Source organism: Labrus bergylta, chromosome 5 (genome assembly GCF_963930695.1).
Source record: "Labrus bergylta chromosome 5, fLabBer1.1, whole genome shotgun sequence".
Lineage (NCBI taxonomy): Eukaryota > Metazoa > Chordata > Actinopteri > Labriformes > Labridae > Labrus > Labrus bergylta.
This window is the reverse complement of record NC_089199.1, coordinates 17,362,253-17,484,542: the sequence shown is the minus strand read 5'-3', so window position 1 is coordinate 17,484,542 and position 122,290 is coordinate 17,362,253. Positions and strand designations below refer to the sequence as shown.

Genomic DNA, 122,290 nt, shown 5'->3' with positions numbered 1-122,290 from the left:
TGTTTTTAATTATAATCATATTTATCTTTCATTGAGGCAGTGTTTCCCTGCATTTGTTTTTACAATCTGTCTGTCATGGGGTGAACTTGAATATATTTTCCTCTGTTTAGCACTTTCAGAAATGCCCCGAGTCTGTAATAATTATCCTTTCCCTTCTTCCTCTCCTGATATTTATTCAGAAATTCTAACTGGACACTTTTATACATTTTTTAACAGTACAGGTGACTTCCAATTAGGTCCTTTTTTAAAGATAAATTCACTTTCCTGATATTTGATCCATATCTAGTGTAGACATGTGAGTGATTTCAATCCCCATGTCTGATTCCCTCCAAGAAAATGAAGAAAAAAAACATGGATATTCCCTTATAGCTACTTCTTCAAATTAAAGTGTGTTTGTGTATTGACAGAAAGCCTCTCCAAATTGAGGTATGGCTCAAAAGCAGCAATTTATTACATGACTTCCTTTGTCCAGACTTGTATTATGCAATCTGTGACAGCTAGAGAACAAGTGTAGGCTTCATTCAAGCGTGCTCACAAAACACTTACATTCACACACGGACACACACACAAACAAACACATACACACAGGTGACTCTGACTCTGTCTGATGTTGCTTGACAATCAGAATGCTGTTTTTAGGTCTCTTGAGAGAACTGGTGCAGTTTGTCATTTAATGAGTTTGCCGAGGCAGAGAGAAGGGTGAGAGAGAGAGAGAGAGAGAGGGAGAGAGAGAGAGAGAGACTAAACATGAGAGTAAACAGGGCTTCCTTGATTCTGCTTCACTGATGACAATTCCTGTAACGCCAAGTGCAAACTGCTCTGACAGCGTGGCTAATTTTACAACATCTCTTACATCGTTCCTTCACTTTCACTCTTCATTCCACACACACACACACACAGACAAACACACACACACACTCCCTGCCTGAAGGGGCTCTGCCCATGGATTAAGGCTTTGCTGCGTCTCTGATTGGCAAACAGGAAAACAAAATGACTTGAGCAAGAGTCCTGAATATGAAGTATGATTTTGGACCTGTTTAATATAAATATCCGAGACATATGTACTGGAATTAGTGTAATTTGACCTGAATGCATAGTTAGAGAAAATGTATCATGCAGACGCTAGATTAATGTCAAAGAATTGAGTGTATTGAGAGTACAACTTGTTACACATACTGACAGGTGTCTTTACGCATCTCAAGAAACTGGAAAGCAGACCCAGAGTTGAACCCACCTCGGTACAGTAGCTGAAGGCCTGAGTAAGTGTATGTGTGTGTTCATATGTGCTGAGTGAGTTTGTATGTTTGAGTGTAAGTAGAAAGAAGAAAGTGCAGAAAATGAAGTAGAGCAGCACTCCATAAGCAGAAAAAAACATGGGTGGTAAGATTATGTCTGTATTTCAAATTCTTTTTTAGCTGCAAAAAAAAAGAAAAAAAAGAAAAAGAATAACAACACACACGCTCACAGACTCAGACTTTAAGGGTTTAAGGGTTGTTGGTCCCATTCAGTATGTGAGTGTTTAGGGCTGACCCACGGTCAATTTGTCAAATTCATGAAGAATCTTACCTGTATGGAAAGCTGTTTGAGCATTTATTCGATATCCTTGATATTAAGCTTCAGTTTACAGCACTTGTTCTGTCTTTGGTAGCACTAGTTAACTAATAGTTCACAAAAAACTTTACTTGTTAGTAGGGCTGTCAATCGATTAAAATATTTAATCGCGATTAATCGCACGTTTTTTTATCTGTTCTAAACGTACCTTAAAGGGATATTTTTCATGTTTTTAATACTATTATCAACATAGGAGTGGACAAATGTGTTTATTTTCCTTGCAACAATCCAAAACAATGACAAATACTGTCCACAATAACCATAAAGGTACTGCATGCTCAAAAATATGCTGGCATTTTGACCTGAATGTAACATTACTTAGTAATACTAACACAATGTAGTGTCCAACTTAACACAAGGTTAACTAAACATCCTGTTTTTTAAGCAGCACAACACAAAGCGATTGACCTCATGCATCACAAACAGACACACATTGTACAACAAGAACTTTGGTCAGTTAAATTTTCCATTACTCAAAGATCATTCCCTGGACCCTTCGCACTTATTATCTCACACAATGTAATTGTGTCTAACCTCACATGGGGGGAAATAAAGGCTCAGAAAACATCTCCTTCTACGAAGTGAGATCAAAAATAAATTAAAACAAACAAATAAAGTGTGCATGTTACAGTAGGGAGTGTAATACAAAATGAAGACTCAGCCTATATATAGTGCATTTAGGCTATAGCTTATACTTAAATTTCTTTGGATTAAACAGTTAAGCTATACTTCTACCTCTTTGCTCTTCTGTATTCTTCTTGTATTCAGCTGAGGTTAAGCAACCCTGTCTCCTTCCTTATATATTTTTTCCTGACAAAAGGAACATAGAAACACTACAAATGCAAAACAAGATAAAAGAAAGGAACTACAACATACAGTACATGGGTTGTCCCCATTACTTCTTTTTCTTTGCACTGAGCCAGTTGCTCAAACAGACAAGCTTGTTTACATTTTCGGATGACAGGGCAGCTCGCTTCTTCTGAACAACATGCCCAGACAGTGAAAATAACCTTTCACACGGTACGGATGTGGCAGGTGTTGCCAAGTACATGCGTGCAAGGCAGGCCATCTCGCTGTGTGCCCCTTCATGTTTGGACCACCACTACTGGGGACAGTCCTCCATGCCAATAGTGGGCTCTACCCTGTAGCGCTCCACACATTTCTCAATACAGTCCTCCTCTTCATCAGACGAAGACTCTGGGGCAAGCATGAGAGCTGCTCTCTTCTTAGTTGGCTCAGACATCCCTGGTTGTTCCGGTGGTGCAGGCCTCTCCCTCTCCCTGAGCAAGGCACTGATGCGACGCCACACCTCAGGCCTGTCAGCTCTGCCCAGACACTTGAGGTCCATAAACCTAGGATCCAGTGCCGTCGCAACCCTCAGCCATGTGATGTTAGTTACTCCCAGAAGTTCAGCTATGTACCTGCAATAATAGAGAAAAGCACTTTAAATTAGTTACATTAACTCACCCAAGGGCAAGTGAGTTCACTCTCTCTCTGCTACATCCAGGCTAACACACACACACACACACACACACACACACACACACACACACACACACTCACACAAGCCCTCTCTTTCCACTTCTGACACAGACCCACTTTGATTTCGAAACAAACACACAATAAACAATATAATCAATAAATTACCTGCAGTGGTCCAGCACTGTCTCCAACTTCTTCAGTTTCTCCAGCTCAGCTGTTATTGGCATGGTGACGTTGGTTGCATGTAGGGCCAGTGCATCCCTCAGTGGTTCCTTATTTCTCTGAACACGCTTGATCATCTCCAGGGTACTGTTCCATGTTCCACGTCCTGTGTGAGTGACTCTTTCTTGTGATGATGTGCAATTTGCTGCTGTTCAAGCTCCGCTGTGTTTGCTGGGCTATGCTGGGCTATGCTTGAAATGTCCCACAACTTTTCTGCATTTTGCCAATGCGCTGTCAAATGGACTGTTCTGTAGAGAAACTGTGATGGCTCGGTGGAGGCTATGTGCGACGCAGGGCATATGCTCGAACGGGAGCTGCCTGGCCACTGCAATCATGTTGCGTGCACTATCAGTGGTCAGTGTGCTAACTTTATGTCCAATGTTCCACTGTGTGGCTACTTGCATAAAGTGCTCCGCAACCACGTCGGCAAAGGGCCTCTCCTCTGTCTTCATAACAGTCAAAGCATGCGACCGGAGTTCCCACTGTGGGTCAAAATAATGTGGGTGCTGTGACCCCGAGGTAACTGTGATTACTGAGGGAAGTCCAGTAGTCTCCGGTGAGCGCAATCGTGTTTGTTTGTCCCTACGCCTCCTCCACTTTAGCTTTCTCGTCTTAATACAAGTTGCCTATCTTGGTTACAGTGGTGGCTCTTGAAGGCAATTCATATGTGCAGTCGTTGGATGCAATGCAAATTATTTCAAGCAGACCCTCGTCTTCCACAATGTTAATTGGCCTACAAGCTGTAGCCACCCATTTAGCTATCGCTATTGAAAGTTTGTTGTTTGTAGAGTTGTCCAAGCGTCTCCGTTGCATACTATCCAGCCTTGGGGCGAGGGGGGGGAGGTCTCTCTGCATCAGTGGTATGCTTGGCCAGCAAGTGGTATTTGAGACTCGACGTGCTCCGGTGGTAACTTAATTCACATCGACAGTAAATGCAGATAACTTTGGTCTTGTTGAGAGAACCATCTGGCAGGGCTTTGAAGCTGAACTTGCCATTTAAAACACCCTCTTTATTCATTTCTGCTTGTCAGCCACTATGTTACTACTGCATCAATTCCTGATTTCCCATACTACGGGGCGGGCCGAAGGTCATACATAGAACGTGCGCGCATTAATAGCGCGTCAAATAAATTAGTGGCGTTAAGGGGAATTTGCAGTAATTCGTTATTATTGCGTTAAATTCCACAGCCCTACTTGTTAGTTAGATCCAACATATCCTAGTTAGGTAGTACGATATATTTTGAAATAAATAGTTAACTAGTAAGTAGTAGTATAAGTAGTTAACTAGTAAAACTCAAAACCACTTACTAGTTAACAAGTAAGAACTAAAATGTCCACAAGTTACATTAGTGATGGCTTTATGAACCTAACCTTAACTAGTAATGCTAGTGATGGTTTAATGAATCTCACTAGTTAACTAGTAAGAGCCAAAATGAGACTCGTGATTATGAATTGAGAAAAGGTGTGTAATAAAGCTTTTCCATACTGACATTGGAGCTATAAATGAACAAAGCACTGCATGACAATGTTTCTTCAACTAGCAGATATTTTGCACCTTACTAGTAAAACATTTTTTTAGGTTCAGGAAAATTAGTTTCGATATCAAAATTATCTTATAAATGCTCAAAGGGCTTTCCATAAACACACACTTTCAATGAGTCTAAATTGAGTTGTCAAAGGCTTTATTTGGCTCAGAATTAAGAGAGAGTAGAGTGGAAAAGGCTTGAGGAAACATAACAAAGACTGGCACAAGAGTCATTGAACCTTGCATAACTGTGAATTTCTTCTTCAAACCAAGAATCGGTTCTGCTGTGGACTGTACCAACCTGAGGGATCTTTGCTATTTTTAGGAGAAGTTTATTTTGTGTTTGTTTAGTGGGAAGGTCATGATTTCAAAACTGCTGCAGAGTCTATATTTTTTTTATTACACAACTGTAGCTCCAAATGACATCACCAGCCTCAGTCGCCTTCTAGTAGTGTTTTAAAGTAGAAATCATTTAAGTTCAAAAAAGAAAAAACAATACTGAGAAATTTAACAAAGCCAGCATGGACACTGCCAAAAAAGCACACTTTTAATTTCATCTGACGGCGACACGATCAAGGTAATCATTCTTGTGGTTATATCTTCGCAAATGATTCACATCAAAGGCTTGTCTAACATATCTACAAATATCTAACAAACAAAGTGAACTAACTGTTCAGTGATGGTGTCAACAAGTTCAGAAATACTGGGGAGGTAGGTGGTGTCATCAGGATCTGCAAAGTTGGAACTGTTGTCACGGAAACTCCAAGAGAGGTCATTTTGTAGGTGGGTTGTCAGGTGATGCAGTTTTCCACTTGAGTGGCGTAGACGAGAAGAGTGGAAGAACTCAGGATGCTGTGCTTCTCACAGCAACGCTCCTGGTGGCTACTGTAGCTTGAAAACCTGGAGAATACATGTGCAAATAACAATACAATTGTTTGTGTGCACTGTATGCAGAGTTGCAGCTATGAAGTTAGAAAATAAATCTTAAAATTTTAGCTGCACTTTGACCATCAATGTTGATTTTGTACAGCCCGTATGGTCTTTTATCTTGCATGAAAACATTAGTAAACTGTATGTCAGTAAAATGCGTAAAATACTGTATTTATTCAGTCACATTTTTTTTTAGGTTTTTACCACAGTAACATCAGCATGGTGCTCATAAAATTACTGTGACAGACACAACATGATGGATATTACAGATAATTTCTTCCTATGTGTTGTACTTATTCAAATCTTTGAAGGATATAATTTAAGCAGTGTTTTCTTTGATGTACATATAGTGCATATCTAGAAAGTTTGCCTTAACGTCATAGACATTCACAAAGAACAAATAAGACCTTTATAGCTCAACACCTACCTGTAGTTTTTCTGTTGCCTAGTGTTCTCCAAGACAATTGTGTGGCCACTGTCCTGTCCTGTGTTGTCTCACTGGCACCCGACTCTCTTGTTGTTGGAGGAGACTATGTGAAAACAGATAATAGTTTAATTTGCTTGTTAATGAAATATACTGACACGTATAATAATCTCTAAACTGCAGTAAAATAACGTGAAGTACTCGGTCTGAGAACCGCGTAAAGGCAGCCAGACACTGGTGCGGTGGCGGTCACAGACGCGCCGTTTCAAGCCGTCTCTGTCTGGTTATTTAGACACATCATTTACAACATCAACAATAGCCGTGCTACTAGCGGAGATCCGCGGCTGTTGCAGCGCGGTTATGTAGATCTTCCTCCAAAATAACGTTACCCGTTGATATGGCCGATTATTATTATTATCTTACACACAGATGAAAGTTCTCTATCATATTTGATTGGATAGGGATGCTAACTTTAATCTTACACCACACATTCCCTCTCTCTCTCCCAACCAAGAAATGGGAGGCATCCCTTCACCTAATAATCATAAACTTGACCACATTAGATATGAAAATCATGCTAGGCTACACATTAAAATCACCTTATATTATTCATTTGCCAACAAAAACTTTGATATAGATTAACCATTAACTTCACTGTCCGTGAAGGAGCCAGGTGTCTGTGAGGCGGGCAGGTGACGGGGTGAGAACGTTGAGATGAAGGGCCGATCTACGTACATACTGACCCGGAAATCAGTCAAACATAGTTCTCAGTCTTTTCACATGTTTAAAGTTATCTTCTTGCAACATATTTAGCGTGCTTGGAGACATATTGCTGATTTTACTTTACAGGGACTTTAACAACGGGATCTAGCCTACGGTGCAACCGTGCCGGAGCCGAACACACGGGATGGGAAGTCAGACACCGATACAACATTAAAACACCCGGTTTATTTTCAGAATAAAACTCTCTGTTTTGACGGTTCAGAAAAACGACCGTTTGTGTGTTTGTTTTTAAGGTTTGTATTGAGTTTTATACCACGAACATCGTATTATCTCGTGCTGCCGCGAGTGAATCTGTAACATTACAGCGGAAATTCCTTAGTCTCCGTACTCCAGCTGTCCAGCTGTGCTCTCCGTTTTGTGGACTTAGATCACAGCCGGTAGGTGTTGACATATGACGGTGCACGGACCGGAGCGGACACGCAATGCACACATATCTGGTAGAAGTTTGCCATTTTTGGGCACCGGTAACTAGGGATGTAGGTTACTACTTGTCCTGATTGGCCAGCTGTCAGAAAGGCACTTGACGTCACCCAGCGCTTTTCTGAAAAGTTGAAATAATTCAACTGAAAAAGGCGTCGGGCGCAGTGTTTTTTGAAGTCTTTTTCCAGACACAGAGGATGTGGGTACAAGACACGATCCGTATGCGGCAAAACTACAGGGAACATCACACTTTTGGTAAAGATTTTCAACTTTATTGCCCGTAGCAGCCACACAAAAAAGGCGGAGCGCTCGGAAAAAAGATGCTGGGTGATGGGCTTTTTCTTTGGGCAGCCGCATGCTCCTGCAAACACCCTCTACTCGTTGAGAACAACTGAAACAGATGCTGGCACTTTTTTTTTTTTTTAATTATAGGTACACAGGGCCTATTACAGCTGCTTGTAATTCTTGTGTTGTTTGTGCTGCCATTGAAACAAGAGTTCCATAACATCCAGTTACAGAAGCTTCTTTGCCCATATCAGTTTGGACAATCAACTGTGTAGGAGTAATTTTGAGTCTGTGGTTCAACAAAATATATTGTTTGCTTTGCGTATTTGTAGTGTATCTGTTCTGTATTGCTACAGAAACGACATTTCCATGGCGTTCACTGAAGGAAGCAAAGGCATCTACAGACCCATTAGGGTGCTGTTTGAGACTGTTTGAGATATGAGTCTGTTCTGAAGACCTGCTGGCACACCCCATCTTACAAGAGTAAGATTGCTTTGGTGACTGAACTACTAAGGCTTCAGCAGAATAACCTGCTCCCATCAGAGGTGACTGTTGAATCTATGACTAACCTGCTTTTGGAGGAAAGCAAAAACACCTTGCGAGTGCAGTTCTGGGAGTTTGGATTGCAGGATTTTGACAAGGATAAAGCAAGGCCTCTTCTCATGCTGGTGTGGGAGGTAAATACCAGCATGTTAATAAGAGATGTTGAGTTTGAAGCCTGCAGACTGCTTGAATCACCAGAGGCCATTCCTCCCGCTTTTCAACACCCAAAGATCCTCAGCAAGGCTCAGGAATATGCCAGAATCCTGGTAGAGCAGCAAAGGGATGCTCCTGTCCCCAAGATGTTGGCTCCACAAGAGGTGGTGATGGATATAATGCCCAAAGTTATTCAGGGCTTCTGGAAGCCAAACAAAAAAAACCTCTCGATACATACCCTCCCAGCAGCTCAACAAAATAGCTGTTGGGATCACAAAGGCTGTTCTCGATAGAGTCTCCACTGCTCTTTTTACCACCTCCCATCAGGTCGCCTTCTCCAAAGCCATGAGAGATTAAAGAGTCCTCTCCATTGATAAGTGATTGAAAAAGTGCGGCAGATGCACCCTCCAGACATTATCAGGGAAAAGCTGAACTGCTTTGAGGCAGAAGTTCTGAACATGATCACTGATGTTGCTGTTGCTGCACATCTGTGTGTTGTTTGAGCCTCAGACTGACTTAGACCTGCCAACCGATCAACCTTTTGCGATCACTGCCATCCAGGAAGTCAAACCTGCTGAACCAGCTCCAAAACCAGAGGTAACCCTACAAGCTGAAGGTACTTCTAAAGCTTCAGTCCTGGGATGTAAGGTATTGATTGTGAAACCAAGCAGAGAACCACTAGATGAATCTCCTACAATTACTGCTTTCCCAGAGGACTTGACAATCAGCATTCATGCTCCACCAGCAGAGCCAGCTAAGCAGTGTGCTGCACCAAACTCTGCAGCAATTTCTTCTCCACCTGCTTCCAGGGTATCTGCAGGTTTCAGCAAGTCAAATTTAAGACTTTTTAAGACCTTTTTAATGCCACCTAATGAAATTTAAGACCGAAAACACTATAAATATAGGCTATGGTTGGGGGATCCTGCTGTATTACAACTAGGGTTGCCACCTTCCAAGCAGAAAAATAAAGGAGACCCCGCAGCGGGGTGCAACTCAGTAGGGGCCTGACCACCACTGGCCCAACGGTGGGGTGGGGCACCAGTTGTGGTCAATCATGATTTAAAACGTGGTTTTAATGAAGTAATAAGGGTAACCCTAACCCTAAAGTTTTAAGTGCTTTATTAACAATAATAATTTACAAAAAACGCAAAACTTCATTGTAAAGGCAGATACAGTAATGTATGCACAATGAAATGCACCTAACACGACTTCAGCAGATGATTACTACTAGCTAGGCCTATTTAATTTACAACTTAACTTAAACTTCAAATAAAGTTATTAACTTAACATTAATTCATTAACAGAGTATTATTGAAGTGCTTTTGACACTGCTGTAACATAGAGGGGAGCAGTAAGATGACAGATTTTTAATTAAATAAACAGTACGAATTTAATAGTATTTTTATTCATTTATTTTGTCCTTCTGTCTGTCGTTTTAGTTGTTTTCTCATGAAATCATGAATGATACTATTAATGTGGTTTTGAACTATTTTCTTATTGTATTAATTAAGTGTCTACTGTCGATATATTGATGTTGTATTGATGATACATAGTGTGAATACAGATTTAGCTAAAATAAATGTCATCTTTTTGTTTTATGTAGGCCTACTGAAAATGTTCTCACTATCCAAACTATACTGGAATAACCTATCTATAAACATGGGAGAAAATATATTAAGTAGGCCTACAATACTTTCCTTTACTTTATATTAATTTTTACTGACACTGTCTAGCCAGGCATTACTTTCTACTCACGTCTGTATTTCTGCATCCGTTCACGTTTCAATGGTGCACGGTGCGGGAATCAGAGACACCTGACATGTTTCCTACTGACTCCTATGACTTTCTCTCACCCAATCACTGACGAGCTCTCATTGCTTACGCCAAAAAAGAACCAAACAAACCAACGGACGCTCTGAGGAGGCGGGAACTAGCCGGCTGAATGATGCTGAGTTCAAGACATCTTGGAAATACGGGACAAACCGCGTCCCATACTGATTCAAAACGGGACGCAATATCAAAGTGTAAAATACGGGACGATTCCTTATTTTACGGGACGGGTGGCAACCCTAATTACAACCCAAGCATAGAATGTGTGTCACTCAATAAGACTCATTCAAGTTTACTTTTTGTCTGTTTATTGAACATAAACTGATACTCAGTGCTCTCTGGTTCAATAGCTGTATGTACAAGTGCAGTTTAACTGCATGTTTCCGACCAAGTATACAAAAATACAAAATATGCAAAAAAATATAGTACATTTAGTCAAACAGTAGTGTGCAACTGGAAACATCTAACAAAAAAAACTACTGGACCTACTAAACACACACGCATGTCATGATGAGCCTCAGTTCTGTGGCCTTAATCTCCAGGGGTCTTATTTATAAAAGAGTGCGTAGAATCTATACTACAAATGTACGTGCGCCAAAAACCCGGAAATGGCGTGCGCACAAAACGATTCAGATTTATAAAACCGATTTATAAAACACCTGCACGCAATGTTCCCTTTATAAATCACGATCCACCTGGAAATGTGCGCACGTAGATTAGTCCCATGTTCCGCCCTCTACACGCCCACAATCAACCATAAACGGTCAATGCAAAGCAGCTCGTGAATAAAAATCCAAACAAACAAGGGGGCAGATCAGAGGTTTCCAGCGCTGGATCCCGGAAGTTTAGACAAAGAAACCAAACTTTCTGACCCAGAAACGGAGGAGTTTGTGAATGAAGTGAAGGATAAAATGGACATATCGGTAGTTTACTGCAGCAGGAGGATCACAAACTGAAGAAAAAATAGAGAGTGACACCACGTCGCTGCTGCATTCACGCCGTCCTATGTGCCAAAACATCCAGCATTCATCATTACGCACGAGAATATCTACAATGTTTACATGTTTACAGAACCCACACTGACTTATACATATTATCAGAGAGGTCACGTCAGTCAGCAGTCTCCCTCACTCTACCATACCAGTAATCAAAAGTTTGATCAACGAACAAAAACGTTTGATTGTTGGCCCCTTTTTTTCATGGGAAACTCCGTCTGCTCTGTGAATTATTATGAGGATATATAGACCTAATGATCGTGTCAGCGATGACCTGACTTAATGTCCACACTTGAATTATTTACAGAATAAATACGTGCAGCTTATGAAGATGTGCTGAGTAACGAGAAGGCAAAATGTGTGAAGCCACTGCCGTGTCTCTGCGCTCTGTGCGTCTTGACGTAGTCATCTTTATTAAAACTAAAAACCACACTTGATGATAAATGCTTGATACTGAAAGATATTAATGAAAACTGGAGGCTCTATGGTCTTTGTGTTGGTCTAATTTTTAACTGTAATCAGTGATTACATTAGTGTACAGTTCGGTCCTCTGAGGTCCGTCCGGGATAATGAAGGCGAGACGGCGCTGATACAATATGTATGTGGCGGACTTTTATTTTTTATTTTTATTTTATGTTTATATATTGTCATAATGAAAGTTACTTATCGGAAACAGCTCACTACATGCGCGATTATAGCCTAACTAGAACCATCGGTTTGAATGATTATGATGACGTGGATCTGTCAGTAAAGTTTGATATTTAGTGAAATAAAATGTGAAAGAGACATCAATATGTATCTGCAGGCTTCAATTCACCACTTCACCGTCTGTGTCGCCAATTTCCCATGCCTCCAAAATGAACGTACGCCTGGGTCAGAGTTTGCTTACCGGTGTGCACATTTAACGTCAGGGTTTTTTTTTTATAGATCACAAACTTTGTGTGGGGAAAGGCGTACGCCAGTTTCAGATCCCGTTTTGTGCGTACGCAACGGTTATAAATGAGACCCCTGGACAGAGCTGGGAACTGGTGCTTTGATGGAAAAGAGGAAAGTCTGACAGCTACTTGTGGAGAAAGTGGAAAATGACAGGAGGACAGACTGTTAGTGCAACAGTATAGAAACAATTGCCATTCTACCCCTTCGCTTAAGCTTCTTTCATATTGCAAGACACCATGGAATTACAGCACAGAGACTAGGTCAGCCACTTATCCATCTCATCCCACAATGCATTACGTTGCAACTCCACAGCAATTACTGCTCAGCTAGAACGGCTGCCAAAGCACATCCACATCTTCTGAGGCTTATACAGTTAATGATACAAACAAAGATATATAGGTTGTAGAGAGGGGAAAAAACTTGATGCAGTCAGTGTTCCTGTATTTTTTCCTTAGAGGCATGAATAGGTGAAGGGCTGCTTTATGTAAGAATAAAAATAGCTCTGAAAAATGTGAGGATAGAAAAAACTTTTCCATGTGAGTAAAGCATATCTAGGACAAAGCAACCAAAAAAATCTCACGTTTTTTTAAAGTGTCAGGCAAATCTGACCGTGCTGAGCTCACTCTCTGACGACAAAATGCCACAGTGGACTGATTCTGGAAGGATTCATACATTTCACTCTCGCTTGTTAATTAAACCCATCCTCATGCCTGTACGAACACAAAGCAATGAAACATGATTAGATGCCAAAACAAAAGACGAGCTTTGGAAACGTTTCTGGGGAAAATGGCATTAGCCGTGGTCTCATTCTGTACCAGTTAGACAGTGTACATAATCGGGATTAACTTTAGCATGATGGGGAGTTGCAGAGAGGGAGAGAGAGAGAGAGTGTGAGAAGGGAAGGCATATGGGAAAACAAAATTCAAAGTAACTCGTGCCAGTAACAGATAGCAACACTGCAGGAGTAATTAGCTTGTAATGAATGCACAATAAGTCATTTTGATTATGTGTACACTCCTTTAGCTCTATCAGGAACTAGAACTTTTGATCTTGAGGTGTGTCTTTAAGAAATCCTGTTAAATATAAATATGAGAATATTATATCACCCATGCAGAATATTTAGTTTTATTTTTGATGGGTTGTTGCTGTTTTTTTTGCTACATAAATGCCTCAACATTTATGGTATGAGATAGTTAACACACATTGGCCTACTTTGTACTGCATGTTCAACAGATTTGTGGACATGGATATTCCACCTCTTAAATATTGCCCCTCAAAATAGAAACAATGATCCCTAAATGATGGTAACTTAGCGAGATAGCCTGTGTTTCAAAAAGGGGATGGGGAGCTGGAAATATTCTGGTGGGTGCTTTAAAATAGAATCTATTGATGCTATTAGTTTGACTGATAATAACTAGTTATTGATCATTATGGAAATATCATCTCTATTTACAAATTCTGCAGTTTTATGCTGAATCTGTAAACAGCACAATTCTGGATTTTGGTATCAGAAGTGTTGGGGTTGTATTAAGTCAACTTTGGTTATATTCTTTAAAAAATATATTTAATTATTAATAATATAAATAACAATATCATTAGACTATGTTCAATCAACTCTTGGGGGCACCACCCTGTAATCAGGGAAATATAACCAAAATATCACTCAAATCAATCTCAAATTAGTTATTTAATTACTAACATTATTAATCAATAATAACTGTATTTAATAAATTGAAGTACACAAAGCCCTCGCATCCAGTTTATATCACAATGCAAATACATCAGTAATCACAAACAACTGCTCTCTTAAATTATAACAGAATTTATTTAAACAAAACAACATCAATCCAAAATCAATGAACTTAATCAAACAATTAACTATTACAAACTAATCTAAGCAAACAAACACTATCAAGCGAAACGTGTGAATGAGGTGTAAATGTGTAGTTGTGGGTGTTTGTGAATTATAAGGACACATTTTATGAATACACACCACACTATAAGGACACTTTGAATTAAGAGGACATGTTGGGAGTCCTCATAATTCGGACACTGTGAAAGGGGTTCTATATATAGTAGAAGCTCAAATACAACATTTTAGCAAAAATCCTTTTTATTCATAATTACTTGAAATTGTGTATAATCTGTGTATTGGAACAGCGCCCCCTGTAAATTGGTTCCTGGAATTACACCTGTCCATTAATAATTCACATGTGTATAAATCACAGCTTCTGATTTGCTGACAGCAGGGTACTCTGTAATGTATTGTTTAGTTATTACTGTTTTAACTAAATTTAATTTCAGATTACTTTGGGAGAATAATGAAGGCAAGTATAGACAGATAATAAACATTTTATCTAAAATTGTTAGTTTACAAGTTTAAAAAAGATCCAGATCATTCCTCTTCCTGCATTGATGCAGATGCATCATGGGATAATTTCAATGCCTCATGTGAGGACACACAAAAGGTTCTAAAGGTAAGCCAGTACTGGTGGTTGTTGAAAGTGCCTGAAAATAGCATTCACTCAATGTAACTAGCTTACTGTCTGTTGAATAAAATGGCTCTATGCCGGCCCCGCCCCTTTCTGGGTGAAATCATTCCATCTGAATGAATGGCGGTTAATGGACAAGTTGGGGTCTTTACCGATTTAAAGTCTTAAAAAATAAAAACCGTACTTTAAAACTGCAAGTATGAGCCTAAATCTGATGACCAGTGATATAAACATTTAAAAAATGAAATTTCTGAACAGAGATCGGCATCATAACGGAATAAAATTAACCATGAATGTGAGTGTCTGTTCAATCTCTCTCCGTCAAACTGCTCAAACGAGTCATCAGAGGATTCATAAACTGACTTTAAACACCTGATGAGTAATTATTAACCGTGTTACCCGAGAAGGATCTTTATTTTTAAATAATATTTATTTGTAATAGTTTCTAACAGTGTTCATAGCTGTAATGGAGTGGTTACAGATGTTTATTTTAGAAAAAAGGGGACATAAACTCTGAGTTATCAGCTGATTTAGAAAAGAATAACACATGTAAAGTCACCTGGATGATATTAAAACCTTTTGTATTCATACGTGAGTGTAAATATGATGAGTGGGGCGAGACGAGGTGTTATATCGAGCTAGCAAACTTTTTATTTTGACATTTATTTTTCAGTAAGAGGATTTGGCGTAGTGTTCCTTCGTTTAGAGACATTTTCACTAACATATTTATGGGATGTTGTAACGTTGTTAATACGTCAGTGAATGAATGTGTCAAGAATCTGAACAGACTTCTCTTCTGTCACGGAGCGATCGCTGCTTTAAAGCAGGAACATGACAGCGGTCCCACAATTTACCACTTTAATCCTCTCTAGTTTCAGTCCAAACACACACAGAGCTCTTCTTTTACCCTCCTTCGTCTTTTGTAAATGAAAACCTGATACTAAATTGTGTTTTTAAAATAGTTTGAAGTCCAAAAAGCTTCGCGATTGAGTTTAATCGCATGGCTACCAGTGTTTTCTAATCTACCGCCGAAGCATTCTCGGGGCTTGTTTTCACCATAGACTGTAAATATTACGGTTTTCACCCAAACGGGGGCGTGGTCAATCTGACGAGTCGGAAGAGACGTTCGACTGCTCTAATGAATTAGCCATTAGCATTAGCGGCTAGCGCTAGCCGTTAGCGCTAGCTAGCTTAGGCATCATTAGTCAGCATTTATCTGACTCTTTTCAGCAAGACACGATTTTAAAATAATAATAATACAAAATGGTAGTAGCCTATCTGGCAGATAAAATAACCTCTGAAAGGGTGAAATTAATGTTTAAGATGAGAGGATACTAGTGAATGTGGTTTTCCCAGGAAAGACTTAATTGCTCCTTAGCTGAATGTTAATTATTCTAGTATGGATATCACTGATTAGATAAAAATACACATTAAGAACTGATTGAAGTTGCTTAGTGCATTGCAAAGGAAAGTGACATTATCTTATGCAAACATATAGCCTTCATATAATGTTATAATATCTATTTGAATAATATTATGATCAGTGAAAGTGCACAATTTTAGATTAGTCATAATATGTAAATAAAAATGGAGTGATAAATTGTGACTTGACTTGTTAAAGCTGCTCTATGGGATTGTTGCCTATCCTATCCTAGAGTTGCAGGAGATGACTACCTCAAGGTCCCAGAGGAGCGAGATCAAACCACAGGACGAGGCTGCATTATTTTCATCCGTGTGAAGATAAAGATGGGTTTACTCCAGCGGAGTTTTTAATATTCAATTTAACATCCGTGATATGTAACGTACATAATATCGGCTATAATATAGTTTTTTTTATATACTTTTAGTTAAAAAAACCTGGTCAGACCATACGATCGCTAAAATAGCCTAGTGTTGCGGGTCTTAAAAGAAGCAGCTCCCGGAGCGGACCGGAGGCCGTACCTCACCTGAAATAATCCCAGATCGTGGAGCGAGTGGCTTCTTTCATTGGTTCAGCCGAACTTTGCGTGGAAATGACCATACACCCATTTTTCTGCCATACGTACGTTTGATAAGTGAGGGCCATTGTCCTCACACAACTTGAACCAGAGTTGTATGTATACAGTTAGTATGTATACTAACTGTATACATACTGAGGACTAACTTTTTCATAGAAAACAATGGGCTAATGTATGACTTAACATATGTTTACAGTCTATGGTTACGACGCGGAATACACGCAGCGGCAGAGTAGGAGCTCTAACAATAAATGTTAAGACAAGTTTAGTAAAACTGAAAATCCAAATCAATTGTCTAAAATGTGTTTAAATGAATGGATTTAGAGGCTTATCTTTCCACTCTTAACAATTTTAGGACAAGTGTAGTGTGATCTTAAAGTTAAGAAGAAAATTAGGACGAAATTTAAGAACTTTGATTTCAAGAATCTCATTTAAAGTTTTTTTCTGAGGAAGAAACATAAGAAGAAAGTTAAGAAAATAAATATGAACTTTTTTCAAGAATTTGAAATCTTCTTAACTTTTGTCTTAAGACTGAAGTTAAGAAGTACAGAGCCCCTCTGGTGACATTGGTGAAAATTTTATCATTTGTGGCCACAAAAATAATCATACAGTTGGCATCAAGGGGAACGGCCACAAACCGTCACATCCAGTTAGCGATGAGGGGAAACGTAATCAAACCGCTAGACACAAAGCTGAAGGGCTGCTGTATGCCCTTCGTCACGACAAATAAACTGTTGTGTTTGTTTAAAAACTTCCAAACCCCATGCTGAACCTCTGACTTGATTAGATGGCTGCTAGTCCATTTTCACAGAGAAGAGTCCCAGTCAGTGACAGTTACTGACACATGTAGGACAGGGTCAACACAATAAACTTGAGCTTCACATTTATTGATGTACACATTGATTGATTTATTGATTGATTGGTTTAAAACAATTTAGAGTGTCTAATGTTTGATTGAAGGGGAAACCGAAGCACTCGGAGTAAACCCTGTCAGATGTGGTAAGGAGGGCAAGAAGACAGAGGTAACCGCTGGGTCGCCGTGTCGTCTTCTGCACTCATATGTTAGTGAAGTCTTTAGGGAGGTGTTTGGTGTCACGGGGTCAAGGTCGGATAAAGAACTCAATGAGTGGGAGAGGGTCACAGATTTTGGGGGAAGATTCAGATGTCAGATGGTGGGAGTTCATTATTCTAACAGGGCTTCACCTGTATGTAAGTGGTCTTAACCTGTGGTTCTCTCTGTGACAAAGGCAAGGGCTTAACAAATGACATATACTGTGGGTCGGGTTTTTTGGAATCCTGTGTAAGCGGTTCACATTTCTTGGACCTTAACATACTATTCGCCTTTTCTTTCACGACCCGATAGGACAACTTAACGATTCCTGGCTTTGCTTCGGATTCAGCTTGACTTTTTGTTGTCTTCTCCAATTGTAGTCTTAGCTGTTCGATTACCATCTTCTGCTCTTCGACTACCATCGTCAGCTCTTCGGTTTCCCTCCTCTGCTCATTGCTGTCCTTCAAGAGGTAGGAGTTGTCGGCAAGAGATTTTTTCACTTGTTGGGCCAGTTGCAGGTCCTTCCTTTCGAGCTGTTTCTTGTAGGTCGCAATAGTCCTTTGAAAGGCATCTTCCTTTTCTTGTAAACAATTTATCATGAACTTGTGGCACTGTTTGTCTTCATCCAAGCCCACTGTTTTATTGTTGTCAATGTAACGACAAAAGAGACCCATGACTGTTTTTCTCAGCATTTGTGGATCATCCAAATGAGGCTTGCATGAATATATGTCACTCTCCATTCTCTTTATTACGGTCTCCAGTCTCTGGTTTACACCCTTGAACCTATTTGTTTCTGTCTGTTTGGCCTTCCCTCTCAAGTGCACACTTTTAGATTCATTCTGCAGATACAGGTTTTCTCGTAATGCACTACTCAGCTCCAGATCCCTTTCTTTGAGACTGTTCTCACCCTGTGTGCAGTTGTCCTGTATCGTCTGACAATGAGTGACAAGAGCATCATTCAGTGCTCTAAAGAGAGAATTCTTTTTTTCCAACTCTAACACTTTCTTCCCTATCTTTGCTTTTTCACTTCTAAGTGCGAGTATCATATATTTTTGGTCTTTGATTGTGATTGCGTCCTTTTCTTTTTTTTTCTCGAAAACGTCAATCTTATCCATGAGATGATCCACTGTGTTTCTCTTGTCCAGTTCTTGTTTCATCTCTTTTAACTGTCTCTCAACATCTAGTTTTTTGCCCACTAGAATATAAGTGTCTTTGTATATTGCTTCCTCTGTTCTGGCTTTCTCGCCTGCAATGACCATTTCATGATTTGTTATAACATCATTCAAGCGCTTCTCCTCTTTTTCGTACTTTTCAAGCAGCTTCATTTTCTCTTTCTTCTCTTTCTCCATCTCGATCACAAAATCTTTCTTCTGCTCTTTGCACATTTCGGCTGCTCTCTGCACTTCCACCTCCATCTTTTTGTTACACTCTGCCAGCATGAATTCTTGATCTTTATCATGCTTCCTCTTCTGTCTATCTAACTCTTTCTTGTGGACTTCCTCCTTTTGACTCAGCAACAGCTTTGCTTGTGTAAATTCACCTTTTATTTGTGAATCCTGCCTCTTTAAGAGTTTCTTATTTTCCTTTTGTTCCTTTTGCAGGATAGCAATTTTCTCATCTGTGGCCTTCAATTCCTTCCTCTGTTGAACGAATTTAATGCCCATTTCTCTTTTTTCTGTAAGTAATTTGTCACATTCAATGGTCTTTTTTGCAAGTTCTTTTTCCAGGATTTCCTTTTCTCCATCCTTGATGTTGATTAACTCCTGCATCTGTCTTGTGGTGTAGCTCATTTTCGCTTCCATTTTCTTTGCTTCCATTCCTAAAGCCTGTTCCTCAAGTTTTGACAGTTTTAGTGGTTGTAAACTGATCCTGTATTTAGCTCTCTCAAAACGTTTTGATGTGTGTGTGTCTCTCTCATAACCTCCGTGTTCTGTCACGTGACGTCATCAAAGCGCTTTGATGACGTCACGTGACGTCATCAAAGCGCTTTGATGAAGTCACGTGATCTGATCACACGAAAGTGCAGACTCGAAACTTCCTCCCATTTCCTATTCCATTCCTATTTGACCTTCCTAGGTCATGTAAAACTGGAGATATGATACTTTTAATATATTTAGTCCGCATACATTTTCTTGAGATTTAGCGCGGTCGTTGCGTTTCCTGGTATTTCTTAGAATGTAGAATGTTCTGATGGAAAAAGTGTTGCTTTGGTGGATGTTTTGGTTTGTTGTTTCGCTATTTTGTTATTTTACTATGAAATATCTTTGCTCAGTGCTCTCTTTGTAAACCAGCTTTTAACATTTTACATCCACAGAGAGGAAGATGACCAGCCTAGGGACCCAACAATCAATGTTGATCCTGTGAGGGGTCTTCAGTGGAGATCCATTCCTCCTACAACGAGGGCTAGACAGAGCGCAAAGCGTCGTCGGGAAAGATCTGCAACAGCTCAGGCAACACAGCCAGACCACTCACACACACACACACACACACACACACACACACACACACACACACACACACACACACACACACACACACACACACACACACACACACACACACACACACACACACACACACACACACACACTGTTCAACTCCATGCCAAATTTCAGCCTCCTATGGCGAAAATATTATATTTCAATTTGTTTTCCCATGTCTTACCTACATTGGAAATGCTGTCATGCTTTTTATTATTCATCAACCAACATGTGTGACAAGGTTAGACTGACTTGTGTTTGTTTTCTCTCATGTTTTTGTTGTTTGAAATGTGTTTGGTAGATAAAATACAAAAAACGCACCTGCTTTTTTTTTGTAAATATTTGAATACCAAATGTCCTTTATATATTTCCATTTATTATTTTGATAATTATTTTTATTATTTTAGCTTTGTCACTGCTCAAAACAGTTCCCAGGAGACTTTTTGGAGCAGTGGCATAGCTAGAATACAAAAAACGCCTATGTACAAGCCTGTTGTTGCTGTAAAAAATTAAATCAATTCTTATTGTTTTCCAAATTTTCTTTTTATACATTTGAAGTTCATTTTTATCAATTCAAAACAGTTCGTCCAGCACTCTGTGTATTTTAGAATAAAAAAAGTAATCAATTTAAAAAAAACAAATTCTCTATTTTTTTGTGTGTGTTTGGGTCCTGTGTGTTGATACAGTATCTCTAGGTGACTAATGAATGGTCAAATCATAAAGGTGAGGTTGTGCTGAAAAAAAAGATTCCAGGCACTTGTATGATAAACATTTTTGATGTAGTCAGATATAAGCAAAATGACAATTATAGCAAAACGGCCAAAACAGCCTCAGACCTCAGGAACTTTTGGAGAAACCCTAGACAGCCTTAGCAGTGGACGGCAGGCTACTAGCTAAGGCAACCCATTGCACTGAACCATTAACACTGATTCTGGTAACCACCGTGAAACTATCACATTAAATGTCATAACGGCCCCATCAACACCTCTGCTTCTGGCTCACCCGTGGCTGTCCAAACACAACCCTCAGATAGACTGGTGGTCAGGAAGAATAATGAGCTGGAGCACCCTCTGTCATTCTGTGTTTGCAATCCGCTTTATCTCCTCCAGGAAATGTCCCAACCTTCTCAGCCACTCAACAGGAACAACCAAATCTGTCAACCATCCCTGAGGATTATCACGATCTTGGTGAAGTTTTTAACAAGAGTAAGGCTTTCTCACTGCCCCCACACAGGCCATATGACTGCACAACCTCTGCCTTCCAGCCGCCTATACAACTTGTCTAAGCCTGAAAGAGAGGCCATGGAGAAGAACATCAGGGAGTCCCTTGTTGCAGGTATTATCAGGCCTTCCTCTTCCCCAGTGGGAGCAGGTTTTTTTTTTTTGTTTCAAAGAAGGACTCCTCTCTCCAACCCTGCATAGATTTTAGAGGCTTAAACAACATTACTGTTAAGAATAAGTACCCTCTGCCTCTCATTGATTCTGCTTCCTGCAGCGTGTGTACGCGTCGAGCGACTAGAGGAGACCCTGTGAGGGAAGCAGCAGGCGTGAGCAGTCGCAGATGATGGGGACAATTTGCTCAGTGTTTTATTTTGTTGGAACTGACTGACTTTTAGGCTCATATGTTTGCTGGACATTTAGCTCTCCCTTGATTTATCTGACTTGTATTCCTCTCTTTTAGCCCACTTTTAGCATAGGCGATTTAGGACAATTTTATTCTTTTATTAATTTTGAAGTAGGTTTTAATTTGGTGCAATGTAACGATAAATAAATCAGTTTTGCACTGTCAACATTGCTTTCAACCCGATAACCCAAACGAAACCTGTCAATATTAAATTCTTTACTCTTTTTAAATGACCACATTTCACCCCCTTTTACAGTACCTTACCTAGGCTCAAGTTGAATGATCATAGTCATTATCCAGGTAAGGGGACACATGATAATTTAGAATTTGGCTAAACTGATGGAGATAATATGAATGAGCAAAAAAAATCACCACCGGATAAATAAAGACCCAATGTGAAAGAGATGCTACGAGACAAAAAGTTGTATTTTACACCTAAAGTTTCTCTCCAAAGAAAAACTGAACATTGCAGCCTAGAAGAAGTTGGAGGGGGATTGTCATATTAGGCTGTATTAGTTTAACTGTAGCTAGGATTTAATCCAGTCGCATCCCATTAATGAAGGGGTACAGATTTATTAACGTAAAATCATTTCTTACCCTAAAAGGACATCAATAGAGTACATCTTATGTTATATTCAATACATTACATTAAATACATTATAGTGTGACTCATAACTATATACTGTATTACATTCAGACTATGGGCCTACATTGAAAACTCTTGATCCAAATAAACCTAGTCTCCTATAATCTCTGGAAAGAATGGGCTCCCTCTGCTGGAGAACAACATCAACTGCAACCATTAACCCTCCCTGTAATATCCCCGTGATTTTAACAGAAAGGAAGAAAAACATTCTCTCAGCCCTTAAAACTGCAAATCTCTGTACCCTAAACCTGTAACCCCTCCAAACACCTCTACCATCCCAGATACACCTATTAAGTTGGCACTACTTAATGTGAGATCACTCTCAAATGTGAGATCAGCTGTATCCCTTTTCCTACAGAATGCATTTTTTATGGTGATATTCTGCAGTGCAGCGTGGACCTGCAGAACATACACTGGCAGCCCTGTGAGTTTACTATTTATTTGTGTCTTTATTTAGCTACAGTATGAATGAAAGGGTGTTGAGAGAGGATGCATTAATGATGAGTCCAGTCTTTTAGTGAAAGAAAGAAAGAAAGAAGCCACTAGAGAAAGGACACTGATCTCATCACTTTGATACAAAAGTACAGCTCTTAACAGTCCACTAAACTCTACCTGACTTTTGCTAGAGCATTTGACAAACAGTGTTTCCCTGAGACTACAATATTTATCCACACATACCCGTTTTTGTCGCTCTCAGACAGAAACATAGAGTATGATAATGGGTTACAAATTGAATGGAAACGTTTTCGCATGTGATGCATTAAAGCTGTTTCAAATCAAATGGTTTCTGCTATCAGCAGCAGGAGAGAGACATGTATAGCAAGAGTTCTGCTGTAGTTGTCTTCTCAATAAAAGCCAGTAGAGGGAGACATCAGTAAACGTATTCCCAACTCATAACCGCATGATGATTCTTTTTTTTTAAGATTTTTATTTTTGGGCTTTTTTTAATTGAGAGATAGGACAGTGGATAGAGTGAGAAATCAGGGAGAGAGAGAGAGTGGGGAATGACATGCGGGAAGGGAGCCACAGGCTGGATTTGAACCTGGGCCGCCCACTTGGAAGACTATAGCCTCCATATATGGTGTACGCGCACGAACCACTGAGCCACCAGCGCCCCAACATGCATGATATGACTCTTGTTTTAATCATCAACCTCTCAAGCAAAAAATGTATATACAAATTGAAGTTAAGATACCATCGCTTTATCAGATGTGTACCTTTCATTTGATTTGTATTGTAGGCACTTCACAGCCCGGAAGTGAAGTGAAGTGAATTGGAGGGGGGGAGAAGTTGAGTCAACACAAGGCTGTTTCTCAGACTTGTGGCGCTTCTGGTCTCGTGGCTCTCAATAGCCACAGACAGAGATTGCGATAACAGGACAGACGCAGACAGACAGACATAGTGAGGATATATGAAATGAAACTAGCAGGGAAGGTTGATTTTCTGCCTCTGTCAGGAAAAAACAAAGAAGGGAAATAACTGAAACGACCTTCAAAAAGACTTTTGCCGCTCTTCATAAGAGATTTATTAGTTTAGTTTATTTGAATCTGGGACAATGTACAAAATAACTTATTAGTCTCAAGAGAGAGATGCTTTGTACCAGATATAGCTAACTAGCTCATCTCCATCTGTAGTCCCTGGGCAGATGATGGCAGATGTAAAATACAGATCAACCAGTCATCTATCTATCTATACACACACATGCACACAAACTTTATAAGAGAGAAAAAGAACACAGAAGAATATGCCGGTGTTAAAACATTATGTAAGTATGAGCCTAAATCTGATGACCAGTGATATAAACATTTAAAAAATGAAATTTCTGAACAGAGATCGGCATCATAACGGAATAAAATTAACCATGAATGTGAGTGTCTGTTCAATCTCTCTCCGTCAAACTGCTCAAACGAGTCATCAGAGGATTCATAAACTGACTTTAAACACCTGATGAGTAATTATTAACCGTGTTACCCGAGAAGGATCTTTATTTTTAAATAATATTTATTTGTAATAGTTTCTAACAGTGTTCATAGCTGTAATGGAGTGGTTACAGATGTTTATTTTAGAAAAAAGGGGACATAAACTCTGAGTTATCAGCTGATTTAGAAAAGAATAACACATGTAAAGTCACCTGGATGATATTAAAACCTTTTGTATTCATACGTGAGTGTAAATATGATGAGTGGGGCGAGACGAGGTGTTATATCGAGCTAGCAAACTTTTTATTTTGACATTTATTTTTCAGTAAGAGGATTTGGCGTAGTGTTCCTTCGTTTAGAGACATTTTCACTAACATATTTATGGGATGTTGTAACGTTGTTAATACGTCAGTGAATGAATGTGTCAAGAATCTGAACAGACTTCTCTTCTGTCACGGAGCGATCGCTGCTTTAAAGCAGGAACATGACAGCGGTCCCACAATTTACCACTTTAATCCTCTCTAGTTTCAGTCCAAACACACACAGAGCTCTTCTTTTACCCTCCTTCGTCTTTTGTAAATGAAAACCTGATACTAAATTGTGTTTTTAAAATAGTTTGAAGTCCAAAAAGCTTCGCGATTGAGTTTAATCGCATGGCTACCAGTGTTTTCTAATCTACCGCCGAAGCATTCTCGGGGCTTGTTTTCACCATAGACTGTAAATATTACGGTTTTCACCCAAACGGGGGCGTGGTCAATCTGACGAGTCGGAAGAGACGTTCGACTGCTCTAATGAATTAGCCATTAGCATTAGCGGCTAGCGCTAGCCGTTAGCGCTAGCTAGCTTAGGCATCATTAGTCAGCATTTATCTGACTCTTTTCAGCAAGACACGATTTTAAAATAATAATAATACAAAATGGTAGTAGCCTATCTGGCAGATAAAATAACCTCTGAAAGGGTGAAATTAATGTTTAAGATGAGAGGATACTAGTGAATGTGGTTTTCCCAGGAAAGACTTAATTGCTCCTTAGCTGAATGTTAATTATTCTAGTATGGATATCACTGATTAGATAAAAATACACATTAAGAACTGATTGAAGTTGCTTAGTGCATTGCAAAGGAAAGTGACATTATCTTATGCAAACATATAGCCTTCATATAATGTTATAATATCTATTTGAATAATATTATGATCAGTGAAAGTGCACAATTTTAGATTAGTCATAATATGTAAATAAAAATGGAGTGATAAATTGTGACTTGACTTGTTAAAGCTGCTCTATGGGATTGTTGCCTATCCTATCCTAGAGTTGCAGGAGATGACTACCTCAAGGTCCCAGAGGAGCGAGATCAAACCACAGGACGAGGCTGCATTATTTTCATCCGTGTGAAGATAAAGATGGGTTTACTCCAGCGGAGTTTTTAATATTCAATTTAACATCCGTGATATGTAACGTACATAATATCGGCTATAATATAGTTTTTTTTATATACTTTTAGTTAAAAAAACCTGGTCAGACCATACGATCGCTAAAATAGCCTAGTGTTGCGGGTCTTAAAAGAAGCAGCTCCCGGAGCGGACCGGAGGCCGTACCTCACCTGAAATAATCCCAGATCGTGGAGCGAGTGGCTTCTTTCATTGGTTCAGCCGAACTTTGCGTGGAAATGACCATACACCCATTTTTCTGCCATACGTACGTTTGATAAGTGAGGGCCATTGTCCTCACACAACTTGAACCAGAGTTGTATGTATACAGTTAGTATGTATACTAACTGTATACATACTGAGGACTAACTTTTTCATAGAAAACAATGGGCTAATGTATGACTTAACATATGTTTACAGTCTATGGTTACGACGCGGAATACACGCAGCGGCAGAGTAGGAGCTCTAACAATAAATGTTAAGACAAGTTTAGTAAAACTGAAAATCCAAATCAATTGTCTAAAATGTGTTTAAATGAATGGATTTAGAGGCTTATCTTTCCACTCTTAACAATTTTAGGACAAGTGTAGTGTGATCTTAAAGTTAAGAAGAAAATTAGGACGAAATTTAAGAACTTTGATTTCAAGAATCTCATTTAAAGTTTTTTTCTGAGGAAGAAACATAAGAAGAAAGTTAAGAAAATAAATATGAACTTGAACAAGAATTTGAAATCTTCTTAACTTTTGTCTTAAGACTGAAGTTAAGAAGTACAGAGCCCCTCTGGTGACATTGGTGAAAATTTTATCATTTGTGGCCACAAAAATAATCATACAGTTGGCATCAAGGGGAACGGCCACAAACCGTCACATCCAGTTAGCGATGAGGGGAAACGTAATCAAACCGCTAGACACAAAGCTGAAGGGCTGCTGTATGCCCTTCGTCACGACAAATAAACTGTTGTGTTTGTTTAAAAACTTCCAAACCCCATGCTGAACCTCTGACTTGATTAGATGGCTGCTAGTCCATTTTCACAGAGAAGAGTCCCAGTCAGTGACAGTTACTGACACATGTAGGACAGGGTCAACACAATAAACTTGAGCTTCACATTTATTGATGTACACATTGATTGATTTATTGATTGATTGGTTTAAAACAATTTAGAGTGTCTAATGTTTGATTGAAGGGGAAACCGAAGCACTCGGAGTAAACCCTGTCAGATGTGGTAAGGAGGGCAAGAAGACAGAGGTAACCGCTGGGTCGCCGTGTCGTCTTCTGCACTCATATGTTAGTGAAGTCTTTAGGGAGGTGTTTGGTGTCACGGGGTCAAGGTCGGATAAAGAACTCAATGAGTGGGAGAGGGTCACAGATTTTGGGGGAAGATTCAGATGTCAGATGGTGGGAGTTCATTATTCTAACAGGGCTTCACCTGTATGTAAGTGGTCTTAACCTGTGGTTCTCTCTGTGACAAAGGCAAGGGCTTAACAAATGACATATACTGTGGGTCGGGTTTTTTGGAATCCTGTGTAAGCGGTTCACATTTCTTGGACCTTAACATACTATTCGCCTTTTCTTTCACGACCCGATAGGACAACTTAACGATTCCTGGCTTTGCTTCGGATTCAGCTTGACTTTTTGTTGTCTTCTCCAATTGTAGTCTTAGCTGTTCGATTACCATCTTCTGCTCTTCGACTACCATCGTCAGCTCTTCGGTTTCCCTCCTCTGCTCATTGCTGTCCTTCAAGAGGTAGGAGTTGTCGGCAAGAGATTTTTTCACTTGTTGGGCCAGTTGCAGGTCCTTCCTTTCGAGCTGTTTCTTGTAGGTCGCAATAGTCCTTTGAAAGGCATCTTCCTTTTCTTGTAAACAATTTATCATGAACTTGTGGCACTGTTTGTCTTCATCCAAGCCCACTGTTTTATTGTTGTCAATGTAACGACAAAAGAGACCCATGACTGTTTTTCTCAGCATTTGTGGATCATCCAAATGAGGCTTGCATGAATATATGTCACTCTCCATTCTCTTTATTACGGTCTCCAGTCTCTGGTTTACACCCTTGAACCTATTTGTTTCTGTCTGTTTGGCCTTCCCTCTCAAGTGCACACTTTTAGATTCATTCTGCAGATACAGGTTTTCTCGTAATGCACTACTCAGCTCCAGATCCCTTTCTTTGAGACTGTTCTCACCCTGTGTGCAGTTGTCCTGTATCGTCTGACAATGAGTGACAAGAGCATCATTCAGTGCTCTAAAGAGAGAATTCTTTTTTTCCAACTCTAACACTTTCTTCCCTATCTTTGCTTTTTCACTTCTAAGTGCGAGTATCATATATTTTTGGTCTTTGATTGTGATTGCGTCCTTTTCTTTTTTTTTCTCGAAAACGTCAATCTTATCCATGAGATGATCCACTGTGTTTCTCTTGTCCAGTTCTTGTTTCATCTCTTTTAACTGTCTCTCAACATCTAGTTTTTTGCCCACTAGAATATAAGTGTCTTTGTATATTGCTTCCTCTGTTCTGGCTTTCTCGCCTGCAATGACCATTTCATGATTTGTTATAACATCATTCAAGCGCTTCTCCTCTTTTTCGTACTTTTCAAGCAGCTTCATTTTCTCTTTCTTCTCTTTCTCCATCTCGATCACAAAATCTTTCTTCTGCTCTTTGCACATTTCGGCTGCTCTCTGCACTTCCACCTCCATCTTTTTGTTACACTCTGCCAGCATGAATTCTTGATCTTTATCATGCTTCCTCTTCTGTCTATCTAACTCTTTCTTGTGGACTTCCTCCTTTTGACTCAGCAACAGCTTTGCTTGTGTAAATTCACCTTTTATTTGTGAATCCTGCCTCTTTAAGAGTTTCTTATTTTCCTTTTGTTCCTTTTGCAGGATAGCAATTTTCTCATCTGTGGCCTTCAATTCCTTCCTCTGTTGAACGAATTTAATGCCCATTTCTCTTTTTTCTGTAAGTAATTTGTCACATTCAATGGTCTTTTTTGCAAGTTCTTTTTCCAGGATTTCCTTTTCTCCATCCTTGATGTTGATTAACTCCTGCATCTGTCTTGTGGTGTAGCTCATTTTCGCTTCCATTTTCTTTGCTTCCATTCCTAAAGCCTGTTCCTCAAGTTTTGACAGTTTTAGTGGTTGTAAACTGATCCTGTATTTAGCTCTCTCAAAACGTTTTGATGTGTGTGTGTCTCTCTCATAACCTCCGTGTTCTGTCACGTGACGTCATCAAAGCGCTTTGATGAAGTCACGTGACGTCATCAAAGCGCTTTGATGAAGTCACGTGATCTGATCACACGAAAGTGCAGACTCGAAACTTCCTCCCATTTCCTATTCCATTCCTATTTGACCTTCCTAGGTCATGTAAAACTGGAGATATGATACTTTTAATATATTTAGTCCGCATACATTTTCTTGAGATTTAGCGCGGTCGTTGCGTTTCCTGGTTTTTCTTAGAATGTAGAATGTTCTGATGGAAAAAGTGTTGCTTTGGTGGATGTTTTGGTTTGTTGTTTCGCTATTTTGTTATTTTACTATGAAATATCTTTGCTCAGTGCTCTCTTTGTAAACCAGCTTTTAACATTTTACATCCACAGAGAGGAAGATGACCAGCCTAGGGACCCAACAATCAATGTTGATCCTGTGAGGGGTCTTCAGTGGAGATCCATTCCTCCTACAACGAGGGCTAGACAGAGCGCAAAGCGTCGTCGGGAAAGATCTGCAACAGCTCAGGCAACACAGCCAGACCACTCACACACACACACACACACACACACACACACACACACACACACACACACACACACACACACACACACACACACACACACACACACACACACACACACACACACACACACACACACACTGTTCAACTCCATGCCAAATTTCAGCCTCCTATGGCGAAAATATTATATTTCAATTTGTTTTCCCATGTCTTACCTACATTGGAAATGCTGTCATGCTTTTTATTATTCATCAACCAACATGTGTGACAAGGTTAGACTGACTTGTGTTTGTTTTCTCTCATGTTTTTGTTGTTTGAAATGTGTTTGGTAGATAAAATACAAAAAACGCACCTGCTTTTTTTTTTGTAAATATTTGAATACCAAATGTCCTTTATATGTTTCCATTTATTATTTTGATAATTATTTTTATTATTTTAGCTTTGTCACTGCTCAAAACAGTTCCCAGGAGACTTTTTGGAGCAGTGGCATAGCTAGAATACAAAAAACGCCTATGTACAAGCCTGTTGTTGCTGTAAAAAATTGAATCAATTCTTATTGTTTTCCAAATTTTCTTTTTATACATTTGAAGTTCATTTTTATCAATTCAAAACAGTTCGTCCAGCACTCTGTGTATTTTAGAATAAAAAAAGTAATCAATTTAAAAAAAACGAATTCTCTATTTTTTTGTGTGTGTTTGGGTCCTGTGTGTTGATACAGTATCTCTAGGTGACTAATGAATGGTCAATTCATAAAGGTGAGGTTGTGCTGAAAAAAAAGATTCCAGGCACTTGTATGATAAACATTTTTGATGTAGTCAGATATAAGCAAAATGACAATTATAGCAAAACGGCCAAAACAGCCTCAGACCTCAGGAACTTTTGGAGAAACCCTAGACAGCCTTAGCAGTGGACGGCAGGCTACTAGCTAAGGTAACCCATTGCACTGAACCATTAACACTGATTCTGGTAACCACCGTGAAACTATCACATTAAATGTCATAACGGCCCCATCAACACCTCTGCTTCTGGCTCACCCGTGGCTGTCCAAACACAACCCTCAGATAGACTGGTGGTCAGGAAGAATAATGAGCTGGAGCACCCTCTGTCATTCTGTGTTTGCAATCCGCTTTATCTCCTCCAGGAAATGTCCCAACCTTCTCAGCCACTCAACAGGAACAACCAAATCTGTCAACCATCCCTGAGGATTATCACGATCTTGGTGAAGTTTTTAACAAGAGTAAGGCTTTCTCACTGCCCCCACACAGGCCATATGACTGCACAACCTCTGCCTTCCAGCCGCCTATACAACTTGTCTAAGCCTGAAAGAGAGGCCATGGAGAAGAACATCAGGGAGTCCCTTGTTGCAGGTATTATCAGGCCTTCCTCTTCCCCAGTGGGAGCAGGTTTTTTTTTTGTTTCAAAGAAGGACTCCTCTCTCCGACCCTGCATAGATTTTAGAGGCTTAAACAACATTACTGTTAAGAATAAGTACCCTCTGCCTCTCATTGATTCTGCTTCCTGCAGCGTGTGTACGCGTCGAGCGACTAGAGGAGACCCTGTGAGGGAAGCAGCAGGCGTGAGCAGTCGCAGATGATGGGGACAATTTGCTCACTGTTTTATTTTGTTGGAACTGACTGACTTTTAGGCTCATACGTTTGCTGGACATTTAGCTCTCCCTTGATTTATCTGACTTGTATTCCTCTCTTTTAGCCCACTTTTAGCATAGGCGATTTAGGACAATTTTATTCTTTTATTAATTTTGAAGTAGGTTTTAATTTGGTGCAATGTAACGATAAATAAATCAGTTTTGCACTGTCAACATTGCTTTCAACCCGATAACCCAAACGAAACCTGTCAATATTAAATTCTTTACTCTTTTTAAATGACCACATTTCACCCCCTTTTACAGTACCTTACCTAGGCTCAAGTTGAATGATCATAGTCATTATCCAGGTAAGGGGACACATGATAATTTAGAATTTGGCTAAACTGATGGAGATAATATGAATGAGCAAAAAAAATCACCACCGGATAAATAAAGACCCAATGTGAAAGAGATGCTACGAGACAAAAAGTTGTATTTTACACCTAAAGTTTCTCTCCAAAGAAAAACTGAACATTGCAGCCTAGAAGAAGTTGGAGGGGGATTGTCATATTAGGCTGTATTAGTTTAACTGTAGCTAGGATTTAATCCAGTCGCATCCCATTAATGAAGGGGTACAGATTTATTAACGTAAAATCATTTCTTACCCTAAAAGGACATCAATAGAGTACATCTTATGTTATATTCAATACATTACATTAAATACATTATAGTGTGACTCATAACTATATACTGTATTACATTCAGACTATGGGCCTACATTGAAAACTCTTGATCCAAATAAACCTAGTCTCCTATAATCTCTGGAAAGAACGGGCTCCCTCTGCTGGAGAACAACATCAACTGCAACCATTAACCCTCCCTGTAATATCCCCGTGATTTTAACAGAAAGGAAGAAAAACATTCTCTCAGCCCTTAAAACTGCAAATCTCTGTACCCTAAACCTGTAACCCCTCCAAACACCTCTACCATCCCAGATACACCTATTAAGTTGGCACTACTTAATGTGAGATCACTCTCAAATGTGAGATCAGCTGTATCCCTTTTCCTACAGAATGCATTTTTTATGGTGATATTCTGCAGTGCAGCGTGGACCTGCAGAACATACACTGGCAGCCCTGTGAGTTTACTATTTATTTGTGTCTTTATTTAGCTACAGTGTGAATGAAAGGGTGTTGAGAGAGGATGCATTAATGATGAGTCCAGTCTTTTAGTGAAAGAAAGAAAGAAAGAAGCCACTAAAGAGAAAGGACACTGATCTCATCACTTTGATACAAAAGTACAGCTCTTAACAGTCCACTAAACTCTACCTGACTTTTGCTAGAGCATTTGACAAACAGTGTTTCCCTGAGACTACAATATTTATCCACACATACCCGTTTTTGTCGCTCTCAGACAGAAACATAGAGTATGATAATGGGTTACAAATTGAATGGAAACGTTTTCGCATGTGATGCATTAACGCTGTTTCAAATCAAATGGTTTCTGCTATCAGCAGCAGGAGAGAGACATGTATAGCAAGAGTTCTGCTGTAGTTGTCTTCTCAATAAAAGCCAGTAGAGGGAGACATCAGTAAACGTATTCCCAACTCATAACCGCATGATGATTCTTTTTTTTTAAGATTTTTATTTTTGGGCTTTTTTTAATTGAGAGATAGGACAGTGGATAGAGTGAGAAATCAGGGAGAGAGAGAGAGTGGGGAATGACATGCGGGAAGGGAGCCACAGGCTGGATTTGAACCTGGGCCGCCCACTTGGAAGACTATAGCCTCCATATATGGTGTACGCGCACGAACCACTGAGCCACCAGCGCCCCAACATGCATGATATGACTCTAATCATCAACCTCTCAAGCAAAAAATGTATATACAAATTGAAGTTAAGATACCATCGCTTTATCAGATGTGTACCTTTCATTTGATTTGTATTGTAGGCACTTCACAGCCCGGAAGTGAAGTGAAGTGAATTGGAGGGGGGGAGAAGTTGAGTCAACACAAGGCTGTTTCTCAGACTTGTGGCGCTTCTGGTCTCGTGGCTCTCAATAGCCACAGACAGAGATTGCGATAACAGGACAGACGCAGACAGACAGACATAGTGAGGATATATGAAATGAAACTAGCAGGGAAGGTTGATTTTCTGCCTCTGTCAGGAAAAAACAAAGAAGGGAAATAACTGAAACGACCTTCAAAAAGACTTTTGCCGCTCTTCATAAGAGATTTATTAGTTTAGTTTATTTGAATCTGGGACAATGTACAAAATAACTTATTAGTCTCAAGAGAGAGATGCTTTGTACCAGATATAGCTAACTAGCTCATCTCCATCTGTAGTCCCTGGGCAGATGATGGCAGATGTAAAATACAGATCAACCAGTCATCTATCTATCTATACACACACATGCACACAAACTTTATAAGAGAGAAAAAGAACACAGAAGAATATGCCGGTGTTAAAACATTATGTAAGTATGAGCCTAAATCTGATGACCAGTGATATAAACATTTAAAAAATGAAATTTCTGAACAGAGATCGGCATCATAACGGAATAAAATTAACCATGAATGTGAGTGTCTGTTCAATCTCTCTCCGTCAAACTGCTCAAACGAGTCATCAGAGGATTCATAAACTGACTTTAAACACCTGATGAGTAATTATTAACCGTGTTACCCGAGAAGGATCTTTATTTTTAAATAATATTTATTTGTAATAGTTTCTAACAGTGTTCATAGCTGTAATGGAGTGGTTACAGATGTTTATTTTAGAAAAAAGGGGACATAAACTCTGAGTTATCAGCTGATTTAGAAAAGAATAACACATGTAAAGTCACCTGGATGATATTAAAACCTTTTGTATTCATACGTGAGTGTAAATATGATGAGTGGGGCGAGACGAGGTGTTATATCGAGCTAGCAAACTTTTTATTTTGACATTTATTTTTCAGTAAGAGGATTTGGCGTAGTGTTCCTTCGTTTAGAGACATTTTCACTAACATATTTATGGGATGTTGTAACGTTGTTAATACGTCAGTGAATGAATGTGTCAAGAATCTGAACAGACTTCTCTTCTGTCACGGAGCGATCGCTGCTTTAAAGCAGGAACATGACAGCGGTCCCACAATTTACCACTTTAATCCTCTCTAGTTTCAGTCCAAACACACACAGAGCTCTTCTTTTACCCTCCTTCGTCTTTTGTAAATGAAAACCTGATACTAAATTGTGTTTTTAAAATAGTTTGAAGTCCAAAAAGCTTCGCGATTGAGTTTAATCGCATGGCTACCAGTGTTTTCTAATCTACCGCCGAAGCATTCTCGGGGCTTGTTTTCACCATAGACTGTAAATATTACGGTTTTCACCCAAACGGGGGCGTGGTCAATCTGACGAGTCGGAAGAGACGTTCGACTGCTCTAATGAATTAGCCATTAGCATTAGCGGCTAGCGCTAGCCGTTAGCGCTAGCTAGCTTAGGCATCATTAGTCAGCATTTATCTGACTCTTTTCAGCAAGACACGATTTTAAAATAATAATAATACAAAATGGTAGTAGCCTATCTGGCAGATAAAATAACCTCTGAAAGGGTGAAATTAATGTTTAAGATGAGAGGATACTAGTGAATGTGGTTTTCCCAGGAAAGACTTAATTGCTCCTTAGCTGAATGTTAATTATTCTAGTATGGATATCACTGATTAGATAAAAATACACATTAAGAACTGATTGAAGTTGCTTAGTGCATTGCAAAGGAAAGTGACATTATCTTATGCAAACATATAGCCTTCATATAATGTTATAATATCTATTTGAATAATATTATGATCAGTGAAAGTGCACAATTTTAGATTAGTCATAATATGTAAATAAAAATGGAGTGATAAATTGTGACTTGACTTGTTAAAGCTGCTCTATGGGATTGTTGCCTATCCTATCCTAGAGTTGCAGGAGATGACTACCTCAAGGTCCCAGAGGAGCGAGATCAAACCACAGGACGAGGCTGCATTATTTTCATCCGTGTGAAGATAAAGATGGGTTTACTCCAGCGGAGTTTTTAATATTCAATTTAACATCCGTGATATGTAACGTACATAATATCGGCTATAATATAGTTTTTTTTATATACTTTTAGTTAAAAAAACCTGGTCAGACCATACGATCGCTAAAATAGCCTAGTGTTGCGGGTCTTAAAAGAAGCAGCTCCCGGAGCGGACCGGAGGCCGTACCTCACCTGAAATAATCCCAGATCGTGGAGCGAGTGGCTTCTTTCATTGGTTCAGCCGAACTTTGCGTGGAAATGACCATACACCCATTTTTCTGCCATACGTAACTTGAACCAGAGTTGTATGTATACAGTTAGTATGTATACTAACTGTATACATACTGAGGACTAACTTTTTCATAGAAAACAATGGGCTAATGTATGACTTAACATATGTTTACAGTCTATGGTTACGACGCGGAATACACGCAGCGGCAGAGTAGGAGCTCTAACAATAAATGTTAAGACAAGTTTAGTAAAACTGAAAATCCAAATCAATTGTCTAAAATGTGTTTAAATGAATGGATTTAGAGGCTTATCTTTCCACTCTTAACAATTTTAGGACAAGTGTAGTGTGATCTTAAAGTTAAGAAGAAAATTAGGACGAAATTTAAGAACTTTGATTTCAAGAATCTCATTTAAAGTTTTTTTCTGAGGAAGAAACATAAGAAGAAAGTTAAGAAAATAAATATGAACTTTTTTCAAGAATTTGAAATCTTCTTAACTTTTGTCTTAAGACTGAAGTTAAGAAGTACAGAGCCCCTCTGGTGACATTGGTGAAAATTTTATCATTTGTGGCCACAAAAATAATCATACAGTTGGCATCAAGGGGAACGGCCACAAACCGTCACATCCAGTTAGCGATGAGGGGAAACGTAATCAAACCGCTAGACACAAAGCTGAAGGGCTGCTGTATGCCCTTCGTCACGACAAATAAACTGTTGTGTTTGTTTAAAAACTTCCAAACCCCATGCTGAACCTCTGACTTGATTAGATGGCTGCTAGTCCATTTTCACAGAGAAGAGTCCCAGTCAGTGACAGTTACTGACACATGTAGGACAGGGTCAACACAATAAACTTGAGCTTCACATTTATTGATGTACACATTGATTGATTTATTGATTGATTGGTTTAAAACAATTTAGAGTGTCTAATGTTTGATTGAAGGGGAAACCGAAGCACTCGGAGTAAACCCTGTCAGATGTGGTAAGGAGGGCAAGAAGACAGAGGTAACCGCTGGGTCGCCGTGTCGTCTTCTGCACTCATATGTTAGTGAAGTCTTTAGGGAGGTGTTTGGTGTCACGGGGTCAAGGTCGGATAAAGAACTCAATGAGTGGGAGAGGGTCACAGATTTTGGGGGAAGATTCAGATGTCAGATGGTGGGAGTTCATTATTCTAACAGGGCTTCACCTGTATGTAAGTGGTCTTAACCTGTGGTTCTCTCTGTGACAAAGGCAAGGGCTTAACAAATGACATATACTGTGGGTCGGGTTTTTTGGAATCCTGTGTAAGCGGTTCACATTTCTTGGACCTTAACATACTATTCGCCTTTTCTTTCACGACCCGATAGGACAACTTAACGATTCCTGGCTTTGCTTCGGATTCAGCTTGACTTTTTGTTGTCTTCTCCAATTGTAGTCTTAGCTGTTCGATTACCATCTTCTGCTCTTCGACTACCATCGTCAGCTCTTCGGTTTCCCTCCTCTGCTCATTGCTGTCCTTCAAGAGGTAGGAGTTGTCGGCAAGAGATTTTTTCACTTGTTGGGCCAGTTGCAGGTCCTTCCTTTCGAGCTGTTTCTTGTAGGTCGCAATAGTCCTTTGAAAGGCATCTTCCTTTTCTTGTAAACAATTTATCATGAACTTGTGGCACTGTTTGTCTTCATCCAAGCCCACTGTTTTATTGTTGTCAATGTAACGACAAAAGAGACCCATGACTGTTTTTCTCAGCATTTGTGGATCATCCAAATGAGGCTTGCATGAATATATGTCACTCTCCATTCTCTTTATTACGGTCTCCAGTCTCTGGTTTACACCCTTGAACCTATTTGTTTCTGTCTGTTTGGCCTTCCCTCTCAAGTGCACACTTTTAGATTCATTCTGCAGATACAGGTTTTCTCGTAATGCACTACTCAGCTCCAGATCCCTTTCTTTGAGACTGTTCTCACCCTGTGTGCAGTTGTCCTGTATCGTCTGACAATGAGTGACAAGAGCATCATTCAGTGCTCTAAAGAGAGAATTCTTTTTTTCCAACTCTAACACTTTCTTCCCTATCTTTGCTTTTTCACTTCTAAGTGCGAGTATCATATATTTTTGGTCTTTGATTGTGATTGCGTCCTTTTCTTTTTTTTTCTCGAAAACGTCAATCTTATCCATGAGATGATCCACTGTGTTTCTCTTGTCCAGTTCTTGTTTCATCTCTTTTAACTGTCTCTCAACATCTAGTTTTTTGCCCACTAGAATATAAGTGTCTTTGTATATTGCTTCCTCTGTTCTGGCTTTCTCGCCTGCAATGACCATTTCATGATTTGTTATAACATCATTCAAGCGCTTCTCCTCTTTTTCGTACTTTTCAAGCAGCTTCATTTTCTCTTTCTTCTCTTTCTCCATCTTGATCACAAAATCTTTCTTCTGCTCTTCGCACATTTCGGCTGCTCTCTGCACTTCCTCCTCCATCTTTTTGTTACACTCTGCCAGCATGAATTCTTGATCTTTATCATGCTTCCTCTTCTGTCTATCTAACTCTTTCTTGTGGACTTCCTCCTTTTGACTCAGCAACAGCTTTGCTTGTGTAAATTCACCTTTTATTTGTGAATCCTGCCTCTTTAAGAGTTTCTTATTTTCCTTTTGTTCCTTTTGCAGGATAGCAATTTTCTCATCTGTGGCCTTCAATTCCTTCCTCTGTTGAACGAATTTAATGCCCATTTCTCTTTTTTCTGTAAGTAATTTGTCACATTCAATGGTCTTTTTTGCAAGTTCTTTTTCCAGGATTTCCTTTTCTCCATCCTTGATGTTGATTAACTCCTGCATCTGTCTTGTGGTGTAGCTCATTTTCGCTTCCATTTTCTTTGCTTCCATTCCTAAAGCCTGTTCCTCAAGTTTTGACAGTTTTAGTGGTTGTAAACTGATCCTGTATTTAGCTCTCTCAAAACGTTTTGATGTGTGTGTGTCTCTCTCATAACCTCCGTGTTCTGTCACGTGACGTCATCAAAGCGCTTTGATGAAGTCACGTGATCTGATCACACGAAAGTGCAGACTCGAAACTTCCTCCCATTTCCTATTCCATTCCTATTTGACCTTCCTAGGTCATGTAAAACTGGAGATATGATACTTTTAATATATTTAGTCCGCATACATTTTCTTGAGATTTAGCGCGGTCGTTGCGTTTCCTGGTATTTCTTAGAATGTAGAATGTTCTGATGGAAAAAGTGTTGCTTTGGTGGATGTTTTGGTTTGTTGTTTCGCTATTTTGTTATTTTACTATGAAATATCTTTGCTCAGTGCTCTCTTTGTAAACCAGCTTTTAACATTTTACATCCACAGAGAGGAAGATGACCAGCCTAGGGACCCAACAATCAATGTTGATCCTGTGAGGGGTCTTCAGTGGAGATCCATTCCTCCTACAACGAGGGCTAGACAGAGCGCAAAGCGTCGTCGGGAAAGATCTGCAACAGCTCAGGCAACACAGCCAGACCACTCACACACACACACACACACACACACACACACACACACACACACACACACACACACACACACACACACACACACACACACACACACACACACACACACACACACACTGTTCAACTCCATGCCAAATTTCAGCCTCCTATGGCGAAAATATTATATTTCAATTTGTTTTCCCATGTCTTACCTACATTGGAAATGCTGTCATGCTTTTTATTATTCATCAACCAACATGTGTGACAAGGTTAGACTGACTTGTGTTTGTTTTCTCTCATGTTTTTGTTGTTTGAAATGTGTTTGGTAGATAAAATACAAAAAACGCACCTGCTTTTTTTTTGTAAATATTTGAATACCAAATGTCCTTTATATATTTCCATTTATTATTTTGATAATTATTTTTATTATTTTAGCTTTGTCACTGCTCAAAACAGTTCCCAGGAGACTTTTTGGAGCAGTGGCATAGCTAGAATACAAAAAACGCCTATGTACAAGCCTGTTGTTGCTGTAAAAAATTGAATCAATTCTTATTGTTTTCCAAATTTTCTTTTTATACATTTGAAGTTCATTTTTATCAATTCAAAACAGTTCGTCCAGCACTCTGTGTATTTTAGAATAAAAAAAGTAATCAATTTAAAAAAAACAAATTCTCTATTTTTTTGTGTGTGTTTGGGTCCTGTGTGTTGATACAGTATCTCTAGGTGACTAATGAATGGTCAAATCATAAAGGTGAGGTTGTGCTGAAAAAAAAGATTCCAGGCACTTGTATGATAAACATTTTTGATGTAGTCAGATATAAGCAAAATGACAATTATAGCAAAACGGCCAAAACAGCCTCAGACCTCAGGAACTTTTGGAGAAACCCTAGACAGCCTTAGCAGTGGACGGCAGGCTACTAGCTAAGGCAACCCATTGCACTGAACCATTAACACTGATTCTGGTAACCACCGTGAAACTATCACATTAAATGTCATAACGGCCCCATCAACACCTCTGCTTCTGGCTCACCCGTGGCTGTCCAAACACAACCCTCAGATAGACTGGTGGTCAGGAAGAATAATGAGCTGGAGCACCCTCTGTCATTCTGTGTTTGCAATCCGCTTTATCTCCTCCAGGAAATGTCCCAACCTTCTCAGCCACTCAACAGGAACAACCAAATCTGTCAACCATCCCTGAGGATTATCACGATCTTGGTGAAGTTTTTAACAAGAGTAAGGCTTTCTCACTGCCCCCACACAGGCCATATGACTGCACAACCTCTGCCTTCCAGCCGCCTATACAACTTGTCTAAGCCTGAAAGAGAGGCCATGGAGAAGAACATCAGGGAGTCCCTTGTTGCAGGTATTATCAGGCCTTCCTCTTCCCCAGTGGGAGCAGGTTTTTTTTTTTTGTTTCAAAGAAGGACTCCTCTCTCCAACCCTGCATAGATTTTAGAGGCTTAAACAACATTACTGTTAAGAATAAGTACCCTCTGCCTCTCATTGATTCTGCTTCCTGCAGCGTGTGTACGCGTCGAGCGACTAGAGGAGACCCTGTGAGGGAAGCAGCAGGCGTGAGCAGTCGCAGATGATGGGGACAATTTGCTCAGTGTTTTATTTTGTTGGAACTGACTGACTTTTAGGCTCATATGTTTGCTGGACATTTAGCTCTCCCTTGATTTATCTGACTTGTATTCCTCTCTTTTAGCCCACTTTTAGCATAGGCGATTTAGGACAATTTTATTCTTTTATTAATTTTGAAGTAGGTTTTAATTTGGTGCAATGTAACGATAAATAAATCAGTTTTGCACTGTCAACATTGCTTTCAACCCGATAACCCAAACGAAACCTGTCAATATTAAATTCTTTACTCTTTTTAAATGACCACATTTCACCCCCTTTTACAGTACCTTACCTAGGCTCAAGTTGAATGATCATAGTCATTATCCAGGTAAGGGGACACATGATAATTTAGAATTTGGCTAAACTGATGGAGATAATATGAATGAGCAAAAAAAATCACCACCGGATAAATAAAGACCCAATGTGAAAGAGATGCTACGAGACAAAAAGTTGTATTTTACACCTAAAGTTTCTCTCCAAAGAAAAACTGAACATTGCAGCCTAGAAGAAGTTGGAGGGGGATTGTCATATTAGGCTGTATTAGTTTAACTGTAGCTAGGATTTAATCCAGTCGCATCCCATTAATGAAGGGGTACAGATTTATTAACGTAAAATCATTTCTTACCCTAAAAGGACATCAATAGAGTACATCTTATGTTATATTCAATACATTACATTAAATACATTATAGTGTGACTCATAACTATATACTGTATTACATTCAGACTATGGGCCTACATTGAAAACTCTTGATCCAAATAAACCTAGTCTCCTATAATCTCTGGAAAGAACGGGCTCCCTCTGCTGGAGAACAACATCAACTGCAACCATTAACCCTCCCTGTAATATCCCCGTGATTTTAACAGAAAGGAAGAAAAACATTCTCTCAGCCCTTAAAACTGCAAATCTCTGTACCCTAAACCTGTAACCCCTCCAAACACCTCTACCATCCCAGATACACCTATTAAGTTGGCACTACTTAATGTGAGATCACTCTCAAATGTGAGATCAGCTGTATCCCTTTTCCTACAGAATGCATTTTTATGGTGATATTCTGCAGTGCAGCGTGGACCTGCAGAACATACACTGGCAGCCCTGTGAGTTTACTATTTATTTGTGTCTTTATTTAGCTACAGTGTGAATGAAAGGGTGTTGAGAGAGGATGCATTAATGATGAGTCCAGTCTTTTAGTGAAAGAAAGAAAGAAAGAAGCCACTAAAGAGAAAGGACACTGATCTCATCACTTTGATACAAAAGTACAGCTCTTAACAGTCCACTAAACTCTACCTGACTTTTGCTAGAGCATTTGACAAACAGTGTTTCCCTGAGACTACAATATTTATCCACACATACCCGTTTTTGTCGCTCTCAGACAGAAACATAGAGTATGATAATGGGTTACAAATTGAATGGAAACGTTTTCGCATGTGATGCATTAACGCTGTTTCAAATCAAATGGTTTCTGCTATCAGCAGCAGGAGAGAGACATGTATAGCAAGAGTTCTGCTGTAGTTGTCTTCTCAATAAAAGCCAGTAGAGGGAGACATCAGTAAACGTATTCCCAACTCATAACCGCATGATGATTCTTTTTTTTAAGATTTTTATTTTTGGGCTTTTTTTAATTGAGAGCTAGGACAGTGGATAGAGTGAGAAATCAGGGAGAGAGAGAGAGTGGGGAATGACATGCGGGAAGGGAGCCACAGGCTGGATTTGAACCTGGGCCGCCCACTTGGAAGACTATAGCCTCCATATATGGTGTACGCGCACGAACCACTGAGCCACCAGCGCCCCAACATGCATGATATGACTCTTGTTTTAATCATCAACCCAAGCAAAGTACGATGCTGTTGTAAGACAGGTTAAATATATATGTTACTGCTGCTGGTTCTGTCTTGTCTGCATGGTGTCTATTGTACTCAAGCAAAAAATGTATATACAAATTGAAGTTAAGATACCATCGCTTTATCAGATGTGTACCTTTCATTTGATTTGTATTGTAGGCAACATTTTTTTTTTCAATTATTTTATTTTAATTCATTTTATCCCAAACAATAGACACCATGCAGACAAGACAGAACCAGCAGCAGTAACATATATCTTTAACCTGTCTTACAACAGCATCGTACTGACGTTCACATTCCCCCCCCGTCCCGAGCCCAGTGCAGAGCAACATCTATTTGTCATACAAGAATAATAATAATAATAATAATAATAATAATAATAATAAAAATAATGAGCAAATGATGAAAGAAAGAAAAAAATAGAATTAAAAAAATATATATATTCTTTTTGTTGCCCTTTTTTAATTTATTTTTTAAATTGTTGTTGTTGTTGTGTGAATGTTTTTGTTTATTTTTATTTTTTGTAGGTGACATTTTGATACTGAAACACCAAAGTGGCAAAACTGCTTTAAAGTGAAAGTTCTGCATTTTATTGAATCCAAATTACAAAGAGTAAGCATTAAAGAACACTTACAGTATCAAAAATAGTCATGATGCAGAACTGAGGGATAAATGGGGTTAACCTATGATGGTACTGAAGTACAGAAATTAAATGAATGTACCTACTTCCCTTTGATGACTGAAAGAGGGAAACATTAATTTGAAGTTTAACTTGTAAAGCTGCTGCATGAAGCTACTACAGTCTATAGCAATAAAACATTCTTAGCGAAACATGGAATTATGAATAGCAAAGGTGGAAATAAACGGAGCAGTATGCATGGAATTGATAAATAAAGCAGTTGAGAATGTCTTTACTGGTAACTTCCACAGCGTAAAGTGTGACAAAACCCTGTAATGCTCTGAAATCTGCTGTGTCTTTAAAACCCACTCTGTACTTGGCTCTTTGCCCAGAAAGTTCATTTCCCTTTTCCCATTCAGCCACATGGACTAAGCTCCAGCACGCAGAGAGAACAAGTATTTTCACTCGGAGAGAGCGGCACCTCCAACTGCAGTCTGAGCAACAACTCCCAAACAGGACTTTTACGGACCTCTTTCACTTTCTGAGGACTTTAAACATCCCAGCAGATCTGTCACAGCCCGTCAGCCCTCCCAGAAGTCAAGGTATGATTTACACTAAATGTGACAGCCGGTCTGTCTGTTTGTCAGGTGCCCCGTTACTCCTATCACAGTGTGCTCAGTGGAGTATGTGTGCTTTAGTAACTGTGTGTTTTCTGGTATTGATCTGCTGACTTTTGTACAAATGTCAGAAGATTCATTCAATGTGTTATGTTTGGTTTAAAGAGTGCTTGCCGCCATGTTTGAACTTTTGTATTTTTGCATTAAAAGACAGAAAAATCTATTTTCACAAATCTCTAATTCCTGTCACAAGTAGATCTAGCAGTTTTTTTGTGGTGAAAAGTAACTGTTCAGCTGTACATGTTAATCTACTTGTGTTCATTCATGCTACTCTCGTGAAAACTCTTAAGACAAATGCCAGGTTTTAAAAAAAGTTTTCCCACATAACATTCGCCCTGGAGGAAGAGTTCAGCACAAATAAATGAATGGAAAGAACTTAGAATAAGGTTCAGACTAAAGTTTCCCACAGCAGGCAGCAGTTACCAGGCTGTATAAACAGGATGCTTGTCTGCACACACGCACACACACACACACACACACACACACACACACACACACTTGCCGGTTGATGCTCTGGTTGAGTGAACATGCTGAGGTACCAGCACTGCTATCAGTGCTGTTGATGTAACGAGCAATGTGACGTCTTTGTCCATAAAGTGAGCGCCTTGTTGTGTATATCTGGCTCGGAGGCTGCATCATGTGACTGACTGTGCTGCTGAGGTTTCTGGAGGATTTTTCTCAGAATATGAGGTCATAGGGAGTGAGACACACCCAGAGGCCCGGGCTCTGAGCAGGAAGGGCCGAGGGTGGAAGACGTTGAGCTCTGACTGAGTAAGAAGAGTAGGAAGCAGTAGTTGTGTTGGAATTCCCATTCAGTTTTGGGGCACAATCATTTTAGCATGGATGTGGTGTTTATACTCAGACACATGGCAAGAATGCTCACTTCACTTTCCTCTCAAATATAGAAACAAAACCCCCTCTGAAGGCTTTAAAATAATTACATAACATACTTTTTTGCAAGAGTTTTCTTCCTGCACATAGTGTAATTTCCTAACAGGAAAAGGACCTTATCAAAATGGGTTTGAACACTTGGCAAAATAAAAACATTCACATTGGAATGTGTCTGGAATGTGGATCATTTCCTCTCAGCTCAAAGATCAAGCTGGATGACTTTTGAACCCATGGAGGCATTTAAACCCCAACATCCTGACTTCTCACATGAGCATTCATATTCAAGACAAGTGTATGGTTTGTACTAGAAGCTCTTCTGTTGGCTTACTGAGCCCGTATTCTGTGTTGTGACTTATCGTGGCTCAGTCACCAGTGTAGACACACATCGCTGGGAGGGCCGAGTGCAGCCCGGAAGTGAAGTGAAGTGAATTGGAGGGGGGGAGAAGTTGAGTCAACACAAGGCTGTTTCTCAGACTTGTGGCGCTTCTGGTCTCGTGGCTCTCAATAGCCACAGACAGAGATTGCGATAACAGGACAGACGCAGACAGACAGACATAGTGAGGATATATGAAATGAAACTAGCAGGGAAGGTTGATTTTCTGCCTCTGTCAGGAAAAAACAAAGAAGGGAAATAACTGAAACGACCTTCAAAAAGACTTTTGCCGCTCTTCATAAGAGATTTATTAGTTTAGTTTATTTGAATCTGGGACAATGTACAAAATAACTTATTAGTCTCAAGAGAGAGATGCTTTGTACCAGATATAGCTAACTAGCTCATCTCCATCTGTAGTCCCTGGGCAGATGATGGCAGATGTAAAATACAGATCAACCAGTCATCTATCTATCTATACACACACATGCACACAAACTTTATAAGAGAGAAAAAGAACACAGAAGAATATGCCGGTGTTAAAACATTATGTACATGTTTCACTGAGGTGGAGAAAAGTTGTCGAGATGACAAATGAATGCTGCCAAGAATGGTTCTTTAAAATCCATTTTCTTGACTTCATGGGAGAAAGAGTGGATGTTAGTGTTTACTGATTGCATCAATGTAGGCTACAAAAGCACAAAGGCATCAAGGTTTTGTTTGAAAAAAAGGGCTGGTTCTGATCATCAGAAACGTGCTCGTGTCAACCTTAATCTGATACGTCTTTCATCAAGATTACTTTCATAGATTGGATAGATTTCCCTTTTTTTTCCTGATGTCTCCACCACGTTTACTGTCCACATGGCTTTGACAAAACATTTCACTCAGTGGAGGGGCGCAGACTACAAAGAGAGGACTCCTTTTTGTGGAGCTTTTGTCTTCACTTTGTAGCACTCACATGACTGCTTTTGTGAACACGATATATTACAAAAGGTCAATGATATTTCACAATAAGCTGAAAATACAATACAATAAGCTGTGGTCAGCATGGGGCAATGCAGCACATAATCTCTTTACGCACGCAAATGCAGTTCAAGATTTTAAATAGTGCAACCAACATAATATTTCCTCGCTGTACCAAAATTACAGACTTCAGTTACAACCAGCCTAGCCCAGCCCCAGAGCACGATGGAAAGTAGTAGAAATGTAGAAAAGAATGACGTCTTGCCTTGTGTTGTAGGGAAAAGATGAGTGATGGTGATGGAGTCTCTTTCCTAATATCACTCAGTATCACTAGACAAAAGTCTTTACAGTCTACCAGTTGATGTCAGGCTCAACAAGAGGAAATGTGTGGAGAACTCCCCTCCATCCACAGGGCGGCACATGGGAGTAAGAGATTATACTGTTAACACTTCATTTCCAATCATATTCAGCTTCGAACGCCGAAGAATTGTGCAACCCAAAGTCGTCAAAGCATAGCTGGTTCCTACTGTTTTTTTTTTAAAGAAATGAAGCCACAATGCCACAATGCCTTATCACACAACAACTAATCTGAATACCAGAAGTAGCTTCTTAAAAGCTGATCCTGAACTCTTACCAGTTTGGTCTCCAAAAGTTGTAGCCCTTAAAGTTCCAAACCCTGAGAAAAGTCCAAAGTAGTCCAGAAGACTAAATCACATTAAACCTATAACATTCATTTATTATGTGTTCTGTGCTCAGTTTATCTGAGTCTAATTCATTTAATTTAATTCAGTTACATTTGCTATTTTATTGAACCCTTTTTTATTCAGTTTTTTTAATCCATGTTACAAATGTAGCATTGTAAGCTTAAAACATTTAGCTTTATTTGATTACATTTTAATTATATGATAAATCATTTTATTTTGAGACTGACAGTGTGTTCACTTTGCATGGGTGTGATGAATGCTATTTATAGAAAGTCGATGCTTTCCTTACCTATAACATCAGATGTATCTTGTCATCTGTCATGACATAAACCTTATCTATAAACCTGAAACAATCTTCTGACAACAGAAACATGCACCTGTTATCTACAGATAGGAATCACTCCCTTCTTTTTTTTTTAAATGCAGGACAAAACTGTTTTCACAAGCCTGTGTGATTGGCTTCATGTGTGTGATGCAATGTGTGGTATGAAAGTGGGTGACTCCTGCCTGCTCCTTGAACTTTGACCTACATAGACAGGGTGGAAGACAAGGTTAGTTTTAGAGGGAGAGCAAATTCTAGGTTGTTTTAGCTTTCAAAACTCTCACCCCTCAGGTCTTTTGACTGATTCAGTTTTTCTTTTTTCATTTTTAAAACATTGATCTTGATGTGATGATGTACACTGCTCAAAAAAATAAAGGGAACACTAAAATAACACATCCTAGATCTGAATGAGTGAAATATTCTTATTAAATACTTTGTTCTTTACATAGTTGAATGTGCTGACAACAAAATCACACAAAAATTATCAATGGAAATCAAATTTATTAACCCATGGAGGTCTGGATTTGAAGTCACACTCAATATTAAAGTGGAAAAACACACTACAGGCTGATCCAACTTTGATGTAATGTCCTTAATACAAGTTAAAATGAATTTGCCAATCTTGGTGTTCTCTGGCAAATGCCAAACGTCCTGCACGGTGTTGGGCTGTAAGCACAACCCCCACCTGTGGACGTCGGGCCCTCATACCACCCTCATGGAGTCTGTTTCTGACCGTTTGAGCAGACACATGCACATTTGTGGCCTGCTGGAGGTCATTTTTTTCACCTCCATGCTCTGGACACTACGCTGACAGACACAGCAAACCATCTTGCCACAGCTCGCATTGATGTGCCATCCTGGATGAGCTGCACTACCTGAGCCACTTGTGTGGGTTGTAGACTCCGTCTCATGCTACCACTAGAGTGAAAGCACCGCCAGCATTCAAAAGTGACCAAAACATCAGCCAGAAAGCATAGGAACTGAGAAGTGGTCTGTGGTCACCACCTGCAGAACAACTCCTTTATTGGGGGTGTGTTGCTAATTGCCTATAATTTCCACCTGTTGTCTATTCCATTTGCACAACAGCATGTGAAATTGATTGTCAATCAGTGTTGCTTCCTAAGTGGACAGTTTGATTTCACAGAAGTGTGATTGACTTGGAGTTACATTGTGTTGTTTAAGTGTTCCCTTTATTTTTTGAGCAGTGTAACATGGCGAACCTATGGCTCCCTTTGTAAACTCAAAGTAGATCATTTTCCATGTTTATTTTGTTGAACGATAACATGCTGTAAACTTTTGTTTTATTGGCATCACGGCAGAGGCTAGCTGAAGAATCTCAATGACTTGTCATTTCTATGACTCCGTTTCAACTCAGAACCAAACGTCTAAGAAAACATGCTTCCACTTGCCTGGGGGAAAAAAAGTTGCCTTTTTTTCACTGCAAGCTAAAATTAGGAATGTTCTCTGTGTGGGAATAATATGCACTGACACTGATCATGTTATATTAACACTCCTGTGTCGAGTTGGAAAATGACATTTCAACAAGGCCAGCCAACAGAAGAGATTGAATCACTCGTTTGGTATCATAAGCATGTAAGAGGTTAGGGAGGGAACTTAAATAAGCAGATTTTGGCCTGAGGGACTTGATGCATGTTTTGCTCAATGACATCTGAAGAAATTACATTAAGAAGAACCTGCACCTGAAAGAACAGTGGCCCAGTGTTTGCTTGAATGCTCCTGCAGTGTGTGGAAACTGGTCAAGCCAGATCTCTAATGAAAAGAAAAAGCCCTGAGCCACATCTACACCCAATGTTTGAATTCCCAATTTATCTCATGACTCTCATCGTCTTTTTACGGCTGAGACTTTCTACCCAACATAACCAGGCACAGAGGACACAGGCTGATCCCACCCAGTTTTATAACTCTACAGTATCGGCTGCTCAATGTGTAATTGCAGTAAGAGCAGCTCAAGCGAGGGAGGAGACTTTAAAGAGGGAGGGACGGTAGGATCCACCTGTCAGTAGAGAAGAAACCTGACAGCACAGTGACTGAATTTACTGACGAGTCCAAGAGGAACGCAGGAGCGTATGCCAACTCGCTAAAGGGAACGTACTGCTGTCATGTTTGGTTGTTGACTGTAGAGAGAGAAGATCAAAATGGGTGGAAATATAAGTCAGAGGAAGAACAGCAGGAAATCCAGCTCAAGGAGTCCCGACAACAGTGTCATGTGAGTCCATTCTCTCACCTGTTTGATGCTGACTTGATTTAACAGACACTTGAAGAAAATCTGTTGACACTCACTGTTTATTCAGTGACTTCAAACAGAAGTGGAAGTTGTTATTCCTCTCTCACGTTCGTAGATAGTTACACACAGTAAAGAGTGAGAATATGAAACATAGTATACTCTGTTGTAAGCTACAATAACTGAGCTTGTAGGCACATTTGCATTCTTTTTCCGTTCGGTGCGACAGTGGCATCTCTTCAAGTGTAAGCTTGCACACACATGCAAATATTCACACACCCTCGAAATGAACCCACAGATAAAAGACTGCACACTGATGGACTGTTTGATGTGTTTGCTCACTGCCCTTACGCAAGTATGTGGATGAGTCTCTCCATGTGCTTTAGAACAAACAAACCAAAGACTGTAAAAGAGGATGTGATGTTGGCAATGAATCAAACGAGAAAGTTTTCAAATTTCACTCTGCAACATTTACTATAAAAAAAAAAAGAAAGAGAGAGAGAGGGTTTTAAGAATGTTACACACAGTAGTTTTGATTGGTTTAACATGACGAGTTAGGGGGTGGTTTAAACAGATCCAAAATAGTCTCTTTCATAGCACGATCTCATTATGAGAAATATCGCTTCACTGTTCACTGGAGGCAGTTCATGTTGTGTTGTGAGGCCCGGTGGCCGCTCTGCCCTCTGTAGGTTTAGACTACAGACACATGGACCATCCTCACACACAGCTGGTCTTCTTTTTGGACTTCAAAGTTTTTCCAACAGTTCAAACAAGACGTTCTAGAAATTGATTGTGACATCATTGTGGTCACGTTCAGTTCTCTTCAGCAATGTTTCCTCACGCTGAATGCTGAGCTCAGCCTAACTATCTTACATTCTGACTTAGTTTGCAGACAAAAGAAAAAAACTCTTTTCCCATATCAAACATCCCATCTTATAATTCCAATATGAATATGTACAGCGTAATCTATTACTAACTTTGTCATTCTGTTTCAAAACCTGGTTGTGTGTCTGCCGTCCCGGTCTCCTCCGATCTGACCCAGGATTTGGCTGAGCTGTTCTGCTGTGTTTTAGGGGACAGTAGGTCAGGCTGGCACGTATCAGCAAATCTCTCTCGTGCTTTCTCCCAGTTCTTCTGAGACTTTGATTTGGTCAGAGAGACACTATCCAGGGACACGGCAGCAGCGGCCCCCAAACCTGACTGAGACTTCCTGATTTTCAGTTCAATCTGTCGAGAAATGAATGAGAAAATAATGAGACAAATACATTACACTGTTTCAAAATACATTTAGTCCAAACAGATTCTTCAATAAGACAAAGGCAAATGGACTTACCGGGGCTTTCATTCCAGTCCCCCCTTTACCCAGTCCCTCCCCTTTCTTCCAGCCCATCTTTTCCAGCATTTTCCGTCCTTTATTGACTTCACTGATCTCCCTTTAAGACATCAGAGAAAATAATGATCAATTCATCCGTTGTTTTCTTCTAAAGCCGTAAAACATTGACAATATACTTACTTATGAACGGAAGCGGGTGCATCATCTCGCTGGAAGACACCCTCACTGCCCACCGTCTGTCTCCTAGACTCTGCTCGGTCCTGGTATTTTGGGTTTTTCAAGGCTTTGGTCCCCTCAAATTCGCTGCTCTGTTTACAGCAAGCACAGAGGTGTTTGGCTTTGTGAGGACAAGAAGTGATTTCACAACTTGAAATTACTGCTGCTAGACAAGATAACACTGACCTGCAGGCCATATTTAGCCTTCATCTGCTTCAGCTCCTTTTGTCTCAGAGCTTCTTTATCTTCTTTGGTGAGAGTGGGGCCTGTAGGGGGATACAGAGGAAATAGAAATCTCACAGGGAGGAACAGTTTATAAATTGAGAAACATTCCAGGCTTTTCAAACAGTTTAGCAACAATATATTTCTACAGGTCTTTAGATGGTTCACCTGTTGTCTCCTCTCTCCTGTGCTTGCTGAGGTGAGCCATCACCTGACCAGGCTCACAGCCATCACAGGTATCAGTCCCAGAGTGTATGTGGAAGGACAGCACGGTCTCTCCCATCTTCACCTCATCCCCGTGCATCAGTGCATGTGGCTCACTATTTGTTTTTGGCTGTAGAGGAAAAGATTTGTTGAAGATGTCATTTCTGAGTTAAAGCTTTATGGTTTTTTAATAAGAGTCAGAAAAGAGAGACAAATAGGCCACCTGTAAGATCCTGTTGCCGTTGATGACGGTTCCGTTCTGGCTCCCCTGGTCCACCAGCATGTAGCCCTGCAGCTCCTGGTCGAAGTACACCTCTGCATGGAACTAAAACCAAACATTTCATAATTAGAGAAATATCACATAACTCTGTAAAACATCATTTAATTGTTAATCCCTGTAGAGAAATTAAAGAACAAGTGGATACCTTGCTGACTCCCATCTCTGGTATTCGGACTGCATGGTCCATGTCTTTCTCTCTGCCACAGAAAGAAAGCAGGTTGTCTTCAAAGCAGCTGGGTTAATGTTTCTCAATAAGGCAACTTGTTCCTAAACCCCACATTACCACTTTCGAGTGGTAGGATCAAACCTTTAGTTCAAAACACAAAAGAACAAACCTGCCGATGGTGGCTGGAGAGTCAGCTGTGATGATGAACAGAGTGCCCACCTGCAGCACTGGAGATCTGACCACTGTCACTCTCACACAGGGCGGCCAGATGTCTTTGCCAGCTACAAAAAAAGAAGCCCACATCATAATCAAAGGTGCGCTTTCAGAGTGCAACTGATTTAAGTGCTTTAAGCTTCCTACCAGATTAGGTCACTGTACCCAAGAATTAAAAGTTAAGATGTGTGCTCTGACCAAGCTCTGAATTGCTCCCCTCACCTTCCTGTATTTGAGTCTCCATTTCTAACTCGGGGCTTCTCTGTGAGGGCGAGCGAGAAGTTGATGAGACCGAGGGAGTAGACTCCCACTCCTCCCTCTCTGACTCTGTGATTTCACCCTCTTCCGGTTCACTGCTCCCCTCAGAGTCGTCGCTTTCGGTCAAGCTCTTTTTCTTCCGCTTTTTAGACTTGGATTTCTTTTTTTTCTTCCTTGATCCACCTCTATCTTCACTGGGTGAACCGTGTTTCTGTTTCTTTCTCTTTGAAGAGGATTTGTCTTTCCCATCACGGCGATTTGAAGTGTCTCTTCTCCGTGGTGCCACATCTGGGCTGCGAGACCTTCGCTTCAGATTGCGTGGTTCTATGGTCCTTTTGGTCATTTGTTTTTCAACCCACTCAGTTTCTTCTTCTTTCATCTTAACCTCAATAAATGCCAGTTCCTGCCATCAGACACTCAACAGTGAGATCAACATCCTCAGTGATGGTCACTGACAGTGGGCTTGTTGGCTTTGTAGTTCCCATATTCCATTTCATGTCTGATACTGTTTTGTGCACGGTTTCAGTCTTCATTCACTTTAGGCCCTCACCAAATGTAGTGATTTAATATGACTTTATATTATTTTTGTAAGTACAGATTATGAAATCCAAAAAGTTCTGGGGACTTTTTCACTGGGGAATTCGCTGAGAACTACATACCATGGGGACTTTTTTTCAGTCTGCAATTGCACCGCCATGATACCTACTCTGGCACAGGAGCTAAAAAGGTTCCTCTAAACGTGGTTCTAGGAAAGTAGTTCATAGTTTCTGCGGTGCAAAATCAATAAAAAAGCTGGAGGGTTCCAACAGTTCCTAGTACTATGAAAACATTCCTGGGAAAAGCCTATTGAGTCGTTGGGGTTCGTTACACTACATAGATTTTAACAGGTTTGATAACCTATGAAATAAATTAGTGAATAGATCATTTAAGTTCAACCTTACTTTCATAGTTTGCATGATCACATTGTGTTGCAGTGATCACAGGCTCAGTATTGACCGCATGACAAGCCTTTAATCATATTTACATGTTTAAAGTGTTGCTGTGTGCATAACTACTGTATGTTGACATAAATCTGATGGATTATGGCCAGATTTTAAAATGGTTTCTATTAAAAGATGTACCTCTGTGGGAAGCAGTTTTCCAGAAAGAAGAAATCTTCATTTTAGCCAATGAGTTAGTCACCTCTTGCACCTGGGTCAGAGGATATTCTTTTAGTCAACTAGCTTTGAATTTATACAAAAGAAAAATAAGCAAATATTTGAAGACTGAGACCAAAACAAGCATGCAGATTTGACACATCACTGTTTTTTAGGGAAACTACAAAGTCAAAAGCCAGCTGTCGACAATCAGTATAAAATGTATTTTTGAATGCAATTGTTAAAGATTAATGTGTAAGATACCTTATCATCCTGGTGTGAGTACTTCTTGGACCCTTTCTTAAACTTTCTGCCTTTCCTTTCAACGCCGCTGTTGTCTTCAGAAGGCTCTGCAGTGGTTTGTGACGCAGGAACCTCAATCCGGGAATGAAACTGGTAACGTCCACTCTCTGCATCACAGTAGTAGTAAATGCCTGTGTTGGCATCATAATACAGCTGACTGGCCTAAGGTTAGAGAAAAAAAGAAAGTGTTCAGTCGTAATCCACATTTTCACTTTAGGCGGGGTGATTTTAATGAGAAGGGTGTATGTGACAAACCGAGTCGTAGTAGAAGCCTGTGCTGTGGTCATAGTACATGCCAGTGGTCTCATCAAAGACAAACCCAGTCTGTGTCATGGCTTGTTCAGCGGTGGCCCTCAAAATATCAGCTATGGATCCTCCATCACCATCCTGAAAGAGACAATTGCATGCCCGTTTATCACAGGCTCTAGTCCTTGAATTGCCGAGTTCAGCTAACACTCTTGCAGCTTTGACATGTGTCATTCCCCACTCCCTGTCCCCAACTTCCGACTCTATCCACTATCCTTCATGGTGGAAAAAGGCTTCAGAGCCAAACATCTTCAAAGAAAATTCCAACACATTTATAGAAGCAATTTTAACATTTATATAAGCCCTTCTTCAAGGGACTAATAGTATAACTAACTCTTTAAACAAACCTCTGCTGAAACCGCAACACTGTTTCCAGCTTGTTCTGACACAACTGCAGCTGCATTAGTTGTCGACACCTCAGCTGCCTCACTGCCATCATCAGCCACCACTGCTGCCTCTGTGCTCAGGACTTCCTGACTGTATGAGGCCTCTGTGTCCTGGGTGCATGAGGCCTCTGGGTTCTCAGTATAGCCGCCATAGTAGTAGTTGTAATAATCTAGAAAGGAAAATTGATATATTTTGAACATCTTACTCCTTTTCTGGCTAAATGAGACATTCATTAGGTGTAGAAATGTAGTTTAGAAATTAACACACCAGTTTCTGTCCATACATATTCTTCTGTTTGAGTTTCACAGTCGACTCGGTCCTTATCTTTCTTCTTCCGTTCATGAATCTCAGCACTCAGCTGGTCAACCTGAAACAACACATTTCAAATGAATTCGATAAGCAAACTTTCTTGAAAACTTCACAGGAAAAACATAACAGAACTCAGACTGAATTATTTCAGGGTGTACTGCAGTGTGACAAAGCAGACTTGAACAATAAAGCTGGAAATAGAACAACTTTCTTTAGTTCACACAAATACACTTTAATTCAATCAGTGTTAAGAAGAGCTTTCTGAAAACGCAGCACATTTGATGAACATGGATATTGGTTAAAATATATTATGAGGCTGTCTTCTTTAAAAGGTAAAACATCCTTCCTATATTTCTGTATTGCATTTAACCCCTTATGAACCAGGACGCAGTCTGAGATCCTCTGGCAGAGCACTACTGGCTGTTCCAAGGTCCAGGCTGAAAACTAAAGGGGACGTGGCTTTTACTGTCAAAGCCCCCAGACTTTAGAACAGCCTGCCAGAGGAGATCAGACATGCAGAGTCAGTCCCTCGTTTTATTTCTCTACTAAATATATTATTTTACAAAAAAGCTTTTACCCTATGGTTTCATTTTGCATTTAATCTTGCATTCTATTAGTCTCAGTGTTTCCCCTAGGTTTACAGCGTTGTTGGGGGGGGGAGTGGGGACATGCCGACATGCTGACACGACGACACAAACACTTGAAGGAATCTTGGTGTTCATGTGTTACTTTTAATGACAGCTGTCCTTTTCTATCGGAAAGGTATCCTTAAATGACTTCTTTCCCTGGTTTCCAACTCTATCCACTATCCTATCTCTACAATAAAGGCACAAAAAGCCCAAAAATAAATATGTATATATTGGAGGCCGGGGGCCGCCCCCCCCCCCCCAATATAATGGTAGGGGAAACACTGCAGTCTGCTTTTATTGTCTGTTTTATTTTACTGCCATGTTTGCTTTTATTGTCTGTTGTAAAGCATAATTTTACCTGTATTGAAAACTGTTAGTAAAGTATTGTTTTAATTATACAACCTAAGACTTATAACAAAGTGAGATGTGTCAAGATCTGCTAAGCATTTTTGTAATATCTGACAATACAAAATAAAGTTATATTGCATAGCATACAAGGTAATATTTCCATTTTTACCAAACTGATTTTTTTTTTTAAGTTGGAGAGATTTATAAGCTCTAGGTCTGATATTAAGAGTGTTTATATTGACACAAATGAAGGGCCTTTTCGCCCCCTTTTGTGTGCATAAACAAACACACTGTCTTGAAAAGCTCTGAGCCACCTGCATAAAGAGGCCCGTCTTATTTATTATATAAAGGTAGTCGTGCGCTGACCTGTTTCCTCAGGTCCTCGTTGTAGCTCTCGGTGCTCCTCTGCAGCCTTTCTGACTGGTTCAGTTGTTTGTGTAACTTGTCCAGCTCGGCCCGGCACTCACTGAGCTCCTGCACTAAACTCTCCACTCTCAGCCGGAGATCAGCGAAGTCAGTCTGCTTTTCGCCATCCTCCTTCTCCATCAGTTCAACTGGAGACGAAAACATTCAACCGTATTGCTCAGGCAGCGAAATAAAGTCTTGCGAAAGACGTAGCACTTGGGCAGCAAAACTTATAGTTCAGTTTATGAATGAATCGTTCAACGCAGGACACTAAACCAAGCTAACATTATCATTAGCTTCGTAACAGTAAGGTACATTAACTTTTGCTTCGTTTTCGTCTCCTCCTCGGCAGCCCGGCACATGAACCGACCTGAAAGTTGAAAATAGACATTTTGTAACTGCCCTGTGTTTCCAGCAGAGCTGAGTACATGTTTGTTGATAATAAGACAGTTACAGTTAAAACTGATGTTATGTTTACTGTCCCGCCTGTTCGCAACCGCCATTTAGCATTACAGCTATCTACGTCACAGCGGAAGTGCTTCTTCCTCTGGTTTGGCGGACTTGTGTAAAATGTGCACAACTCGGGAGTCGGAGAGCTCTGCTGCCCCCCCCCATCGAACCAGTCGAAACTTTATTGAATCTAGTTGTAGCTCGAAATTTGGACATAAATTATTTTTCAATTTCTAAATTGTTTCTGAAAATAACTATGGAGCCCGGCAAGCGTCACAAAACTACATATTGTACTTTATCTGCTCCTACTGTTGACACTTGACTACCTAATTGTTTTTTTTTCTATTATTAAGGAGGGCATTGATGACATTAGCCTGTAATGTATGCTCGTATGAGGGTTAGCTTAGCTTTGTATTGCCATTCAGAAGTGTAATTGGCTTCAAACTGTCTTTTTATTGTTCAATTTTCTTAGATTTCCAGCTGTAGCTTATCGAAATATCTGCAACTTAGTAGCCTAGCCTATATATGTTTTACAGATTTATTTTTTTAACTCTTAATTTATTATTCAAATCATACAAATAGGTAAGCAGCGTTTTCACAATCGCATTCGTTATTAACATGTAATTCTGCTTTATCACCACTAGATGTCAGTGTGGCACGTTGATTCTGCTATTTGCTCCCAGTATCGATTACGACGAGTCCTTTTTGTCCCTTATAGTAGGCAAAAATAGGACGGCTGTATGCTAACATAGTCTAAGTGTTGAAAACATTGTCTCATTTGCTTTTTCTCCATTGGCCTTCCTCTATTTCTTCTGTTTCTTAAACACATACACAAATTCCTCTGCTCATTTTGTCATTTACTTCCTTCCTCTGCATGTGTGTCTTATTTACACCTCCAAAGGGCTGGTGGTGGCTCCACAATTGGCCTTTGAAAACGAGTACCGTCTCTAACTATGGAAAGGATTTTTTAAAGTAGTGTTAACAGAGTGTAACTATATCGGGTTTATGTGCTCATGTTATCACTGCATTCCTTCTGAATCATATGTGAAGTTACAGAGAATAACTATTGTCACTGGATGTGAGGCCTGACATTGAGGCTTAAAATAAATGTGTCTTGAGTCTTATTTTACAGAGACAGGCAGAGTTTGAGCAATTCAGAATAACTTCACAATAGTAGAAAAGAGCCAGATTGCTTTTCTTTCCTTTCAATATTCATGACTTTTTTTTTGTCCTCCCAGTGTGTTTGAAATCTGAGATCTTTTGAGTTTTGTTTGGCTTTTGGTGGAGCATCAGGCTCCTTGGCAGGAGTTGTAGTGGTGGTGGTGGTAGAACAGCTTTGAAGTATATGGGGCTTTATCTTGAAACACACAGCTGCTTCGTCAAGGTACCTACTGATGTTTATTGATGCCATTTTTAGACTAGACAAGCAGATGTAGAGCTGCTGTCTGTGAGCATTGTTACTGTGTTTTGAACTGGGTGGAGAAAATTTGTGTTGCTCATGTTTCTTTTTCTTTTGATTTACTCTGAGTAAATAGTTGTGATTTTCTGTTAGAGATGGTAAAATGATCCCTTTCTTATGTAACCTACTGGCCTCTGGCTAACCACTGGTGCAGAGAGCACTTCAGAATAAACAGCAACTCAGTGGAAACAAAGAGTTTAATGCTCTTTTCATTGACAGACATGGAGAAAAATAACTTCTACAGATGCAGGAAAACAAACCTCTGTCAGACTTTCTCAGGTGTTGTTACTTCATCACTTATTTGAACGTGTTGATGAAGGATTATTGGCTGTCTATGCTGTGCATGTAGAAAATAATCTTTTGTTCCAATAAGCCTCAGCTCTCCTCTGTGACTCATGACTTCAGAAGCCTGGTGATTATTAATGACATACAAGAAAGAGATACAAACCCCAGAATAAAGGAAAAGGTTGACTCAGAGAGAGATGTGATAATGTCTTTGTACTACCTCCCGACTACTACTTGAACATAATAAATGCAAGCAGAGATTCCCTGTGCCTTAACTGTCGCCTCAAGCTCCACCAGACCCAGACTTTTAATAAGTGGGCAAAGGACGAACCCCACCCTTTCTGGTTCCATGTGGAAACTCTGAGCTTGACTGAGGCACGATTTTCTCTGCTTCTCTGGTGGAATTTGGGAGGAGTTTAGTTGCTGCATGGCCAAGCCAGACCTTGAAGGAGCTTCTGGAGGGGGGAAGAGTTTTATAAAAACAATACACAGAGGATGCATTATCAGGCTCTATGAATAGGCTCACAAAACCAAAACTCTCAGGTACACAATCCCGGTGGACTTATTGTAAATGTACTAAATCATATTAGCCTAAATGCACACACTTTAAATACCTGTAAAGGACCTCAAAGTGGCAGTTTTTCTTTACTAATAATATCGATGTTAACGTCTGTGAATTTGCCTGTCTGTGAATTTGCATTTACTCAAATACACTGCAAGGCATAAAATATACAATTTTCAATTAACTTATCCATGTCATTAACCAATTTCTTGAAAGATGAGTTTGAATTTTTATTATTAAAGTATGTCTCTGATTCTGCAAGCTTAGGTTGGTTTAGGTTAATTTCAGGCAAAAGCTTGGTATTCTCTACTCTTAAGAGACCTAGGAACAACATGCATTGACCTGCCTTTGGATGTTGGGATGCACTGTGGCCCATAGGTGAACAGCAATTAAGAAAAATAATAATGATGAAATAAAATTAATTCTTCAAGTGTTTATTAACCAGGAACTACCAAATACTAATTAATCTGGGATTTGTATTCATTTGGCTTTAGGACATTTTGGGACCTCCAGCCCTGGATTTCTTAAAGATAAGACAAGGTTTTTCTATGCTTTTAAATGGTACATAGATCTGGATGTGATCCATATGACAATTACTTTAAATGCTGTCTTTGCAGTCTGAATGTCTTTGTATGATAGTGTGTGTAAAAAACAACAGCAATGGGCCCAATATGGAGCCCTGGGGAACACCACTGGTCAGAGGGTACTAAATTGAGAGCACTGATCACAAAAAAATGTAATTGTAATATCTGAACCAGATATTAGCAATAGATCATTTTTAGTCGTTGTAACTTGTAGCAGTTTTTTTCATGAAGTTTGTTTCTCTCACATGTCATAGATGATTTACATGAAAGTCCTCTGTTGACTAACTCAAGTTAATGTCTTTTGGCTTTATTTTGGTAGCATTTGTTTATTTAGAAACATTCTCTTGTGCAAAACATGGGAAGGGATGTGAGGCTTTCTTTCATTTCCTTTTCCTTGATGACTTCAAAAAAATTGTACATGTGTCAGATGGTACAATGGGGTTTAAGCTTCCATTATTATTGTATTCAAGGCAATTATTCCCTGTCAGCGCTGTGGTTTGAACTGTTACCTCAGACAAATTGAATCCAGCCAGGTAGATCTCCTGAGGCTACCCAACATAACTGGTTCCCCTGGTCATGCTTGCCTGCCACTGGATGGGAGGGACAGTTAACTGTTAAACTGCCTGGGGGAGCAGAGAAAGCTTAAAAATCCAGCCCCACATTCCTATCCCCTCTTTGGGCTATAAAGTGTGGACAGTGGAGCCCCAACAGTTCAGCTCCTCCTCCTCCTCCTGTGTTTGTTTTTTTGACTCCCTCCTCCTGCTTCAGAGTGCACGAGCGGTTTGACAGGGACGTACCATTCTCCGACCACAGGGGAGCTCACTTGGTTGAGTGCGGAGAAGCTGTTTTTGTTTTTAGAGCTTCAAGCTTCCTGCCCCCCCTTGCTGTGCTTTCTGTCAGTGGATCGGCCCGAGGTGGAGGGGAACAGTTGGAGGGGGGTTTCAGAGGAGGAGAGAGTGAGAGCAGCATTTGGGAAGCCAGCTGATCAGAGCTGAGGTATTCTACGACTGAGGCAGAGGAAGAGGGGTGCGTGACTGGAAAAACAAGAGAAGATAGAGAAAGCAGCTGCAATTTCTTTTGAATTTATGAGCAAGCACATGAAAATATAGGCGCGGAAGAGACATGTTTTCTCCTTTTCATGAGAAAAATAGAACTCACACGAAGAGAAATGCTCTTGGGAAAGATGTGAAAGCTGTTGGCAGTGTGGGAATCTGAGGAAGAAACACACAGAAAAAAGGATCTGTCAGACTCACTCTGGAAACCCCATCTACTGAAAACTTGAATCAGCAGAGGGTTGAAGAACCTTCTTGGTAAAGAAACGGAGGGATGTCTTGGCTGTCACCAGTGTCATGGGCCAAATGGACATGGACAGCAGTACGAGGTGGAGAGGAAGAGGAGGAGGCCAGCGGAGAGAGGGAGCAATTTGGAGAGAGAGGAGAGGAAGAAGAAGAGGAGGAGGAGGAGGAGAGATCTCTAAGCTGCAGGCAAGTGTTGTGCTGGAGCCCCAGAGACTACTAAAACTGTGATTCACACTGTCTGGACTTGCATATTCACATGTGTGATCACGTGTGCTTGTGTTGTCCACCTGTCAGGTCGAGGAACCTCTTACATTCTGAATATTAGTTGAAAAGGGCAGATGGAAAAACGTGTCTGTTCCTTTTTTGCATCAAGGATTTGTGTTTGCATGCAGAAATGTCAAATGTCTTCTAGCTGATCTGACATGTTTCCGGCCTTGCTGTGGTTAAACTGTTCTGAATGTTTTCGCTGGTACATCCTCATTGCTGTGGCAGCACACACTCCCAACACTACAGCCAGGTAGTTTAATGATGTAATCATTGCTCACAAACATGGCACATGCCTTACTGTCTCTCTGCTCCTCGTGTTTGCTCGGATGTGATCTCAACCATTGTTTTCAACTCAGTAAACAAATCGTTCACACTTTCTAGGTTGATCAGCAGTTATTGAATCAGAGCCACGTGGATATCTGAACTACAGTGTGATGTGGCACCCTGAAGTGATCAGATCACATCACTTTCTGTCGCTGCACTACGATGTTAGAATGTAGTTGTACTGTTATTGAATCTTATTTAAAGATGGATGTGCAAATAACTCGTATGCTGCTCAGTGTTATACCTCAAACTGTAAAGGTTTGATGTTACAGGAAGGAGTTGGCTGCTTCATTTCCTCTTTCGATTACTCAATCTTTATACCCTAAACATGGTTGGCTTCAGCCCTCCAAACAGCTTTGTAAGGGAGCATCTGTCTCGCATGAAAGAACACATTAACTTTAAAGAGGTTTAAAAGGCTGTTAAACGCTGTCTTATACTCTGGTGCTCTAAATCTGACAGAAACTATGGTCTTGTACTTGCTCACATAGCACATGTCCTTGCTGTAAGTGCAGTTCTGTTTATTCAGGTGTTGTTTACAGTTACACTGCCTGTTAGAACTGTCTGAGTGTACATAGTTTCAGCATTTACTCCTCAGTTATGCAAGTATCAGTCCGTCATCCAACAGTCTAATGTTTTTGAATATTTGGAAACTTCATGCTCTCTTTCTCCGTGTCTCTCCTCCACAGCTCTGACTCAGAGGGTCATTTTGACACTCCTGAAGCAGCAACTCCTGTCCGCGCCCCTCCCACCATCCCAGGAGAGCTGGAGAACAACAACACTGATGCAGGCAAAACTGGTGAGGCCACTGCTGAGCATAAAAGACACACTCTTACAGAGAGAGAGAGAGAGAGAGAGAGAGAGAGAGAGAGAGAGAGAGAGAGAGAGAGAGAGAGAGAGAGAGAGATAAACAGAGGTAGAGTCAGCATACTCTCTGAGACGTAAACACGCTACCTTGGAGTTGCAGAAAGTTCTCATTATAATTGCAGAATCTAAAAAAGGTTGGAAGACGTGCCTTTTCAAGCACACATAACATAGTGTAGACGGGGGGGTCCCTTCTTTGAGTTGCCATGGAAACAAGAGTCTTTTAATGTTATTGTGAGTGAACCCACATTACATCATGGTGCAGTGTTTGTCTCTCTTCAATGAGAGGGAAAACAATTCTAAATGTATCGTACGCCTAAGCCATTGTTATTAGTTAAAGAAAATGTGATTTGAACTTTCGGGCATTGTAAATTCTACTTCTGTGTCTGAACTAGGAGTCAGGTTCTCCATGTCAGAGTAATTGGATACATGTGCAGTCTGACTGTTTTAGGAATGTACCAACCTGTTGCAGTTTAGCTTAAAAGGGGAATTTACCTGCCTTTTTTTAAAGCACTGTACCAATAAGAGAATATTGGATCTACTCATGGCTCATACAGATGTGTAATTTCAGTGTTTTATTACAGGCACCTAAGGCTAATGATTACCTAAACATATCCTGCATGCTTGGTATGTGAGCTGGTATGCACCCTAAGAGGATTTTGGGTGTGATGATGGCAGAAGCATCACTGTCATTTGAATCACTAAGAGGCGGAGCTTAAAGTAGAGTCAGTGTGGGAATGGCCTTTGCTCTGGAATTCAACAGGTTCAACAAAAGCTTTGGTTCCCCCCTGTTTTGTGTTGATTACTGATAGAGGTCACAGTGAAGGGAGGGACTGAACAAAGCTTGTTATCTGACTCTTTAAGATGTAGGAGGCCATTTGTTTATGTGGGGCAGTTCCTTATTTTCTAAAATTAAATTGTTAATGTTAAAAAAAAGAAAAAAAAAAAAAGAAGATTTTCCAAAAGTGCACATTGTAAAAGTTAATCTGTATGGAGCAATGAGGGAGTTCACTTTTGACTCAACCACAAACATCTGCTTCTGCTGCGGCTGTGAGTAAAATCCCGGCAGCGTTTCGTTAAAATGCCACTAAAGAAACTTCAACATGAACATGCTGATGGCTGTGTTTGTCTGAATGCATCCAAAGTCTCCGTTACTGCTTCAGCATCAGTGTGTATATTATTCAATTTAGATAAATATTATTACGATTTATTGCAGGGTTAGAGACTATGATAGAAACAAAAAGTTAACCTTAATTGATAACACTGATACTTGGGTGTTGTGTTGTATTTGTCATGTAGTAAAAGCCACTCCACTGAGGTAATACATGTACAGTTTATACTGTTTTGTGATGTTTTGGTTTTTAAAAAAATATTCTAAATGTTGCTTTCAGCTCAAGAACATCACAATATAAATGTTTGTTTGGCTGAAAAAAAAACAGCTACAATGCACAGGAAGATGCTCTAGATTTATACAACTTTATATATCCCAGTAGAGCAATTCAGTTTACAGCTCACCAAGCGACATAAATATACACAATACAAACAGAGTGGTACTAGTCATACTAAAAACAAGAAAGAAAATGATGAACAAAACAATTTGTTTATCAAATTTATATTACACCCCATGGTTGAGGTATTATTTCAAGGAAGCTAAGTGGCATGTCCCCGTGCTCTGACATGTTTTGCCTTTACAAACACAACAGTGAGAGAACAAAAACAGGAATCTTATACCTGCCTATTGAATATGCATGTGGTGGATTTAGTGAGAACATGTTTCTCTTGGCATGTCGGATTGCAGGAATACTTTGAGGGTGACACTCTGGCGACACACTAATCTGAAAGGAAGTAGGTAGAAACACAGCAGGCCGTGCTAGTATCCTAGCAACATAATATTACAGGAATATGGGAGTATGACAGCCGTATTGAAATATGGTGATGTATCAAACTGTTCCCTGGAGGCAATAATTACACAACCACCACCTCTGTCCCCTGTTGTTCACAAAACAAATAAATCATATCTCTCTTTTTACTCTCTTGAGAAATACTTGGTTTAAATGTTGTAGCCCTCATAGTAAGACATCACCATGGCAACAGCAGTTACTGGATCAGTTGGCTGGCTTGTAACCAATCAGACATCACCTACATCTGAGTATAGATTGATTGGAGAGATGATCATCAGCAGAAATACTGTACATGCTGATTTAAATATACTTTACTTTATACTTTATTTCAGACCCATAGGTCCATATCATTATAAAAATGAATATATTTTCTGGTTAATGTTTTATTATCTAATTTCTTTGACCAGATGTGGATCAGGAGGAGCACCTGATAGTGACTGCTCCTTTCGAGGATCAGGATATTTTTCTCAGACACAACATGGGTCAGGATGAGCCGACGGTCCCCATGGGTGGCCCGCTAGAAGTAAACATCCAGACACTGGAAGCGCAGCAAACAGAGAATCTCCCAGAAGCCTCGAGCTCTGTGCCAGACCCTGCTGCTGCATTCTCAGTGAAGGAAATGCCCGAAGCGGCTAACAAATGCAGAGTGCCAAAGTCTGAGCCACACCAAGCACCAGTCCCTGTCCTAGTTGCAGATCCTGTCACAGATGTGACTCCAGTTCTTGCTTCTGCTCCTGCTCCTGCTCCTGCTCCTGCTCCTGCACCTCCTCCTGGTCCTGCTCCTCCTTCTGCTTCTGCTCCTGCTCCTGCTGCTGCTCCTGCTCATGCTCCTGCACCTCCTCCTGGTCCTGCTCCTCCTTCTGCTGCTGCTCCTGCTCATGCTCCTGCTCCTGCACCTCCTCCTGCTTCTGCTCAAATTCCGGAGCCAGACCTAATCCAAAGCAGTGAGCCTGAGTCCAAACCAGCTTCAGAGCCCACTGTTCAGAAAACAGAACCAGTTTGCATTGACCTGGAAAAATCAGAACCTGTTCAAAAGACTAAATCCAGTAAGTCCAAGCCCCCATCGCTGAAGCTGAAGACCTCTATGAATGAGCTCGCCCAAACCAATGAGGAAGAAGAACTTCCTGTTCCCCAGGCCTCGTACAAATTTAACCCTGACCAGCTGGATGACAGCTTTAACCCCTTCACAAGCGGTGGATCTAAAATACAGAACTCTCCCCCGCCTTGCGGTCCGAGCTCTCTCCCCAGACTAGAGCCTCTCGGTAGCTCATTGTCTGACTGCGAGGCCAATTCAGCAGCTTCAGCAGAAGCAGAGACGATGGAGTCATTATCGGAGCCAAAACCTGTGATGCTGGAGTTTGGTCTGGACAAGGAGACGGTCAGCAAGCCGCCTCCGAGGAACTTAGGTGGCAAAAAGAAAATCAGCAAACTTGCAGTTAAGAAGCAGAAGCCCAAAGGATCAGAGGCTTCCTCTAAACCTGCACCAGAACCCACAATTTCAGAAACAGATTCTCAACCAGCACCAGAACCGGTATCAGAACTTCCCCCAGAGCCTTCTTTGCCAGTTTCAGACTCTGCCGCACCTTTGAACCTTGACGACGTTCCAATTCCTAAAAAAGGAACATATAACTTTGATCCCAGTCAGTGGGACGATCCTAACTTCAATCCATTCGGTAGCAGTGGCAGCTCTCCTGGGCTACCTAAGGGCTCCTACAGTTTTGATCCTGATCACTTGGACGACTCTGTGGACCCTTTTAAATCCTCCAAAACTCTTAGCGCAGAGGACTCGTCCAGTAGTGTCCCACAGCCGGAGGTAAAAGTGAAAGATGGAGGCAAACCGACAGCAGGGGAGAAGAAAGTGAGGCAAATTCCCAAGAAAAGCAAAGAGAGGACAATCAAGTAAGTCAATGTTTTGTTGTGCTTCTGAACTTTCAATTCCGTTTCATTTGCCCCCAAAAATACAAATGCACATTTCATTGTTATCTATATTCTCTTTAAATTTGCTCCAGAACTCATTATTTCTTTGGATGATTGTTATGGTTGGATGCATACTACACAATGCTTTAAGCACATGCCAGACACTTGCACATTGATGCAATTCCCATACCGGTTATATATAGACTTTCAAAAGGAGCTTCTAGCTGTCGGTGGTCGGCACTATATTTAGTTTTTCCAGGTCCATCTGCATCTTGTGTTTCTTTTCAAACTTGAAACTATCTGCTGAGATTCTAACATGCTGAGCTGAACCCTGTAGTCACTCACACACTCTCCTTTCTCTGTTCTTCATCTTCTTCATCAATACCCCCCTCATCCTTCATCCCTCCTCTTCCTGTCTGTTGTGCAACCCCCCAAAACTCTGCTTTCGTCCTCCACTCTTGGCCTCAGGACATCTGAACAAGTCAAGTTTCTCTGTTTTCTGTTGTAAGTACTCTCTCTCTATAGACGCTCTTTTTTTTCCCCATTGCATGCTTGCTTTCCATTTTACACTCATCGTGGCACGTGCTGCGTTAGAACTGCAGTGCTTAGGGAGAACGTGAGGGAAATAAATGTCTGCCTCTGTGTCACCTCACCTCAAAAAGCATCCCCTGCTACATCTGCAAGGTCATTTGAACCGTCTTGTGTCCCTTCCAGAGGTCTGGCACATATATCTGTTATAGATATGAGAGGGAAGAAATTAAAGTATCTAAGGAAATGCTAAATCTGAATCTCTGAATCTCTATATTCTGACGGTTTTGTTGTTATCATGTGCTTGCCTTGTAGGAATTCCTGTAAAGTTCAGAAGTATGACGAGAGCCAGTCCTTGGTGCTCGATGTGTGCAATAAGGTACCGTGTGACTTTGTGTGAGAGTGTTGTGTCAGGCCAAAATGTTTCACCTTACTGCAGTGACGCCGCAATGTCCATTATTCAGCAGCTGTCGCACACTTTGGCCTCGCTTCTTTACACACACACACACACACACACACACACACACACACACACACACACACACACACACACACACACACACACACACACACACACACACACACACGAACACACACATAAACATGGTAACACAAGCTGACAGGAGCATCAGCAGTGTCTCTGCAGTGCCTGTTTGGCATGATGACAGATCTGTGACTTATCCATCTGCAGTCCATTATTAGAGAGCTGCTCCTGTGTGCCCTCCACATTATCACCTCTGATAAGATGTAATAGATACAAGAGTTGACTTATTGTTACACAGATTGTCAAGGCAAACTATTGTTGTGACCACCCCACCATTATAAAAAAAAAATTGGTGATATCTCAACGATTGTTTTAAGTGACTTTTATGTATAAAAAGTACTGTATACACTCAATGCTCATCAACATTTCAGCTCTACAACTGTACTATTTTCTTTTCTTTTAAAAAGAAGAAGTATTTTCATTTACTCAGCATGATTTTTTAAATGAAAAACCCAGGATTGATGTTAAACCTGTTGAATCTTGTCTCTAGGAGGAGGACGAGGTGGTGGTTCAGACGCCAGAGATCACTCAGCGGGTTCATCACGCCACAGATGAGGAGAAGCTTGCTTCCACAGGCATCATGGGTCCAGCAATAGACAGCGAGGAGGAGAGAGAGGAACCTGAATGCTTCAAAGCATCTGCCACGATACAGCCGATCATTGAGAAGTCTGTTTTGGATGGTATGTGCTGGAACCCTTTCATGTAGAGAACGAGTGTTTAGAGCTCATTTAGACTTCAGTGGAAGGACTTTCTGTTCTTTGTTATCTGTTCATGAAGCACTGCATGTTTTATGATGTGAAGCAAACAGCACAAGTAGACTAAATGATACTGATAACATGTGGTCTGTTTGATTCCTTCTAACTTTCTAACTTTATGTTTGATTCTTTTTAAGACATTTTCTTTTTATTGAGTATTATTTTATAGATAATCTATTTAGGTTAAGTGTTTGCATGAGGTGTTCAGGATGTAGCCATGGTCAGAGGAACAAAGAGACAAGAAAAGTCAGCACACTAAATGTCTTTCAAGTTTTCTCTATCTGGGTAAGAGCAGCGTACAAGACAGCAATGGACACGTTTCAGCACTAGGCTTTCAGTGTGCTGACTTTTCTGTCTCTTTTTTTAGCCTTGTTGCAGTCGTGAACCTGAAACGTTATCTATTGTCGAGTGTGCTCCTTTTTTTCTATTTATGATCAGAGGAATGCCTAACTGTAAAATGACAACAAGGAGACTGAGACTGTAACATAAGAAGTTCTGTTAGACTATTGGAGAAGGAAAAACAACCGTCGAGAGGAGGAGAAAAATAGAGCAAGCTTGCACAGCAAAACACCTGTCCTGGATATAGAAAGTTAAAAATATAACACTTCTAAACAAATGCTTCACACAGTTGGGTTTAAAAACCAGTCTGTGGCAAGTGTTGCAGGTATAAAACAACATTTTCTTATCTTGGAATCAAGACGATTCAAAGAGAAATGAGGCTCAGGTAAGCTTTTGACAGATAGCCTTCTTTGTTGATCTGTTTCTTTTTTTGTTTCTTAGGTATACCTCATAAGTTAAATTAACATTTCTAAATCAATTATGTACTTTTTCTTTTCTCCTCAAAGGTGCTGAGTTTAAGACGTCAGATCACTTTGAAGAGAAGGATCCCTGCAGTCTGAAGGATGAGACGGTAAGTGGACTATAGAGAACACAGAGAGGGATGCCTATATGAATAATTCAACATTACCAGCTTGTTTTGCACTTATTGTGCTATATCTCAAATAGGAAAGCCAAAATACTATTTTAAATTCTTATACTGGTTGCTGACTTATCACCTGCTATTTTACCATCATACATTTTAAAAGTTGTGACTCACACAGTTTTTGTCTTAGAGAACCACACTTGCACCTTCAGGTTATCCTGAGGCTTGCTGAACAGAATAAATGAAGTTGAAAACTGTTTTCACAGAACACTCCTTGCGGAAAGTAAAATCAGCAGCTGAAGCGATTAGTGACCATAAGTCTCCTCACAAAATGTAAAGATCGTGGATGTTTTTGTCAGATCTCAAACTAAACATACACTATGCTTTCAGCATGATCTGCAGAGTGAGGTGTCCATGAGCCAAAAAGAAAAGGTGGCGCTCAGCGACACCACAGGCGTAGCAGCTCTGTCTCAGGACAACATGCCGCTGAGTGAGATGGACAAGGCCGCAGTGCTCACCCTGATCAGAGAAGAGGTACATCACTGCCACACAATCACAAATAAGGCCTTCACAGCGTTATGCATTTATGTTTCTATACCTGGAAATTGACATCCCGTCTTCCAATCAGATCATCACTAAAGAGATAGAGGTCAATGAGTGGAAGAGGAAATACGAAGAGAGCAGAGCCGAGGTTTTGGAGATGAGGTATAAAGCATCACTGTTTCTTAAAAGCCTAGCTGCATATTTTAAGATATTGTGGCACAATTGTGAAAAAAACAACAACATCTGAATAATTTAGAAAAACATAGACGAGTGGTTAACTCTGCTTTAATCTCGACAGGACAATAGTTGCAGAATATGAGAAAACAGTTGCACAGATGATTGGTGAGTTGCGGCCACCTGGTGGTCATATTTTCTACATACATTTTTTTTTTAAATACAGAAGGGTGAAGAATGTTATTGCTGCAGGAAGCCTCCTTATATCTTCTTATATATTATGTATTATTTTATATTATAAGAAGGCGTTCTACATACACACTGTTTTTTTGGCAGTGGAGTGAACATTGTGTCAATGTAAGGATGCACATCAAATGTTTATCGCAACTGTCATGTCTGGCACATTGTGTAGTGCCTGTTGTAGTACTTAAGTTTAGGTTTAGCCCTGCAGCTTCATTCTTTGGGTGTAAACATCATTGTCAAAGTTGATTAAGTGTAGATCTTTTCTGTTGATACATCTGGAAATATTTTTTGGAAAAAAAAAGATTTCGGACCAAATTTATTGACATGATTTCTTCTATTGGCCAAAAGCACCAGAAAGCATTCTGTAGCGACCCTTGTGAAGTTCTGCCAGCCCTGTGATGCAACATAGAGGTCCTAAAATATTTAAACATGAGATCTAGATCTGTTGAACTTTTCAGGAATCTCACCTTTGCAGTGAGAAATAGTTATTTATTATTAAAATTTATTTGAGAATGGATAGTCCAAGATGTTACATTAACATGATTTTTAGGTTAAATAGCCAAAGACTAGTTTGTCATCTGCAGTCTCTGTCAGGTTTATGTAAAAGGTTTCCTAAAATAAATGATTTAAAAAACAACAAATCAATCCTGCTGTAAGACACAAGACACAGTTATAAAAACTGCACATAGCTTGTTTTGCTTTTTTTTCGTTTGATTTGGGTCACTATCCTGTTGTAATTTATTACATTTGAAGAACTACTGCTTTTTATAAAAACATGTAAAAGTTTCAAGCCTAGCTGGACGTCAACACACAAAAAGTATCCTCTAGGCTCGTGCTTTCTTTTACACACAGCATTAACAGCTTAAAGATACAAAACCAATTGTAGGATAACAAATGACTATTTCTAAAAAGCCACAGAGCAAGGCCTCTTGCTTCATTAAAATCTAATACTCTGACTCCTCTGTTGATTCCAGAGGATGAGCAGCAGCAGAAGACTGTGTCCAGCAGTAAGTCTGTCAGGCAGTTGACTTTAGAGAGAGATCAGGCAATAGCTGACCTCAACTCTGTGGAGCGCTCCTTTGCTGACCTCTTCAGGAGGTACGAGAATATGAAGGGAGTCCTGGAGGGCTTTAAAAAGGTCAGCAGAGCTTCAATTTGAATGTCAAGACATGCTATGCAAACCAAAATCACCTAATAGAAAAATCACCATTTTCTTTTTATCTTTCCAGAATGAGGAGGTGCTGAAGAAGTGTGCGCAGGACTACCTGATGCGGATCAAGCAGGAAGAGCAGAGATATCAAACCCTCAAGGTGCACGCTGAGGAGAAACTGGATAAGTAAGCTTCCAATTCTGCAGTTTCTGACTCTCTTTAGACGATTCACAAGACCTGTTGTTAATCCTGAAAACCTATTTGCATTGCAAGGCCTATCATCTTCTTCACTCCCTCTCCAACAGGGCTAATGAGGATATAGCACAGGTACGCGCCAAAGCCAACTCTGAGGGTGTCGCACTCAACGCAAGCTTGAGGAAGGAGCAGATGAAAGTGGAGTCACTTGAGAGAGCTGTCCTTCAAAAGGTAGGCTGACTGCAATATTATCACATGTAAGATTTGTCTGTGTGTTTATTTCACTGAAAGGATTAAAGTGTTGTAGTTTTCCAAGGTGAAGACTAATGTACCTATACACTTCTCCAATACCAAAACCTCTGTTTTTCTGTCCCTTATTATAGTCTCCATTAGTGAAAGGGATGCAATTCTCGACTTATCAGCTTTTTACTTGTTGCACTTGTATAAAAATGAGAAACATTTTTCGTTCTTCTTGTTGAGAACAGCACAGTGGATTAGCTTGTTAGTGTAAAAGTTGCGTCTGCTACAAGGCAAGGCAAGTTTATTTATATAGCACATTTCAACAACAAGGCAATTCAAAGTGCTTCACACAAGACATCAAAAGCACCACAACAAAGAAAAGAAACATTAAAATAGAACATTTATGAAATTATTAAATCTGAAGATATGTTCAAATAAAAATAATTCAAATGAAATTAATTGAAATAAATAAAGTAAAAATATAAAAAGAGTTAAAAGTTACAGTGCAGAGTTAAAGTTTAAAATCTGCAATAGATGCACAGATCCCTGCCTACAGATTCAAAGACTTAGATGATACCATTTGTTATATAAACATGGATGAAGTCTCAGTGTCGTCACCCATTGGTTTTTGAAGCGGACTTTCGAAGCCCATCGATGGTGGTCGCCATGTTGGAAATGCTGTCTCAAACTAACTTTGTGTAAACCTAGTAATAGACAAAGAGCTGGAGCTGAGGACACAAGTCGATATAATCAAAAGAGATGATTGTGATAAAAAAAAAACCTGTGTGTGCTGTTACATTTTGAGATAGTCAGACCTAATATATTTATTTTCTAAACCAGGCTGTATATATATTTTTATAACAAATGTAGAAATTGGACTGTGAGCCAGCCTCAAGTGGACACTCGAGGAACTGCAGTTTTTTGCTCTTCCGGACGTCGCCTCTTTAGATGATAACTGTAAAAATTGGTGCTTCTCTTCTGTCATTTTTGCATTACCCTCTGCTTCTTACACTGTCTCGCCGTCTCTCACAGAATCAAGAAATCGAGGAGCTCACTAAGATCTGCGACGAACTGATCACCAAACTGGGAACAGGATAAGAGGCCTTTCATCAACTTTAAAGATGTAAAATTCTGTACAGTATCACGGTCAAACACATGACAACTTTTCTTTCTTTCTGATTTTATTTTTCATACATTTAAACAGAGAATGGCTGCAATCGCTCTTTTTTATAAAACATAAAAGTGAAACCAGAACAATATGTGATCAATGTGTTGATCGTGTAGTGGCAGTTTGAAGAAGCACAAAATGATCATGACAAAGTATTTTGATTCATTTAAAGGAGAAGTGCCATGACATGTGGAGCTTTGGTTCTGGGTGCACAGTAAAGGTAATGTTATAGATGATCCGTTTTTAGAAGTTGACCCTCTTCTTTGAAAGGTGTATACATCAAAAAATAAAATTAAGTATGTTTCTTTAAAAATTCACATTGCCACTTTTTGGGACAGAGCACGGACATCTTTAGCAGTGTGTTTTCTCTGTGTGTAACTGCTGATGATACAGTTTAAAGGCTTTATATGTGATTTTTTTGATCCAGCAGATGTCGCCCTTGAGCACCAGCATGAAACCAAAACAACTTGCGCTGCATTGTTGTGTTAGCATGCTAATGCAAGCGATCTTTATTATGCTCGTATCTTCACACTGCATGTAAATTTACATGAAATGACTGTGATCTAGAAACACAGTTAAGCAGTGAGTACAGTATGTTATTCTTCTTTTCTCTAGTCCCTCAATTAAACAACTTTTATAAGCGAGGGGATAAGTCGGCCTGCTGTCCTGTCGATGTAAACAAACTGAAGATAGGACTCAGGAAACGCATCACAGACAGTGGGACTCGGGTGTTACACTCATTGTAGACAGTCATGACTCAGAGTTATTTTCAGAGGATAAACTTGATTTCTATTATATTTAAGTGTGAAAAATCGCATATAAAGCCTTTAATGAAAGAACACTTTTCTTAATCCAGTGCCTGAACAGATCATGTAGGATTTGTTTTTCTTGCCTTTACATTTTCCTTCTCCAATTTCTTTTTGGATGCAGATTTTTTTTTTAGATCTGCAGGTTGTCTTCTTCTGTAATATTAGTCAAATGATTTCACATGTAGTCTTTGGCTTTTTTAACACAAGGTCACATAAACAACATGTGATAAAGTTCTCAGTCCTGCAGTTTGGATTTCATGACCAATATGCCCCCCAAAAATCAACGGGATTGTTGATATGAAGAGCATTTAAATTAATCACAATCTAAATGATTTTCTTTATTTTTAGTAATTTGATGGTTTGACAGTGCTGGTTGGAACTTAAGATCAGTTTAAAACTGGAGTAGTGAAATCTGCTCTTATTATTCTGTATTATTCAAACAGGTGCCATGTTTGATTTCCTCATTCTGTGTTTGAGTGTTGAAAAGTTAGAAACACATTCTGTCCCTGCCATGTAGATATACTGTATATTTGACTGTATTCATACTTGATCTTGGAGTCCAAATGTTGCTGCTGTGCCTCTATTTTGTAAAACTGTTGTTTCCAAACTCTGTTTGCCAAAGTGTCATATGAAAATATATCTTTGATGATCAAAGTATTCTGAACAATAGTTAACCATCATGGGTTTGCAGGTTACAGTTTATAAATGGGCATACTTCAGCCACATTACTTTATAAGGCAAAGCTCTTTGTTTTTGGTAAGCATGAAATAACATCTCCTTTGCTAACATCAGCATTTTCTGGTGTGATTGAACCTGAAGGAGCACTCAAGTGCACTTTTAGACAGAAGTGTTTCAAATGTAAATCTTCTTTTTCATCAGCACAATCATTTGCCAAATATCACTTTAAAATAAGACTGGTTTGTATGTGTCCCTGTAGTGCTGTTACATTAGTCTGAAGGTGCTTTTTAATGCAAGTTCATTGTCACAGTACACCATGTGTAAATGTTTATATTTTATCATGAGAGTATTTGTAAAATGTAAGGAATAAGTATACACAGATTGTATGTTAATGGATATATTTTGTGCATTTCTGAATAAATGGTAAAGATTGAGTGTTACTTAAGTTTCCGTCTCTGCTTGAATTCTTTCACATTTGAAACAAACAACATCTTTGTTGTATCCGAGTTTACTGTTGCTGTAAGCCCTGAGCATAAACAGAGGTAAACTCAAACACTGTTATTCCTACAGGTCAGCCAGAGGCCAAACTTCATCCTTGTTTTCTTGCTTCTGCATCCCATGTACTGTCTCTTTTTTTAAACACATCATTAGTGGCAGTTTGTTTGTGAGTCAATGGCCTGCAGTTTTCTTCCGGCAGTGTGATAAAACAATGTAGTCATAAAAGTTTTCCGAAGCTGTCTCTGTTCATGTGGACTAATCCACCACAGCGGCTTGGCAGTATTTGTAAGCAGATGTCAATTTCTAAACATTTTAAGGTAAATTTATAAAACCAAATTAAAATGAAAAATCACATCTAAGTGGATTAAATCACAAACTGGGACTCCTACCAGTGTTACACTTGCTCTTAAGTGTTCAGTCTGGTTGTAACTTCCTGTACTCAGGAGATGTGCTTCATATTTTGTATTGGTTTAAAAAGAAAAGACAAGCAAATTTACTCTAAATGAACAGTAGAACATGAAAGCACAGGAGGAGGATGACTGTTACTAATTGACTACATGTAAAACAAACACTGGCAGAACCAAACCTGGTTGTAGAGAAATCTAAAAATGTGATACTTGATCAGCACCCTATTCCTAGATCTGCTATGAATATGCATTAGATGTTTAAAAAATAAACATGCATGGTGATGGTGAAATGATTAGAATTATTAGACAGTTACGTTTCTTTTAATAGGCCTATCACTTAGGTTATTTAAATTAACTTACATGTTGTGTGTATATAGCTCTATGTTTTTAAATACAGGTACAGTCTTGACATATTTTTAAGATTTTTATCAATTTTTCCATTTACTCTGCCCTAACTTACCCAGGGTAAGTCTTTGTTGCACCTTTTCACCACATGGTGGTGTCCTGATACACAGCTGCACCTCAAACACAGACCCTGTCCTGCTGAGACCTTCAGGAGAGATTTTCAAACCAGATGAATCAGAGGGTCCTATAGACATCACAGAAATGCAGTTATTCAGTCTCTTTTGATTTGTTTTGTTTGCCTGTCATTAAACTTGTCCATAATGTCAGTCATAGCATGATGTGAAGATATCAAGTGGATTTAGATGGGCTTGGTTGACAGAAATCTCGTTCACCGTTCTCGTGAGTATGGATAAACAATGATACATCTAACGGGAGGCAAAAACTAATAGAGTCACAAGAGTTGATGTTCAATTAAATCAGCTCTAACACGTTACAGCAGTCACTTGATTACATTTGAATATCAATGATAATGTTGATTTAACTTTAAGGACACCGACCAAGGACCCTATATCACTTAGCCTTCTTACACACCTTCATTTCAGTGTTAATTGTAGAAAACAGTTCACAGCCAACCTTAATGTGCATTGACTTTGTGATGTTTTAGAATGTGGGGCCATTTCCTGATGTTCACATCTTGAACTTTGAACACATTATATTGTTTTATGACATTATATTGTCTTAACTGAGTGCGCCCTTTGCATCAAAACTAGGGTACACTTAACATATGTGTAAAAACAAGGGAATATCCTCAGAAGACAATCATATAATAACCTTTTGATTAAAAAATGTAAAGATACATCATTATCTTATCATTGTCACTTGTTAGCCATTATGCCTATATTTCAGTAAATAAAAGTTATACAGATTTTAAGTGTTTCACAACCCACACATGCAGTCTACTTTCAGCTCATGTGAACTGTTTTTGTAACCCTGGTGATTGAGCAGGAGTGGGCGGGTCCAGGATGCTGAGGCGAACTCTGATTGGCTACTCTGTTTGCCGATGAGTGGGACGGGCCTGCCAGCTGTGAGGGGAGCAGAGTTAGGGGTACTAAAGGGGACAAAGAAGCGCTGCTTCTCATCTCATCCCCTGCAACAGGTTGGAAACCTCAGGGTCTGTTCTTGGAAAGGCTGTGCTGCTTTTTTCCGCCTGTCAAAGTAAGTGTTTTATTTCACTTTATAAACTATCAGGCTACTATATGCATATCTCAGGCTTGTCCTCCATTGTTGTGAAGTTGTTTCGCAATTTCATAAGTGTGTAAAACATTAAGACAGCAAAGTTCCTCTAGAAGATGTTAAAAAAAAATTGGCATTTGTCTCGTTTAAAGGTTATATTTTTGGTTTTCTATTTTCTATTTGTCTGCTATTTTAGTGTCGCTGCTGGTTAAAGTTAGCATAGTTATTACCTAAATGTTGAACAGAATAATCATCACTAAGCTCTTCATGTCGCTCTCATAGGCCTACTGATATTATCATGATTCCATGAGAAGCAAACATTTTTTTTATTACTCCATGTCAGTATTGGAATCAGTGTTGTTCAAGGATTAACAGGCACTTCATTTTTGATTAATTCTTTTCCAAAAAGAACAATGGGCTACACACTGTAAGAGCATTGGCTTTGACTGAGAGAGAAATAAATTCAGCATGTGGAACTTCGGGTTTTTCCCTGGATTTGACAATCTTGGCTAGAGCTTTCACTTATTGTTTGGCAGCTTTGCTCTTGTGCAAGACTTCATGTGTAAAATTCTCTGCAACAGTCACAAAGGCTACAAGCTGGTATAGGCAAAGTTTCTGATCCAGAAACTGGAGTTATTGAGTAACAATCCATTTACAAGCTGCTATAGGTAGAAATCAAGTTTTTGAGCCTGATTAAAGTGTAAACTGTTAACATTCCTCTGCAGGAAAGTGGATGTGTCTCCTCTGGTTTTGTAAACTGTGTTATATATAACATACATCCAACAGATTCAAAAGAAGTGTTCACTTTTCATAAACCATTAGGCCTATATGAAGTTGACAGGTGTGGACCAGAGGGACGATTGCACCCTCCAAGCTGTTTAAGAGTAACCTCTGAACCCTTGTAGGTTAGTTTAAAACTTACAGCAGATCCTGTGAATCTAACTGCTGTAAGTAGAGGCACTCTGAGAGTAAATATAAAAACCCATCTGAAAGTTGCTTCTTGCCTCTGCTGAGCTTGTTCCTTTCATGGGAAGATGAACCAGATGTTTCAGATGATCACAAGTGGCGTCTGGCGCACTCTAGGGGTGTCCTTTCAAGCTTGTACAATCTGCAGTTTGTTTGGCTGTTTCTATGACGTCAACTATGCAAGAACAGCACCCCCCCTCCACCCCACCCACCCCCCAGACTCAAGACGTGGAGGTCTCCTTACTTTCACTGTCTTCCTCCCCTCCCTTAACTCCAAGAACATTCCTCCCTCCGGGCTTTTGGTCCCTCCCTCCTTTGACACTTTCATGGTTTGCCATGAAATATTAAGGTGGAGTCAACTTTTCCCTCCGACCCTTGGTTAAACAGCCTCCAGGCACAGATCAGCAGATAAACGAGAGGGGCAGCACCCACCCTGCAAGAGCCCACGTTTGCTCCTCCATTTGGCTGTCAGACCAAATGCAGTATTTTTCTTACTGGCAGTCAAATGGATTATTACTGTTTGCTCCAAATACTGTCAAGCTGTGGCGAGTTCTCTATGTGTTTTACAAGCTTCTACTTGTGGTTGCATGGAGGCCAGTTAGGGGTCCTTGGAAGTCTGATGATGGCCAATCCAAAATGTTACTGCACAAGACTTTGTACTGAAACTGCTCACTCGCTCAAATGATGGACTGAACTACCCACATACACCACAAATTACTGTCTGCCTGTCTTTTGATAATATTCAGCCTACGGTTGAACTCTTTGGACTCGGAAGAAGTTACCATTAAGTCAAAGTTTTAAACGCTGGACAGCAAACTGTAAAACAAAAATAAAGGTTGAACTGCTCTTATTTGTTGTCACTTAAGGCTGACTAACTCTACAGAACAGAATGGTCATAAAAGCCTATCGATACCTGAAAATTCTTCTGGAGATTCTTTATTGTTTGCTCTGAAAAGCTTTAGTGAATATATCAATAATGTGTTCTCTCAGCTTTGAATGCTTTTAAAATTGTTTGTTTTTCAAAAATGACCTTGGAGTCAAATTTACTGTTGAAAGCTCACAGTGATTCAAGTGTTTCACCCTCCTAAAGTCCAAGTGTGTATTTTGAAATCAACAGCTTTAAACATTTTAGTGTGTGTGATGTACATACACCAAAGCAAATACTTTTTGGATAAAAAAAATCAATAACAGCAACCGAGATGTCAGCTTTATTAAGCAGGAGATTTTTTCTTCTTGTAATTAGAGGATGTTATTTGTGTGTTCAGAAAAGTAAACGTAACAAGTGTCAGTTCATCAGATATATTTTGAATATTTTCTTTTGAGAGATAAAAATATGTGAAAATCAACAACCAAGCTCAGCTCTTACTTTAGCTCTAGCTAGTTTTAGTTCAACGCAGCTTTTAAACATCCTCTATTTCTAATCCTCCTTGTGTGTGTGTGTGTGTGTGTTTTTTCTCCCACTAGATCACTGCCCCTGTCCTGCAACATGCTTCGCCCAATCACCATCCACTTTCTTGTGTCCACCTTGATGTTAATGTGGCCGCTGTGCAGCGCCCAGCCAAGCTCTGGCACTCCTGTTATCCAACTACGTCTAGCCGGGGAGAAGCGGAAACACTACGAGGGTCGTGTTGAGGTTTTCTACAATGGAGAGTGGGGGACGGTCTGCGATGATGACTTCACCATCCAAGCTGCTCAAGTGGTGTGCAGAGAGCTTGGCTTCATTGATGCCGAGTCCTGGTCGCCCTCTTCCAAGTATGGAAAAGGAGAAGGTAAGAAAACTAGTATCTTATTCATTCAAGCGCCTGGTAATTTTAAGGGTCGGATTTTAAACTTGTATAATTGAATCAAAACCCCCAAGAACCATATTAAAGTAATCTTTCCTCCAATAAGTGAGGCAAGAGTTTAAAGTTTTCATCCCAACAAACATTCAGCTGTTCAACCACCAATACCAGGGAAGAATATCTTTAAATACAGTTCCTTATTTTCCATTAATAGCCTTGAATTTGGAACTCAATTACTCCTGCCTGACAGCTTATACCCTCTGGAACTGGTTTCCCCATTATTGGTGAACTTCGACACTCCAATCAGGTCTGAGCTTGTTGGGGGGTGGGGTAGGGTAGTGTGAGTGGAAACACTGAGTGTGTCAACCAGACACACACAGACGTAATCTCATCTCCTCCTGCTTTGTCTTGAATAAATTCCTGCATCAATGAAAAAACACTGATGAGATTGTTGACAATAAAAACGATGGCTGCTGGCTGCTGCTAGTGAATGTCAGTTTGTGTCCCTCGTTAAAAGCACATGTTTTCCCACCGGGAACATCGGCCACATCCAGGAGGCTGCTACAAAAGCAAAGTAATTAAATTAGCTACTTGCTTCCCATTACGACAGCTCCAAGAATCCCATTTATGAAGTAATATGAACTTGAATATGTACAAAAAAGCAATTAATAAGCAGTTTTATGTCTTCACTGCCTGTGCCATCACACAGCTGTTTGTACAGCTTGTTATCAATGCAGCTTAAAGATTTGGGAGCTTTAAGATACATATGTTTATAAAAGTGGACTACAAGACTCTTGTGTCTCATTGAATGATGAAAAATTGCTGTGACAGGCAGGGCAGGAAGTTTAAACTGAGTATTCAATGTGTTCTGAAATATCATGCAGCCATTTATAACTAAAATTACCAACCGTTTAAGGCTGATAAATATAGAAGCTTTTTCTTTTCCTGACAAGTAGATGTTTAACTTGTGGGAGGATCAAAATGAAAGCAGAGTATGTTAAAGGCCAGATTAGCTGTGTACATGTTCATGTTCTCATGCTGTTCTTGGAGACACATTTTCCATTCCCAATTATGATGACCTACACGCCAGTGAAAGAAACCACCAAATGTTTTTAATTGAAGACATCACTACCTTACTAGTAGGAGGACATCCTTTTTGGATGCACAGTGGTTTTTCCTGCAGGCATGTTAGAATCTGCTCCTCAGCTGCCTTTAAACAACTATGATTTGCAATTGTAAAAAGATTTGTGCAATGTGTAAAAAATACCAGAAAGCGGAATACAAGAGCAACAAACTAATATGCATATTATTTCAATGTTTTCGAGGAACACTGTTGTGTCTAGTTTGTTTTCATTTTAGATTAAGTCTATGTGGTTGACTTCAAGGGAACATAAAAGCTCTATTTAACTGAATGGGCCCAAGTGTGGTGGAATGTCTGTAGTTATTTAGATTATGATGTACAGATATCATTATGTTTATTCACTGTTCTCTAATGTCAGTCAGACCTGATAGAGTTCAGTTGTTATTAGAACACCAAGTACAGCTTAGAGAGTGACAACTGTTCTTCCTGATATCTGTAAGGATGTTTGGTAGACTTATTGTCTGCTCCAGTGTAACTGATGTCACAGATTAGTTTAGGTGGGTTAATGTGACCCTGATAATGGTAATATCTTTTAGGATATATGTGATGCCTTTCAAAAAGTTCTGCAGATGTTATTAAGCAAGACACAAGTACAGAAGTGTGATGTTGAATCATGTCTCCTCATGAGTATTCTTCTTATGTATGAACTTTCATCAACGTAAGCCATCTGAGTCAACTGAGTCTTATTGTATGGAGTCAAGTCTTCGTCATTTCCTTGACACCAAGTTGTCAAAAGTATCTTTCCCTTTCAAAACCACATGTTTAAAAACGATGCAAATGGTTTTATTTTAATCAATGGCATCCAAAAGTACCGAAGCGTTAAACACTCTTGAGATCTTCTGTCATATTTTTAACTATAAGCTGACACAGGCGAAATAGAGAGCACTGTCTAAATTGCACAAAGACATGTGCAGGAGACTTCTTTTTTTGTTGCCTTGGTATCGAAACCGGTTTTGATTTGATATCGTTTGATATTTGCTAGTATCTATACAGCTAATATTTGAGTTTGAATTCACTGGCTTGTGAACATTCCCATGAGGCCTGCAAATGGTAGATATTACACAGCAATACTGATGAATTCCAACTGGAACTGCTGAGTCATGGTTAAGAAAAACGTGAGACCATTAAGACCAAGCTGGTTCTTACTTGGATTCAGCTCCTGAAGTCTTGGGGTAATGATCTGTCTGCCAAGAGGAAACAACGTGACCAAATGACACGCAGTTACTTCCTTGGTATGATCAAGATGTTGTTCAGGAACGTGTTGAGACTGTCCCAATGATGAGCAGCCTGTTGGTTGTTACCATGGCGACAAAGAGGATTACACAAAACTTCCCATGTCAACCAAGTTCCCTTATAAGGGAAACCTCAGCTCTGCAAGTCCCAAGAATTTTATTTAATTGTCTGATAAATCAACATATTAGACCACAGTGAGAAAATCAGGGCATACATAAAAAAAAGTAGAAGTCCTGCCATCCAAAAAGTAGAAAACAACACGGATCTAGGGTTGAAACTACAGTATATTGATTATTTAAATGTATGTTATTCTTTCTAGTTCAATTTGGTAAACAAGGTGATGTTCCTTTTATTAAAAAAATAATCAGAAAAAACCCAATATGGCCACATATAAACCTCATGCTAATCTCCTTCATCCACTCTAACTGAACTAAATAATGCAAAACAAACTCCTCACTGGATGTGCTTCAAAGAAAATCTGCATCTCTGCGTATTGCCATTTTCACATATCTTCATCTCTTGCCATTTCAGGCCACATCTGGCTCGACAACGTGCATTGCACTGGTGGAGAGAAGAGCCTGGCTCAGTGTGAGTCTAACGGCTTTGGAGTGTCTGACTGCAAGCATTCAGAGGATGTCGGAGTGGTGTGCACGCGGAAGCGCATTCCTGGCTTCAAGTTCATTCGGAACCAGGCCAACAACGATGAGGTATGTAAAGTTCTCATAAAGAAAGTCACTCTCAAATAAACCTGCACACCGTAAACTATGGATTATAGGCTTTTATACTTAAACTAATGTAAACACCCAGGGTGGGATCGCTTGATCACATAATTAATAACACTCCAGTAGCAACCGCACCTGGTTCAAGTAGACACGTGTAACTCAAACAGATGTTAGGAACAATAAAAGAGGAAGAAAGGATAGGCTTAGGATGAAGGAAGGAACTTATCAGGGTGCAGACATTGCTCCGAGGCTAAGCAGTTAAAAGTGTTTTCTTTAAATCCTTCCAACTTTCCAGACTGAGCCAGACAGATCAGAGGACTGAATTTAATGTCTGTCTGATTTTCTGTAATTATTAAGAGGAGCATTGTAAAATAAATCATAGAATCACATTTTTGATTAAATCAATTACTTTCACACCCCTGCTCTAGATCTGGCTCTCATAAATTAGATACTGATCAAGACTCAGCTGCAGCAGCCGTTTTTCAAATCTATCCATGAGTCTTTGTTAAAAGTTCTTAGTTATTTCTAGCATGTTTCAAAGGAGGGGTTTGCTAAATCAGGTTGCTACAGCTAAGCCTATAAGGACTTTTTTTTTTTTAAATTGATTGCTTGTAAACATTGTGGCAGTCGATTCAAATCAGTTGCTAACCACGTCAACGGGTGGTTCCTGTAGCTTCATTAGCTGTAACATGCTACTACTGTAAAAGGACAGTTTCAGGGTGCTTAATTATATAGCAAACTTAGTTAAAGTTAAAGTTATTTATGTTTGAAATTCATTCACACTACCGTGTTAATCGGTCAGATCATAAATTACAGTGACCAGTTGTTTCGTAATTCAAGGTATATTGTGCAGTACATGATACAATACAATTTAAAATATGATTGCCCGTGTTTTAGGCAATTAAGCTAACTAATTAGCTAGAGAAAAAACAGTTTAAACTTGATATTCAAATAAATGTCTTGTAACATTTTATCCCAATTGACTTATTAGTATGCCTGCAAACTGTCCTTGGTAATGTATAAACCTGAACATCAAGCCAGTGGAATAGTTATCCTATAAAGTTTGCACTAATGACTTTACCAGGCTTCTATTAGTCTAACTCGGCCCACACTAGACCCCCACTCTGCCGCCGGGGAGATTTTGGAGATGACTCAGTGAGAGGGAAGACCATCCTGTCTTGCTGCAGAGAACGCCTTTGTACCGGATGGAAAGTCAGTGTGGGTTTGTGGACGTGACTGAGTGACTGGAGAAAGGGAGGGAAGGGAGAACAGGGCTATTATTCAGGCTGTCAGAGAGCAAGATATTTAAACACACTCCCATGAGTGGTTTACCTATTAAAACCAGACAGAAAGAGATGAAGCAACATTTCTTTGGAAGCTAACAATACTGGATGTTTTAACACCATGACTGCATTCATACCAAACAGGCGTCACATGGATTTCAGATTTGTGTTGTCTTAATTGAATCCAGTAAAAAACATAGGCTCTGCTCTTGTAATAAGGGTTAAACTCCCACCAGCCTTCTAATATGAACAAGCAAAGCACTCTTTCTCATGCCTTGATGTGTCAGGAAGAAAAAAGAAGATTGGAGAAGACAGGAGAAGTTTTAATCATGAACTACTGAACCCATATTCACAACTTTCTTTAGTTTACAGTCATGTCAGCAGCACCCTCTTGTTCCCTATTGGTCTTGTGTATTTAGTGTCTCAGGGGTGTTAAGTCCCCCACCCTGTAAATATTTCCACAGTCTGGTAAAAGCCATTTAAGTCGCAGGGGAGAGGAACGGTAAAGGTGCAGCTACACCTCTTTAACCATGCTTGAGCTGACGTCAGCAAGGGGCAGCACTGTTCCTTTAATCTGTTTACTCGCAGCATGAATCGACATTTTGTATTTGCATTCTGGGACGTTAACACCCTCTCTGAGTGAGCACTACTGTCCAAGTAAAGGTCAGTGCTAAAAATGTTGAGCAACTATTTTTTTTTACTTAAATGAGAATCCTCTTAACTTGAACATGATTAAATGTATATGTTTGAAATATGACACGTTCAGCTCAACAACACATTATATCTACTTTAGGCTGTTCTATAATCGCTGATGTTCATGTTGATATGATTTAAGTGAATATCCTGAATACGAGTGACAGAATTTGGAGTGTCAGCTATTTCTTCTTGTATCAATGAGCAGTAACTTTATATAAAGATGGACAACTTCATCTCCTCCCATTGTAAAAAAAAAAAAAAATGAAACCAAATATCCCTTGCGACACCATCCCTATCTTGCACTGGTGGCATCATTTGGCCTGTCAGAGTCTGCGCAGTAGTAATTGTCTGGTTGAGCTGCACCATTGACATCCTGCAGTTTAACAAAACACACATTAACCTACAGATAAAACAGCAGAAATGCCTCAAGTTGGTACAGTTGACAGCAGAAGGCATTCTTGAAGCAGACATTCATGGCTATGTAAAGTTGAATGGCTCTTGTGTTGTGTTTGTTACATTTTCTTTTGATGTTCCTCCTCTACTCTGCTAATCCAGAGCACAAAGCTGTGAACATGATGTAATAAAAATGTTTTTAAGCATTAAATAGAAAATTGATACTTATCTTCTGAAAAGAACTAACTTTAACGACAGATACCACGTATGAGAAATGTTTATTCAACGTGTATTTTAGCATTGCATTCAGCCAGTAGGAGGAGCTCCAAATGTGTTTGGCTTCACTTTCGGGGAGCTTTCATCTCATCCATCTTTTTATACAATCTATGGTGTTGAGTACTTTTTCTATACTGTGAGGCAGGATAATTCTTAAGCTCACAAAGTTACAATTATTTTGTTTTTGTGAGGGAGACATCATGAGAATACTTTGCAGTATATGTGAATTTGAGAAGATAGAAGTTCAGCTTTGACCACAAATGATATGTCTACTGAAAGCACCAGTCTGTCATTAATAAAAAACATCTGCTTCTCCTGCCAAGAGGTGCAACTAAGGACATGAGCCCCAAATGTCATCAGGGCATCAGCTTCACAAAATATAAAGAGACTTTTGCCGCAGTAATCCTGAGTGTCTTTTGCAGTCATTTCAAGCTCCTTTCAGAGCTAGCTTCTGACCTCTTTAACCTTCGTCTTGTCTAAGCAAAAGCAGTCTGCTACTGACCCCTTCTCTGAAGATAAAAGCCACGCCTCTCAACATTTCAGCCTCTGTCTCTGAGAGTTACGAGAACATTCATTCCATTACAACAGTCCTCTCTGAAATCTGTTATATTGGAAACAATAATGGGAAGTTTTGCTTCTTTATATCTTTTCTTGAATCTAACCAGTTTCTTTATTGTTCAGCCTGTGTGTGTTAGTGTCAGATGGAGGCGATTATAACAGATGCAGTCTGTGAGTCAGTAGTTCTGGGAGATTACATTCAACAGCAGAACCAAACACTATGAAGCCAGGAAACTTTGTTTATCATCTGCTAGGGACTCTGCCATGTCTCATTGGGATTCACGTGTTAATGGCATGCTGCACGTGCCATCAGTGCCCACAGGATGATTTTTTCATACAACCCTTTAATTAGAAGATGCCTGAAGTTTAATGCTGTATATGTGAGATGTTTATGAGAGAGGGGGACGTGTTATTTAAGGATAGTTACATTTTTATTAGGAGTCATCCCAGGCCGTCTCACTCTGTGGGTTTTCCTAAAAAGCTGTCATGTAAATACATAGTCTCAGATGGAACTGTCACACAGGTAAGCATGAATCCCTCTTATTTGAAACCTTTTGTTCGACTTTTAAAATAAAGTTCATCAGCTTGCGGAAGCTCTTGAAGATTTAAAGTGTAAATCCATCTCCTATGGAAGGAGGAAGTTGTGAAAAAGATTGAGCCCCCAAAAGCAGCTGCAAGTTGCCCAACACTTGGCGTGTCAACTTCACCCAAACACTTAGATCCAGATTCAACACAAAGACGTCAGACGCCAGTTGTGATAACAGAATGCAGCAGTTAAAAGCCTTTCCATTCTTTACACTTCCACACAGGGCAAAGGTCACACTTCTCCATTAGACGCAACAGTTTCTTCTTACAAGACGTCAGCTCTTCACATTCACTCCTGAACAACGAAAGGAAACCCGAGCCAAAGGTGGATTTTGCCTCCAACATGATGTATGTGTGAGGCTTGTGAGGAGGAGAGGGAGTGAGGGGAGATTGGGTTGATGCAATCTGGAGGAGGAGCCAGTTTTTGTCCTGTGAATTAAGTAGCCGACAGATTCACCACATGTTCAACAGCTGGATCGCACTGTGGCCTCAGATCTCCTTTTGGGTGCTGAGTGCCCAAATTCCAGACTTAAATCATACATACCTGAAATGTATGATTAACCATCTGCACATTGTTCTAACGGATGTGCATTAAACATGTGCTCTGGGACTTATGTTTCAGATATTACATAATAAGACCATTTGAATGTAAGATTTACTTTGAAACAGTGTCTAAGAGAGAAATGTTACTTTAATGCAGTTGGCGCCTGGTTTATTGGAGATGCATTAATTATAACCTGCAGTCCACAGTAAATTGTACAGTTATTTTATGTAAAGATAGACATAGGGATAGCTATAGGGGCTTATGTAGCAGGGTATGTCTCCCAGTTTGCCATCACAGTGACACAATGTCTTTAAATACCTGTGTTTGGATCAGTAGCTGTTCAAATTGAACTTCTAAGATAACACTTTTTTTGGTTAGCTGGGGCTTAGCTACTTCTATTCATGAAGCTTATTGTTGCTTTAACATTTTCTGTTCAGTGTTATATTGAAGGGATAATCGTTGACCAAGAATACAAATGATCTGTCATTACAATCTATTGAACTATTAATTCGAACACGTTAGGTCACTTTGAAGGCACACCGATCTTTTGAAATAAGGCTACTACACATCTATTTATGAATTAAAAGTTAATTAAATTAGGGCACTGGTTGGCTTAGTTGGTGAACGGAGGCTGTGAGCCCTCCAAGCAGGTTTGAGTTTGACCCATGGTTTCTTTCTCCATATGTCATTCCCCACTCTGTCTCTGGTTTCCTACTCTCCACTGCCTGATCAAATAAAGGCATAGACGCCCAAAAATAAATCTTTAAAATTAAGTAAATAAGTTATTATACTACAGTAATAATTTTGCATTCTAAGTAATTTTTACATGCAGTATGGCTTTTTATAATACAGTCAGTTGTAGGTGTGTGTATTTACACATCTGGTCTAGTCTAATGTTAATAAAGAGTCTTTACCTTTTCATTTCCATGATTGGTGCACTATGCTAGCTGATAGGTATTCCAGATGCAAAACACACAGACACACACACAAACACACACACACACACCCGTTCTCATTCACTTCAGGCAAACGTGGGGCCAGTGAGGCAGAGAGATTGGGATGGAGCAGATGTGAAAGTCATTTCAAAGAGCCTCGCTGTTCTCCTGCTTTTCATCTAAACTGTGGAGTGATTATCATTCATACGAACATGTTGTGTAGGGTGGAGAAGGGGTAGGTGGGTGTGTGGGTGGGTTGGGGCACGTGCAGATAAACGTGCGGCACGACTGGGAGGCTGAATAAAGCAGAAGAAATGCACAGTAGTGGAAGCATTAGTCAGACACTGGCTAGACCACAGGCTCATGTTCACACAACTAATGAGTGAGAGGACCCAGTCTGAAAAAGAAGTCTGATCTCCAGTTGGAAACAGTTCAGTAATGGTCACTTCACACTCTGTGAAAAGAGCTAAACGGAGGAGGATTCCTATTTTTGTAAGTCACCACAAGTCTAAGAATGTGGGACTTTATTTACTTAATAATGACAACATTTATTTAAATAAATAAGTCATGAGTAGTGTGTTTAGTGTGGGTTAGGGTTTTCCTTCATTCATTATTTCCGACACAGCCAGTCATGCTGAAGTCATCCAACTTCACATTTTTCATGTGAAATATTGGCTTCTTAGGCTTTTTACAACATATAAAGAGAAATGTCTATGAGCTCATAGAAATGTCCAGGTAGCCTTAGCTTACCTCGGCTCAGCTTTAACAAAAAACCCCAAAAGAAAACAGCTAACATGGCCACAAATGTTTACTTTATTTCTTTTTCTTTTTTTTTTTACAAATAAGATGTGATGATAAAAGAACATCACACATGCTGGTTGAAGGATTGTGTCACCTTTGAATGACCCCAGCTACCTGTGTGTCCCTTCATAGTCTTTATGCTATGCTAATTAGAGGCATGTGGTTGCTTCATAATTACTATGCAAATATAGAAGTTAGATTAACAATCCTGTGATGTAGCCTAACTCTTGCCAAGAAGGCAAAATATTTTTTTTCCCCTCTCAGAACTTGTAGTACTGTTTTTTGTAACATCATGAATGTATGTTCTTTAGGCTGTACAGTAACTTTCCATTATTTTTCCATAAATAGAGCTAAAAAAGTGACCAGTGTATAGAACTGGGCCCCTGCCAAGCAGGATTATGCTGAATGTATGTCTGGTGGTCTGGGTTTGTGGAAGGGGGAAATGTCTGGACTGATCCCAGCTGTGGATGTGTTAGTCCTCTCCCTTTAGCTCTCACACGTTCAGACGGCCAGTTTCCTCCATCTGAGCCAAGTGTAACACTGGTCAGACACATCTCCGTCCCCCATTTCAAACTCATCCCGTGCCCTTTTTCCTGTTTTTTTTAATTTTTTTTTTATGGTCACACCTGACTGCACTTTGATTTCTCACGTTTTTCTTTTGGATTCATGTTTTTTATAAGTCTAGCCAACTATGTTAGGATATTCAAGTTTTTCTAATTGTTTCTTTGAAGTTATGTGTCTAGTTTACTTTGAGATTTGTATATTGATATTATCTACGTTATTTTCATCTCGTTTTTGTATTCAAGCAAAAAACAAAAACAAATGACGAAGATTGTTGAGGTTATAAGTTGAGAACACGAGATCCCTGATCACGGTCACGTCTCCTCACCCTCGCCTCCTGCTAAGCACAGACGGAAAACACTCTGTCATGCTATGGCCTGCAGGAATCTGTTCATGAAAGAGTGGTTTTTACCCGCTCTAACCGCTGCGGTCAGTAGGAGGACGGGGGTCACTGTAGAAACAGTCTGACTTAGTCTTGGCTCCGCCTGTGCAGCAAGCTTTGGGGTATAGAAACCCTGAAGCCTTGAACATTCCCTCAGGCTGACGCCACCTCAGGAAACCACCCTGTGAGTGAACGTTTAATATTTCTGCCTGGATGTCCTTTTTTTTTTTTTTTAAGCTGGCTGTGTCAGCAGTTACATACCACGGAGAAGCTTAGAGTTTTGGCTCTTTTTGGCACCCATGGTGCAACCTCACACCCAGCCAGGAACAAACTATATAAGCTCGGGAGGGAGATAAACAATAGCAGGGTTATGAGGTAGTTGTTTTCCCATAAAGCCATGGGGGTCATAGGTTACCATTCCTTATTGACTGAGGAGTCTTCAAGACACGTGATATCCTAAAAACTGTGGCTTTGAGACCCCCGGTCTTGCCAACAGCCCTTTATAGTAGACTGTGGACCACCCACAAACACTCACCTGACCTCTGTCACCAGCTTCTGTCTGAAATATCTTCTTTCACGATCAGAATTTCAGCGACAACATTTTCTCTTTCTAAATTCTAAAATAAGTGCAAGTCTTCCAAATCTTCCAAGTTATCCCAGCTCCCCTCTCTGACATATTCAGTCTTGATATCTTTTAAACATCCGTGTTAGAAAAATAGTAACAAATCTCTTTTTGTGCTTTAGGGGCTCACTTCAGCTTTTCAGTGTACTTATAAACAAAACTAAAATACATTGACATGTTTCACAACATATAAGCACAATATTTGGTAACTTTTCACAAGGAAAAGCCAGAAGCAACAAAAATGGTGGAAAAATTCTAGACATTCATGCAAGCCTTCAAATGTTCAGCAGATAGGATCTGCAGATTATTTCACTTTTCTTTGTGCACATGTGCAAACTGTACAACCCCTTTAAGACCAAAGTGTGTTTTTTTCCCTGAAACTTATTAGCATTCCTTCACAACACAAACCCCATTTATGACTCATAGGCTGTACTTTATTTCCAATAAATCAAGTGGAACAGTCAACGCCAAGTGCAAAGAAAACTACATCCTGTCAGTGACATTCCTGTCTTTTAGACAGATCGTTCTTCATTTGAGAGCATGTTTACTGATTATATAACAATGTTTGTAAAGCAGTGCCTTTCTGTCAGTGTGGTTTATGGAAAGTTGAGCCTATCTGTGCACGTTTATGGAAACATGAGTTAGAGGGAAATGAATGAATCACCAAATGTATTATAACTCATCCTGCAGCTGTGTCCAACTAAATAGAAACTCAGCTGTAGAAAGAGATTTGGCCAATGGTTGACTGATGCGTTTCCTGATTCTGTGAATAAAAATGAAAGTACCTCTGAAAAATTGAATTCAACTCTAATGTTTTGAAGTCTTTGTGCACTGCACGTATCTCCAGATATTCTAAAGGTTTCTTTCTGTACATGATCTTTAAAGCTGAATGATGAAATATTTTCTCTGCTGTGCTTTCTCAGAGCCTGACGGTGCAGGTGGAGGATGTGAGGATCAGGGCCACTTACTCCCACAGGAAAAGGATTCCCATCACGGACGGCTTCTTGGAGGTGAAAGACGGAGGCAAGTGGAGACAGATCTGTAACGAGGGCTGGACGGAGAAGAACAGCAGGGTCGTCTGTGGCATGCACGGCTTCCCCATGGAGAAACGCTTGAACACCCGACCCTACAAGTGAGTAATGGTAACAGCAACAGTAAGGTTTAAATGTGGCCTATTAGATATAATGAAATTCTACACAAGTTAAACTTTTACATACAAATTAGCTTTTGGTTGAGTAAATTACAGTTTAGGTAATAGGAAAATAGTAGTGCTACATAAACAATGAATCATTTCAAGTTTTGACCTGTTAACGACATAGTCCACAGAGTCCTCTAGTACACTTTTGTGTAAAAATGTCATTTGTTTTATGGTACATTTTTTAGCTGTTGCTTTTTAGTTTGAGTGTGTTTGGGACTGTTTTGTCGAAAACAAACTGACACTGGTCATCACTCAACCCTCCATCCACTCTGCACACTGAGATTAAACAGACATGAGCTGGAGATTCTTGACAAGCAGCCAAACACAGCCAGAGGAAGTTTTAGAGGCTGAAGGATGGCTCTTTCTGGGAAACGACTGAGCGCAGATCACTGTGAAACAGTGGCTTTTTTGGCCTCATCGGATTGTTTCCCTCTGAGCACCAGTGTTAACACGCTGTCCTTCTTAAATGTCATAACTATGTAGCCTAAGACAAAGCCAACTGTTTCCTAGAACACTATATGTTTAATCTACTCACATGGGTGGTGAAGTCTAAAAAAAAACAGACTCTGACTGCACATTAGATCAACCATGCAGAAAAAGCTCCTGTTCTTGTAACAGCAGAAAGACAAAGACATGTTCCTTCCTTTTAAACGGCTGAGTCTGAAATATTAACTCAATTCATTTCTAGAAAGAAATGTGGCTACCTGGCGTACAAAAAGAACATCCCTTGGTTGTAGATATGCAACTTAGTTATTTTTTAATCAAAATTTAACTATCAATAAATTGTTTAGTTTTTAATATGTCAAAAATGGGTGATGCTCATCATAATTTGTAAAGCCAAAGGAACCTCCTCAAATCTGCTTATTTTGTCCTACAAACCTCCTAAACCCAAATGTGCTTCTTTGACTATCATAAATGACATAGAGACTCTTTATATCTGAGAATCTTCAACCAGAATCTTGTTTTTAAATTTTTACGCTTGAAAAATGGTTCAAGAACTTATTCATCAATCTTCAGCTAATTGATTAATTGGAGCTCTGCTGGTTCAGAGAGGTATACTCTATTAATCAGTTTATTTTAGTTCAATAGGGTAAGGGTCCAGTCCTTTTTTTTATCTTCTGGAGCCGCTAACAATCCACAGTCAAAGTCAACCAGAGAGCCATCAGAATTTAGCTGCAAACATTTTAGCAACAGGGTAATCATGCAGGACGTGGCTGCACAATCATCTTTAATGTTTTGGGCTTTTCGCAGGATGAAAATGAAGACTAAGAAGCTGACTTTGATTAAAATGTTCCTGATTTTATAGCTATGGGAGACATGAGCTCATCTGAATTAGTGCAAATAATACATGTGGTAGCATTTGAACAAAGGGAAGTATCAGATGCTTTGCACCAGCAGAGAACACTTTTTTGTTGTTTTTTGTTTTTCTAATTTGAAAGCATGTGATGTTGCTATGGTCCTACATGGTTTATTGTTTTACCCCGGAGAAAGATCTTATTGAATCTCTAATCTGCAGATCAGTCTTTTTACTTAACTACTAACAACAGTCCAACTAAATTAAAAATTCTTAATCAGACACATCATCTCAATTTCACCCACACAAACTTGTTCATGTTTTCAAAACATCTCAGAGCTACATTCTGTTTTCAGCATCTAGATAAGCTGCATGAAGGGCTATAAATGAAGCTCATGCTGGTTTCATTTCATGGTCTGCTTCTTCTGAGGCCCCAACCAGCTTCAAGACCCACTGTTATTGGGGTCTTCAATGACCCCGAGTTGATGACTTCCATTCAAGTATGGAGGTCACGGGGATGTTAAGGTATTCTCACAACAATTAACCCCATTGTGCTTCACAGAATAGGATGGACATTGTTCCTCACACTTTATGGCAAAACGTCTCTCTTCCAATAAAACAGCTGCTTCATTTTTAGGTGCAGTGTGAGAAAGAATGGTCAAATATTTGATGTGCTCTTTCTTTCACATTGAAGAAACAATATCGCAGGTCTGACGCACTGACATGCTGGAAACCATTGCTTTTAGATTTTTGACAGTGTCTTTCTTTGCCGTTGTGCAGAGTGCTCTTCAAACTGTCTCGACATCTGGAAAAAGTGCAATAAAACTTAAGTGTTAGATATCAAAGTCTTCCACCTGTACTTGAACACACCAAAGGGAACATTTCAAAATAACATATGCTGCTGAAACTCCATGCCACGAAGACAAAACATAAGGTAATAGAGAAGGATCAAGGTGATTCATGTCCACTGTGTTGGATTTTCTCTCTTAAGCAAGTTTCCAGTCAGCAGGTTTTGGCTTGAACATACACATACACAAATTTCTTGTCGTTCATTAACCCTTTCAACATGCTATGTATTACGGTGTGACAGTGACAAGCTAAAAGTGAAACCTGTATTTGTATTCCTCCTTCTCAGATTGCTGGCCAAGCGTCGTAAGAAGAACTACTGGGGTTTCTCTGTAAAATGCACAGGCAACGAGGCCGACCTCTCTGATTGTAAGCTTGGCCCGGAGATAGAGCTGAAGGGGAACCTCACCTGTGAGCACGGCATGCCTGTAGTGGTCAGCTGTGTGCCCGGACGTGCCTTTGCTCCCAGCGTCAGCGCCGGCTTCAGCAAGGCCTACAGGGTGGAGGTGGGTTAGATTATGCACACTTAGGGTTAGCGATTTTTTTTTTCACGGAGAGAAAGTCACTTGTACTTGAAACTTTGTGTGTGGTGTTTGGATAAACAATTGTTTAGTGGTCATGTTCAGGGATGTAGGTTTAGGTGAATGATTTTCATTGGATATTGGGGATTTTGTTAGACTGAACAGAACCAGATGCATGAAAGAGTGTTTTATATCAGAAGAAGACAATCTGTTATCCTTTTAAGATTATTTCCATTTCAAGTGTTACCTTTAGTTTGTTGAACAACAACAAACTAAAAACTCTTCAACAGGCTGAGAAACACTTTTATGGTGCCATATGGATGATGTTAGTTCCACACAGTGCAGATGTTTCACTTCTCGAATACCTTTTTGTAGCATAGCTCTGAGTGTGTTCAAATGAAAAAGCTGCTATTGATTCCAAAGGGCTCATTTTAATCTCCAAATCAAAGTCTGTTTTCTGTTCTGACATGCTGCTACATCATTTAACAAAGGACGTGATGTAGCAACATCTTCTTTAAGGTGGACACAGACGTGAGTCAGTATGAAACATTTTCCTATAATTAATGTAGATTTGAGTCCAGTGCTGGATTACAACATTGCCTGCGTATTAACAAAAGGGCTCTGTAGACAAACAGCTGGAAACATTTGATTGGATGAATGCTAAACATTTGTCATAAAGTATTTCAAATGTATTCAATTGAACTGTTGTTTTCCCACTGAGTATTTATTGTATATTAATGAGGCGTTGCTCTGGTAAAACCGCTTTTCTATCCAACCTGCAAAACATGGAAAAATCTTAACATGGTACAACCAGATAAGACACACACAGAGTGTTTTTATTCCTTTAACTTGTTTTATTTGCATCTTAAAAGAACATGCAGCAGTGTGAGCCTGTGGCAAATTTTGTTTTTTACTCTTGATTCATTATTACTTATTCAATGTATGACAGTTTCAGAATAGAGTTTTTCATTTTACTGAAGTTGTTGATGTTATATCTATAGCTAGTCTCAGCGCCGCTTATTGCAATATAGTGTTAAGAGAGGACGAAATGCTCATACACTTGCTCAAAAGCTAAAGTATTTATTTAATCAGAACATTTCGACCAGAGGTCTTCTTCAAGTGATCATTTTTGGTTTGTAAAAGTTTTTTCAAAAAATTGGAGCATTTGAGCGAGTGTGCAGGCATTTCTTCTTCTCTCTGCTGTTTGTGTACTGCCCTGCACCCGCTGTATGTGATGTGTGTGTAACTAGCCCTTTTTTCTAAAATGGAAGTTAACCAACCAAAGTAAATGTATCTTGTTAATTATACCCTAAAGATGAAACATATTTTTTTCTGTTACATATTTACCAACTTTTTCTTTGACTGTTTCCATAGCAACCCTTGGTTCGTCTAAGAGGCGGAGCTATGATTGGCGAGGGGAGAGTGGAGGTGTTGAAGAATGGGGAGTGGGGAACAGTTTGTGACGACACCTGGAACATTAGAGCTGCCACGGTGGTGTGTCGGGAGCTCGGCTTTGGGAGCGCCAAAGAGGCGTTGACTGGCGCCAGACTGGGTCAAGGTATGATCTACAGATGAGTCTCTGTATAATAACACACCTTTATTCAGCTGTACTGTGATAGAATGGTATAATCATTTTAAAGTAAAAGAAAAATGTAAAAATACTTTTGAGAAGGGATGAGTCATCATTTATAGGTCCTTCTATGGTGTAGAAGTAATCTTTAAAAAGTTAAAACGCTTTGGCCTCTTGGATAAATTGGCTTGATCTAACACTTTAAAAAATGCCAAAGATGTCTGTATGTTAAAGATTATTTTAAAACAGTCATTTACTAAGCTTACAATTCACCATTCCAACAATCTTTTTAGATTAAAGGATCCTTAAAATGTGTGTGATTATCTATTTTATGAATTAGAGCCTCAATAATCCAGAATTTTTGCGCTTCAAATGAAATCAGGGAGTTATTCTGTTAGCTCACTGCTGACTCCAAATACTGTAACAGTGGTGACCACAGTGACCTTCAGTAATCATCTTGCCTTAATCACATTTCACATTTACAGCATGTATCACTCAACAAAAGTCCAAACAAAACTTGAAGCAGAACTCATTTCCAGCTGTGAAAATGAAGGTGTGGACTTCAACCAACCACATCCACCTCCACCTTATCGTTGGCCTCTGTGTCCCCACCTGTGTTTGTCCACTTCAATCAGTCTAGAGCCTAAGTCAGCACATAAAGACATGGGGAATGTATGGAGTAGCACATTAATGTTTATACCCTGACCTAGATCCTGATTCTGGGAAATATAATACGCCACAGCAATATAAAAATCATATGTGCATCGGTGCAGTTGTTCCCTCTTAGGCCTAATTCTCAAAGCGAAACATAAGAGTGCACACAATGTTCCAGCAAAGAAGAAAAAAACAGCCTTTATGGGTTCCAGAGGAGGAATTCTGTTATTTGAGATCGCACAAGGTTATTCCAGGACTTTTCTGTATGCGCTGACAACTGGTTTCTAAAGCTGGTGTCACATATAGACCGAAGACTTCGAGGAGCTGATTCTGTTTGTTTTCAGAAGTCACTGAAGTGGACAAATCAGGAATGTCAATGAAACTTAAATGGTGCTTTGTGATTCCCAGATTTGTGGGAGTTTAGTTTCCAGATGTAGCTTTTATACGGACTATGCATTTCTCTTTTTACATGTTCTCTTATTTCAGCTTCAAAGTGTTACAAACTTAGGCTGAGTTTATTTAATTATTGCAATACTGGTCATTCATTTAATACTTATATATATATATATCTTTGTCCTTTTTCATCAGTCAAAACAGGAAACTGGCTATGAGATATCAGCAGAACTGATTTCATCCCGTTGTCATTTTATTTTCCTTCACTGGCTGCCACTCATGTTCAGTCTCTGGCTGTCGTCTCAGAGACTTTCCTCTCCAGTCACATTTGAATAAAAACCAGCATGGAGGGAATACGCACGCATGTTATTGTGGAAAATCTGCTGGCACACCCTTTATTTTTTATCTCTTGAAAAACAAAAAGGCTCAGAGGGGATTTTTTATTTTTTATTTTACAGGCCTCTTGTGTCTCATTTTCATCTGACATGGCCGACTGCTTGTTTCCTTTGTGCTGCACTTCTAGAAAAGAGAACATGTGAATATGCCCAGACTTAAACACACACGTGGGCTGGGCCACTGCTTTTGTAATTAGGGAATACACAAACAAGATGTTAATGCTCCACCTGTTTGTCCATTTTTTTGTCTCAGAAAGTTCAGTCGTGAGTTGAACTGAGGGACCTTTTCATGTGCCTGATGTTTTTGTTTCCCTGCAGGGATGGGGCCGGTCCACATGAACGAGGTAGAGTGCTCTGGTTTTGAAAAGTCGCTGACAGAGTGCTACTTCAACCGTGACGCTTTGGGCTGCAGCCATGAGGAAGACGCAGCAGTCAGGTGTAATGTTCCTGCCATGGGCTTCAAAAAAAGAGTGAGTGCCTCTATTTACATTACCAAAAAAAATAGAAATTTTTTACAGAACTCGAGAACACATTTGTCTTCTCTTTCCTTAGCTGCGGTTAAATGGTGGCCGTAATCCCTATGAGGGTCGTGTGGAGGTCCTGGCAGAGAGGAACGGCTCTCTGGTGTGGGGCACAGTGTGCAGTGACAGCTGGGGCACCATGGAGGCCATGGTGGTGTGCAGACAGCTAGGTTTGGGCTTTGCCAGCCACTCTTTCCAGGTCAGTTCCTACAGTATGAGTAAATGTTCATCTCCACACTCACTTTCAAGAATCATCTTTAAAATGAGCTTATCTTTGTGACAGACTTAAAGGAGATAGTTTGAGAGGCGGTTAAAGCTTTGGCACTCCTTTATGCTTCCATTACGGTTCATTTCATAAGATTTTGGACAAAACACTTTGAAATTAAATTGTATGAAATTGTGTTGTGGGAGACTGTTCCCTGCAGAAACTGAGCTTTCAACAACAGAACAGCAGGTATGAGGTTAGCAGTTAAACTTTATGCAAGATAATAAAGGGATGATACACACTTTTTAAACGTAAAGACACAAAGAAAGAACATAAAACAGACTTATCAGTAGAAGGTCAGGAGCCATACAGTGTATACTTTAGCCCTCCCCTTCATTAGCTGGAGAGAAAAAGTACTTTAATGTTTGTATATACAATCTTAACTTCAGGACTGTTAGAATCTTTTAGGAGTACATCAACCATTAAAAGTATAGGAGATAAAATTCAGTTTACAGCCATGTGTAATATGGACCATAAGAAGCCACTATGGCATTATTGCCCATTTCAATATTCATGTTTTGGGGAGGCCATTAACTCTCACTCTAAAAGGCTTGAGATTTATTGACCCTAGGGGGCAAAGTAAACATGTGGCTGTCTTGGAAACATCAAAAACACACAGTCAGTGCTGAGTGTAGGTCAGCGATGGTAAACCTACAACACAGTTGAGCTTTAAACTCCTCAGCAGGAGAGATGGGGGAAGCCTTCATTAGCTGTTTGAAGTTTGATGGAACTTTCCACTTCTTAAGCCTTTGGGCTTTCGTGGAATATTTTGGCAGCATCACAGTCCTGTCCTGCTTACGTTTTCTCTTTTTATCTCAAAGGAGACCCCAGTGGTTCCTTTATGTCACGAGGTGACAGGCTGGTAAAGTGAAAGCCCCCCCCCCCTTGTGTTCTTTAAATATTCTTATTGAAAGGCTTAAACCTGTGTTGTTAAGTGTGGTTAACAGAAGATGATATAGGACTGGAAAATATGTGTGAATCATGATAACAGCAGGAGGTTTTATGAGGGGAACCTGGACAGGATCTGTTGGAGGCAGTTTGTCTCTCTAAAGTGTGTTTAGGACAATTATGGGCAATTCTTTTCTAATGGAGCAACACGTAAACATGTCATTATATGTTTGTGGTTGTGGTGGAATTTCTGTAGTTATTTAGATTATTAATGTCAGTCAGACCTGATAGAGTTCAGTTGTTATTAGAACACCAAGTACAGCTTAGAGAGTGACAACTGTTCTTCCTGATATCTGTAAGGATGTTTGGTAGACTTATTGTCTGCTCCAGTGTAACTGATGTAGTTTAGGTGGGTCAATGTGACCCTGATAATGGTAATATCTTATAGGATATATGTGATGCCTTTCGAAAAGTTCTGCAGATGTTATTAAGCAAGACACGAGTACAGAAGTGTGATGTTGAATCATGTCTCCTCATGAGTATTCTTCTTATGTATGAACTTTCATCAACGTAAGCCATCTGAGTCAACTGAGTCGTATTGTATGGAGTCAAGTCTTAATCATTTCCTCGACAGTGGTCACTGCTGGAGCCCTCGCCCTTCAGTCAACTACAATTCAACCTTATCATTCTCTGAAGAGCTGTGAAATAAAGTGTCTACTTGTGATTCAATTATTTCCCTTTAGAATAAGTAAATTCTGTGCCGAGTCAAATAACCAGGTGATCACATCATAATAACACGTCCCTTTGTCAGTACATAAAAGTTCTTAACAGGAGGCTCAGGAGCGATAAATGTCTGCTCTTTGTTACCACAGCAGAGAGGCTTCAGCCCCTCCAGAGACTCTTTCCTGTCTGACTTTTAAATACTTCTGCAGGCGAAACCCACCACCACATGGAACAAATGACACAGAGCTTGAGCTATACCGCTGCATGTCTGTCCACCTCAGCCCACCATCATACCTCCCACATCCATATCCCCAAGCTCAGTGTCTTCCTCATGAATCCCCTGCTTCCATGGAAGATGATGAAAAGTCTTCTGTCACAGGTCATTTCCCTGAAGTCTGCGAAATGCTGTAAAATGCTGTAATAAGGCTGAGTCAGCAGAATATCTCCTCCTCGCTCTCTCTCTGTGTGTGTGTGTGTGTGTGTGTGTGTGTGTGTGTGTGCGTGCGTGCGTGCGTGCGTGCGTGCGTGCGTGCCTGCGTGCGTGAACTCTGATTAGATTTTCCTTGTGGGACATCTGGCATTAAATGTCTGGAAATTAAATGTAGGAGAGAAAAAACAAGTTAATGTTTGGGGCTGAATCGCTCCCACACAAACTTCCAAAACAGCTTGAGCACGAGATGCTCATCTTTTTTTGATTCAAATCAGCTGTGGTAAACAGAAAGGACCTACGAAATGAAACTGAAGACATTGCGGGATTAAACTGATCAAAGACGTTGAACTTATTAGTTTGGGTTATGACCTTACAAAGCAGAACAAATCACATTTTCAAACATTTTAAACAAAACTTGCCAGCTGCTGGATCTATACGTTCCCTACCAACATCCAAGTGATATCAATCTCCCTATTTAACGAGACTCAACTTGGACTCGATCACTCGGCTGCCCTGAAGTCTTGGCTAGTCTTCAGACCTGAAAGGAAAAAGTGACATGACCTGGGAAACCCACAGATCAATAAGAATAATGAAGAGAGCAACAGACAGGCCCTGCATATCCCACAGCTTGAAATGTTAAACCCATCAGCTCTTTGCATTAAAGGATGGGAGTAATGTAATAGCGATCGAAACAGTTCTAAAAGAAAAGGTTGAAATAATGCTGTGATTTCTTTTTTTTTTAATTGTGGAGTTCTCTACAATGCATTTACACTTTTTCTCTACAGTTACAGTTCTGTCTGAATCCGCTCAGATGCATTTGGTCGATGGGCTTCATCTCACTCATATTTGGTAACTCTGCTTCTCTTTTATCAGGAAACTTGGTACTGGGCAGGAGATCCCACAGCTGATGCCATTGTGATGAGCGGAGTGAGGTGTTCAGGGACAGAGCTGACTCTGGATCAGTGTCTACATCATGGGAAACACGTCAACTGTAAGAAAGGAGGGGGACGCTTCGCTGCTGGGGTCTCTTGTACTCAGAGTAAGAAGCTTTAAGATACAATCCCTGTGTACTTTAAGAGTCTTTTAATTTTTCAATAAAGACATTTAGAGAAGTCACATTATGAAAAGCGTGTATATGATCAAATGAATTATGCACGAGTTACATTAGTTTCTCCACTTCCAGGTTTCTGGTGTTTTGTGTGAATAGGCCAGAGAGGACCTGGTGCTATTCCGCTACTTTGAAAACTTTAAAGTTTGCTGATTCATTTTGTTTCTAACCACCACATTTCTTGTTTTCTCTCCCTCCCAGCGGCCCCAGACCTGGTCCTCAATGCCCAGGTTGTGGAGCAGACCACCTACCTGGAGGACAGACCACTGTACGCCCTGGCGTGTGCCCAGGAGGAGCACTGTCTGTCCACCAGCGCAGACGAAGCCGACCCCAGCTCTTACCGCCGCCTCCTACGCTTCTCCTCCCAGATCCACAACAATGGACAGTCAGACTTCAGGCCGCGCGCCGCTCATCACTCCTGGATCTGGCACGAGTGTCACAGGTGAGACTGCAGTTAAACTGTCTTTAGTTTGCTTCTGCTTTTATATATAGACTGTATGAAAATATGTTTTTATATCCATGAATTCGACCTGGAATCAAGTAACCCACTTTTAGTATAGCGCTGAAACATCATACTTATTATTAGTGCAGGAAAAACACTGATAGCTGACATTTTGAAAGCTTTTGAAGAACGTTACACTCTCCCTCAGCACCACACTGTTGTTTGTCATTTTCACAATTAACTTGTGTTTTTCTTTGGAGGGATGCAAATAAATGATGGTATCCAATAAATGAACAATCTAGTTTCCTTTAAATTCCTGCATTCCTCCGACTTTCAGGCTTATTCCTGCTTTAGTCTTTAAATGCTGTCTGGGCTGTTGTCATGGATAAGTGCATGTCAGTTATTATGAAGCTTCTAATTATCGTTATAAATATATACGATGTTTGAAGATCATGGTTTTCTTTCCCTTATTAAATCCAGACATTACCACAGCATGGAGGTTTTCACCCACTATGACCTGCTGAGTCTAAACGGCACCCAAGTGGCCGAGGGTCACAAGGCCAGCTTCTGTCTAGAGGACACATATTGTGAAGAAGGTAAAGACACCTTTCTTACTTCCTGGTTTATTTATTTTTTAGAACATACTGTGCTTCGTGTAGTCCTATTCTAGTTCCTTTCTTAAAGTAAAAACATAAATAAATCAGTCTCATCCAAAATATTCACAACGATGTGGAATGTTACCACCAGGTATCCAGAAGAGGTATAAATGTGAAAACTTTGGAGCGCAGGGCATCACGGTGGGCTGCTGGGATACCTACAGACACGACATCGACTGTCAGTGGATTGACATCACAGACATCAAGCCAGGAGACTACATCTTGCAGGTAAGACATCTTGTCTGCCAGTCTACACCTAGTAGATCTACGACATCTGTGCTGGAAAGATCGTCTCATCTCCAGCCAGCTTAGATTTACAGACCAAACATATACCTCAACTTTCCACGTCTCTGCATCTGCTCGAGTTTGGCATTCAGCCTAAGCACACTCTTACTGAGATATAAATAAGAGAGCAGGGGTTGTGGAAGGACAGACACTAAATTTACAAGCACCAGATTGGAAGACATAGCCAAAAAAAAAAATATCTCTATTAGTTGTGTCATTTAAAACTCACTACCAGTTAAATCTGAACTTCTATTACTAACTCTATAGTTCTGCTTGTGCGTTATGTGTAAATGAAATAAGAGTGTTGCTCTCAGATGTTTGACAAACATTTTTGATTCCTCCAGATTGTGATAAACCCGAATTATGAAGTGGCAGAATCAGATTACTCCAACAACATTATGAAGTGCCGCTCCCGGTACGATGGACATCGGATATGGACATTCAACTGTCATATAGGTGAGAACTTTACCTGAAAATGATCTAAATCTGACAGAAACATACATAGCTTGATGATAAAGAACTTCAAATCAAATGTTAAATATGACTTTTGTTTGTCCCCTTTATATTGGGTTGTTTTGATTCTAGTCACTGGATACATTTGAGTGTAAATATGTGTAAAGTGAGTCACAGTTGACACTTTGTAAACTGATATTTGTAAAGGTTTTGTTCTAAATAAGAGTCAAAAAGATACAGAATGTCCCTACTCTCCTAACACATTACTGACTGCTGTAGACCTTCATAACAACTGAACAACTCTGAAACTTTATTCACACAATTAATCAAGTTTAAAATAAACGTTTCAACGGAACAGTTCCACATTTATTTCTATGATCCACACTTCTTTTTCCTGAAACTCTTCAATAAATGCAGTTCAATTCTACAATATTGGACGCAAAACTGTCCTGTCACTCTCACATCAGGCACACGTACATAAGAGCATAACATGTAAACATCCTATTTCAGTGTGACAAAATTAAACAGTTTACATTTTCTGCTAGATAACAAAGTATAGAATTCTCTCTGAATAGCGTTGTCCCTTCAGAGTCTTACCTCTGCATGAAGAACTTAGAGGTAAGACTTGTGTTAAGTCAATGACAGCGAAACAAAAGCGAGTATAGGAACAGATTCATACTGTAGGCGTCCAAAACACAAACTTTAGTTAGTCAAAAACGGTTAAATTTGTAATGAGGAGAAAGACACCAAACATTCTGCCTCTAAGGAAACAATGCCGAGTTAATTGTGTGACACACAAAAAAAAACATTTGAAAAATAATTTAACATCTTAGAACATGTTTACAAAAAATAAGAATCTTTAAAATGAACTACAAAATTAGAAAATAACTATTGAGTCCAGTATAACATTAATGTGAAACACTGTCTTACCTTAGTAACAGATCTGATTCTGTTAATTAAACTAGCTTACATTTATGAATTGGAGTCGTTTCCTTCCTATAAAATCAGGGCGTGACTCCAGCACACAGTGTGATCAAACATCTTTAACCAAGTCCTGAGAATCAATCTTTAAAAGAATTACAAACTAAGAACCAGTCTGTAGGATTTAGTGACATCTAGTGGTTGCAGAAGGCAACAACTCCTCTAATACCTAACAAAGAACCACAAAGACCACCTGCTGAGCTAGATTTGTCCCTTTTGGGCTTCTGTAAGTACATTAAAGTGCAGAAAAATGTTCTCTGTTTAGGAGGACCCACTAGGTACAAAGGCTTCTTTAAACTGACCCAAAACACAACTATTCTTGTTTTTAGGTTTTGAACTAATAAACATTTGAATAACTATTAAATCCATCAGTGCCATAAGAAACCCTAAATCTTACACAATGATGTGAATGAACAACTGCTTGTATAGATTTACTATATCAATCCTACATCACTTTGGCAAAGAGGAAACAAAAACCTCTTTCTGGAACACCCTTGATACACCCTTCACTTTCAAGGCAACACGTTATCCAATCAGATCAGAATAAGCTATGGACTCTGATTTTATCCAATGATATCAGAGATATATTTACTGATGTAACACTTGTGCACCATCGTTTTATAAAAAGTGATAGGAATCACATTTTGAGTTTCCAAAGGTGTTGGGGACAAGCTGCATCTTTGAGGCTGTAGTGATTTAGTGTTCAGATCGAGATCTTAGACTTCACCAGGATGGGGCTCACCTATCAGTTATAGTCACTCTCTTCACACTCTGGAGCCTCTTCAGAGTTAGAGTGTTAGGGAGGCAGACCTCTACTGGATCCCTGAGTAGAAAAAAGAAAGACTGTTGGAGGCAAATCTGAAAGTTACATTTCACTTTTAGAAACAAAAAGTTGGGCTGACTAAGAGAACACTTACGGGTAAAGGAAATAAATTTGCTATTAGAAATGATAGAAACGTGGAAGGATTTCCAGCCCTGGATACTGTCAGAACTTCTTGTTCAGATGTTACGATGTTGACAGATCAAAAAGGGATTGGCACCGTCTCTAAATTTTGATTTCTGATCAGCTGCTTCAGCATTTGATTTGTGTTGTGAAACAAAGTATCGCTGTCGTTTTCATCTTTATTTCCCCGTCCAACTCCACAGGTGGCTCACTGGGTTCAGACATAGATGACATGTTCCCTGGATTGCTGACCAATCAGCTTTCACGCAAGTAGACCGAAGATGGACAGCGCGGACGGATATTAGGGGAGTGAATATGAATATTTGACAACCACTAGAGGAGCGGTGCTGGATTGTTGTTGGGCTCAGGGCTTAACCGGTACAATGGACAATGACTAAATGGGAAAACAAAGTGCTTGCTTACTGGATCGACTACATTCAGCTTTACCAAAGTGTTCTTATCTCTTCACTGCTTCATGCCCTTGTTGTCAGTGAAATTAAGGTTTTGATATGGTGCTTATCAGGAGAGACAGGTAGCAACCACATAACTTATTCTATTAATGATGTTAAAAGTTGCCTTCAAAGCCATAGTGCAAGGAGTCTGGGAAGAATCTCAAACCAAAAACCACCCTCATAATTTTCTTTTGATTGATGCAAATAGTCTTCTCCTGAATTTTGGTGCTACAACAGACTGCATTTTATGTTTTTCCTTAATTCTGCCACAAGATTAGAACTATAAACTGAAAACAAAGACAGTATAATCTTCATTATACGAGCTATAATTTGAGAAAAAACAAAACCTCCTTTGTTTATAATTCTGTATTAAACTATTAATGGTGATGAATTGAAACCCAAACTGTAATATGGGATACCAGAAGCTGGATTCATTTTATCATACCTGTCAGAGGGCCTAGAGTGGTGAATGCATTAGAGATATCTATCACAAGTGCTGGTTGGATTGGTTCCTAATTATAATTTTCAGTCATAAATTGTCAAAATTGAGCTGAGTGGGAAGGTGCTTCTATTCCAAAGATTTCGTGTCCCACAAACTTGAGCTTCACTTTGCTAAATCTTTTATTTATTAAAATCTTTCATTCTTGGTTTCCTTGGTAACATTTTTTGTACATCCAGTCAGCTTCTTCCTCAGTGTTGTTACATCATTACCATCAGGGACTATGATTATAGTGTGGTTGTTCTGTAAAAGCCACAAATGTATGTGAATATGCCTCCTCATTGTTTTGTAAATTAGTTTGTTTTTAATGGAGCAAATTCAAGAGTCCTTAATTTTGAAAGGGTACTTGTTACTTGCTTGCTGCCTGACTGTTTTATTTTGTATGCATGGGTGAATGTGGGAAAGTATTACATTTTTTTAAAAATAAAAAAATGGTCAAAGCAGATCCCATTTATGATGTTGAGTCTTAATGTTCCAGGGTAGAAGTGAAACAAAGACCAAAAGTCATGAGACACATAGCAGCGACATGATAGAAATGTACCGAATACTACAGTAAATGGTGTTTCACATTCTGTTAGCTGATACATGTGTTATGTGTCATCCTCAGATCATCAGCAAACAGCGATAATAGTTATAGTTGAACCATCACCACATCTCTAACAATGTCAGATTTGACCTTCCCTGGTTTCTTTTTAAATTCAATAGTGTGTTGATTTAAAATGCTTATAACTTTATTTGAACTTTGGTTAGTCGTGTTCACCTGCATTAGCCGATACTTCAGTATCTCTGCACTCTGCTGCGTCCCTGCAGCCCCAAGGCTCTGCTCACCATCCGCTGTGCAACAGCAGAGTCTGTCCTGGGACGTTCCTTCACTGGCTGGATAAGCTCTGGAAGACAGCACGCCCACAACCATTTGATCCAAATCCTCCAGTGCTAAAACTTAATTATTCACAGAAACCCCAGAAAGGCTCCTAAATACTAACAAAGATATTACTCCTTAAGATAAACGTTCTTCACTACATCAAGCATTACATGTCAAATAAGTGAAGTAGATTCTCTACCTGCATGTCGAAAGGCTTTGCCTTTGGCTTTTCTACTCCCTTCAGACAGAGCTCTTGTCTTTAGCCGCGGATGGGAGATGGAGAGGGCATGAAGTGCTGTAGAAGACATCGCTATATGTGAGCACAGTCATTCATTATTTAACCTCAATCTGTGCACTGTAGTGAGTCTTTTTACCTGCTGACTCACTGGAGAAAACCCCCAGGGCATGTGTTTTATCTATCCTCTTGATCTTCATTCCACCATCACTGTGACAGACAGGGGAGTCATTAGTAACTAGACCACCTGTCTGAGATCATCTAGATAGGATATTCATTAGGGTTTTGCTTAAAGCCACAGATGTAAAGTGTTAATCACACACATTCGCTACGCAGACACAAACTGACAGCTGGCTAACAGGTTCAGGCTCTAAACTTACCTATACTCAGCGAAAGCATCCAGGAGGTCATCTGTTTCGAACACATGAGGGAAGTTGTAAATCTCGATCACATGGCGAAACTCATCCGGGTTTATATACACGGTCTCAAACAAGCAGTAGTCGTTGTGAACATGCTCAATGGAAAAAGCTTCAGGCTCTTTTATACGTGCCTTGATCTATGGCCCACATAAAAAAAGAGAGAGAAAATGAAATATGAATGTTAATCCAAAAACACTTCAGCACAGAGCTGTGGACAATAACTCTATGATCATACCAAACTAGCAAGATCTTCAGTGTCCTCATCCTCCTCCAGAGTCATGTCAGCAAAGCAGGCCACAGTCTGGCCCCATACGAGGGGCTCAGCGTCATGAGGCGTCTGCAGAATCTGAGGACAAAGCTCTGAGCTGTCAGAAACATGACTGAGGTTACTGTCTGATGCACTGGGGGCCGTTTCCTGACTGGCTGTGGGGGAGGACATGGTGTTTTCTGTAGTTTCAGGCCTGGAACAAGAGTCAGGTGAGCTGCTGATGCAGCTATAGCTACTTGAAGCTGGCACAGGTAACTCTTGGTCTCCTGAGGGTATCTGGGAGTTTTGTAAGGACAGTCTCTGGCGAACTGCTCTTGGCATGTAAAGTGGTTTGTCTGGCCTCTTCGATGCTTTGCTTCGCGGTGTGCTCGTGACCCAGAAGGTGTTGCCTTCTGGGTCACTTTTTTCCTCCCCCTCAAGCCTACAGGAAAATATCAATGTTTTTACAATGAACAACTAATAAAAGTGTTCCACAAAAAGATCTTCATTTAAACTGTGATTTAGAAGATTAGACAAGAAAAATCTTAAACAGAACACATCAAATCTAAAATGAGAAAGTTCAAATACCAAGCACTGTGTCCAGGATGGTCATTGCACATCAAATACAGAAGACTTCTTTTTTCAATAAAAATTGTAAATGATAAGATTATCATCATCATTATCTTCAGTGAGGTGATCGGGCACTACTACTACCCAACTTCCGTTACGCCCAGCCTCTACCATCCCACTTTGTCGTCTCCACAACCACCGCCGCCCTCAGTCATGCACAGCCTGCACCGACCTCCACCTCAGCAGCGAGGAGGTGTGAACAACAGGAACTCAAGGAATACAAAGAAGAAATCCTTCCTGCGTCTTATCACATCTCTTATGTCCCCATTTCTCTTAACAACGAGTATGCTCTTTTACCTGCTATTTTGTAAAGCACCCGAGATAACACACACTTAAATTGGCGCTATACAAGTAATGACTGATTGATTGATCATTATCTCTGGATAATATATCTGATTGTTCACCAACATATGCATCAAAACCAACTTTGAATTTGCAAGAAGTTTAAATAGTTTGCTGACAGGGGCGCTGGTGGTTCAGTGGTTAGTGCGCGCACCCCATGTACGGAGGTAATAGTCGTCCAATCGGGCGGCCAAGGTTCGAATCCGACATGTGGCTCCTTTCCTGCATGTCATTTCAAACTCTCTCTCTCCCTGATTTCCAACTCTATCCACTGTCCTATCTCTACAATAAATGCACAAAATACCCCAAAAAAATCATCTCAAAATAGTGCTGATAAATTTGAGTCTTAACTTTATAATATAAAGAACTGTAGCATCAAGTGTTTCAATACAACTCAACAGTATTTCGTTGCTTTTAAAGGGTCAAACGTTTGAAAATTCAGTGACATATTTTTGTTTGGTACCTGAGCTCAGAATAGCAGACCACAACCTGACGACACCAGCTGTCTCCTACTGAGAAGGTAGTCAGGTGAGGCAGGTCCTCAATGGTCTGGTGGATCAGGTACCGTAGTCTGCTGGGTAGAGGGGGGAACAGGAGGACCCTGGGTAGAGACACAAAAGGTGTTACAGCACAGAAAGAAAATAAGAGCATATTTTACTTTAAAGGTTTTAAAGAAAGTTTTAGATAGTCCACACTTTGTTTCAGCATTAAGGTGACTTTATCATTGAGTTCAAAAGTCGTAGACTAAAATATCTAAAAGCACAAGACATGATATGATGTGTGAAATAAAGAAGTATATGATAGCATGCACCATTTCTATATCAGAAGTACATGTAAGCAAATGTGTGGCAGTAACTCACACTGCAGTAAAGCACGAGTTCAGATGACCCTCACTCAGGTGCTTCTGATCTCGTCATCAGAGGGTCGTCAAGTAAATCAACTGTCACCTACATGTTACAAACATGTCGGGGTCTCAAGCTTCCAGGGAATCATTGCTTATGATGTAGCATTGTGATAGTCATCAACATAACACCAGAACTATTAGAAAATGTCACAAGTCGAACTGTTGTTCTGGGCAAAGAGGAGCTTTTTCAGTTTCAAATCATGGCAACCCTCAAAGAACTAAATGAAGCTTTGCAGAAACTGGAGGAGTTGTGTCCACAGCAAGATCACTGAACGTCCTAACACCATCAGAAAATCAATCATCTTTGTTCCCGAAGAGATGGAAAAGTAACTATATCACAGGTACAGACTTTGTTAAATAGAGAGGGCCATAATGATACCCTGATGAGAATATTTCTAGGGGGTGTTTGTCTAACTAAAGGAAGGTAGAAGAGAGATGCACAAATGATTTAAACACACTTTGCCTAACCAAATAAAAAAAAAAACATAGTACACACACATAAAAGGCTAACACATTACTGTTGTTATTAGTTTAGAGGTGTAAACTATACCTTTTACGGTCGCTCTTCTCTTCGTATATTCCCACATCTTCTTTGACATGATGCACAAATTCACACTGCTCCTTTATGGAAAAACGGTAAAATGCCATCGAAACAAGGAAACGGCAGGTTGGACAGATGGGAACGGGTCCTGAGGAGGACAATGTTCGGACAAATATCAAATTATCTTCTTAATTTAGCTTCAGTGGCAAAACATGTCCATCACTTGATATGTATAGCCTATGATACAGCACAAGCTCATTACAAATAGTACAGTATGACCGGCTAGTTAAGCAACCATAGTTAATAAAACTAGGCAAAATTAATATATCTTCCTAAGTTAAAGTACATTTGAAATGAAAGCTATGTTTTTTTTATTCCCTGACATAATGTTACACCAAACATTACTAACTTTAAAACAAAGCTAACAGGCTTCAGTACTCGTTTACGTGCGACAGGTAACACGTCGGTCTACCAGATGTTTGCTAACCTGTGCTAATCTGGGCTGGTTTACCGTTAAAGTGTCCTACTTTAACGTAAGGTAGTTCAATGTGATGCTGTGTCCATGGTAGCTCAGGTAGCTTCTATCAAACTCAGTAGAAACACACTGTTAAAGATGCTAGCTAGCTGTTTTTTTTAAGCCTCCGGAAGCTCAGGAAGCAAACGGCTATTTTGGAATTTGCTCATATCCGGTGTGATTCTTTTCAAAATAAAAGCGACCTCCCCCAGGGGTGTGTGCAGGGCATAACCTAATGTAATATTTACAGCCTATGGTGCAGGGGTTGTAATGGGACACTGTGGGACACCCATGAAATCTGATTTGTCCACTCCGGGTGCTACCCAGAAATCCTTAATTGGCTATTTGCGTTGTTAGAGGCGAGACTTGTGTTTAAATCTTCTGGGTTGAAGAAATAAATACTTCACAGACAGTTCTGTAAGAGAGAAATTGGTTTCCGAGAGCAGTCAGACACTGGAAACTATAGAACACCATATCACCATTTGCATTACATACACTTTAGATAGGGAGAAAAGGGATGTAAGGAATACAAAGACTAGGGATGTGAGGAAGAGAATTAAGGATGCTTCATCATTTTTTTTTTCAAGTGAGACAGGGTTGATTTTTTAGAAATATACTATATATACTATATATATATATATATATATATATATATATATATATATATATAATTAAAGACATTTAATTTGAACAATGTAGGACGAGCTGACTGACTCTGAATGAAATATGGCAATAATGTGTTACAGGAGTAGAAGAAAAAGAAGAGTTCATACAGAATTGAAAGCAAACTCCTGCATATTGATTGAGCACTGTTTTGAGAAATAAATGAAAAAAACCTTATTCGTACTGGAATTTGCTTGCAATGTTTAAGCATTAAAAAGTGACTTTGGTTTTTATCTTTTTGAGGCCTTAAAGAGTTAACAGTTAATCATTATTTATGTTGCCACTCATATAAGATGAATGTAATTAGTTAAAGTTGTTGATGAGCATAGACAGAGTCATCACATTCATTCACTCACTCGTGTGCACGCAAAGTTCAGGCCAACCCTGAATAAGTCAGAGCCCCAGTTGGGCCACACCAGTCAAAAGCCTGGACATGCCCGCGGACCTCCTTGAAATTCTTGGCAAAGCACAAACTAAACAGAAAAAAACAAATGTCTAAGTTATATGTTTATGAAGTTTTCTTCTTTTAATGTAATTTTTGGGGCCCATGCATGTTACAATATGACATTCTTTCATTGCCTTATGCACTCTGATATTGATGTGAAACATACACATAGAGATTTAAAAGAAAAGGGTTATTTAATCAGAGAAAACAGTATTACACATGTAAGAAAGTACATAATTTGTATCAACTGCACTCTTTCTCAATTCTCAGTGGAGTTCAGAGAGTTTAAGGTTTCTGTGGTGTTTAGTGATGATGGAAAGGGAATGACATTCACGATAAAGACAGTGATTAATATGAGAAATATAACACAGGGCTGTTACATGATTGGTGAGATGTAGTGCACAGCCATGCCATTTATTTGTGATAATATAATAAACATGCTCCATCTTTGAAGTTACCAAAAACTGCAACCAAAAAGTTACCAACCCCCCCCCCCCCCAACAAGTCACATTCATTCACAGGTAAGATAACATTTGCCTCAATGAAGGCTACAACCTCTTAATGTTAATACCTGCACTGCCCAGAACATAATCACTGTTTACAGACTGTGCTAACCCCATCCCAACATATTCCACGTACATTTCTTGGCGACTACAGATTGACTTTATATCATTTGCAAAAAGAGAAAAGTCCAATCACTCATATTAAACATGGTCAGAGAGTACCCTTAAACACACTGGTCCTCACTTATCAAACACATGTACGGCAGAAAAATGGGTGTACGGTCATTTCCACGCAAAGTTCGGCACTTATCAATTTGGACGTGAGCAGAGGGTACGCTCAAATCTCACACCAGGTCTCAGTTCGTGTACGCACTTTTTCAACTCAGTGTGGACTTGCAGTGCAGCAAATCTGTCTGTGTCAGAGAATAATTAGAACATACTATAACAGTGCTTGTTAAGACGGACAGATAGAGGTTCACAGATTTACTGTTAGATAAGATATCTCAAATGTATTTTATATTACGCTCCACCTCAAACGATCTCTGTAGACTACATCGCTTTTTAAATAATGTTGAGCAGCGCGAGCTGTCAGGTGATTTCTTTAGTTGTGTGTTTTATTTGATGAATTTTTGTTTGTTTAATCGATTTACTTTAAAGATTAAAAATTACAGAGGCTGCTTTTGATAAATACATGTTAAACGTTCATGTACAAGGAATACCACTGCAGAAAATACTGAGACAAATTAAAACAGAAAAACTACAAACAGTTACTTCAAAAGGACAGAAAAACTTCTAGAGATACTAAATACAACTTTTAGCTTCTGAAATATGAAATATTTAAGAATTCAGAACATTAACATTAGATCGTAACTAATCGGTATGTCCGGAGATTAAAATAATAAATACGCTGATGTGCCACATGCGTAATTGCGCACAGCAGACGCACATAGGCCAGAGACTACATGTGACATAATAACCAATAAAGAAATCCGGGGGGCTGTAAGACGGAGTCAGGACCTCCTTGTATGTGAGTGTTAAATTCTTATGTTTGGAAAGAAGGCTAATCGGATGAGAAGTGCACATTGTACAGCGTTTGATCAAACACTTTATTCATTTGTTGTAGGACGTTTCAGGTTTTCATTCATCCGTTTAAAGTCTCATTAATGGCGAGCTGCCAGTGCAGCCGACGTTATCCGACACAGATGCAGGTTCGCCTGTACAACTTGTGCCTGATATTGAGGCTGATTGATGAAAGAAGCCACTCGCTCCACGATCTGGGATTATTTGGTGAGGTACGGCCTCCGGTCCGCTCCGGGAGCTGCTTCTTTTAAGACCCGCAACACTAGGATATATTGTAGTGATCGTATGGTCTGACCAGGTTGTTTTAACTAAAAGTAGAACAAAATATATATATTATAGCCTATATTATGTACGTTACATATCACGGATGTTAAATTAAATATTAAAATCTCCGCTGAAGTTTTAAATATTTTAATTAAATATTTTTTATATTTAAAACCATCCCTGTTGAGATTTCATGCAGGCGCATTTCTTCTGAAGCTCTTTAATCCTATATTTTAGACTGCCAAACAACACAATGTTACTCCTCTTTACTTTTCTCTGTTATGGTGTCACTCAGGTCATATCTTGTTTCTCTTCTTTGCCGTATGAAGTATCTCCATGCCGTAAACTCTGGGGGCGAGGACAGCTGAGCTGTGAATATATAGGGGCGTGGTATTTAAATGACGATTGTTTCCAGCCGTCACACCTGATCTTGCATACGCCGTGATCAGCCAGATACGCACGTTTCATAGGTCCATCGTGGACCTTGTCGTACGATGATTTCTACACCCAAATCTGCGCTGGTTTCTACACCAGATTGATAAGTGAGGGCCAATGGCACCATTCACAAAGTCTTGATCAACTGGGACATAATTGATATATCACTGCATTTGTAAAAAGACGTAAAGACACTTTTATAAACTTAAAAGGAAAGGCAGACGGTAGAGTATTTATAAATAACAGAGAAAAGGATCAGATCAACATTATGTACATCCATTCGTGTGGGGCAGATGTCTGGGTATGTGCTGCCACTCAGATGTAGAGTATCTGGTCAGAATCAGAAGCCTATACAGAGAGGAGGAGAGAAAGGAAACTGCTTTACTATGGGTACAGACAACCAGGGCTCCAGTGTCATCATTGCATTTACCCATCAGCTTATCTTTTGCAATGCAATTCAACAATTCTACCACAAACTCTTCACAACGTGTTCCTCATATTTTCCTCACTCTGTTAACATACGAGAGGAGAAAACCCTTTAAATATAATGCACCGCCACCCTCACCTACTATGATTTCAATATGAAGAAGAATCTCATTGAGATGTCTTTTCTGACAACGTCACAGATTGTCATAATGTCACAGCTGATGGCTGATTGTTTTGAGAGGATGGTAGTAAATAAACAAGCCGAATGATTAGTGCTTATCTTACAACAACTGTGTGGAACTTAATGTTGCCTCCTTTGTGGTGAAGTGGTTCTGGATGGTTCCTCTATGTCTTGGTACTGTGTAGAACTATCTAACCAATACTGCTACCAGGACTATGCACTTTGAAACTTTACAGGGAATTTAAAGGAAGGCTTTTATTTTGTGAGCTGAATGCAGCCCAGTCACAGAGGTGACACCCATGTAAATGACTTGCAGAGATAGTCAGGTTTCAGGAAAAACGTTATTGTTGACATACGCATTAAATCCCTCCAAAGAATTCTGGTATTTTTATATTATTTAAAAAAAAGTCAAATTAGAGCTGTACAGACCTCAAGGCGACCTGACTCGTCATTAATAGTACATCAAAGAGAAACATACCTCAAATGTCTTTATCTTCCAGAGCCAATACTTCTGTCTTCAAAGATGGTGATTTCCACCTAAAATACATCAAGTTGAGGAAAATAATGCTTCATTCACATCTTTGACATGTATAAAACCCTTTACTAACTTGAACATTCTTAAAGGTGGAGTCAATAGAATTGTTTAATTCTATTTTAAACAACAGCATATTTTCTCTGCTTTGACACTGAGTCCACGCCTGTCATTTTCGCTGGTTTGAATCGTGTCCAATCTCTTAATCATCTGCTAAACTCATCTGTGCGCTGACAATGGCTAATGGAAACACACCAGATCCCCGCCAAGAAATGTCCCGCAGAAAAAACTACTGACTCTATCTTAAACATTTTTCTACCCCTCTGTTTACTACCACGTCATCACATGGTGAATCTAACTGAACTTTTAACTCTGTTATTGTGAGACACACTTACACACACATGGCCCAAAAGCAATAACAGGACCTATAGATACACAACAATGGACCAATGTCAGAGTGAGGGGGAGCTCAGGAAGTAAACTTGCTTTTCTCCACTTCAACCACTTCAAATTCCATACTTGGTCTGAACCAGAACTTGAACAAGAAACCCTCCGGTCCCAAACCAGAGTTACTACCTTGGCCAGGTCTGCTTTGTAAAAGAGGTTCTTAATCTCAATGGGACAAAAGGAAAGAGAGACTACAGACTGAGCTACCGCTGCGCTAACTACGGCTGATCTAAAATACAGACAATAAAAAACCTCAAAACTGTGAGTAGATTAGTGTCATTGAGCCTCATTCACTAACATATGCGTAGAAATGTCTTTCCTCTAGATCAGTGGTTCTCAAACTTTTTAAACTGCGTACCACTTCTGAAAATATTTGGCTCTCCAAGTACCACCATTATAGTAGATGTTAAAATACACTGTAGGCCTATTTCTACACACATTTCACGCAAGAGGCTAATTCATTCATAAAAAGAATATTATTTATTATTGACTGTTGGCAGCCACACTGTAGGAATACTAAGGGCTAGTGCTAGAACTGGCACTTAAACTAACACAACTCTGACATTTGCCCAAATCAAAAATAAATGCAGCATAATAAAAATGACAACTTTATACCAACAACCTCTTTGAGAATATTTAATCTCCAGTGTTTCCCACACAAACACGATACCTGGGCCCAAGTATATTTCAGACCTGTTCTAATTAAATTTTTCATTTATTCATAAAATTGCTGCGTGCCTGAGAGAGTGAGAGGAAGCGGGGAGAGAGAGAGCGTGTGAGAGAGTGCAGGCGCGCGCTCTGCAGGCTCTGTGCAAACAGAGCCTCTGTATTATAAGTCTCTGCGTTCAACAAAGCAAAACTGCCTTTTTTTTAAAATCCCTCTCGACTCCTGCGGAGTGTTAAGACGGCAAAAGAGAGCAGAATCACATCAGCTTCAGAGCAAGAGAGAGAGAGATAGAGGGAGGGGGAGCACAAGTTCCACTGTCAGTACATCAAAAACTGAAGCTTCTCCTGGCTCCGTTATAAAAATGTAGCCTAAATGTACAGCTGCTTGCTGCGGATTGTGTACTGAACTCCAAACAATAACAGAATATCTGTTAATGTAGGCCTACAGCTGCTTGCTGTTGATTCAGTACTGAACCATAACGGCATATCGAGTGGAACTTTTCAAAACGTGAGGTGTACTCCTGTTGTTGTTTATGTCTGTGTGTGAGCATAAATTGAGCAGATTAAAGTTGTTTGTTGCAAAAACTAGATTAATTTAGAGGGGAAAACACATTTGATATAAATACAACCCAATAGAAACAAGACAGATAATATAAGTATGACAAAAACAAAAAAAAATGTCGTTTTATGCTGAACAGGTTTTGTTTTTATATTGTGGAGATTTCTTTGCGTACCACCACAGGGTGCCCGCGTACCACCGTACCACTGCTCTAACGCATAAAATAATTGCATACACAAAATCATAGTTGGCTTCATGACATGTGTGTACCAGCCAATTTCTTTCTCAACACATTGTGTATGTTAGTGAATCAGAATCATTCTAAATTGACAGTTGCGTGCCCACATACTTCATGACAATATTGTGAGAGTGGTCAAGGATAAAATGAAAACTGTTACATTTCAATATGTAAATAGTCATATTCTTGATTGCAAATTATTTAATTAAAGGTTAAAGATTTTAGATTAAAGAAATATAAGGATGGAAAGGCATATGTTTTATACTTATTTAATACATTTAGTTAATTAATTAGTTATATATATATAGATTGAATGTATTTTTAATACGTCACGCATTTAAGAGTTATGTTAGCAGTTTCGGAGAAAGCTGGTCAATCATTTGAGCGTACGCATGGTCTGAGGAAGTTCTATTTTTGTTTGCAGAATAAGAATACATTCAAGTAAAAATATATTTATGAAGCTCAGATTTATGTGGTGAATGTTCATACTAACGGTTTAAGAAAACAGATTTGTGCGTGCACACTGTTTGTGAATGAGGCCCATTGTGAGTCAATGCAGTCATGTCGAAAATCCCTTAACAGACTGACTACACTCTATTTAGTAAGTACATGAATGTAGGCAGGTGAAGGATACGACTCTCAGGCCTCTCTCTATGGGGTCGGTCAACAGCAAACCTCTGGGAGCATAGATCTTCTCATTCTGGTCCTTAATGTACCTGCCGATCTTCTTCAACACCTAGACAGATGAAGAGTAAAGCACAATCATGACATGTGAAGATCTGTCTAACTCACCAGAGACAACATATATAAAATGATGATAAACTCCACACTGAATCAGTTTTACCTTTTCGTAGTGTGTCTCCATACAAAGGAAGATTGTGTAGGCAGTTAGACAAGCAAGACAGCCCTCTAAATACGACTTCCCCCCTAGTTTCTCAGCCTCTGCATACAGATTGTTCAGAGTCTGGATGGTTTCCTCAAACTGCTGCTTATCAAGCTGAAACCACAGAAAAGACATTGTGAAAAACATTTTTAACATACAGTCAACAATCCAAATAGGTAATCCAGGTAAACACTGTAAATACCCTTGACTCCAGTTCAGAGGGGAACTTTGTCTGAAACTTAGAGAGGGTTCCTGAGCTGTAGTCTCTCTGGACATACACTTTGGAGGAGACAGTAGGCTGCTGGAGATCCTGTAAGCTGTGGGTCTGAAAATTAAACAAAAAGTAACACAATTAGGGGAATAACTTCAGAATTAGAATCAGATCAGAATCGGGTTCAGTGCTAAGTAGGTTTACACATACAGTAAAATATATTTGTCTTGTTGTTTTGATGCAAGAACAATAAACACAGAAGTAGAATAAAAAGTTAAAAACTAGGAATGTCAAGGAACTTAAATAGAAAATAGGATAAAACATAGAACCTGCAAAACAAAAACTAAATGTGTTTTTAATAAAGATGCAATGATGGATTGGTATCGTTTAGCAGAAATGTGCAAATGTGCAAGATTATGATGAGTGGGAATATACTGGGAGTCTCCTGGCAGCAGCGTGACATGTCTTAATATCTAAAAATAAAAATAAATAGCGTTACAGATGTTGTGTCGATATCTGTTCCCCGGATGTTGGTGTTAGGTGTTTCCTGTAGCGGCGCCCTCCGCCAGCGACCACATTTGATTTCCCTCTATCTCAACTAATTTGATTTACCGTCTATGTAATGTTGATACATAGCTGGTATGTTATTGCCCCGGTTGTTTTTACAATATGAGATATTAGATCTATAATATTAGATCAGCCAGCTGCATCGACGATAGCGTTAGCCTACGTTTGCTAATCTCTCGGCGACACTATAAGGTATGGATATGTTGATACGTTTTTATACTATCCAAATATCAACAGACCACAGTTAACATGTAATAAATAATCAGCTGTCCAATTACGTGGGAACCTTAAAAACAATAAACCTCACTAAATCTTACCTCAGCCATGGTGGACTTTTGTCCTGGAGCTTCAACGCATCAACACACCCAACTACACTCTAAAACATCCGGTCCATTATTTTCAAAATAAAAGCATATTTAACCAGGCTTTGATAAAATACCACCTCATATCACTTAAATTTGTGATTGTGTCATTCAATCGACATGTGGACCTGCGTATTATGCAAGTACGAGTATAGTATAAAATAATCATTTTTAGACAGATGCTCACTGGCTTTGAACTGCGCGATAAAGACAAAGATTCGCTACTGAAACATTAACATCAAGAGTTTCCTTGCATACATTTAATCTCTGAAGTCTTTAGATATAGACCAGCCGTCAAAGGTTTTATTAAAATTATGGATGCCTTATACATGGAAGCACTTCGGTATTTTGTTTCAGGCGTTCATGGTATAGCATCCGCCATTTATCGCTTTTATTGTGAAAGCAGACACACCCATACCGGACAGTGTTCCATCTTTCCCAACGGACGTGAGAATTTCCGGAACACATTCACTCAGCTTTATATTGAACCATCTTCGTTTATGACAAATCGTATTCTTTAACATCATGAGTGATAAGTATTGCACTGATCATAAGAGTAAACACTGCAGTCAGTCATTTCATATCAGAAGATGAACACAAGACAAATGAACTCATTGAGATGTCTTTTATTGAATCATGGTATTATTTCACTGCAAGTGTATTAGTCGAACAGACCGAAGCCCATGTCATCATCAGATTCCTCAGACTCTTCCTTAACCTCCTCCTTGGCAGCAGCAGGTGCAGCAGTCTCAGCTGCTGCTGCAGGGGCTGCAACAGCAGCAAAGGCAGATGGGTCAGCCAGGAAGGCCTTGACCTGCAAGTACAAGACAAAAGTTCAGCCATTAATCAAATGATTGCTGGTTTTGTAAAAGAATAATCTCAAATATGAGGTTAAGGCAGAGATATGCATCCATGTACAATTAGGACATAACAGGGTTGTCTGAAAGCAAAACATGCGGACAGGTAAGACAATGTGGTTTTGTTTGATGTGCATACCTTGTCTGCCAGGGGGAAGGAATAGTCTGTCTCAACTGCGACAGCCAGGACTCTCTTGTAGCCGTTGATGATGGTGTGGGGCACAGATGCCAAAGTTGGGTAGCCAATCTCCAGGCACACACTAGCAATGTTCCTCACACCCTAAATTAAACAAAAGTTTCAAAGTAATGAGCAAACTATACTCAAGAATCACAAACATGGTATGCAACGAATTATGTTTCAAGACTTCGTTCATCTTACCTCCAGGAATCTGGCATGCAGGGACTCCTCTGTGATGTCAAGCACCTCAGGGCTGTATACACTGCCGTTGTCGTACACCTGCTGGATGTTCAGTCCATAGGAGAAGGGTGAGATGTTCAGCATGTTGAGCAGCGTGGCTTCGCTGGCACCAACCTTGTCGTTAGTCTTTATCAGGTTGACGTCACTCTGTGGACAGATGCGCTCATTAATTTCCAATGCAAACAAACATTCATTGTTTAAATTAGAGAACCCTTTTCTGTAAACTATTGTACAGTTCAGACTCACCAATATTTCAATGGTTCCCCTAGAGATCTTGGTGGTGATACCCAAAGCCTGGAAGAAGGAAGTCTTCTCAGGACCAAGACCAGTGTTCTGGGCAGGCACAGTCACGTCACAAGGGGCGATGGCTCCAGCACGGGCAGCTGCAGGTACCTGGGATTTTAAATACAGGCAAGTTTAATATGGCTCATTTGATCCAAAATAAACAATTTGTTGCAAGCTGAAATTCAGCTTTTATTCAGTGTCTGAAACCATACGTCCCTGGCAGTCAAGTGATGCTGACAGACAGGGATAGCGAGGAAACAGGTTGCTTTTTGCAGGGGGAACGACAAAGCAGTACCACACAGGCTGCATTGTAACTTATCCTGCACATCAAAGGTGAAGAAATCTGACGTCTATAGAGTCGCTTACATCTGCACGCTTGTGAATCAATTACATGTGTAGAGTAGATGCATGTTTCATGCTACTGTAAGAGGAAAAATGATGTTACCTTGTTGGCCAACAGCAAGTCCCTGACCTCTGCCAGATCTTCCTTGGTGAAGACAAAACCCACATTTCCTTTGATGTGGGGCAGGAGCCTGTGAAATCACGGCATCAGCTGTTAAGACACGTAAAAAGGTCAACAATGGTACAAACGTTTGTTCATCATTATATGTGTCTGAAACCTTGCGTCCCTGGTTGTCCAAGGATGTAGACAGACAGGGATAGCTGGAAACAAGTTATTGTTTGCAGGGGGAACGACAAAGCAGTACCAAACCAGCTGCATTGTAACTTATCCTGCACAAATTGAATCGGATGGCTCTGAATCACGAACATTAAACTCACTTCTCCAAAGCAGGATTGTTCTCCAGATGACCACGGATGGCTTTGCGCATCATGGTGTTTTTACCCATCAGCACCACAGCCTTGTCCCGCAGAGACAGACGGATGGTCTGCATCTGCTTGGAGCCCACATTGTCTGCCCCCACAATGAAGCATTTTGGATAGTCATCCAGGAGTTGCTACAAGAGAAAAAAAATAAAATACAGTGAATATCATACAATGAAGTATTATATGTTGATTATTTTAATGGCATCATACATTACACGTAAGTCTTACTCACGATGATTTTCAGGAAATAGTTGGACTTCCACGTGGCCCTGTCTTCCCTGGGCATCTTTGCAGTGCTTCCAAGGATCGCTTAACAGCTGGTTTAAAGACAAGGTAGTACCTGCGAGAAAAATCATTCACATGGTGAAAAACAAATTTCAGACAAAACTCTTCCCCACGGTAGCGTGGGCTCGACATGTGGCCGACAGCTAGCGTTAGCATGCTAACAGCAACCTAGCGGTATGTTGGTAGGCCGCGCTACGTTCAGATACATCGATATGTTTAACAGGTAATAACACATAGGTATAGAAACAGCGGTTGTTTAAAGACGTTTACAGCTTAATCTTAAATGTGGCATAAAGTCACTGGATTGCAATAACAGCATTCTCTAAAAGAGAGAGGCGAAAGACTCTTACCTTGAACTAAAGGGTCCCGTGAAAGAAAGAGACAGACGACGGACGCCGGGGAATATATATACTAAATATCTGACCAATCACAATAGAGTCAGTGTCGTCAGCTGCATTGCTATTGGATGGTCGATGTGTCAATCACAAATGTTACCGCGCCTTCGCTACGGAGGACTTCCCTCTTTTTAACTCACATCTCCCAAATTAAGTTTTGTAATCAGTCACTGAAATCAGTCTCTGAAATCAATCCTCAGCGGGAAGCACATTGATATATATATACATATATATATAGACATAGACATGAACGTTTAAATCGGTAAAGAACCCAACTTTTCCTTTAATTCATTTAGATGGAATAATTTCACCCAGAAAGGGGCGGGGCCGGCATCGTTTGGGCAAAGTACCCGGATGGGTTGCTCTCATGAATGGAGGGTAGCAATACTCCATGGCTGCGTAAGCCTGCCGGGAATGTAAAAGAACTATCCTCTTTACCTTAACCCCGGGGAAAACGTCATGAGGTTAAGGAAAGATGTTAGGAGAATTCATTAAGGACTTAGGGAAAGGCGATCGCGTTGCTCTGACAATCCGACCACATTTTCCACTAGGCTACGTCATTAAATGCGACGGGCCGGCGGAGGTTAATGACGTGAGTCTGCTGTGTTTAAACTACAATGTTCAGAAAATTGACTACAAAAAGCGCATCTAAAAAACTTTCCCCTGTGCCTTCTAGCTGGTGAAATAATCCTAATTTTCAAAAAATTGGGATTAAAGTAAAATAAATATAGACTACCAGGCTACAAGTAACAAAAGTGAAACCATCAGCTTCCTGTCCACTCAGAAATCAACATCAACATAAATATGATTGGATGAAATTAATTGTTACATTTATGCAAGATATAACCTACACATAATGTTTTAAGCATACAAATGTACAACTGCACAAAGCATTCTTAAGTGAATGCAATATGTTGAATAAAACTTCATCTGGATAAAAATGTCTCTTATCTTTTATTCCTTACATGATCTGTGTCACTTTACGATC

General features: G+C 39.8%; 6 protein-coding genes and 3 long non-coding RNA genes across 17 annotated transcripts; 5 read left to right on the top strand and 4 right to left on the bottom strand.

Annotated features, from left to right (window-relative positions):
• Window positions 1-19,686: 19,686 nt before the first annotated feature.
• Window positions 19,687-20,269, top strand: LOC136179347 (uncharacterized). The gene is made up of 2 exons (XR_010666489.1): window positions 19,687-19,901; window positions 19,994-20,269. It is a non-coding gene; the product is annotated as an uncharacterized lncRNA (long non-coding RNA).
• Window positions 20,270-29,060: 8,791 nt separating this feature from the next.
• Window positions 29,061-29,635, top strand: LOC136179346 (uncharacterized). Its single transcript, XR_010666488.1, has 2 exons — window positions 29,061-29,269; window positions 29,362-29,635. It is a non-coding gene; the product is annotated as an uncharacterized lncRNA (long non-coding RNA).
• Window positions 29,636-37,983: 8,348 nt separating this feature from the next.
• On the top strand, window positions 37,984-38,906 carry LOC136179345 (uncharacterized). The gene is made up of 2 exons (XR_010666487.1): window positions 37,984-38,564; window positions 38,657-38,906. It is a non-coding gene; the product is annotated as an uncharacterized lncRNA (long non-coding RNA).
• Window positions 38,907-43,303: 4,397 nt separating this feature from the next.
• tacc1 (transforming, acidic coiled-coil containing protein 1) lies at window positions 43,304-74,047 on the top strand. Of its 4 annotated transcripts, none has more exons than XM_065955043.1 (14): window positions 43,304-43,463; window positions 61,661-61,770; window positions 64,144-65,635; window positions 66,122-66,157; window positions 66,497-66,560; window positions 67,216-67,405; window positions 68,326-68,390; window positions 68,793-68,936; window positions 69,031-69,107; window positions 69,244-69,287; window positions 70,337-70,500; window positions 70,592-70,698; window positions 70,818-70,938; window positions 71,980-74,047. In XM_065955043.1, the coding sequence occupies exons 3-14, from the start codon at window positions 64,215-64,217 to the stop codon at window positions 72,043-72,045; spliced, it is 2,499 nt and encodes an 832-aa protein (XP_065811115.1). In that variant the 5' UTR covers window positions 43,304-43,463; window positions 61,661-61,770; window positions 64,144-64,214; the 3' UTR covers window positions 72,046-74,047. The 4 variants fall into 4 exon arrangements, with proteins under 4 accessions (XP_065811115.1, XP_065811114.1, XP_065811112.1 ...); XM_065955042.1 differs by lacking the exon at window positions 43,304-43,463 and adding an exon at window positions 48,837-49,015; XM_065955040.1 differs by lacking the exon at window positions 43,304-43,463 and adding an exon at window positions 59,947-60,569.
• On the bottom strand, window positions 49,075-56,304 carry aggf1 (angiogenic factor with G patch and FHA domains 1). 4 transcript variants are annotated; one of them, XM_020633888.3, is made up of 16 exons: window positions 56,200-56,286; window positions 56,067-56,115; window positions 55,707-55,894; window positions 54,322-54,421; window positions 54,015-54,223; window positions 53,617-53,748; window positions 53,323-53,523; window positions 51,887-52,325; window positions 51,621-51,732; window positions 51,431-51,482; window positions 51,229-51,330; window positions 50,970-51,135; window positions 50,766-50,845; window positions 50,544-50,671; window positions 50,364-50,463; window positions 49,075-50,257 (listed from the first exon to the last, which is right to left on the bottom strand). In XM_020633888.3, exons 3-16 carry the CDS (start codon window positions 55,884-55,886, stop codon window positions 50,012-50,014), a joined length of 2,247 nt encoding a protein of 748 aa, XP_020489544.2. In that variant the 5' UTR covers window positions 55,887-55,894; window positions 56,067-56,115; window positions 56,200-56,286; the 3' UTR covers window positions 49,075-50,011. The 4 variants fall into 4 exon arrangements, with proteins under 4 accessions (XP_020489544.2, XP_020489542.2, XP_020489545.2 ...); XM_020633886.3 differs by having other exon boundaries at window positions 55,707-56,115; window positions 56,200-56,304; XM_020633889.3 differs by lacking the exon at window positions 51,887-52,325 and adding an exon at window positions 53,044-53,113 and having other exon boundaries at window positions 56,067-56,265.
• Window positions 74,048-75,936: 1,889 nt separating the features above from the next.
• Window positions 75,937-105,526, top strand: loxl2a (lysyl oxidase-like 2a). Its single transcript, XM_020633826.3, has 14 exons — window positions 75,937-76,067; window positions 78,516-78,820; window positions 81,738-81,913; window positions 90,488-90,696; window positions 93,192-93,408; window positions 94,798-94,981; window positions 96,754-96,905; window positions 96,988-97,155; window positions 100,136-100,301; window positions 100,572-100,812; window positions 101,293-101,408; window positions 101,560-101,696; window positions 102,098-102,209; window positions 104,334-105,526. The coding sequence occupies exons 2-14, from the start codon at window positions 78,538-78,540 to the stop codon at window positions 104,402-104,404; spliced, it is 2,232 nt and encodes a 743-aa protein (XP_020489482.2). The 5' UTR covers window positions 75,937-76,067; window positions 78,516-78,537; the 3' UTR covers window positions 104,405-105,526.
• On the bottom strand, window positions 102,493-109,932 carry r3hcc1 (R3H domain and coiled-coil containing 1). 3 transcript variants are annotated; one of them, XM_020633827.3, is made up of 9 exons: window positions 109,773-109,932; window positions 109,271-109,409; window positions 108,280-108,417; window positions 106,833-107,286; window positions 106,559-106,734; window positions 106,318-106,388; window positions 106,143-106,238; window positions 105,842-105,968; window positions 102,493-104,010 (listed from the first exon to the last, which is right to left on the bottom strand). In XM_020633827.3, exons 2-8 carry the CDS (start codon window positions 109,366-109,368, stop codon window positions 105,859-105,861), a joined length of 1,143 nt encoding a protein of 380 aa, XP_020489483.3. In that variant the 5' UTR covers window positions 109,369-109,409; window positions 109,773-109,932; the 3' UTR covers window positions 102,493-104,010; window positions 105,842-105,858. The 3 variants fall into 3 exon arrangements, with proteins under 3 accessions (XP_020489483.3, XP_065811109.1, XP_065811111.1); XM_065955037.1 differs by having other exon boundaries at window positions 109,749-109,931; XM_065955039.1 differs by having other exon boundaries at window positions 109,789-109,927.
• A 1,126-nt stretch (window positions 109,933-111,058) lies between these two features.
• Window positions 111,059-118,276, bottom strand: golga7 (golgin A7). The gene is made up of 6 exons (XM_020633771.3): window positions 118,193-118,276; window positions 117,300-117,422; window positions 117,059-117,211; window positions 116,849-116,950; window positions 114,251-114,309; window positions 111,059-113,513 (listed from the first exon to the last, which is right to left on the bottom strand). The coding sequence occupies exons 1-5, from the start codon at window positions 118,199-118,201 to the stop codon at window positions 114,262-114,264; spliced, it is 435 nt and encodes a 144-aa protein (XP_020489427.1). The 5' UTR covers window positions 118,202-118,276; the 3' UTR covers window positions 111,059-113,513; window positions 114,251-114,261.
• A 571-nt stretch (window positions 118,277-118,847) lies between these two features.
• On the bottom strand, window positions 118,848-121,372 carry rplp0 (ribosomal protein, large, P0). Its single transcript, XM_020633908.3, has 8 exons — window positions 121,258-121,372; window positions 120,855-120,962; window positions 120,578-120,753; window positions 120,243-120,330; window positions 119,759-119,905; window positions 119,474-119,659; window positions 119,234-119,374; window positions 118,848-119,051 (listed from the first exon to the last, which is right to left on the bottom strand). The coding sequence occupies exons 2-8, from the start codon at window positions 120,906-120,908 to the stop codon at window positions 118,899-118,901; spliced, it is 945 nt and encodes a 314-aa protein (XP_020489564.1). The 5' UTR covers window positions 120,909-120,962; window positions 121,258-121,372; the 3' UTR covers window positions 118,848-118,898.
• Window positions 121,373-122,290: the final 918 nt, after the last annotated feature.

Excerpts from the sequence above, each read along its gene's own strand:
- aggf1 (XM_020633885.3), bottom strand. The coding sequence starts at position 56,175 with ATGTACTCAGCTCTGCTGGAAACACAGGGCAGTTACAAAATGTCTATT. Across the intron at positions 51,331-51,430 it reads CAGAGATGGGAGTCAGCAAG|TTCCATGCAGAGGTGTACTT; the intron begins GTATCCACTTGT and ends GTTTGGTTTTAG. Across the intron at positions 50,464-50,543 it reads GCACCCGCTTCCGTTCATAA|GGAGATCAGTGAAGTCAATA; the intron begins GTAAGTATATTG and ends GATGTCTTAAAG.
- tacc1 (XM_065955040.1), top strand. The coding sequence starts at position 60,412 with ATGTCTTGGCTGTCACCAGTGTCATGGGCCAAATGGACATGGACAGCA. Across the intron at positions 61,771-64,143 it reads CACTGATGCAGGCAAAACTG|ATGTGGATCAGGAGGAGCAC; the intron begins GTGAGGCCACTG and ends TTCTTTGACCAG. Across the intron at positions 69,108-69,243 it reads GCCGAGGTTTTGGAGATGAG|GACAATAGTTGCAGAATATG; the intron begins GTATAAAGCATC and ends TAATCTCGACAG.
- loxl2a (XM_020633826.3), top strand. The coding sequence starts at position 78,538 with ATGCTTCGCCCAATCACCATCCACTTTCTTGTGTCCACCTTGATGTTA. Across the intron at positions 78,821-81,737 it reads CAAGTATGGAAAAGGAGAAG|GCCACATCTGGCTCGACAAC; the intron begins GTAAGAAAACTA and ends TTGCCATTTCAG. Across the intron at positions 102,210-104,333 it reads GACATTCAACTGTCATATAG|GTGGCTCACTGGGTTCAGAC; the intron begins GTGAGAACTTTA and ends CCAACTCCACAG.
- r3hcc1 (XM_020633827.3), bottom strand. The coding sequence starts at position 109,368 with ATGGCATTTTACCGTTTTTCCATAAAGGAGCAGTGTGAATTTGTGCAT. Across the intron at positions 106,389-106,558 it reads GATGCTTTCGCTGAGTATAG|TGATGGTGGAATGAAGATCA; the intron begins GTAAGTTTAGAG and ends TGTCTGTCACAG. Across the intron at positions 106,239-106,317 it reads TTTCTCCAGTGAGTCAGCAG|CACTTCATGCCCTCTCCATC; the intron begins GTAAAAAGACTC and ends TGTCTTCTACAG.
- golga7 (XM_020633771.3), bottom strand. Across the intron at positions 117,212-117,299 it reads CCTCTGAACTGGAGTCAAGG|CTTGATAAGCAGCAGTTTGA; the intron begins GTATTTACAGTG and ends CTGTGGTTTCAG. Across the intron at positions 114,310-116,848 it reads TAGAGAGAGGCCTGAGAGTC|GTGGAAATCACCATCTTTGA; the intron begins GTATCCTTCACC and ends GATGTATTTTAG.
- rplp0 (XM_020633908.3), bottom strand. The coding sequence starts at position 120,908 with ATGCCCAGGGAAGACAGGGCCACGTGGAAGTCCAACTATTTCCTGAAA. Across the intron at positions 120,754-120,854 it reads ACTATTTCCTGAAAATCATC|CAACTCCTGGATGACTATCC; the intron begins GTGAGTAAGACT and ends TTTCTCTTGTAG. Across the intron at positions 120,331-120,577 it reads AACAATCCTGCTTTGGAGAA|GCTCCTGCCCCACATCAAAG; the intron begins GTGAGTTTAATG and ends GTGATTTCACAG.